The sequence below is a fragment of the Aquarana catesbeiana genome, linkage group LG07, assembly GCF_042186555.1.
Source record: "Aquarana catesbeiana isolate 2022-GZ linkage group LG07, ASM4218655v1, whole genome shotgun sequence".
In the NCBI taxonomy this organism is placed as follows: Eukaryota; Metazoa; Chordata; class Amphibia; order Anura; family Ranidae; genus Aquarana; species Aquarana catesbeiana.
In genome coordinates this window covers 33,580,689-33,724,867 of record NC_133330.1, presented here as the reverse complement: position 1 = coordinate 33,724,867, position 144,179 = coordinate 33,580,689, and the positions used below count along the sequence as shown (strand labels likewise).

The following is a 144,179-nucleotide window of genomic DNA, read 5'->3' as shown; positions in this document are numbered from 1 at the left end:
TTTCAAAAGTGTTGTTTCCGTACGGCTCTCCATTGGTTGGAAATTTTTTTGCAGTCTCCCTGTCCTCACTGCTGCGGTTAGTAGAAATTGCACAATGATTGTAGTTCATAGAAAACAAAGTCCAAGATGAAACTTCCCTGGTTATGGGAAGAAGGTCACTCAGCACAAAGGGAGGACAAAACAATTATTTTTAATTTTCTCTAGAAACCCCCCCCCCCAACAAAAAAATTGTATTATATATATATATATATTAATACATTGCAGCTTACAAGTTCTTAGATTTGGTGGCTGCATGAGTTTTCTTTTTTCAGGCTTACTTTCCTTTATTTTCCTCTGATGATCCTGCCAGTATTACATTTCCTGTCCTTGGGTGACAACGCTCACTCACTGTACTGCATAGAGGAGCAGCGTTGTCGAAGGAATACAAACTCACTGCACTCAAATAATAAAGGATACAATCTTGCTGCAGAGGAACTTAGGTTTATCATAATTCAAATGTTCCCTTGAGGCCCTTTGTACACGGGGGGGGGGGGGTGGGGGGGGTGGGGGTGTCCACTCCAATAGCAAGCATTTGAGCTGCAAGTTTGAAAATGACTTGCCAAGCTATTGCTAGACTTGCCAGGCTTCACAAGTTTGTTTCACAATTGCAGCAAGTCCGTATTGCATGACTCCAGATCATTTTTCTTTGCAGACATTCTGCAAGTCTGCTGCAGGTTCTGGTTCAGTTATGTTGTGTAATAGTCATCCCACCACAAGGGGGCACTGTGGCTGAATTTTCATGCTGTAGACTCGTAGAGCTCTTGCTGTAGACTCACCACTGCAACTTTGCTCTTGCTAAAGACTTGCCACGCAAGTTGGCTACAAATTGGAAAAGTGTCAACTAGAACCTATGCTTCAAGTGGTCTGCAAGTGTACAACTTGCCAGGGAAGATGTGCAGCAAGTTAAAGAGGAACTGCAGTCTGCTCACATAATTTGTAATAAAAACATCTTTGCCATTCTGAAGCTTCCCTCCAACCACTTTGCATATTATTTAATATATACTGTTATGCCCCGTACACACGATCGGACATAGATCGGACATTCCGACAACAAAATCCATCGTTTTTTTCTGACGGATGTTGGCTCAAACTTGTCTTGCATACACACGGTCACACAAAGTTGTCGGAAAATCCGATCGTTCTGAACACAGTGACGTAAAACACGTACGTCGGGACTATAAACGGGGCAGTAGCCAATAGCTTTTGTCTCTTCATTTATTCTGAGCATGCGTGGCACTTTGTCCGTCGGATTTGTGTACACACGATCGGAATTTAAAGGATCAAATTTTGTTGTCGGAAAATTTTATAGCCTGCTCTCAAACTTTGTGTGTCAGAAATTCCGATGGAAAAAGTCAGATGGAGCCCACACACGGTCGGAATTTCCGACAACAAGCTCCGATCACACATATTCCGTCGGAAAGTCCGACCGTGTGTACGGGGCATTATTCTGTACTTGCCAAATATGTTGCAGAAATCTCCCTCCGCTGAATCTGGCTGCAACCATTTTAAAGGGGTTGTAAAGGCTTGTGTTTTTTCACATTAATGCATCCTATGTATTAAGGTGAAAAAACACCTGGCAGTCACCCCCCCCCCCCCCCCCCCCCATTTTACTTACCTGAGCCCCGAATTTCCGTCAGTGTGTCCCCGCCGTCCCTCTCTCCACGGGTTCCCGGCTCTTGATTGGATAGATTGATAGCAGCACAGCCATTGGCTCCCGCTGCTGTCAATCAAATCCATTGATGCGGGAATCCAGGGGGCGGGGCCGAGTCTGGCATTCGTGTCTGTGGACGCAAATGCTGGACTCAGGAGCGCGCCCGCAAGGTAACCCCTCAGGAGAGCGCTTCTCCAAGGGGGGTTATCTAATGCGGGGAGGAGCCGCAAGAGCCACCGAGGGACCCCAGAAATGGACGTTCGGGGCCACTCTGTGCAAAACGAGATGCACAGTGGAGGTAAGTATGACATGTTTGTTATTTAAAAAAAATAAAAAACGATCCTTTAGTGTCACTTTAACTGTGGGCAGCTGAAGCTGCTGCCTTTTCACTTCCTGAATTTACACAGACACACACCTCCAGCGCTGCACCTCTCATTGGCCCTCTTATGTCTCACCTCCCCCTCGTTTCCTGGCAAACTCTCACAAGAGAGAGAGAGAGAGCTGTACATGATGTCATAAGCCTAGGCTTTTTACCAGACAAGAAACAGGAAGTGGGCCGTATAAGGGATTTACTGGCAGAAAAAAAAAAATTACTATCCAAAGTTAAAACAACAACAAGGGCAGAAAATGTAATAGATGGAAAGTTGAAAAAATGACTGAAGTTCCACTTTAACAGACTTACAGTTCAACACTTCAGTTGTCATACGGTACCACTAAAGTCCATTCCAGCTTCCTTTCCCTACACTCTCTACATTTCAACACTGCCACAAATGTGTGGCAAGCTATCCTTGCTATCTGGAACTGCCCTCCCAATGTTTAGTGTGCCCAGGAGAGACGGGTGCCATGTCCAGCCCTGCAACAGGCTGTGGTTGGATGGGGCTGATTGCTGTACCCAGTAGAATGGGCATTTAGTGCCCCGTGCATTCAGAGACAGATGTCCAGAATGTAGAACAAGAGGGCCCAAGAGGGACACACTGCAGCTGGATGGTCCCGTATGCAAGAGGCATAGTTAGTAATAATATCCACGGGCATCTGGAAGCGTGATATCTTCCACTGTTGCTCGCCCTAAACAGCACATAGCCGCTGTCTCAACAGCAGATCCTGGCTAACACGTTTCAAGGGTGGACCCTCCTCTTTAGAGCTCAGATGGCGAGGGTCTGCCTTTGAAATGCGTCAGCCCAGAGCAGTGTTATCACCCTGGAACAGGAAGTGTCTTAGGGCTACAGGACACTACCCTCTCTTCTTCTTCATAACAGAGGGGGTAGCGTTCCATAGTTCACAGAGAGAGGTGTGAACAATGCTAACTGTGCTAACAGTAAACTAAGAGGTAGATTGCACAGGAGGTTATCAGCTCAATACATTTTTGCCTATAATTTTAAGATATGATTCCAAGTAATAAATGAAACCAATCATAAAGCTATGAAAGCTATCCAGCAAACACTGCAACTATGCAACATTTCTTTAATTTTACCTTAAAGCAGAACTTCAGTCACAACAGGAAGTTTCGCCAATCTTCATCCCCCATCATCAACTGCAATCCCCCCCCCCCCCCCAAATGTATTGGGTTTTTTTTTTTTATGGAGCGGGTACCTTTTCCCACTTCCCTACTTCCCTACCTGCAACTCCTCACAGGTCCCAGAAGGCTGCGGGACCATTTACAAAGTGCAGAACAGCTCACACATGCACAGTAGAATGCAGGCTGCGAAAGCATCAGGAAGTCACATCCAGATTTCCCCAGCAAACATGGCGGCACCGGGGACCTGATGATTGGCGAAGAACCGGCCTGGGTGAAGACAGTGCTGGATCCCTGGGTTGGTAAGTGTCTGAGTGCAATGGGGGGGTAGGAACCCTTGCGTGCAATGGGGGGCTGTTGGTAGAAAGCACTGAATGTAATGTGGGTCTGGTGATTGTAACCATTATGTCCAATGGGGGTGGGGGGGCTTGTGGTGGAAACCATTGAGTGCAATGGGGGGCTGGTGTCAGTCACATCTGAAGGTGTACCAAAAGTCATTAATCTGTACCACAATATATCTAACCACCAAAGAAAAATGGTCAGTGCTTTGCAGCTTTTGATACTGCCCCAGGGTGGGCCTAATGGACCCACAAATAGGGGCGGCCTATTCATTAAGGGTGCACGGGCACCGCCTCCCCTGTCCCTCGTCTTCACCCCCATCCATGCGTCCGGCCCCTTTCAGGACGCCAGATGCATGAATTCCAATGCGAGGTGGGTGGTTTTTTGAAGCACCGATTAGAGCCAGTGGCTCTAATATTCTTAAAATAGGGTGGGCTCAAGGCACGGAGAATGCACTCAGAGCCCACCCAGGTGTGTGAGAATAGGGAATGATTATTACCTATTCTCACACTGAATTGCCTCTCCGCCAATCAGGAAACGCGGGTCTGAGACACATTTCCCGATTAGCCGAAAGGAGGATCGTTCTGATTGGCCGCCGAGGAGGAGACGGAAGCTGCAGAGCAGGAGAAGGAGAAGCTGCTCATGATGCCTGTGGAGGAGAGCCGAGGAAGCAGCCCTTGATTGCCCGGTAAGTGAAAGTGCACCAACCGACCAACCTGACCCAACCTTGGGGGGGGCGGGGGGTTGCACTGTTTGCCGCCCCACCGAAAAAAATTAACACCAGCTGCCACTGCACTCAAATGCATAGGAAGGTCACAGGTGGACATTGATGCCCAGATAGCAAGGATAACTTGCCACACATTTGTGGCAGTATTGAATTGGAAGTCTGTTAACTTGCTGCACATCTTCCCTGGTAAATTGTACACTTGCAGAGCACTTGAAGCACAAGTTCTAGTTGACACTTTTCCAATTTGTAGCAAATTTCCATGGCAAGTCTCCAGCAAGAGCAAAGTTGCAGCAGTAAGTCTACAGCAAGAGCTCTGCAAGTCTACAGCAAGAGTAATATAAATCTCAATTTTTGGCAAGAAAAAGGAAACAAGCAGCGCAAATCTATAATCCCACAATCTGGTGATAGTGGACCCACTGCTATTAACCTAATCCCTACATGTGTGAAATACATTTAATCAAACAATCATATATAATGATTAAACCCTGTGTCATTGCATAAAATGATTCATCTATCATACAAAAATTATTTGTTTCCCAAGAAAAAAAAACTCTAGCAATACCCAGATAGCAAGTAATTGTGCTGCAAGTTTAAAAATGACTTGCTAAGCTATTGCTAGACTTGCCAGGCTTCACAAGTTTGCTGAACAATTGCAAGTCCGACTCCAGATCAACTTTAAAAAAAAAAAAAAAAAAAGCTGCGTTTTTCAGCGTCCGTGTTTTTTGGTGTTTTTTTTAATTACACCCAGCTTACATTCAGCTCTGCATTGTAAAAATGCTGATAAAAGTGTGTTTATGAGCATTTATGTGCGTTTTTCAGCGTTTTTTGTGGTCAGAAGAACTGTTCTTGAACTAGATTTTGGGGCATTCAGACAACAGCCCAGAAACTCCCCTGCTGATAAACTTCAAAAAACTTCCATGTATGCATGGACACATAGGATAGCATAGAGGGGAGTTTAAGAGGCTTTTAAAAAAACGCCCAAACTCCCAAAAACGTCAATTTCTCAGCTTCAGTGTGCATGAGGCCTAATAGTTAGGGGGTCACTGTAGCAGAATTGTCATCATTGCTCCCTGCTATGTGTTAGGTTTTTCTTTAATAGGTGCTGGGGCAGCCATAGAATCTCTTTGGGAGTGGTGTGTAAAGAGGTGAGTGGTAACAATGAGATCTGATATGGAGTTCAGGGAGGTAGAAATCAAGGAGTGACTAATCCTAATATCCCATTGGTGGAGCACAATTTGGAATATTTTATTTTGCCCTGTTTATATTCTTAGATTTAGCAGAAAATGTGTGTATTTAAAAAGAGGTGGAAAAAGAAACCTCAAAGACCCGGTGCAGGAAACCTGGTAATTCCACCACTGTATAGAGGGCTACAAATCCCAGCAATACAGTAGCAGTTCAGAATACTACCAGTATAGGAGGTGTATATAGAGAGCCATGCATTGTATATAGAGAGATGACTGCACTGTACTGTGTTGTAAAGAGATCCATGTACTGTACTGTATACAGAGAGACCCATGCATTGTGCTGTATACAGAGAGACCCATGCATTGTGCTGTATACAGAGAGACCCATGCATTGTGCTGTATACAGAGAGACCCATGCATTGTGCTGTATACAGAGAGACCCATGCATTGTGCTGTATACAGAGAGACCCATGCATTGTACTGTATACAGAGAGACCCATGCATTGTACTGTATACAGAGAGATTCCTTTCATGGGAAATAGGAAAAGGTGGATACTTTTGTCACCATCTATACTGGGATCACATCATTGTTTCACAACATCATCACATATTACTGCATTTTTTAATTTATTTTTTGTTGAAATTAGGGATATTCATTCATCCATATTTGTCTATCTTTGCTGCATAGCTTCTTGAATTAGCGCACCATTTTTTATTATTATTATTATTATTACATATACACAAATACACAGGGCATTCCATGATGGAATTGTTGTGTTTTCAGAACGAGGGGCAACAGATGCATAAATGCAGAGAATAGCCAGCTAGGAATAAAGCTACAGAAGACGTCAACAGAATGTAAGAGGGAAATGGTAGACATTGCACACAATGTAGGAGGCAAATCTAGCCATTTATAGACCAAGCCCAATACAGCACAATAGAGAAACCAGTAGTAGGGGAACCCTCCTCTCATCTCTCCGCTTTACTGTCAGGGATATAAGGCATGCCTAGACCAGAAAAGTCATGTGACCTGAGACCTCTGTAGAGTGAGGTGAGCCCAGTATAGATGGTGACAAAAGTTTCCACCTTTTCCTATTTCCCATGAAAGGGATCTCTCTGTATACAGTACAATGCATGGGTCTCCCTGTATACAGTACATGGATCTCTTTACAACACAGTACAGTGCAGTCATCTCTCTATATACAATGCATGGCTCTCTATATACACCCCCTATAGCTGGTGGTATTCTGCATTGTTACTGTATTGCTGGGATTTGTAGTCCTCTATACAGTGGTGGAACTACCAGATTTCTTGCTTCGGGCCCCTGTGGTGGGATGACTATTACACAATATTACGGAACAAGAACTTGCAGCAGACTTGCAGCAATGTTTGCAAAGAAAGTTGATCTGGAGTCATGCAATACGGACTTGCTGCAATTGTGCAACAAACTTGTGAAGCCTGGCAAGTCTAGCGAGAGCTTAGCAAGTCATTTTCAAACTTGCAGCACAATTACCTGCTATCTGGGTGGTCATGCGATTGATTCAGCACTACAATGCTTTAAGTGACAATTGTGCAGCTGTGCGACGCTGTACACAAATAAAATGTTTGCCCTTTTTTCCCACAAATAGAGCTTTCTTTTGGAAGTATTTGATCACCTCTGCAGTTTTTATCTTTTGCGCTATAAACAAAAAAAAAAAGACCAGCAATTTTGAAAAAAAAAAAAACATGTCTTACTTTCTGCTATAACATACCCAATAAAAAAATATAAAAAAATCTAATTTCTTCATCAATTTAGGCCAATATGTATTCTGCTAGACATTTTTGGTAAAAATAAATCCCAATAAGCGTATATTGATTGGTTTGTGCAAAAGTTATAGCATCTACAAACTATGGGATATTTTTCTTTATTTTCTTTTTTTACTAGTAATGGCAACGACCAGCGACTTATAGCGGGACTGCGATATTGTGGCAGACAAATCTGACACCTAACTGACACTTTTTGGGGACCAGTGACACCAATAGAGTAATCAGTGCTAAAAATATGCACTGTCACTGTACTAATGACACTGGCAGGGAAGGGGTTAACAGCAGGGGCGATCAAAGGGTTAAATGTGTCCCTAGGGAATGCTTTCTAACTGTATAAAGGGAGTGCTTTGACTAATAGAAAACAGAGAAACACAAGATCTCCATTTTCCCCTCTGGCAGCATGGCAGTCTGCCTTGTCTACATAGGCAGACTGCCGTTCTACCTCTCTCCGAACGATTGCGCAGCGCGCGCAGCGCGCACCCCAGACCAGAAAGAAGAAATCACATACAGATAAGTGATTTTGCACTTAAGGTCCACCCTGCCGCAGTACGGCTCTGAGCTGACAGCCTCTATCTCATGGAACAGCACAGAGCCGGCATTGACAGTTCTATCTCCCCCTCCATCCTCTGTGCTGTTCCATGAGATAGACGCTGTCAGCTTAGAGCTGCGCAACTAGCAACCCCGCTGGCCCCCCCCCAACAGTGGCTGAATGCCAGGGCCCCGTCGCAAGTTCGACTGTTGCGACCCTGGTAATTCCATCATTGAGTAGAGCAGAGGTTGGTGTCAGTAGGATAGTGGATGGTGTCAGTCAGTAGGACATGACATATCAGGGGACTAAATGGACCAGGGCACAAGCAGCAGGGGGAATTTACACCGCACGGGGTGATTAGGGCGTTCCCAGGCACATCCGGCACACCCTATGCGCATACCTATGACAGGAATCAAAGTCTCACACTGGGATTCTGCACAGATCTGGAAGAAATACACAAAGCACACCAAGATTCAAGGAAAAATACACAAGATGAATAGACGTAGACAATATTTTGTTATCTAGTAGCTCAGCTTTCATTTTTTTTCAACTCGGCAAAAATGTATTTTACTTTTTTATTAAAAACAGAAAATAAAAAAATAAACAAACACTAATAAAGCAAAGCGCAAATAGCCATTTGTTTCTCCAGCTTTATTAACAAGACTCTGTTCTCATTTATTTTGTGGTTAGGCACATTTGGCCAGGAGCGGCTCCCGTCTAGCTCTGCCACTCCCAAACCTTATGAGAACTTCTACAAACTCCATCCAGAACTAGGCATATTTATATATAGAATTATAGTTACAAGCTGGTGGACAGAATTCTGTTGTGCGGTTGTCAGTACCATTTCCCACCCTTTTGTGATGGGGGCTCACAGCTTGGGTTGTGTTTCTCCTCCGGCACAGAATATGCATTCTATATAAGCACAGTTGGCCAACATATGTGAAATGGAATGTGAGTTTATCCTAACGCTGCTGCGTAAGACATCAAAATGCCGAACTGCTGAACGTCTTCTCTTATCTTAATGTAAAAAATGGATGAGCTCTGCCGGTGTAATCCAGTACCAGGTTGTCCAGGCCTAAACGGTGCTTCTATAGTTACCTTCTTACACGTCTATATGAAATAAGCACCTTCTAGGCAATTGTTACGAGACACTTTGATAAAAAAAAAAAAAAAAAAAAAGCAATTTGCATTGAAAGTGAATCAGTGTGGTCTTCTTAAATGGCCAGTCCACCCAAAACTGGTGGAACCTGGCAAGCTTAGGTGGCCCCATGTCTTGGATACTCCAACAGTGAGACCTTCCTGCCATAAAATTTGACTTTGTTCCTGTCCACCTGGATGTTTATTTATTGGGGACTTTATTGGAAAGATCTCAGCACTGAGTTCACAGATCTGCATGGAGCTGGCCCATGACACATTCAAAAAAACAAACTCCAATTGCCACCAGCAGTTTTTTTTTTTACATTTTTATGATTTTCTTTTTCAACTTGATAAGTCATTCTGCACAAGCACATTCTTCTCTTAAGACAGTTTTGTGTGTTCTAGCTCCACCAGGGATAGAAGGAACACCTCAAAATGGGCCATTTGAGAGGTCCTTACAAGGTTTGGCCCTCTGTCCTCCACTGTAGTGGGTTCTATCCCACCTGTTGTAGTTTGTATCCCATTCCCCGTTGGAGGGTGTTTGTTTCCAATGAAATACAAGGATTTCTGTTATAAGACCAAGGGCATTTTGTTGCGGCAGAAGAGGTATTTGCATCCCATGCAAGTAGAGATATTCAATAGTAGAGAAAGAGAAATGTATGGGGTGTTGAAGAATCTTATTTTGCTGTGTTGATTGAAGATATGCAGTGTTTGTTTTGGTGGAACATTTTAGATGTCAAGCATTAATTGCACATTTTTCTCCATTTAAAAAAATATATTTTCTAATCGATACACTGTAAAACCCTTTACAAAGTGGAAGAACTTATCACACCATATTAAAAAAAAGTCAGACCTGTACAGTAAGGTGTACAATTATTGCAAGCAAATGTGTGAGGTGCTAAACACATAGAAGGGGATGGGCAACTGGGGATAATATCTAGACCAGCCTTTATAAACCTTTTTAACACAAAGGAACCCTTCAATTAACTTTTAGGTCTCAGGGAACCCCTGCTAAAAATGACTATATCTACAACTCATGATACATTAGTGTGAAGGTCAGCGGCAGGGCTTTTTTTCAGGGGGAACTTGGTGGAACTCAGTTCCACCACCTCTGGCTCAGACCCTTGGGGGGGGGGGGGAGGCTGCTCACCACAATCACTTGTAAACACAGAAGTCAGGTGAGTGACAGCTCTGCACTCTGTGTGTAACCCCCCCTGAACTCTGCACTCTGTATGTAGTGCCCCTTTAGGACCCACCTACTGTTTGTGAAATTTCACTAACCACACCCACTATTTGATGTGATTTAGAGGGTGTGTGTAGGGGGAGGGGTTTTGGGGGGTGGTGGTTGAGCTCCAGCACCTATTGTTTGATAAAAAAAAGCCCTGGTCAGTGGGAAGAATGCTCCTTACACATGTGGTCATTGGGAAGAATTTCCCCAGTACAGATAGCAAAAAAGATCAGTGGTATCAGTAGGAACTTATTTGAGAGGCAGAAATGTCTGATTGCTCAAGGAACCCCTAGAAACCTCTTAAGGAACCCTAGTTGGGAAACCCTGGTCTAGACCCTTCTAGACAGGCCTAAACCAAGGGATGCGGAGCCTATGATCACCTATCAATCCATGTTGTATGTTCTTTAAGAGAAGACTGTGCTTGTGCAGAATGACTTATCAAGTTGAAAAAGAAAATCATAAAAATGTAAAAAAAAAAACTGCTGGTGGCAATTGGAGTTTGTTTTTTTGAATGTGTCATGGGCCAGCTCCATGCAGATCTGTGAACTCAGTGCTGAGATCTTTCCAATAAAGTCCCCAATAAATACACAGTAAGATATTGTCAGATGGTTTAATTCTTCAGGACCTAACACATTTCTGGTGGCCATACCCTTTAAGGAATAAAAAATGGTCCTCAGCAGATTACTTCTATAATACCCCAAAGAGCTACAAAATGTGGGGTGATTATAATTAGACATGAGCAGTTTGTTTTGTTCCAAATTAATATTCGGACAAATGCAAAAGTTACAGCGCGCCTACAAACTATGGGATAGATTTATGGACTTTTAATTTTTTTAATTGTTTTTACTGGTAATGGCGGCGATCTGCCATTTTTAGTGGGACTGCGGCATTGCTGTGGACAAATCTGACCCTATGTGACACTTTTTGGGGACCAGTGACACCAATACTGTGATCAGTGCACTGACCCCTGTATAAATGGCACTGGCAGGGAAGGGGTTTACTACAGGGGCGATCAAGGGGTTAAATGTGTTCCCTGGGAGGTGTTTCTAACTGTGGGGGGGTGGATTCACTGGAGGAAAAGAGAGATCATGATTCAGCCATCGCGGCCGCCGGACATGCTGATTGACTCCCGCTGTGTCCAATCACAGCGGGTGCGGGGCGGGTGCGCCACCTAAACCACATGCACAAAATCACATACAGGTACGTAATTTTGCACACACAGGCCTCCCTACCGCAGTAAATGTATGTGGGGCGGTCTTAAATCGGTTAAAGTACCATTTTGAAATAATAATTATTATACAGGATTTATATAGCGCCAACAGTTTGCGCAGCACTTTACAACATGAGGGCAGACAGTATAACTACAATACAAATCAATACAGATGGGATCAGAGGTCCCTGCTGTTTTAGTTAAACCAATGGTGATTTAAAGAGTCATTATAATCGTTTTATTGAAGATTTTTCTTTTGTTTGTTCACTCTGAACGTTTCGAATCAAAAAAAATTGGTAAATTAGAAGAAAATTCAGGGAAATTAAGAAAACAAATTCTGAATACGAATTGAACGAATTAACCGAATTTAACAAAGTAAGTAGATTAACAAATCGAAACAAAACACATTTTTTTCGTCATGCACATGACTAATTATAATTTATTTATTACAGGTATTTTATTTAGTGTCAAAAAATTATGAGGCACTTTACATATAATGTACAGTCATATCAGTCCCCGCTCTCACAAAGCTTACAATCTAATGTCCCTGTCTAATATACATGGCCCATTTAAATCACCACCATATCTTTTGGAATGTGGAAGGAAACCAAAGTACCTGGAGCACATGCAAACTTCATGCAGGTATTGTTGTAGTTGGGATTCGAACCAATGACCCTAGTGATAACCACTAAGCCACTGCGTTATTATGCAGGTTTTGATGACAGCTTGTTTTGTTGAATATTGGCCATTTAAATGACCACCATATCTTTTGGAATGTGGAAGGAAACCAAAGTACCTGGAGCACATGCAAACTTAATGCAGGTATTGTTGTAGTTGGGATTCGAACCAATGACCCTAGTGATAACCACTAAGCCACTGCGTTATTATGCAGGTTTTGATGACCGCTTGCTTTGTTGAGTATTGGCCCTCACTCTCCAACCCTCATTGGCAAATAAATGTGATGGGGAAAGTAGGAAGGAGCAATTGCCAAGAGAAGACTAGAGCTTGACCATGAAATCTGTGGTCAAAGTTTGCAAAATAACACCCCCCCCCCCCTCGGCTCTGTATAAATTTAAATAATCATGGTGTCTATGGGTGATGGGCAGTTGTTTTAAAAACATCTGAATTTTCTTGGTGGGTTGACTTTAATCAGCCAATTAGCCGATTCTTGGTGGCATGCAAGCCATCCAGTCCACCAAAAAGTTGGCTGGCACTGGATGTCTCCATCCACAGTTTCAGGGCTTGCCATTGGAGTCCTCCATTCAAAAACCCCGGTGAACGGGGAATCCATCCGATTACCTTAAAAGGGAGTTCCCCCACCAATAGCAGCTCCCTAAATTAGCTCATCTCTGATATAAATAATAGTCCTGCTTGTTTATCCGGCCCACCCCGTCTATTTAATCATTTATAAATAAAATCCCACTGTTTATTCACTCTGGTTGTGAATTTAATATCACTCGGAGTCGCTGGTTTGTGTTGTTGAATAACAAACACAGCTGATGTTCCCAAAATATCCCCCCCGTAATTCCCTGGTGGTGTGCTGGCGGAAAACAAAATATTCATTAATGACAGAGAGGGTTCGGTTTACTGTAGAATCTCCAAACACACAGGAGAGCCTTGTGCCATTCACAGCAATTTTCCATATTCTGGCAAACACAGGGACAAGGCATTGAGTAGCCCTGCACCCATACCGATGTACAATATGCCACTCTCTAAGTTCGAGCTGTCTTTGAAAAGCCATTTTTATAAGAGAATCAGATACAATGATTAAGGGCTTTTTGAAACGCGTATGTTTCATAGGGCCCTTCTCTTCATAGGTTGAAATGGCTTTTGTAAAGAAGCCTCTTCTTGAAGTACAGGTTGATTATGCCTTCACTGTTTGTTTGAAAGAGGGCAAAATCGTTGTACCTAGAACAGGGCTTCCCAACTAGGGTTCCTCCAGAGGTTGCTAGGGGTTCCTTGAGTAATGAGCAATTTCTTCCTTTCGGATAAGTTCCCATTGACAACAATGATTGTTTCAGCTATCTGTAAGCAGGTAATTCTTCCCAATGACCGCAAGTGTAAGGAGCATTCTTCCCACTTACCATCACACTAATGTATCCTGAGTTGTAGATATAGCAATTTTTAGAAGGGGCTCCCTGAGACCGGAAAGGTATTTAAAGGATTCCTTTGTGTTGAAAAGGTTGAGAAAGGCCTGGAATGTTCACTGGACCCTGGGTCACAAAACATTTGTACATTTGTAGACCCCGCCATGGCTTTGGCTGATGCTCCTTGGCCGAACAAGCTTAGGGAAGGTGATTGGGCAGGGTGGATTCTCCCTGATTAATAACTATCACTTTCCATGAGCCAGCTGCTGTCTGCTAAGCTCCCCCTGGCTAAGCAAAATATGGTAAGTTAATGGAAAGATCTTTTGACAGTTGGGAGGTGTATGTACAGCAAACTGCTGGCTAATATCTGTAGGTAGCTTTAGCATATCATAGCTGAGTAAGTGCATGTAGAAGGAAGGGGCTATAGGTGTGTCATTATCTTCCTCCCCCAGTGGCATTGCTGCCATGTGTCTAAAGTACCAGACATTGATTGTGATTACCATATAGAAGAGCCTTTCTCAACCTTTTCAACACAGAGGAACCCTTGAAATAAATTTCAAGTCTCATGCTAAAAATGACTATATCTACAAGGCATAGTACATCAGTGTGATGGTCAGTGGGAAGAATGCTTCTTACACTTGTGGTCATTGGGAAGAATTACCTCCTTACAGAAAACTAAAAGGCTCAATGGTGTCAGTGGGAACTTACAGTATCCGAGAGGCAGAAATTACTCATTGCTCAAGGAACCTCTGGCAATTTCTGGAGGAGGCTTGGGGTTCTTCGGAACCCTGGTTGAGAAACCCTGATATAGAAGCCATATTGGAAACCATTTCCAATGCCTTCATTGACCGTACCTGGTTCAGGGAGGCTATAGTGACATCGTAATGCTATGTCAGCTGCCCCTCCCAAGCTTCTTTCCGCATGGTTCCTGTCCCAAAAGAATACCAGACTGGAAAGCTGCCTCCAATTTTAAAGGTGCCATGACCACTCCTGTGACAAGGTGAGGGGCTGCAGCAGGGGCTGATCTGCATCAGACATTTGTCTGTACAGGCACCAGAATTTACATGATTGTGTCATCTCAGTCCAGGAGGTAGACGGTGACCCTGGACACCTGAACAAAGATGGCACCTTTCTTCTGGAGAGAAAAGCAGATGAAGGCATTGCCAGGGAGTATTGTGATCTTTGTGAGATATGATAAATACCTGGAAGTGTTACACTTACACATTACTGAGCATGCCCGCTTGTACCGATAAAAATAGTTTTGATGTCAGGACTGCTTTAAGTCCAAACTCAGGAGCCTCTGTAAAGGGAAACATTTGTCTGTTTTGTTATTTTTTGGAATAAAGTAAAGGCATTCACATGTGTAAAGGGGAAGTGATTCATATTAGACAGCAGTTATTGTGATGAAAAGCTGGCTAGTGTTCCGGTTTTACACTTTTTCGGTTATGGCTTGTGTTTTGTAATTTTCTTGTGAAATACAGTCATTATTCTAGAGAACGTTGGGCACAATTCCGAGGCTACAAATTATTAGCAAAGTCCCATTATTCCAGGTCACTTTTAAGGCCTGATGAAGGAGGGAGTTTGTGTCAAGACCCCCGCAACACATTTCCAGCTTTACCTTGTATTAGCCCAATGTGAAGCAAAAAAGATCTTCCTGTGCTCTATAACCATTGGTTTGGGGCCCTCACTATTATATTCTACTTACAAATTTCCATCCAGGAAGCCCCTTGAACTTCCCTAGCCAATGAGAGCAAACTAACCAGAGCCAGTGAGCTCCACAAAACAGATTTGACTTTAGCAATACAGGACTCCAATATTGGAAAATCCAGCACATTGCCCACATAATCTCTGAACTTCTAGAACTTGTCTATTTTAGTCATCTGTAGGTAAAACTTGATGGCCCGCCCCATTCACACTTTATTCACACAGTTATTGCACATTGCCACAATGCATGGCAATGCACCTGCTCCATGTGGATGTGCTCATCCGAGGCACTGGGTCTAAGAGGTAGTTGGTATTTGTCAGAGGTCCTGAAGGTGGAGATCCTAATCGTCACGGTTTACTTCTCTGCAAACTGACACCAAGCCGCAGTCCTCAGGATCACCTCGGGAACCAAGGAACAAAGAGGCTACGGCTTGGAGACTATACACAGGGTTGCAGACGAGAGAGTATTCTGGTCCAGACAAGGGTCAAGTGAGGAGAAAGAGTAGTCAGGTTAAGGCAATGGTCAAGGCAGAGGAGAGGCATTTGAGAGAGTAGTCTGGTCCAGGCAATGGTCAAAGCAGAGGAGAGAAGAGTCTGGTCCAGGTAACGGTCAAGGCAGGCAAGAGAGTGCTCAGGTTCAGACAAGGGTCAAGGCAGACATAAGAGTAGTTGTGTATAGGCACAGGTCAAGATAGATGAGAAAGGTAATCTAATCCAGGCAAAGATCAAAGCAGGAGAAACAGTATTCAGGTAGGAGCAGAAGTTTAAGCAGGCACCAAGCAAGAGTAGTCAGGACAATTCAAGTCAGCAATGGTCTGGCAATCTCATAAGTAAGTATTTTAGCTCTTTAGCTCTCAGCATGCCCAATTGGGCACAGGGAGTTGGTTGAGCATGTGCTGTGGGTTTTTTCATCACTGTTGTGTGCCATTGGGGTAAAGCCACTTCCACCCTCTGCATGACATTGCCGCATCTGAGGCAGCTTCCCCTCCTGTTACCCCACTCCCCACACACAAATACTTTATCCTTGCCCTGTGCCAGCCCAAAATCCAGATTACCTATAGTTGTACCATCATCATACTATTGAATGATGACATATATGTTATTTTAAGGCCCCTTGTGCACTGGGCCTTTGCTTGGCTCTTCTGAATGCCTTTCTCCTGGCAGGAGAAAAGCACTGTGGGAACTGTAGTCCTCAGTGGAGAGACTCTGCTATAATTAAGAGCTTTTGAACTGCGTTTTCCAGAGATTGCCAAAAGGAGGTGAAAGAGCTGCATTTTCCTGGTCTGTACAGGACACCACTTCCTCCTGCCTTGAGGGACCCTGGAGAGAGCATTGCTGTCCAGTATTCACCATCGCTGCATACCAGAGCTGAGTTCAGGTGTGCCGACAGCCAGAGTCACCTAGGTGCAGAGAGTGGACCTATCGCTGCGTGTGACTGGATGGTGAACTTCTATATCATTGGGACTGGCGAGCTGCTGCTGTGGGGAATAAGTAACCGCTGTTAGAGAGACTGAGCCCTGAGAACTGACCATATAGTCATCTAGCAGCCTTATTGCTGCCTGCAGGCTTGACTGGTACTAGTTTCATGTTCACCAATGGTACAATTGGACCCCAACACTAGCCGGATGAAGAGTTAGGACTAAAGACTGTCTCTTAACACCTGCTATACAGATACCTTTTGCGTATTGCTTATGCTAAGAGGCACCTCTCAGGGGACATTACCAAGCGGCTCCTTCGGGGGTGCATGTGCATGGACACAGAGGGGCACTTAGAGGCAGTAAAAAAAACCAAAAGCACTTAAAAACTGCATTTTTGATGCCTAGTGTGCATGAGGACTGATATATAAGAGGAGTGGTCCCCAACCCCAAACCGGGGATCGGTTTCGTGAAAGAAAATTTTGCCAAGGACTGGCGGGGATTGCGGGCAGGCTCGGTGCCCAATTTGCTGGGTGTTAGCGCTTCAGTCATCACAACAACATGGTTGATGTGGTGTAAGGATGATTAAAGCACGTTATTTCTATTATTACGTTGTAATTTACAATAAAATAGTTCAACTTATCATAACGCAGAATCAGAATCAGTGGGAGCCCTGAATATGTCACTTGCCCCTGTTGCCTGCAACCAGATGTAGCTAGTCACTTGCCACCTGATGCAGCTTGTTGCTTGCCACCTAACATGCCACCAGATGCAGCTTGTCGTCTGCCATCTAACCTGCCACCAGATGCAGCTTGTCACTTGCCACTAGATGCAGCTTGTCACTTGCCACCTTGCCTGCCACCAGATCCAGCTTGTCACTTGCCACCTTGCCCGCCACCAGATGTAGCTTGTCACTTGCCACCTTGCCCACCACCAGATGTAGCTTGTCACTTGCCACCTTGCCCACCACCAGATGCAGCTTGTCATTTGACACCTTGCCCGCCACCAGATGCAGCTTGTCATTTGACACCTTGCCCGCCACCAGATGTAGCTTGTCACTTGCCAACTTGTCTGCCACCAGATGTAGCTTGTCACTTGCCAACTTGTCTGCCACCAGATGTAGCTTGTCACTTGCCACCAGATGCAGCTTGTCACTTGCCACCAAATGTAGCATGATACTTGCCTGAAAGACTCACAACTCTTCTCTCTGCCTCTCTCCAGCGCTGCGGCATCCAATCGGGTAAACTGGCACATGTGCAAATGCTGGGTCCCATCCCGGAGTGAGGGCAGAACAGCGGTGGGCGATGAGAGATGATGTAATCTCTGTGCTCTCTCGCCGCTCCTCTGATAGAGCAGCCTTTTGTGGCCCTGCTGTGAGGACAGATCAGTGGCGGGTGGTGAGAGATGATGTCATATCTCTGCTCACCCGCCGCTCCTCTTACCTTTGTGGCCCGGCTGCAAACAGGCCATGGAGCGACACTGGTCCGTGGCCCGGGGGTTGGGGACCCCCATATAAGAGGACTTCAGGGTTCCAGCACCTTATATCCACTCCTTTAATACAATGTAATAAAACATTTAAAAAACCAAAACATTTTGGAGGACAGAAATCTGAACTGACTAATATAGACGTCCAGAAGACATTATGACTTCCTTCTGTCTGAAGGCCGCAGATGCACTTGAGATCCTTCAAAACTCTCAGCTCTTTAAACATTTATTCTAAGTTATTCATTCTTTCCGAACAAGTGTTTGATTCACGCTGAGCCCAGCATATAAATATTCTCTTTTGTCCCTGGGAGAGCCACGCTGTATATTTCAATAACAGATTTTAGCCCTGCGGCACAATGGCCACCTCTGTCTGCCCGCTGGCACAGGACGGGCTGTTCAGAACAGGACGGTATGTGGCGGAAAATGACCGGAACCTTCTCCAGCTACAATTACAGTTTCGGTTCTGCATGGTTGCTGGCATGTGGGTCACATGTTGGCTTTTTAAAGTTATATGTACACCCTAAAAGGGCTCATTCACATTTGAACTTTAATAGAGCTTTTAGCCCTGGTTCACACTGGTGTGGCTTTGTAATCTCGCTACTTCAGCGCAATTTCAAAGCCGCAGATCAGTGCAATTTGCACCGATGATTTCATTGCAGCTTGCAACTTAATTTAACAGAAGTACGTGCAAGTCTCAATGAAATCGGGGAAAAAAGTGGTGCAGGAATATGAACGTTCCATTGCCGGACTTGTCATGCGAATTGGAACTAGACATGTGCAATTCGTTTCGTTCCGAATTAGTTTTTTAAGACAAATTCGTTCATTCGGAAATATCCGAATTAACGAAAACCCATTTTCCAAACTTTTCCGAATATTCGTAAATTAGAAAAGATTTGTAAATTTTCGTAAATTCTAAAAAATTCGGAAACTAGAAAAAAAAAACGGAAATTCGGAAATTGGAAAATCTGAAATAATAACTAACTAATAATAGCGTAACTATTACAAACTATTAAATTATAGGTATTGGAATTCCCTTTCAAATCTTGGCTCTTAGTGAACGTAACGAATACAAATTTATCTGAAGTTACGAATCATCCGAAATAACGAATGCCGTATCTAAACGAATGGAGCAGAACAAATTAATAATACGTTTTTATTATTATTGTTATTTATTTTTATTTGTTCCGTTCGACTTGTTTAGATGCGGCATTCGTTATTTCGTATAATTCGTAACTTTGGATAAATTCGTATTCGTTACGTTCACTAACAGCCAAGTTTGAAAGGAGATTCCAATAAGTATAATTTAACCACTTGCTTACTGGGCACTTAAACCCCCCTCCTGTCCATACCAATTTTCAGCTTTTAGCGCTGTCGCACTTTGAATGACAATTGCGCGGTCATACAACACTGTACCCAAATGACATTTTTATCATTTTTTCCCCACAAATAGAGCTTTCTTTTGATGGTATTTGATCACCTCTGTGGTTTTTAGTTTTTGTTAAAAAAATTGAAAAAGACAGAATTAAAAAAAAAAAAAATTATATTTTTTTTATATTTTGTTATAAAATTTTGCAAACAGGTAATTTTTCTCCTTCGTTGATGTACGCTGATGAGGCGGCACTGATGGGCACTGATAGGTGGCGGTGATGGGCACTGATGGGTGGCAGTGATGGGCACCACTTGTGGGCATTGATAGGTGACACTTGTGGGCACTGTGGGCACTGGCAGGTGGCAATGACAGATGGCACTTGTTGGCACAGATGAGGCATATGTGCCTCCTTCCTCTTCGGGACCGATGTCCCTTTGACATAAGCCAGTGATCGGCTTTTTTTACAGCGTGAGGAGAAAACGAAACCGATCACCGAGGTTTTGTTTACATCATGTGATCAGCTGTCATTGGCTGACAGCTGATCACATGGTAAGGGGCCGGGACCGGCCCCTTACTCGGATCTGTGATCATCCGAGTCTCCGTGACTCGGTGATCACAGCGCGCACACCGCGCGCCCTGCAGGGTGCGCGCGGTGCCCGTGCACAGGGGAGGACGTCCCATGACGGCCTCCCGTAAATTGAGGTCCGCGCTGTAGCCGTCATTCGGCTATGGCCCGGACCTCAAGTGGTTAATAGATAGTAATAGTTACGTTATTGTTAGTTCGTTATTATTTCAGATTTTCGAATTTCCGAATCTTTTCAAATTTCCAAATTTTTGCGGATTGCGATCATAACGAATGACCCGAAAAACAGAAAAAAAAAAAAAAACGAAACGAAAACAAACTATTTTTTTGGCAGTGCGCATGTCTATTTGGAACAGTCAAATCGCACGACAAATCGCACCGGTGTGAGCGAGGGCTACGTTTCAGGGTTAGGTTAGGAAATTAGGTGTTTAATTTTAGGAGTTCATTGTTAATTGTAAGTATTAGTACATTGTAGAGTTGGGGGTTATGAGTTACTAAAGCCTCGTACACATGATGAGATTATCGAACGAATGATCGTCTGTTTTTTTTTTTTTTGCATGCTAGTCTCCATATCGAAAATGAAGAGTTTACTAAAGTTACGAAAATTCTCGTATGACAGAATAAAAATTCAGAAGTGATGTCACATGTTGTAGTGTATTTGTATTGTATTTTTGGATGACAACTGTACTGATTAAACCAAAATCTCACAATCTGGTATCATACGAGAAAAATCCATGTGCTTGTCCCATCGGATAATATCGGAGGAACTGTCGTGATCTTCTCTCGAAGCCGTGTAGAAAACATGTGCAATTTTGTTGCGTTCCGAATTAGTATTTTCGTCAAAATTTGGCATATTCGTGAACGAAAGACTATTTGACAAATTTTTTGGAATTTTTTTTTCTAAAAGAACAAAAATTCAAAAGAATGAAAATCAGAAAGAACAAAAATTTTAAAGTCCGAAAGAACAGAAAAAAACATTCGGATAATTTTTGTTTTCTGTAATTTTCTATTATAATTAAATTATTAATTATTATTATAGTTTTTTTATTATTATTTATTAATAATAAATAATAATAACAATAAAAACTATAATAGTTATAAACTAATAATAGGTACAGTAATACTTTGGATTACGAGCATAATTCCTTCCAGAAGAATGCTTGCAATCCAAAGCACTTGTATATCAAAGCGAGTTTTCCCACAGGAAATAATGGAAACTCAGATAATCCACAGCCATTGCTTGTCTATGCAGTACTGCATGTGGGCAGAGGTGCGGGGGCGTCATAGACATTCAGAAACACTCGGAGACACGCGGAGACCACTTGGAAACACTCGGAGACCTCTCGGAGACACTCAAAGACACTCAGACACTCGGAAACAGTCGGAGACCACTCGGAGACACTCGGAAACAGTCGGAGACCACTCGGAGACACTCGGAGACACTCGGAGACCACTCGGAGACACTCAAAGACACTCAGAGACAGTCGGAGACCGCTCAGAGACCACTCAGAAACACTCGGAGACACTCAGAGACACTCAGAGACAGTCGGAGACCGCTCGGAGACCACTCGGAAACACTCGTAAACACTCGGAGACACTCGGAGACCACTCGGAGACACTCGGAAACACTCGGAGACCACTCGGAGACACTCAAAGACACTCAGACACTCGGAGACCACTGGGAGACACTCGGAAACACTCGGAGACCACTCGGAGACACTCGGAAACACTCGGAGACCACTCGGAGACCACTCGGAGACACTCAAAGACACTCAGAGACAGTCGGAGACCGCTCAGAGACCACTCGGAAACACTCGGAGACACTCAAAGACACTCAGAGACAGTCGGAGACCGCTCAGAGACCACTCGGAGACACTCAGAGACACTCAAAGACACTCAAAGACACTCAGAGACAGTCGGAGACCGCTCGGAGACTACTCGGAAACACTCGGAGACCACTCGGAGACACTCGAAAACACTCGGAAACACTCGGAGACCCCTCGGAGACACTCAAAGACACTCAGACACTCGGAGACCACTCGGAAACACTCGTAAACACCCGGAGACACTCGGAGACCACTCGGAGACACTAGGAAACACTCAGAGACCACTCGGAGACACTCAAAGACACTCAGACACTCGGAGACCACTCGGAAACACTCGGAGACCACTCGGAGACACTCAAAGACACTCAGAGACAGTCGGAGACCGCTCGGAGACCACTCGGAAACACTCGGAGACACTCGGAGACCACTCTGAAACACTCGGAGACACTCAGAGACAGTCGGAGACCGCTCGGAGACCACTCGGAGAAACTCGGAGACACTCGGAGACCACTCGGAGACCACTCGGAGACACTCGGAAACACTCGGAGACCACTCGGAGACACTCAAAGACACTCAGACACTCGGAGACCACTGGGAGACACTCGGAAACACTCGGAGACCACTCGGAGACACTCGGAAACACTCGGAGACCACTCGGAGACCACTCGGAGACACTCAAAGACACTCAGAGACAGTCGGAGACCGCTCAGAGACCACTCGGAAACACTCGGAGACACTCAGAGACACTCAAAGACACTCAGAGACAGTCGGAGACCGCTCGGAAAATACTCGGAAACACTCGGAAACACTCGGAGACACTCGGAGACCACTCGGAGACACTCGAAAACACTCGGAAACACTCAGACACTCAAAGACACTCAGACACTCGGAGACCACTCGGAAACACTCGTAAACACCCGGAGACACTCGGAGACCACTCGGAGACACTAGGAAACACTCAGAGACCACTCGGAGACACTCAAAGACACTCAGACACTCGGAGACCACTCGGAAACACTCGGAGACACTCGGAGACACTCGGAGACCACTCGGAGACACTCAAAGACACTCAGAGACAGTCGGAGACCGCTCGGAGACCACTCGGAAACACTCGGAGACACTCGGAGACTACTCTGAAACACTCGGAGACCACTCGGAGACACTCAAAGACACTCAGAGACAGTCGGAGACCGCTCGGAGACCACTCGGAGAAACTCGGAGACACTCGGAGACCACTCGGAGACACTCGGAAACACTCGGAGACCACTCGGAGACACTCGGAAACACTCGGAGACCACTCGGAGACACTCGGAAACACTCGGAGACCACTCGGAGACCACTCGGAGACACTCAGAGACACTCAAAGACACTCAAAGACACTCAGAGACAGTCGGAGACCGCTCGGAGACCACTCGGAAACACTCGGAAACACTCGGAGACACTCAAAGACACTCAAAGACACTCAGAGACAGTCGGAGACCGCTCAGAGACCACTCGGAGACACTCGTAAACACACGGAGACACTCGTAAACACCCGGAGACACTGGGAGACCACTCGGAGACACTCGGAAACACTCGGAGACACTCAAAGACACTCAGACACTCGGAGACCACTCGGAAACACTCGGAGACCACTCGGAGACCACTCGGAGACACTCGGAAACACTCGGAGACCACTCGGAGACACTCTGAAACACTCGGAGACCACTCTGAAACACTCGGAGACCACTCTGAAACACTCGGAGACCACTCGGAGACACTCGGAGACACTCAAAGACACTCAGAGACAGTCGGAGACCGCTCGGAGACCGCTCGGAGACACTCGGAGACACTCGGAGACACTCAAAGACACTCAGAGACAGTCGGAGACCGCTCGGAGACCGCTCGGAGACACTCGGAGACACTCGGAGACACTCGGAGACACTCTGAAACACTCGGAGACACTCGGAGACCACTCTGAAACACTCGGAGACCACTCGGAGACCACTCGGAGACACTCGGAAACACTCGGAAACGCTCAGAGACCACTCAGAGACACTCGGAAACACTCGGAAACGCTCAGAGACCACTCAGAGACACTCGGAAACACTCAGAGACGCTCGGAGATGATTCAAACACTCGGAAACACTCAGGCGCTTGGAGACCACTCGGAGACACTCTGGAACGTAGTGCTTCTGAGTGTCTCCGAGCGTCACCGGCGCCCCCGCACCTCTGGCCAAATGTGGTACTGCACACCCCAGAGGCTTGAATCCTACTCATCTTGCAAAACAACGCTCGCAAAGTGAGTCAGGATTTTTTTTTAAAAAAAAAAGCTTGTATTGCGAAACGTTTGTTAACCGCCTTACGCGCAATCCGAGGTTCCACTGTATTGCAATTTCCTTTCAAATTTTGCTGTTAGTGAATAAAACGAATACGAATTTATCTGAAGTTACAAATTCTCCGTAGTGACGAATGCTGCATGTTGCTTCAAATGCAACCGAAGTTACGAATGATCGAAATAACGAATGCCGATCATAACGAATGAACCGATAAATGCAAAAAGACCCAAAAACAAATGAAACGAAAAAAAAAAAATGAATTTTTTGACAGTGCACATGTCTACTGTGCAGTAACCATCAGATTAGCATCCGATCGCTTCAAAAGCGGTATTTTTCCTATGATTTCCTGATCGTGTGTACGAGACATCAGGCTCCATTCACTTCTGAGCGATCTCAAGCGACAGCTCCTGCAGCTCATTCTTTTTAGCTTTTTTTTGTGTTTTAGTGGTACATTTATGGAGCGGCACCATTCGTTTGAATGACCCTCCCTCTACTCCAAAAACGCTGAAAAGAAGCTCATGTACCAAATCTTGGCACGGAGCCAGGAGCGTTTGCGGTTGCGATTTCTGCCACAATTGTAGCACAATTTGTCGGTCAACAATCGTGTCAAAATCGCCCCATGTTTGGGGGGGGCAATTAAGAAATAATGGCATTGCAAATGTGTTCTGTGTTTTTGCTGCGATTCTCGAATCCCGGCGATTCCGCCCTCGCTCAGGTGTGAACGGAGCCGTAGTGATTTTCAGAGCACACTTTTTAATCGACATTTTATCTTCTATACAGAATATATCAGCGCCGGGCTCTCTCTGATAACAAATCTTCTCCTTCTAATACAGAGTCTTGCAGGGCATGCTGGATCTTGTTGTTCCTCATCAGCTAGAGAGCCACGGGCTGCAGACGGCTGTGTGTGTGTGGAATGTCAGTCGAGGGATCGAGCGTTGGGTATAAGATTCAACATGTTCCTCACGCTTAAAGGGGCACGGCTATGAATGAGAAGTAGAATCAGCTATTCGGTAAGAATGCAAAATATGCCGCCAACCGGGCAATATGGCGGCGAAGAAGAATTAGAGAAGTGATCACCTTTATAACATCCTCCGGGAAGACAATCTGTGTTTAACCACTTCAGCCCCCCCCCCCCCACCATGGCTTTGGGGCAGAGCCATGGGCATGTGGTCATGGTATGTTCAGGAGTGGGGGGGTGGGGGGTGGGGCGCTCGCCCACCCCCCCCCATTTTCCTGACCTGCTGGGCTGCATGCTTGGATAAGGGTCTGGTATAAATTTTGGGGGAGGGGCCTCACACCATTAATTTTTTTTTTATTTTGGCGTGGGGTCCCTCTTAAAATCCACACCAGACCCCGAAGGGCTTGGTATTCATTGGGGGGGGGACCCCACATTTTTATTTTATTATCAAAATTTTTAATTGCCGGCATGTTTTATTTTTACATTCAGCTGTCAGCGGGTATTTTTCCTTACAAATTTATTCAAGACCATGTTACAAAAATTAATACACCCCAAGGAAAGTCTTAAGGCCTCGTACACACGATACGAAAATTGGATGGAAAAATTTGTCTGCTTTCAACAGTGCTTTTTTTTTTTTTTCGCGGGACTGCGACACTGCGGCGGACAGATCGGACACTTTTGACACTTTGACATTATTACAGTGATCAGAGCTAAAAAATAGATACTGATTACTGTATAAATGACACTGGCAGGGAAGCGGTTAACACTAGGGGGGGCGATCAAGGGGTTAAGTGTGTTCCCTCGGTGTGTTCTAACTGTAGGGGGGATGGGCTCACTAGAACATGACAGATCACTGGGAGCAGCAGATCTCTGTCATGTTGCTAGGCAGAACATGGAAATGCCTTGATTACATCTCCCCGATCTGCCTCTCTGTGCCACGATCGTGGGACACCGGCGGACATCGAGTCCGCGGGCACCCTGCGGGCACGCTCGCGCTAGCCTGCGATGACGGAGGGACGTACGGGTACGCCCATTTGCGCAGCCATGCCATTCTGCCGACGTACACGCAGCGGTTGGCAAGCAGTTAAAGAGTAAGGCCTCTTTCACACGGGGCAGATCAGTCATGATCCGCCCCGTGAACATCCGCTTGCTCAGCGGGGATCGCTCCGCCGATCCCCGCTGAGCAGGAAGATGACAGGTGCATCGCTGCACACTGTGCAGCGACGGACCTGTCAGAGCGCCGCTCTCCCCTATGGGGGGATCGGATGATGACGGTCCGTAGTGTCCGTCGTCATCCGATCCGATCCGAAAACGGAGGAAAAAGTAGGTTTTTCCTCCGTTACACTTTTCGGATCGGAGCGGGTCGGATGTCAGCGGACATGTCACCGCTGACATCCGACGCTCCATAGGGATGACTGTATGTCCGTTTTTCATCCGAAAACGGATGGATGAAAAACGGACATACGGATCATCCGTGTGAAAGAGCCCTAACTCCACTTTTGCAGAGAAAGAAAAACTTTCCCCTCTGGGTGATCTCTGTACATTGCACGGATTTAAAAAAAAAACTTTGTTGCAGATTCCTACCTTTTTATTATTCTAAAAAAAATATCTGTTTGTGTCCATGTGGCAGGGTCTGCATCCCTTTAGATGGGATTCCCTTTGGGAGTATCTCACCAAAAATGACATTCTTGTTGCAGGGGATGCCTGAAATCTGACTTGTATCTTAGTGCAGACTTCTGGGAAAATCAGTGAGCCAATCACACAAGCAGGAAATGACATTTCTGGGGGGGCGTTCTGTATACCATCTGTGTACAGACTTCCCCCAGGTTGCCGTATTGCAATTTAAAGAAGATTCCAGCACTGCAGAGGGAAAAGGAAACGTCATTTTAAATAACATTCAATTACAATGTGAGTTGAGTCGCAATTGTATACGCTATATTATTATTTTTATTTGCTTTTTCTTCTCCCCACAAAAGTGGAGTTACCCTTTAATTATTCCAACAACAATATAATGCAAGGTCTACAATCCATTCACTTCATAGCTAATCATATCTAATATCTAAAGGCGATTGTACAATCAGATTGTAAAGTATGTGGATGGTTTTAGACATTAGGACTATTGCATATTGCAGCAGAGAGAATATTTGAGCACACTGGGAACTGTGATTTATCTCACTGTCATACAGCTGACATAATATATCTGTTGTGTCTGGTCCACAAGCCAAGTGTTGGCCTTTTATTCTTATTTTATATACTGGCGGCTCCTCTGCTGCTGGAAGGGAAGAGGTTGACTCGGAATGTGAAGTGGATGTGATTCACACATTAGACAATGGCACCATCTGGTGGTGGAAATAAGAAAATGCACACAAATGGCCCAATTTCAAAGTGGCGCTGCACTGGGGCCCTCCTGCTGGTCCATTGGGGCCCGGATCCAGGACGGGAATACTACCGCTATCTGCGGCCCTGTCTTCAGGACAAGAAGTGAGAAGAAAACTCCCAATGGGGTCACCTTTCATTGAGGAAATTTCTCCCCCAAGACAGGAAGTGAAGAGAAACTTCCCCAGTAAGACACAAGCAACAGAAAAAGCCCTGACAGGGGTTGTAACCCCTCCCTATAAAACAATACAAAGAGGGTGCACTGACCTAACGCATTATCACTATACAACTTAGTATGGTGACATGGGAAGACCTCTCAGCGTCGAGTGCGTTTTCAGCATTTCGAGGGGAAAGCCCTATTCATCAGAACCCCCGCTTACGTGTTTCGAGGGCCAAGCCCTCTTCATCAGAGACCCGACTTATGTGCTTCGAGGGGCAAACCCTCTTCCACAGAGACCCAGCTTATGTGTTTCGAGGGGCAAGCCCTCTTCATCAGAACCCCCCGATTACGCGTTTTGAGGGGGAAAGCCCTCTTCATCAGAGTCCCAGCATTCGTATTTTGAGGGGGCAAGCCCTCTTCATCAGAGCCCCGCCTTAAGTTTTTTCAAGGGCAAGCCCCCCTCATCAGAGCCCCGGCTTATGTGTTTCGAGGGGCAAACCCTCTTTCTCAGAGACCCAGCTTATGCGTTTCGAGGGGCGAGCCCTCTTCATCAGAACCCGAGATTACGTGTTTCAAGGGGGCAAGACCTCTACATCAGAGTCCCGGCCTACATATTTTGAGGGGGCAAGCCCTCTTCATCAGAACCTCCTACTTGCATGTTTCAAGGGGCAAGCCCTCTTCATCAGAGCCCCAACTTGCATGTTTCAAAGGGCAAGCCCTCTTCATCAGAGCCCCAACTTGCATGTTTCAAGGGGCAAGCCCTCTTCATCAGAGCCCCGACTTATGCTTTTTGAAGGGCAAGCCCCCTTCATCAGAGCCCCAGGTTATGTGTTTCGAGGGGCAAGCCCTCTTTATCAGAGCCCCGGCTAATGCCTTTCAAGGGCCCCGAGCTTACATGTTTTGAGGGTCAAGCCCTCTTCAACAGAGCCCTGGCTTACAGGTTTCAAGGGGCAGGTTTTCTTCATCCGAGCCCCAGCTTTCTCTGTGTGCAGCACACAGTTGCCTCGGAAGGGATGCAGTGCATGCAGGGAAGCCCGAAGTTATTTTTTCCTCTATAGTGAGCCACGCCTGCATGGAACTAGAAGTGGATTCCTCTATGAATGATAATAAATCATGTAAGAAACATATAATATCATGTAAGAAAAATATAATAAATACCGGGGTGATGATAAAATCAAGTATAAAGAGTAATACTACATCTAGGTCCATCATGGGAATTGTCCCTAGAGGTGGAATATCAATCAGCGCATGGGTCGGCACGGGCTGCCAGGCTATGGTTTGTCAGCCAAGTGGAGGATTAACAAAACATCAGCAAACGAAATCCTGGAAAAGACCAGAGCTTCCATTCTAGCCGCTGAGCCAAGGAATGAGTCAGGGACATCACAGATGGAACATTGTGTACACATTCACCCCATATACACACATATGAAAGAAAGATGTCGCCTTTTCACTGCAAGCTAAACACACCTATAAGGGAGCTGTTTTTACCTGGCAAAAAAATTATTTGTATTGCTGTTCATCCAGTCCTGAGACTAACACAGCCTCGTTACATAGCACAGTCTGGCAGGGCAGGGGACCTGAACTTTTCTTCTCTGCTTCAGTTAAGTAACACTTTCAAGTCTTGTCCGTCCCCCAGCCTTTGACTGGACAGTGAAATAAGCAGTAAACTGATGAGCACATCTCTAAGTCACTCTGCCGTCTCCTTCTATCAGCATGCTCTTTGCACTTGCAGCACAATTGATTGGCTCCTTGTGCTGCTTCTCCCTCTCCTAGTCTGAGCTCTACTGTCCCGGGTTAGGGTTGTGCTTTCTTAGAAGAAGGCATTTCCCTTGCTTTGACTAGACAGTGAAAGGAGAAGCAGCAGATCACATCTCTATGTCACTTTGCACTTTCCTATCGGCATGCTGTTTGATTGACCCCTGGTGCTGCTTTTCCCTCTCCTAGACTGAGCTTTGCTGTCCCGGGTTAGGGTTCTGCCATCTTAGAAGAAGGCAACTCCCTTACTTTGGTGAGATTTCCTTTCGCTTGTTGTTGTGTCCAGAGGATATGATTGGAAGGGAGATCTCCCCAATTGGACACGCACGGCAAAAAAAAAAAGAACTGACATAAATTTAACCACTTCCTACCCCGCCCATAGTCAAATGACGTCTGCGGGAGGGATCTCCCATCCTGGGCGGGGGTCACATGATGTCCTGGGCTTCCCGGCCGTCTAGGGGGCACGATTTATTCTATACGAAATTTGAATTTTGGAAGATGGTTATATACTTTCTATTTCATTCTATTCTATTGTTTTTTTTTCTATTCTATTCTTTTAATTTTCTGCTATATTCTATTCTTTTCTATTCTGTTAGAATTTATTCTATATGAAATTCCAATTTTGGAAAACGATTATATTGTTATATTCTTGCTCTAATCTATTCTATTCTTTTCTATTGTTTATTGAATTATACTTTTCTATTCTATGTTATTTTCTATTCTATTCGAATTAATTCTATTTGAAATTCGAGTTTTGGAAGAAGGTTATATATTCTGTTTGAAATTAGAATTTCAGAAGATTTTTTATTCTGTTCTTTTATTTTCTATTCTTTTTTATTCTTTTTTTTTTTACTCTATTCTTTTCTATTCTATCTCTTTATTTTCTATTCTATTTTTTTTCTATTCAGTTCTGTTTTACTCTATGATATACTATTATCTTATTTTCTATTCTATTCTTTTCTATTCCATTTTTTTTTCTATTTTATTCCTTTATTTTCTACTCTATTTTATTCTCTTTGGAAATTCGATTTGAATTCAGAAACTATTGGAATTCGAATTTCATCCGAAATGTAGCTTCGTTATTTCGGATTCGTTTAAATGTGTTACTTTTGTAATTAGGAAATTCGGATAAATCTGAATTTCCAAATAGCGAAAAATTTGTCTGAATGTCAATTCGGAACGAAACGCACATGTCTAGCGGTAATCATATTCCCCGCGAACGCGGCAAACTATCTGCTGTGATCTTTTACAACGGTCCCCTCGTGGCGCCAATCTTGTTCCTCATCTCCCAGCACCGCAGACCCATCATCAGATCTGATTATATAAAGAACCAATTAATCCCCTCCCCCTCCAGCAGCATTCCAGGTGACGCGATCGCTTATCGGGGATTTCAAACACATCTGACGATAATCTGTTTTTATTTCTTTATTGCAGTTAAATAATTAACCTGAACATGACCCCGGGCGCAGCGGGGAAATCAGTCGATGTTAATAATAAAAAAAAAAAAAAAAAAAGGAAAAGTGCAGTGATTAGGGACAGATGTCAGTAATGAAGTGAGTACAGTGCGACGGCGGCGATATCCCGCGAGTCTCGTAACTCCGCTAAGTACCATTTGTATGTAAAGCGGCGGCATAAGAGAACCGCGCCGCCATTAAAAACAACCCGAAGCCAGAAAATAAGTTCACTCTCCATTCTGTCTTACGAATGACGCCCACATCTACAAGGAGTTGGGTTATCGTTCCCGGGTGTGTCTGTCTCCTTAACACCATAAAAGAGACCAACCGTTATGGGCCAGGTTGAAATTTTCACACCAAAGTGCCCCGAACCTCTGCGCTCCAGGGGAGGGGCTTAACAGGAATGGCGTGCGGCGTCTAGAAACATCTGCTTTAACAATACCGCCAACATTTTAGCAGAGCTCCCAACTGTCCCTGACTTGGAGGGACTGTCCCTGATTTGGAGCAATGTCCCTCTGTCCCTCATTCCTCCTCATTTGTCCCTCATTTTGGTCTGATCTATATAGTTGTATATAAAACACACTTTTTATCTTTCAAAAAGTGTTTTCCAGCGATAAACCTTTCATCTGATTTCTAAATTGCTGCATTTGTAAATTCCAAAAGCCAATATAAAGGAATAGTAGTGGTATGAAAAGCACTTGTGAGTTTAACTAATCTTGTTTTGTTTTTTTTTGTACAATTCTCCTTTAAGGGGGCGTGGCGAGGGGTGTGTCCTATGCCTGAATACTCTTGCTGATAGGTGTCCCTCATTCCCATCTCCAAAAGTTGGGAGGTATGTTTTAGGGGCTTTAAAGAATTTCAATCTTCTACTTTTTTAGGCTCCGCGATGTCCATCACTGGGTCTCTGTGCTTCTCCATGCAATGCAGGCAGATCACGGCTGGTGGGAGGGGCCAGCAGAGTGCTGTACGTAGCTTCCTGAATACATCACAGATCCCTGCTGAGCCCTCAGCCGTTGTGCAAGCAGTGGGCTGGCTCTTGGGAGGAGTTATGTAAATAATAAAATGGCATGGATTGATGGGTGGGTGTCGGTCTGGAGGAGTGGGCGTTCCTAAGCAGATTGTATTTGCATGCAGGTTACGCCCACATGTGTTATGCTGAGCTCCATGATTGAGAAAAACTGAAACCCAAAGAATTAAAGGGGTGGGCCAGGGACAGGAAAGCGCCTAAGCAAAACTACAAGTCCCATCATGCCTCTGCCTGTGGGAGTCATGCTTGTAACTGTCAGCCTTGCAATGCCTCATGGGACCTGTAGTTCTGCAACAGCTGGAGGGCCGCTGGTTGAGCACCCCATGGATGCTGGATGTCCTCAGCCAAGAAATAGGTGGGTTCTATCTGACTTGCTGCAGCTTCCAATGCACACTGTGAAAGGCTCACAGTGTGCAGGGAAATCAGAGGAAGTGATTTCAGTACAAGAGAGGAACCTGTACCACCATGCAAGACTGAAGGTAAGGCTTTAATTGTTCCTTTTTTTCAGCCCCAAAAACCTACAAGGTTTTGAAATATGATCCGGGGAGATCAGATTACACACACTGCTAAATAACTGGCCTTTGGGTGTGGCCACTCATTGCACTTGTATTTTATCTCCTCGCTGAGTTAGTTTGGGGGAGGGGCTGTCTGATTGAGTCAGTTATGGAGAAGCATTTTCCTTCCTTTCAAAACAATTAGTTTAGATTGCATTGGTTTGGTTGAGTCAATTACACAGAGGCTTCCAAAAAGCATGCAGCCAGTGCTAGGCTTACCTAAAAAAAAAAGGGAAAAAAAAAGAGCATTGTTGAAAATCAGGGTTGTCAGGGATGTAGCTTGTACTAAATATTTTTTTGTAAACTAGAGTTTATCTATAGTAATAACTAAAACATTATATATATATATATATATATATATATATATATATATATATATAAAATATATAACGGCTTCAACTCTTCTGGGAAGGCTGTCCACAAGGTTTAGGAGTGTGTCTATGGGAATGTTTGACCATTCTTCCAGAAGAGCATTTGTGAGGTCAGGCACTGATGTTGGATGAGAAGGTCTGGCTCACAGTCTCAACTCTAATTCATCACAAAGGTGTTCTATCGGGTTGAGGTCAGGACTCTGTGCAGGCCAGTCAAGTTCCTCCACCCCAAACTCGCTCATCCATGTCTTTATGGACCTTGCTTTGTGTCATGTTGGAACAAGAAGGGGCCATCTCCAAACTGTTCCCACAAATTTAGGAGCATGAAATTGTCCAAAATCTCTTGGTATGCTGACGCCTTAAGAGTTCCCTTCACTGGAACTAAGGGGCCAACCCCTGAAAAACAACCCCCACATCATAATCCCCCTCCACCAAATGATTTGGACCTGTGCACAAAGCAAGGTCCATAAACACATAGATGAGCGAGTTTAGGGGTGAAGGAACTTGACTGGCCTGCACAGAGTCCTGACCTCAACCCCTTTGGGATGAATTAGAGCAGAGACTGCGAGCCAGGCCTTCTCGTCCAACATCAGTGCCTGACCTCACAAATGCTCTTCTGGAAGAATGGTCAAACATTCCCATAGACACACTCCTAAACCTTGTGGACAACCTTCCCAGAAGAGTTGAAGCTGTTATAGCTGCACAGGGTGGGCCAACTCAATATTGAACCCTACGGACTAAGACTGGGATGCCACTAAAGTGCATGTGTGTGTAAAGGCAGGCGTCCCAATACTTTTGGCAATATAGTGTATACACATTTATTATTAGTAAAAAAAAAGAAGATTAGAAAGTAGCAGCAAGAAAACATAAGTTGTCACATAAAAGTCCATGTGCGTGTAAAGGCAAGCGCCCCAATACTTTTGGTAATATAGTGTGCGTGTGTGTGTATGTGTATATATATATATATATATATATATATATATATATATATATATATATTCTAAAGACATGCTGGTAGGTTAATTGGATCTAAATTGGCCCCTAGTATATAAATGTGAGTTATGGACCGTAGATTGTAAGCTCCTTGAGGGTAGGGACTGATGTGAATGTACAATGTATATGTAAAGCGCTGCGTAAATTGACGGCGCTATATTAGTACCTGAAATAATAATAATATTATATATATATAACACATAGGTGTGCGCACTGGGTGTGCAAGGTGTGCCTGGGCACACCCTAATCACCCCATGTGCATTATCATTATCCAGGGACAGCACCAGGTGGGTGGTTGGGGGGTGCCAGCGACCAAGGTAAATGCCCCCATTATATTAAAGGCTAGGTTCAACAATAGGAACACATGACACCCGTATTTAGGGCGTAACGTAATACGCTCCCAATCAACTGTCCCCCACCACCAGAGCCTCCTTTCTGTGACATCAGGTGGTTGAGATTTGGGGTGCACACCCTAATGCAATAGGATAAAGCACCTAACACCTAGGGGTCTATGTATAAAAACTTTGCAGTACGAATGTGGCAAATGGTCACAGAGCTTTAATGAAAATCACTGCATTTTGTTTAATGCAATTATTTCCTATAATCATAAGTACCATCTAGTGGCCAGATTGCAGTATTTTTCAGGTGTTTAAAAAAAAAAAAAAATACTGCATTATGGCCACCAGATGGCGCATGCGATCATCAAATCTAATCATAATACATAAAAGGCAGCGTTTATTTGTTTGTTCGTACGGCACATTTTTATACAAAGATCCCGTTCTGCCAGTTTATGAAAAAGGTATCCGCATTTATTCTTAAAAAAATAAAGACTAAAACAAGCTAGCAATTTCTTCAACCAACACAACCGTGACTCTATGGAGAAGGAAGAATGTGGAGCCTTAAATGGTTGCCGAGCTGCAGGAAGTACACAGGTTGTAATAAAAGCTTCCTAATAGGCATTAATTAGCGACAGGCAATTCATAACCAGCCCACATAAGAGGGTGCCCAGCAAACTGGAATAAACCGCATTGTAAAGGCGATTTAACGCTTTCTGGTCACCAAAGTAAAACATGGGAGAAACAGCAAGGATGTACAAGGACACCTAACAACCAATCAGAATTGAGCAGCAAAGTCTCCTTTTATAAAATGTGGGTAAAACATTGAAATGCCACACTGTAGTTTTATAGTCCAAATACAAATATTATTCCAATAAAAGGTCAAACGGGAAAAAATAGGGTATAAAATGCCAACGTATTTCAGGGGCTAAGCCTTGCCTCCTTCATCAGGGCTTTAACCCCTTGTCTACCAAGATACATTTATAAATGCCATGGGGTCCAGCACATGGCTACTGCTGCCGCTGTGAGCTTGGCATGAAGGGCAGGGTAGTGAACTTCGTAAAATGTTATCCCAGAATGAGACCAAGTGGATTCATGAAATAGATTTGTTGAATCCACAAGGTCTTAACATTGATATGGACCTTACCTGCTTTTTTTTTTACAGATTTTTAATATTTTTTTTTTAACTTCAATAATTAATTATGAAAGGGTTAATGTCATGATCTCCCAGTTCAGTTTAGTTTAAATAAAGGTATATTTTGTTGTTTATAAACATGTATTTTGCTATTATGTGATATGTTGTTATATGCGTATGGAATTTAGCAATTTTATGGGTTATATTGGTACATAATGGGTATAAGATGCATTTTTGAGTTTCCCCACTAGATGGTGCTAAAGCACTTAGTATGGTGGTTGGAGATTGAGAAATTCATTTGTACCTATTTTTTACAATTGATTTTATTTTTATTTTGTATGGAGGGATTTAAAATAGTGTAAGTAGTTGTAGATGTAATAATTGTATGGCATTATGGCGCAAAAATGTGGTATCGCCCCTGACTCACACAATGTAAATGCCTGCCCGTCTTTTTTATATGAACCAATCAGGGGATATTGGGGTATACAGATGTGCGCAAAAGTTTGCATACCCTGGCAAAAATCTTGACATTTTGGCATTAATATATTGAAATATGATTGATCATGCCAAAAAACTTGCTTTTATTAAAGTGATTATAAAGGCACAAGTTTTTTTACCTTCATGCATTCTATGAATGCCTCCAGCCCCCCTAATTACCTACCTGAGGCCCCTCTCAATCCAGCGATGTCCATGAGAGCCTTGCCTCAGGAGATGGAGGGGGTGGGGCCGAACTGTGGCTCCATGTGTGTGAATGGACGCACAGAGCAGCCGCTCGGCTCCGGTGCCCCCATAGCAAGCTGCTCACAGTGCTCTGGGAGTTGTGCAGAGCTTGGGATAATTTTTTTATAACCCAATCCTGCTTTAAACTTCTCCACAACTTTATCCCTGACCTGTCTGGTGTGTTCCTTGGCCTTCATGATGCTGTTTGTTCACTAAGGTTCTCTAACAAACCTCAGAGGGTTTCACAGAACAGCTGTATTTATACTGAGATTAAATGACACACAGGTGGACTCTATTTACTAATTAGGTGACTTCTGAAGGCAATTGCTTCCACTCGATTTTAGTTGGGGGTATCAGAGTAAAGGGGGCTGAATACAAATGTACCCCACACTTTTCACATATTTATTTGTAAAAATGTTAAAAACCATTTATCACTTTTCTTCCACTTCACAACTATGTGCAACTTTCTGTTGGTCTATCACATAAAATGCTGTTTGTTCACTAAGGTTCTCTTTAACAAACCTCTGAGGGCTTCACAGAACAGCTTTATACTGAGATTAAATCACACACCGGTGGACTCTATATTTCGAAGAGCATGATTAGATCCTGAAGCTCTAATTGGCTTAAAAAAAGGGTGGGCTCAGGGCTGATTGTCGCCTTCCTGTATGTCTCCCGCCAGGTGGGGGGGTTGGGGGGTGCCATTGGTTTGCCGCTAACGCCCCCTTCCAAATATTGAGCACAAGCCGCCACTGGGTATGAATACTTTTTCAAGGCACAGTACGTACCTCAACCCAGTGAGCTTCTCTTATGTAGATAAAAGGGGATTTTGCGAGCCACAATGGTATATTGCCTCAAATGTGGAAATCACCTAGCTGTCCGCGCAGAACACGTTTCATATGCCGTGCAATACAATGTATACAAAAGATACGCTGCGCTAAGGTGAAAATATCAATCTGGAGATTATGAATGCATATGAGGTATACTGAAAATACTGCATAAGCGGCTTATCCAACCACAGCAAGGCACATTGGAGATATATATATATATATATATATATATATATATATATATATATATATATATATGTAATATAGTGTGTGTGTGTGTGTGTGTGTGTGTGTGTGTGTGTGTGTGTGTGTGTGTGTGTGTGTATATATATATATATATATAACAAGTGATTTTAAAGTGCAATGTATAAATAATATACTAGATGTATACCATTAGAATGAGAGTAGCGATTACTGAACTACTACTACCTGTATATATAATGGATGAAAAAATAATTTATATAGTCTGAAATTTACCGTGAAAAATAAATAAATATATCACAGTGATAAGTGCAAAATACAACCAAGTGCCAGACAATGAGTGTGAATATCAAATCCAAGATGTGGTACGTGATTATTAAAGTCCAATATATGAAAGAAATGCACATAAAGTCCATAAAAACAGTCCATAAAAAATCCAACGTGCGTGCATTTATCTTAGTGCTTTGTGCTCAGAATTCCATGCTCAAGTGCCATCCAGTGACCCCCCCCCCGGGGACAGCCGCTCACCTCAGAGCACGCGACTCACAAAAACTGGATAGTGTGATATCGTTTTTAAATATTTATTAGTATAAAAGCTCCCCACATTAGGGTACTCACATTTGCAAGGTGTGTGAGTGCACCAATCTGATAACAGTCTCCAAAGTTTGCCTCAAACTTTGCCTGTCAGGAGGGATAAGCGTGTTCGACACAGGGTCATGTGTCTTCATCAGGGTAAAATCCCCCTGATGAAGACACGTGACCCTGTGTCGAACACGCGTAGGGGAGGGGCTGTTATGGACTGTTTTTATGGACTTTATGTGCATTTCTTTCATATATTGGACTTTAATAATCACGTACCACATCCTGGATTTGATATTCACACTCATTGTCTGGCACTTGGTTGTATTTTGCACTTATCACTGTGATATATTTATTTATTTTTTCACAGTAAATTTCGGACTATATAAATGATTTTTTCATCCATTATATATACAGGTAGTAGTTCAGTAATCGCTACTCTCATTCTAATGGTATACATCTAGTATATTATTTACACATTGCACTTTAAAATCATTTGTTTTATATATATATATATATATATAATATCCTTTGTGCCTTGCTGTGGCTGGATAAGCCGCTTTTGCGGTATTTTCAGTATACCTCATATGCATTAACCACTTGCTTACTGGGCACTTAAACCCCCCTCCTGTCCAGACCAATTTTCAGCTTTCAGCGCTGTCGCACTTTGAATGACAATTGCGCGGTCATACAACACGCTACCCAAATGAAATTTTTATCATTTTTTTCGCACAAATAGAGCTTTCTTTTGATGGTATTTGATCACCTCTACGGTTTTTATTTTTTGTTAAAAAAATTGAAAAAACAGAATTTAAAAAAAAAAAATTATATATTTTTTTATATTTTGTTATCAATTTTTGCAAACAGTTAATTTTTCTCCTTCGTTGATGTACGCTGATGAGGCGGCACTGATGGGCACCGATAGGTGGCACTGATGGGCACCGATAGGTGGCAGTGATGGGCACTGATGGGTGGCGGTTATGGGCTCTGATGGGTGGCGGTTATGGGCACTGATGGGTGGCAGTGTTGGGCACTGATTGATGGCAGCACTGCTAGGTGGCACTAATAGGTGGCACTTGTGGGCATTGATAGGTGGCACTTGTGGGCTCTAATAGGTGGCACTTGTGGGCACTGTGGGCACTGGCAGATGGCACTTGGAGGCACAGATGTGGCATCTGTGCCTCCTTCCTCTTCGGGACCGATGTCCCTTTGACATAAGCCGGTGATCGGCTTTTTTTTCCTCCTCACGCTGTCAGCGTGAGGAGAAAACGAAACCGATCACCGAGCTTTTGTTTACATCATGTGACCAGCTGTCATTGGCTGACAGCTGATCACATGGTAAGGGGCCGGGAACGGCCCCTTACTCGGATCTGTGTTCATCCGAGTCTCCGTGACTCGGTGATCACAGCGCGCACGCCGCGTGCCCTGCAGGGTGCGCGCGGTGCGCGTGCATAGGGGAGGACGTCATATGACGTCCTCCCGGAGATTGAGGTCCGCGCTGTAGCCGTCATTCGGCTATGGCCCGGACCTCAAGTGGTTAATAATCTGCAGATTGATATTTTCACCTTAGCGCAGCGTATCTTTTGTATACAACTTCTCTTATGTGCTTCTATTTGGTCTGTTAAATATATCACTGAGTTTCTTATCATCAGTGGCGGTGCGTCCATAAAGGGCGCATGAGTGCCGCCCTCTCTCTCCTGGCACCGCTCTATCACCATGGATAGATGCATTGCATGAATCTATTTATGGTCACCGCTGACACCCCCTATTCAGGTGTCCGGCCACTTTTTCGGGTGCCGGGCACCTGAATTACAGCGGCGGGAGTGTTTTTTAGAAGCACCTGATTAGAGCCGTAGGCTCTAATAGGCACCCAAAAAAAGGTGAACAGCGGGCGCAATGCTGTGCGTTCGCTATTCACTCAGCTGTGTGTTAGCAAAGCGAAGGAACACTGAACCGCCTCTCAGCCAATCAGGTCCTCGGGTCTGTTACCTGTCACCTGATTGGCTGAAATGTCAGGCGCCTGAAGATATTGAGGAGTGTGCAGGACACCGCCGCTGACCCGCTGCGAGACATGTAAGTGCCGGGCAATGCACACTGGCAGCATTTGATGGGGCACAGTAGGGGCAATTGATGGGCACACTGGCAGCATTTGATGGGGCACAGTAGCTGCAATTGATGGGCACACTGGCAGCATTTGATGGGGCACAGTAGCTGCAATTCATGGGCACACTGGCAGCATTTGATGGGGCACAGTAGCTGCAATTCATGGGCACACTGGCAGCATTTGATGGGGCACAGTAGGGGCAATTGATGGGCACACTGGCAGCATTTGGGGCACAGTAGGGGCAATTGATGGGCACACTGGCAGCATTTGATGGGGCACAGTAGGGGCAATTGATGGGCACACTGGCAGCATTTGATGGGGCACAGTAGTGGCAATTGATGGGCACACTGGCAGCAATTGATGGGCACAGTAGCTGCGTTTGATGGCACAGTGGCTGCGCTTGATGGGCACAGTGGCTGCGTTTGATGGGCACAGTGGCTGCAATTTTTTTCAGTTTGCGCCCCCCCAAAAATGTTGAGCACCAGCCGCCACTGCTTGTCATATTTGTTCACTAATTTAAAAAAACTGTTGGTCCCGTCAGAAATTCAGTTCTCTGCTATGCACTGTGCAGCGTTCAAGTAACACTATCAGGAAGTGTGCAAGGGCTACATAACACCTTCCCATACGGTTTCAGGAGAGTAGAGGTAGAGTTCTGTGGTCCAGAGGCATAGCTAGAACCTTTATGGCCCCAATGCAAGAAACCAGGAAGGTCCCCCCTGACCCCCGCCTGGGGCCCTTTCCTCTGAGCCCAGGGCCCTTCACTACAGTCCCACAGTGGCCCTCCTTCTTGCCATCTTGGGGCCCCCCACAGCGGTGGAACGCCAAAGCTCGGTTGCAAGTGAGACCTTTTTGTGACCTTGGTAGTTTTGTGCTGGTGTCAGTCGTAGTTTTTTTTAATTAAATTTTTTTTGCCATTTAAATAATTTATTTTTTATATTTATTTTTTACATTTTTTTTAGGAGCCCGTTGAGGGGCTTTGGTGAAATATCGGTGGTGTATGTAAACAGACCTCTGATGGAACAGAGAAAGGAGATGGAGGACACATTTCTCAATTTCCATTTCTGCAGTCTTAGCAGCACAGAATGTACAGAGCTTCCTTCTCGTTTACAAACTGGAGCATAGTAAACACCATGCCATACTATACCATGCTTCAGCTATGAATGGACATAGTGATTGGTATCTTTCGAGCCATTCAGAAAAGGAATGGGGCCAGTAAATGACATATGTGTCTGTCAGGAGAGAACGTGAACAGATCCCCTGCAGAAACCTTTGTGACATCTATACCTGTTCATTTTTTGTCTGCATTTTGGTAGCTGACATTGGCAGACATATGTTCAGTGGTGGTGCGTCCATACGGACGCCGCCCCCTCTCTCCTGCCACCCTCTCTATCACCAATAGATAGATTCATGCATTGCAGAGGACGGGAAGAGAGGACAGGAAAAGACATCAAGGAGCTGTCCCACCGAGACAGGTAAGTGCAAACAGCGGGCCAGCGGGGGGGGGGGGCACACTGGCAGCATTTGATATGGCACAGTGGCTGCGTTTGATGGGGCACATTGGGAGAAATTGATGGGCACAGTGGCGGCAATTGATGGGCACAGTGGTGGCAATTGATGGGCACAGTGGGAGAAATTGATGGGCACAGTGGCGGCAATTGATGGGCACAGTGGGAGAAATTGATGGGCACAGTGGCGGCAATTGATGGGCACAGTGGCGGCAATTGATGGGCACAGTGGCTGCATTTTATGGGGCACAGTGGTGGCAATTGATGGGCACAGTGGTGGCAATTGATGGGCAGAGTGGCTGCGTTTGATGGGCACAGTGGCGGCAATTGATGGGCACAGTGGCGGCAAATGATGGGCACAGTGGCTGCGTTTGATGGGCACAGTGACGGCAATTAATGGGCACAGTGGCGGCAATTGATGGGCACAGTGGCGGCAATTGATGGGCACAGTGGCTGCGTTTGAAGGGCACAGTGGCTGCGTTTGAAGGGCACAGTGGCTGCGTTTGATGGTACAGTGAGGCTGCAATTGATGGGGTTTTTTTCAGAATTTTTTTTTTTTTTTTAATGTTTGTTTGCGCCCCCCCAAAAATTTTGAACACCAGCCACCACTGCATATGATGGTTCTATGGGCGGCCAGATGTAAACAGATTTACATTTGTATACATCAGGTTACCTCCTATCTGTCATGTTTAAGGCCGTAAAAAAGGCAGACCAGGCGGACTGGTCTGATGAACGCCGACGGACCAAATCCGGCGGACAATCCAATCGTGTGTGGGCTTCACCGGACCTTCAGCGGACTTTTCCAGTCACGAATCTGACAGACTTTAGATTTGGAACGTGCTTCAAATCTTTACGTCGTAACTCCGCCGGACCCAGAAATCCGCTCGTCTGTGTGCTAGTCCGACGGACAAAAACCGACGCTAGGGCAGCTATTGGCTACTGGTTATCAACTTCTTTATTTTAGTCTGGTGTACGTCATCACGTACGAATCCGTCGGACTTTTGTGTGATCGTGTGTAGGCAAGTCCATTCGTTAGAAAGTCCGCTGGAAAGTTTGTCGGACCAGTCCGGTCGAAAAGTCTGCCCGTGTGTATGAGGCATGAGAAGTCTATCCATAGACTTGCATGGAGCTTCTGATCTGGTCTTCCTGAAATACTGCCTTTGGAAAGCTTGTGTGAAAGGGACCCAACACACACACACACCACTTACTGCAAACAATCCTCCAATGATCTGCTTGTGCAGTAATTGCGGCACATAGACTAGCAGAACAATAATAAGTGGCTGTGAAACATGTCATAATATGAAGTGCTGTGTGCATTGTGTGCACCTGTGTGTGGGTGGCAGATCATCTCCAGTCATTGTCTCCTCATTATCATCTAGTACAGTGATGTTTCCCCTTCCATAGGGAACCTGTACAGACAGAAATGTGTATATATATATATATATATATATAACACGTCTTATCATCCACTATTACCAAGACAGCATGAGTGCGGGGTGCTCTCATCTCCATCTCATCACACCTCTCATACACATTGATGGATGCAAACTGCAACACTTGTCTATTCTAAGTTTTTACTTTTGTTACAAGTTGATACAACGTATGTAATTGTTGCACCAATTATTTTCGATATAATAAATTGTTTTTCTTATTCCCTTCCCACCCACCCTGGCATTCCTTTAACTGGATCTGTACAGGGGGGGGGTTGCAAGAAGGTGTGCCTAATCATGTGACCATTGTGATTAGTTGTCACAGTGGTCACATAATCATGGCCAGTCCTGACTATTCCTGATCATTAGTACAGGCCAAGAGCTGTCCATAGCCTGCTATCAGCTGTGTCACAGGAGGTCGAATGTGATTGTACAGCCGTGGCCAAAAGTTTTGGGAAAAACACAAATATTAATTTTCACAAAGCCTGCTGCTTTGGTGTTTTTAGATCTTTTTGGCAGATGTTACTATGATATACTGAAGTAAAATTACAAGCATTTCATAAGAGTCAAAGGCTTTTATTGACAACACATTAAGTATATACAAAGAGTCAATATTTGCAGTGTTGACCCTTCTTTTTCAAGACCTCTGCAATTCGCCCTGGCATGCTGTCAATCAACTTCTGGGCCACATCCTGATGGCAGAGCCCATTCTTGCATAACCAATGCTTGGAGTTTGTCAGAATTTGTGTTTTTTTTTTTTTTATGTTTACCCACCTCTTAAGGATTGACCCACAAGTTCTCAATGAGATTAATGTCTGGGGAGTTTCCTGGACATAGACCCAAAATGTTGATGTTTTGTTCCTCAAGCCACTTATGCCGCGTACACACGAGCGGACTTTTCGACGGACTGAACTCCGAAGGACTTTTCGACAGAGTTCCAACGAAACGGACTTGCCTACACACAATCACACCAAAGTCTGACTGATTTGAACGTGATGCCGTACGACCGGACTAGAATAAGGAAGTTCATAGCCAGTAGCCAATAGCTGCCCTTGCGTCCTTTTTGGTCCGCCGGACTAGCATATAGACCAGGGATCCTCAAACTACGGCCCTCCAGCTGTTGCAGAACTACACATCCCATGAGGCATTGTAAAACTCTGACATTCACAGACATGACTAGGCATGATGGGAATTGTAGTTCCTGAACACCTGGAGGGCCGCAGTTTGAAGACCCCTGATATAGACGAACAGACTTTTCGATAGGACTCAAGTCCGTCGGAAAGATTTGAAACATTCTATTTCTAAAGTCCATCAGATTTTTCGACAGAAAAGGTCCGATGAAGCCCACACACGATCGAATTGTCCGCCGGATTCGTTCCGTCGGACCCTTGCTGTCGAAAAGTCCGGTCGTGTGTACACGGTATTAGTTATCACCTTATGGCAAGGTGCTCCATCATGCTGGAAAAGGCATTGTTCCTCACCAGACTGTTCTTGGATAGTTGGGAGAAGTTTGCCTCGGAGGATGTTCTTGTACCATTCTTTATTCATGGATGTGTTCTTAGGCACAATTGTGAGTGAGCCCACTCCCTTGGCTGAGAAGTAACCCCACACATGAATGGTCTCAGGATGCTTTACTGTTGGCATGACAAAGGATTGATGGTAGCACTCATCTTTTCTTCTCTGAACAAGGTTTTTTTCCAGATGCCCCAAACAATGGGAAAGGGGATTCATCAGAGAAAATGACTTTACCCCAGTCCTCAGCAGTCCAATCCCTGTACCTTTTGCAGAATATCAGTCTGTCCCTGATGTTTTTCCTGGAGAGAAGTGGCTTCTTTTCTGCCCTTCTTGACACCAGGCCATCCTCCAAAAGTCTTCTCCTCACAATGCGTGCCGATCCACTCACACCTGCCTGCTGCCATTCCTGAACAAGCTCCGCATTGGTGGTGCCTCAATCCCGCAGCTGAAACAACTGTAGGAGACGGTCCTGACGCTTGCTGGACTTTCTTGGGCACCATGAAGCCTTCTTCACAAATGCAGAGAAATGTTTTTTTTTTGTTATGGGATTAAGTTTGTTTTCATGGCAAAGTGAGACCTTGCAATTAATTGCAAATCATCTGATCACTCTTCAATTATTTACACAAAGTCTCAGCAGACTTTGTGTAAATAATATTTGTGTCATTGTCAAATTTTTTTGCCATGGCTGTACTCAGGTGATGATCTACAAAAGCAGAATCTCTTAAACTAGCACGTCGGCCGTAGATAACGTAAGAAAAAAGAATTCTCTGCTGTAGACAATCCAGTTAGCTACAAAGCAGTGTTGGAAAGAGAACTCCAACAGAGGAGTGGGTTCTGTGTCCATCAATGAACTCAGAGAAAGGGGTTTTACAATAACAAAACATCCCATTTTCTCTTACATTCATTGACAGATACAGCTCTTCTGACTCTTGACCATAGCGACATCCCAAAGCAGTGACTCAACAAGAGGTGGGCAAACCAGACAAAAACATCTGGATTCCCTATAGCAGAGAGACGGGGTCTATACCAGCTAGGACTGCCCATAAGCAGTGCCGAGTTCTTTTTCTGCCTAGTATCCTACTCCTGTAGGTGGCACTATAACTCTATGGACAAGATTCAGAAGAGCTGTGTCTGTCAATGAAATTTTTTTTTTTTTTTTTACCTGTCAGGGTGGCTACATTCCTTTTCCATGGTCCAACTGTATGTAGGAAGGTAAACACCCTCTCTTGCTCACTCCGGAGATGGGATTTGTAGTGTGCATAGAGCAGTGCACTGCTTGTTCCAAATAAAAGTAGAGAAAAAAAAAAAAGGAGAGGTTCAGGAGCTCACAGAGGATGTTGCATTCCTTGCATTAAGGTAAAAAAAAAAAAAAAAAAAAAGGGATGCACTGATACCATTTTTTTAAAAATCTGCAAGTACTGATGCCTTTGTGCGATTTGAGCACTGCAAAGAATCACATGCGATTTGAACAGAAATGCAGTGTGATTCCTGTCCAAATCGCATGTGGTTTCTTGCACCGCTCCTGTATGAACCCACGCTGAAGTCACTATGACAAGCCTGGGTGGGTTTACCACTTGATCGATCGATCTATCTATCTATATTTATTTATTTTTTTTTTTTTAGCAGCGACCCTAAGGAATAAAATGGCAATCATTGCAATTTTTTTTAATGTCACACGGTATTTGTGCAGCAATTTTTTCGAAACTTTCATGAATTGAAAAAACAAGGGCCACATCCCCTCCTGTAAAAGCAATCAAGCGGCTAAAAAGCCACTATGATGGCTTTTACAATGTAGGGAATGGCTAAAAAAAATATATTTGGATGATGCCTGTAGCTGCAGGGGGTCACCAACACTTAAAGCGGAAGTTCCATTTTTGGGTGGAACTCTGCTTTAACTTTTATTTTATTTTTTAAGGGGATGTTTAATTATTCTGCGATGCTATTTGTAATATGCAGCATGGAAGGGGTTAATGTATTGTTGAGGCATTAGTGACCAATGGCAATTAACCCCTGACACCGATGCCACACAGAGGGATTTAATTAATTGGCACTGGACACTAATGCATCAGTAACCAAAGGCAATACATTAACCCCATCCATGCTGCATATTACAAATAGCATTGTCGACTCCCCCCAAACAGTTAAAGTGGTTGTAAAGGCTGAAGGTCTTTCACCTTCATGCATTCTATGGACACCAATAGGCTGCATTGATGGACACTGGTGAGGCTGCGTTTGATGATGATTTTGCACACAAACAAAAAACCATCACAAACACATACTGACATCACACATAAAAAAACCATGACACCCAAACAATAGAAATTACTTTCTTGAGACAGGGGTACTTAGTACATTTTTTTTTAGCTCTGCAGGGGTACTTCACTGTAAAATGTTGAGACACAGATATAGATCATGGTGAAATAATGTATAAATTGTGTAACATTTCAAAGCCAAACTGGCCAACCTGATCTTAAAATAGTTTTCTCTGATCTATATCCCTCCCTATTCAAGTTTTCCTCGTCTATCATGACACAACACATTTTTTGCTTTGGCCATAATGACTTCTATAAACCATATTTCTGTGTCACAATGACATTGCAGATTGGACATCGATCTTATATATATATAAAAAAAAAAAGGTTTCTCCCTGGCTGAGTATGAATGTGGTCTGGTAACAATCAGCAGCAAAGGTCACTTGGATCATTGACAGATCGGTGTCAGCGCTGTCTCCATCCTCCCTCAGTATGAACATTTCATGACTCTCAGCAGTCTCATATCCAGATTACACAAAGACCGGGTAGGAGCTGAATAAGGCAAACGTTCATAGAGGTCAGACAGGAACTGAGTTGGCCTTTTTTGCACAGTTCAATGAGTTTGCAGACTCCTCTAAGAGCGGAAAAGGAGTTTATCCATTTTTAATGAAAGGATAAGTCCACTTAAAAAAAAAATTATAAATGCACAGCTTCCAGGTTTTATTGTGAAAGCCTAACTGAACGAGCTGAAGTTAAAAGTTGATTGGCTAACATGCACAGCTGCACCAGATTCTGGGTGCACCAGTTTTAGTAAATCTACCCCACAGAGTAGAGCTGCAGGATTCTGGCTAAAATGAGAATCACGATTTTTTTGCTTAGAGGATAGATCACGATTCTCGCGGCGTAACATCTTTCACATTAAAACAAAAAAAAAATTGCGCTAACTTTACTGTTTCTTTTTATTTATTGAAGTGTATTTTTTCCCAAAAAATTGCATTTGAAAGACCGCTGGGCAAATACAGTGTGACATAAAATATTGCAGCAATTGCCATTTTATTCCCTAGGGTCTCTGCTAAAAAAAAAAACAAAAACAATTATTATTATATATATATATATATATAAATATTATATCTATATATCTAATGTTTGGGAGTTCCAAGTAATTTTTTTTAGCAAAAAATATTGATTTTAACTTAAGAAAGAAGTGTCAGAAAAAGATTTAGACTTTAAGTGGTTAAACTTCCTGCATTTACACTTGTTTAAATGTTATTTGTTTACACAGAGAAGTTTATCCCTTTGATCTAAGAAGGAAGTTAGTTACAATGTTCAAGTTCTGCCCAAATGCTTTCCTTTGACAGCTGAGTGAGCAGATAATCTCTCCACTTGTTTATATGAAAGAATCGGCAAACTCAGCAGGAGAGGCGAATTCGAGATCACGATTTTTTAACGAATAATTGTGCAGCTCTACCACAGAGCCTTGTGTCTAAAGGATGTGGTTGTGTGGGTGGAGCCGTGCACAATTGCAGTGTTTTAAAATAGTGACAGCCAGGACAGGGAACATCTCCCCATACTTCTGCCACAGGTGGGGTGGGGGGAGCGGGCGGGTGGGTGCAGCACTGGGAACATTTTACATGTTTCCAAAGGGTGAACTTATCTTTTTAAGTAGGGATATGCAATTAGCGGACCTCCAGCTGTTGCAGAACTAAAAGTCCCATGAGGCATAGCAAGACTCCGACAGGGACAAGCATGACGAGACTTGTAGTTTTGCAACAGCTGGAGGTCCACTAATTCCATATCCCTGCTTTAAAGCATTTGTAACAAAAAAAACAAAACAAAAAAAAAAAGATCTTATTCCTTCCAGCATGTTAAATAGCACAATCCTTGTGCTGTGTAATTTGTCCCATTGTATGATGTAAAATACCTGGCTGATCCTGCTGTTCCTTTTCCCCCCTATGTGAACTGACCGCGGTAATCATGGCTGCTGATCCCTGAAATTGTGGTCAGTTTACATGCCTCCGTCATCCAGCTGTGTTCAGAGCCTCTCCCCCTCCCTCCCTGTCAGTTCCTAGTCTGATGAGCCATCTCCTCCTCTCCCTTCCGGCTGCTATTCCATGTGTCTGGAAAGTTAGTTATGACAATTACTGGCAGACTCTCTGTAATAACAAGATATACTGTGCAGTGTTTTTTTTTTTTTTAAATCATGCCGCTAAATACCTTCTTTCACATCACTGGTGTACAGTCAAGTGACCTGCCAGCTGACAGAAACAAAACGAGTAGTCCAAGTATGCCCTTTTTTTTTAATACAGATATAGAACAGATCTGTCAGCCCCCCCCCCCCCCCCCCAGCACGGTTGAAGCTTTTTACCATTGACTGTCTCAATACCTCTGCTGGAAGTTTATTCCAAGCATCAACTACCCTTTCAGTAAAATATTACTTTCAAGGGTTAGTTTTGAACTTTCCTCCAGTTAGTTTGAGGTCATGTCCCCGTGTTCTTGATTTTGGTCTCATATTAAAAAACTGCCCCCCCTGAACCTTAGTCACCCCCTTGATATATTTAAAGGTTTCAATCATGTCTCCCCTTTCCCTTCTTTCCTCCAGACTGTACATATTACGTTCCTGAAGTCTCTCAATGGGTTTTATTCCCCTGACCTTCCACTGTATTGTTACCCATCTCTGGACTCCTACAGCGAGGGAAAAAAGTATTTGATCCCCGGCTGATTTTGTACGTTCACCACTGACAAAGAAACGATCAGTCTATAATTTTAATGGTAGGTTTCTTTTAACGGTGAGACAGAACAAAAAGGCGTCCAGAAAAACATTTCAAAAAAGTTATAAATTGATTTGCATTTTAATGAGTGAAATAAGTATTTTATTCCTATCAAGTCAGCAAGATTTATGGCTTCCAAGTGTCTTCTATACAGGTAACAAGCTGATACTAGGAGCACTCTCTCAGTCCCTGCTCACATCGACATGTGAAATCGCAGCCTATTTCCGGCAACAGCACTGTCCCAATTGGTGCGCCGCTGACTTTGCAGCACTGCACCAATTTCCAAAAGTAGTTCCTGCAGTACTTTTGGCGACTTCAGGGGTACTTTCAATAGACATCTGTACATAAACCCCCACAGATGTCTTTCAAATCGCCCCCGTACTCGCACAATTTCAAACCCGCGTTCATTGTGAACGAGGGATTATAGGGAGTGCCCCTAATCTCAGCTTGTTAACTATGTACAATACACCGCTCCACAGAAGCAATCAGATTCCAATCCCTCCACCATGGACAAGACCAAAGAGCTGTCCAAGGATGTCAGGGACAAGATTGTAGATCTATACAAGACCGAAATACGCTACAAGACCATCGCCAAGCAGCTTGGTGAGAGAGGACGACAACAGTTGGTGCGATTATTCACAAATAGAAGAAAGACAAAATCTCCCTCGGTCTGGGACTCCATGCAAGATCTCACCTCATGGAGTTTCAATGATCATGAGAACGATGAGGAATCAGCCCAGAACTACACGGAAGAAATCTTGTCAAACTCAAGGCAGCTGGGACCATCGTGACCAAGAAAACAATTGATAACACACTACTCTGAAGGACTGAAATCCTGCAGCGCCTGTAAGATCCTCCTGCTCAAGAAATCACATGTACAGGCCCATCTGAAGTTTGCTAATGAACATTGAATGATTCAGAGGAGAACTGGGTGAAAGCGTCGTGGTCAGTTAAGACCAAAATCAAGCTCTTTGGCATCAACTCGCAGTGTTTGGAGGAGGAATGCTGCCTATGACCCCAAAAACACCATCCCTACCGTCAAACATGGAGGTGGAAATATTATGCTTTGGGGGTGTTTTTCTGCTAAGGGGACAGGACAACTTCACTGCATCAAAGGGACGATGGATGGGGCCCATGTACTGTCAAGTCTTGGATGGGAACCTCCTTCCCTCAACCAAAGGATTGAAAATGGGTTGTGGATGGGTATTCCAGCATGACAATGACCCAAAACACATGGCCAAGGCAACAAAGGAGTGGCGCAAAGAAGAAGCACATTAAAGGTCCTGGAGTGGACCAGCCAGTTTACAGACCTTAATCACATAGAAAATATGCGGACGGAGCTGAAGGTTCAAGTTACCAAACATCAGCCTCAAAACCTTAATGACTTGGAGAGGATCTGCAAAGAGGAGTGGGACAGTCCCTTCGGAGATGTATGCAAACCTGGTGGCCAAGTAAAAGAAACATCTGACCTCTGTGACTGGCAACAAGGGTTTTGCCACCAAATACTAAGGAATGTTTTGCGAAGGCGTCAAATACTAATTTCACTCATTAAAATGCAAATCAATACATTTTTTTTTAAATGCCTTTTTTTGTTTGTTATTCTGTCTGTCGCTGTTAAAATAAACTGACCATTAAAATTAGACTGATCATTTGTCGGTGGGCAAACGTACAAAATCACTGTAAGTTGCTTGCTCAACACAGATCCCATTCGGAGGATGCCTTCCATAATCTTAATGAATGCAAAATGTTCTCTGGGGACAAGAGGCGATGAAGTCTTGATCTCTACCTCGTCCAACCAGAGAACGCTTTGCTTTTGCTAAACTGATTTCTCAACCAAATAAAGCAGAGATATGGATGGAATTGGGGGGGGGGGGGGCAGAGTTTGCTTTGATTATTAATCACTTAATCTCCGAGTCTCTTTTTTACAGTTAACAAGTTAAAATCTTTTTTTGCTAGAAAATTACAGATATAGAGATTATATATATATATATATATATATATATATATATATATAGATCTATATATCTATATCTCTAGATATATAGATCTATATATATATATATATATCTCTCTATATCTCTAGATATATATATATATATATATATATATATATATATATATATATATATATATATATATATATATATATATATATATATATATATATATATAGAGAGAGATATATATATATATATCTATATATAATGTTTGGGGGTTCTAACACCCTAGAGAATAAAATGGCGGTTGTTGCAATACTTTGTCACACCGTATTTGCACAGCGGTCTTACAAGCGCACTCTTTTTGGAAAAAATACATATTTTTTTACTTAAAAAAAAATGAAACTGTAAAGTTAGCCGAATTTTTTTTTTTTTTTATACTGTGAAAGATAATGTTACACCGAGTAAATTGATACCCAACATGTCACGCTTCAAAATTGCGCCCGCTCGTGGAATGGGGACAAACTTTTACCCTTAAAAATCTCCATAGGTGAGGTTTAAGAATTTCTACAGGTTACCAGTTTTGAGTTAAAGAGGAGGTCTAGGGCTAGAATTATTCTTCTCGTGCTAACGATCGCGGCGATACCTCACATGTGTGGTTTGAACACCATTTTCATATGACAGTTTAAAAAAATAAAAAATTTTGGGTCACTTTTATTCCAATTACAAGGGATGTAAACATCCCTTGTAATAGAAAAAAAAAAACCATGACAGGACCTCTTAAATATGAGATGTGGGGTCAAAAAGACCTCAGATCTCACATTTACACTAAAATGCAATAATAAAAAAAAAAAAAAAAAAAAAAGTCTCCTTTAAGAGCTATGGGCGGAAGGGACGTTTGAGGTCCCTTCCATGCCATGAAGCAAAGCAGGTGCCATCTTCACCTGAGTCAGCAGCTAGGCATCCACGGGAGAGGAAGTGATAGTATCCGGCGGGTCCGGTAAGCGGCAGAGACGACCGGAGCGCAAAAGGATGGGGACACCTCTCCTGCCACTGATAAAAGTGATCTCACAGTGAATCCGCCGCGGAGACCACTTTTAGACTAGACTAAAGAGAAACGCACGCCATTCACAAAAAAAAAACAAAAAAAAAAAAAAACGGGGTTATGGCAGCTAGCTGCTGCCATAACCCCGGTATTTAGCGTCAGTACCGACATACAGGTATGGCAATTTGCGTGAAGTGGTTAAAAATGAGGTAAATGGTGTTTGTTGGTGGTGCTCACATGCAGTGAAGATCTACTTAAAATGATAAATCCCATTTTCCACGATCACACACAGGTAACTCTTACCAACCACACAAAGGCTTTGAGCAAAGCAGGCTACATATACAACTCATTGGCAATTTTACAAATGGTAATTTGCAATTCAATGGATTTTTTTTATCCACACAAACATTCACAATGCTATACAGATTTTATGCACCCTTTTACAGTTTTCAGGTAGATCCGTGTTTTTCTACTAGCAATTAAAAAGGACTGGAGTTTGAGTGACTTTATTCTTTTCACCAACATAATAAATGAAGATCTTATTCCAAAAGCAGATTCCAATAATGTCAATTTGTTCATTTTTAAACACCCTGGCTGTGTAAAAAACAAAGAGCCCAAAGGTGCAAAATACATACAAAGCTTGCGATGACTGCAAGCTTATACATAAAAATAGGCAGCTCTTCACTGGAGGCGGCCATATTGGAATATTTGCTAACAGGGCAAGGAAAAACCTAATAATAATAATACGGCGTGCATCACAAACTGGTAACAACTGTGATGATTTTGATAGGATTGTCCATGGAGATACTGGAACACAGGAAAGGGTAGAGTGCATATTTAAAACAATAAATCTAAGCTAGAAAGTTGACATGATCTGGAAGATATTTGGACATCTGTCAGAGCTCTCCTCGATGAGGTGACAAGCAAAGACTTCATAATCAGCATTCCTGGAAAAAAATGCTGCTCCAAAACAGATCCAGATGTTTCAGAAACCCTGCTGTCACACCGAACGCCCATGAGAATCCTCCTGTGAGTGGTCACCGAGCTTCACCGACTCCTGGAGGCTTCACTGCATGTCAGGTTGGTTCAAGGCGGCCTCGACGATCTTCTACTGGAGTCTATTTAGCCGAACTGGCCTCACAGCCGGAAGATCATTCATGGGTGGCGTCAACAGCAGGGTTTAACCTCAGCAACCTTTTTGCGTGATGTCACCACCTGAAGCTTTTGTGACTTCCATAGTGGTAAATACCTGGTACAAGGAAAAAAAATAAAATAAAAAAAGTTAAGCCTAACCGTTTAATTTCATGTCAGTTTTAATAACTGCACAAGTTAATCAACATCGCACAAGCATTACTCCAAATCAGGCAGCACAGTGGCCTGGAGGTTAGCACTTTCTTGCAACACTGACAACAAATCCAGACCAGAACATTATCTGCATGGAGTGTGCATGTTCTTCATGTGCTGTAGTGGTTTACTCCGGGTACATTGGTTTCCTCCCACAAAAAAAAAAAACAAAACATGCTAGTAGGTTAACTGGCTCCTGCTTGAACTGGCCCTAGTATATTGCATGTACGTATGGTATGCATGTGATGTAGGGACCTTAGGCTGCTCCATTGTATGGGCTGTATGAGAAAGCTGAAGAGTGAATAGACCACAAGTTCACTAATCAGCACGGTCATAGTCCATTGAGAACTACAAGCCCATCTGAGGTGGAAGACAGGACCTGTATTTCATAGATCCCTGTGAATGAAAGACAACAGTGTAGGTAGCGTTGTGGATTTGTAACATGTTGTTACACCCTAAATATGGGTGTAACATGTTACAAAAGGTGAACTTTTCCTTTAATCATAGAGGTCTCTGATTACAGAAGTATAGCCAAAGCCATTTCGGCTATACCTCTCCAAAAAGAATCACAGTTCATTCTGCACTCCTGTGACCCATAAAGCCCGCTGTCGACTGAAGTCACTCAGCTGGTCCAGGATCTGGGATTGTTCTGGATTTTACAGTCAGGATCTACCCAGAACCCTCTCAGCGAGCCCCAGGGAGACTGAGCCAGCCACTCCCGCCTCCTTCATAGCCCAGCAATTCAGTAAGCACTGGAGGGGAAGAACAGAGAAGCGGTCACCGGTTACTGAAGACCAAGAACTGAGCGATCAGTGGTCTTTGAGCACTCAGTTTTCAGGTCAAGCTGCGGCAAGAGATGCAGAATCGTATCAATGTTATGTATGTATTATTTTTTCAATTTATTTATCCCATACTTTTTAATTCCAGCCTTGTGGGTGAAATGAGTCCGTGGAAAAGTTTTAGGTGGGGACTCTTGTCCTGTGGGGAATAAAGTTACCAGCCTTTGGCCTTTTCTTCGGAGCGCAGTTAAATCTTTTTCTTTGGATTTATACACAAGCAAGCTGTCTTTAACAAGTTCTAACAGTTAAGTCGATGACATTCACATGCAAAGCTGAGCCAATCTTTTTTAGTGCCAGGCAGGCAAGGGAAATCTTTTGCCTAGTTGGGTAATAAATGTGCCTTTGTTGCCTTTTTACAAGTTACAGGTGGTTATGCTTCAGCCGTGGAAAAGCATCATATACTGCCATTGCAGAAAATTGCGCTGCATCTGCTAATGATTTTATCTGACAATTTGCAGCATATGTTTTCACAAAGTAGCTTGGCATGTCTCGATGTGGAGAAGAAAAAAAAACAAAAAAAAAAAAAAAAACACCACTGTAAACCAACACACGATAAACCTTAGCAAGTCAGTTTTTACATCGATGTGAAACTGATAACACAACAGACTGGGGCCACTCACCTCTGCACACGTTGGATGGATGCCGATAGTCTCGTCCAGCTTCTCTTTAGTGAGTCCGCATTTCATGGCGGCGGCATATCCCTGAGTGATCTCGCCAGCGTTTGGACCCAAGACATGGAATCCAACAACACGCTCCTAAGGAAGAAGAATTAAATGTTAGTCTTTGGCCAAATCCTGCTACTTCTAGGGGGGTCCTTGGCATCACATATAAAAAAAAAAAAAATAAGTACATATTAGACCACAAAAAACTGTCCCAAAAAGTTTTGCTTCCTGGTAAAAAAATAAAATATAATATATAAAAGTTATTTATGAATAACTTTCTCACTGTGACAACTTAAAAAGGGGTTGGTTGTAAACCCTCATGATTTTTCACCTTAATACATTCTATGCATTAAGGTGAAAAACCTTTTGTGCTTTCAGGACATTTCTTGAATACATGCATATTCCCCCATGCTTTGTCTCTTTAAAGCCCAACTTTGGGCTCCTCCCAATAGATTCAGTACATTTACGAGTATTGTTACACTAGGACAGGATGCATGTTACTGACAGGATTACCAGGTGGAAAAAAAATAAAATAAAAATGCAAAGGACTACTAAAATGCAGCTACCACATACACTGAACAGCCAGAACTTTACGACCACTGACATGTTAAGTGAATAACATTGGTTATCTTGTTACAATGGCATTTTTGGTGGGATAGATTAGGCAGCAAGTCAAAATGTTGTCCTTGAAGTTGGTGTTGAAAGCAGAAAAATGGACATTGCTGTTTGTGGTGTAAGAGGCTGTGTAGCCACAGTCCGGTCAGGGTGCCCCAAACTGACCCATGTGCACAGCCTAAAGTGCTTACAATGTGCACGTGAACTGGACCACGGAGAAACGGAAGAAGGTGGCCTGGTCTAATGAAGCATGTTATCATTACATCATATGGATGGCCGGGTTGGTGTCATTTACCTGAAGAAGAGATGGCAACAGGATGCAGTAGGGGAAGAAGGCAAGCCGGTGGAGGCAGTGTGAAGCTTTGGACAATGTTCTGCTGGGAAACCTTGGGTCCTGCCTTTCACGTGGATGATACTTGACACATACCACCTACCTAAACATTATTGCCAACTAAGTACACCCCTTCATTGAAAAACAGTATTCCCTGATGGCAGAGGCCTCTTTCAGCAGGATAATGTACCCTGCAAAAATGGCTCAAGAATGGTTTGCGGAACACGAGTTCAAAAGGCTGACTTCCAAATTCTGAGGATCTCAATCCAATCGAGCATCTGTGGGATGTGCTGGAAAACTCACAATTAACAGGAGTTAAAGATTCTGCTAATGACGGCTCAGTGCCAGATACCACAGCATACCTTCAGAGGTCAAGTGGAGTCCATGACTCAGGACTGTTTTGTCAGCAAAATGGAGACCTATTCAAGATTAAGCGGGTGGTCATAAAGTTATGGCTGATCGGTGTAGATTACATCTTTGGTCCTGGGTTAAATAGATTTTATTTTCTTAAAATACCAGATGGCAAGATTATTTATCAACCAAGTTGTTACTTACATAGTCCTCTTTATTGCAGATGATCTTTGCATAGCACTGATTATTATCCCGTCCTGGGACCGTCCATTCCAGAGGCCAGAACAAAGTGTGGTAGACCTAAGAAGATAAATGGATGTTACTGGGAGGGAAAAATAAAAATAAAAAAGGCTTTCCAAAAAATGACACCAAATGCATCTTTGGCTTAATATAGAAAATATATATATATATATATATATATATATATATATATATATATATATATATATATATATATATATATATATATATATATATATAAAAAAAAAAAAAAAAAACGACAAACTGGTCTAACCGCTAAATAATATCTATAGAGTAAAGCATTTAAAAAGGTGTTGCCCAAACAAAATTGCTATAAAATTGATACAACAATGCTTTGTGCTATTAAACGACTCCAATCAACACATGCTTTTGGATGTTTGAAGTAATTATATCATGCAAAAGCTCTCATGATGTTTAAAAAGGTAATTATCCAATATAAAAAGGTTCTCATGAATAAAACCTTTGCAGTTCAAGCGATCAAACTGGAGTCTCAAAGAAGAGTGTGGGAGGTTTATGGAGGACCAACATAAAATAGAGCTGAAACTTTTCAATACTGGAGAAAATGTGGTTCATGGCCCAATCACATGACCACAAGCCTGGGTACTGTCACATGATATCTGCTGAAAAGAAAAGATCAACCAGGCTTTTCCAATTATCCCCCTTCAGCCGTCATCACGTGACCAAATTTCTCTGGGAGGGAATTAGAAGTCAATATGGGCCAGCTTAGAGATGACAGAAATCAAACATCTGGAGGGCTCTTGGGGTTGCCAAAATTCTCAGTTGTATTCCTAGCCAGACAGTGAGATTTGATCTTCCAGGTGCTTCCGCTGTGACTTCTGTGTTTAGCAATGGGGGAGGGGAGGGGGGGGCAGAGGAGACACGCTCACAATGCACCTTGTCCATTTAGAAAATGTCTTGCATTCCCGTCAGAGAATACAAGGCATTCTGCATTTGGATCAAGGTATATGGTGACTCATCTGCCCCTTCTTTCCACTCTCTCCAATCACAGTACACTTTGTATTCCCTGCAAAGAATACAAGACTGTTTTTAAATGGACGAGGTGAACTTTGAGCGACTCCCTATTATCACTGTATAAAACAAGAAGTCGCACCAGCAGCACCCATAAGATCAAAGCTCACACCATATCCAACATAGAATACAACAATCATTTTAGCATTCCCAACAACCCTGCAGGCATTAGATGCCAATCATTAGAGGTAACTAAGCTAACATCTAGAAATGGTTTTCTAAGTTTTTCATTATGCAACCAGCTCTGGAGGGAGCCCGGAGAAGCCATTCAGCTCTTCCATTACGCTATCCCAGTAAATGAACATACCTTTGTACCCAAGTTTAAATTAAAATCTAGCGTTTTATTGGGAGACGTTTTAAAAAGGCAATTTTAACCGTGTGGCTAAAAACAAACCCAAATCATTAATGAACTTTTTTCCCCAAACGCTCCGAAGAACAACTTCAATTCACACTAAAACCCAATTTAAAAAGTACAGGCTTTGCACTGGGAACTCAGGCTTACCTCCAGATTTTCTTCTCCAAAGACCTCAATGGCTTTCTCTTCTGAATATCCGCAGCAGCCATACTCCATTGGAGTAAACACTGTGGTTGGTACGTTAATGTAATCACACTGTCAGAAAGAAAAATTAAAAATTAGAGTAAATGGCATCGCTTTATACTGCACACTCAATCCACCAAGGTAAAGCATTGCTATATGACCGATAAGACTCATTATGCCCTCTCTGATGGGCAGGGACTAAATGCTCATGGCAGGAAGCCCTTTGACCTCCTGTGACCATAAATAGTGAGGCTAGGAGTTGGAGGAAAGATGTTCATTGCCAACAAGCACTGGGCATGGTTAGCATTTCACTGGGCACAGTATTTTCAGCAACATCCAACAAACATTGTCGACCCCTCTGCCAGAAATCTAGGGAAACACTTGGGAACAGGCAATGTGGATAAGGAAAATAAGTGGCCAATATCATTGAACACGCAATGTACTGTCCTTATGCTATGCATATTGCTATACTGACTTGGAGGAGACTTTAGGCTTCTGCAAAACACTTTAAAGTATTCCAGGCGCCATATTCTACATATTGGTCCAGCTTGGACCAATGCAGCAATGTATACCATATAACAGGCTGGTGCACCTGGAAGTCACAGACGTAGACACTGCTACTTGAGGGATCTCCACTTGCTCCTGAGTCCCACGACAAGTGGCTGCTCTCCTGCATTGTGAACACAGAAGGTTGGCCAATCGGCACGAGAACCATTTAGAAAATAAAGTTAGATAACTGCATGAGGTGGAGAGCATGAGATCCCCCCTCATTAAATCAGGAAACACTTTAAAAAGTTATTTGGAAAATGCAAAGAATTCTCTGAATGGCGTATTTGCCGAGTGACCAAACTCCCGTGTTCAGTAAACCGTGATGCAGCAGACTGGCTGGAGGCCCAGAAGGAATTGAGATCACTGGAGTATTGGTGTCTACTTAACCACTTTAAGACCGAGCCTCTTTTTCAGACTCGGTGTTTACAAGTTAAAAACACTTTTTTTTGCTAGAAAATTACTTAGAACCTCCAAACCTACTTTTTTTTTTTCTAACACACTAGAGAATAAAATGGTGGTCATTGCAATACTTTGTCACACCGTATTTGAGCAGTGTTCTTACAAGCGCACTCTTTTTGGAAAAAATTCACTTTTTTGAATAAAGAAAAAAAAAAAAAAAACAGTAAAATTAGCCCAATTTTTTTTTCTTTTTATATTGTGAAAGATAATGTTAAGCCGTGTAAACTGGTACGCAACATGTCGCTGCAAAACTGCACCCGCTCGAATGGCGTCAAACTTATACCCTTAAAAATCTCCATAGGCGACGTTTAAAAAAAAAATTCTAAATGTTTTGAGTTACAGAGGAGGCCTAGAGCTAGAATTATTGCTCTCGCTCTAACGATCGCGGCGATACCTCACGTGTGGTTTGACCACCGTTTTCATATGCGGGCGCTACTCACGTATGTTTTCGATTCTGTGTGCAAACTTGCCGGGGCGCTTAAAAAAAAAAAAAAAATTTGGGGTCACTTTTATTCTTATTACAAGGAATGTAAACATCCCTTGTAATAGAAAAAAAGCATGACAGGTCCTCTTAAAATATGAGATCTGGGGTCAAAAAGAGCTCAGATCTCATATTTAGACTGAAATTCAATAAAAGAAAAAAAAAAATTGTCATTTGAAAAAAACGACAACAGAAAAATGTGCCTTTAAGACGTATGGGCGGAAGTGACGTTTTGACATCGCTTCTGCCCTGCTATGGAATGGTATGGAGACGAGTGGGGGCCATCTTAGCCTCACTCGTCTCCATACCCAGCCACGGACAGGTCCCAATCACCTCCGCCGCTGCTGATGGCTCCAGTAAGCGGAAGGGCGCGGGGCCCTATCCCGCCGCCAGTAACGGTGATCTCGCAGCGAATCCGCCGGAGAGACCACCATTATCGTTAACTGAACCGCCGCCTGAAGAGATGGATACCTCGGTTGTGGCAGCAGCTGCTGCCATTACCGAGATTTCCCTCTTCAAAGTCAGGACGTATATTGTCGTGCGGCGGTCGGTAAGTGGTTAAGTGATTTTCACTTTCCTGGGGCAATCAGTCACATTATTATATATATCTATCCATCCATCTCTATATCTACATACACACACACACACACACACACACACACACTTACTTTAATTTATAGTATATCATGAATTTAAATGAATATGAATTTATTTTCAGCCATTATCAGCAATTATCAGCAATTTCTCAGCCGAGTAGTTTTTGAAGCACTTTTACGTTGGGAAAAAAAAAAAACACTCAAGAAAAGCGCAGCTCTTTAAAGTGGAGATCCGCCCACCGTTGCAAAAAAAACAAAAAAAAACAAAAAGCTGCTGGCTTTTAATAGGACACTTACCTGTCCTGGAATCTAGCGATGTCAGCACCGCAGCGGACGTTTCCATCAGCTGTTGGGGGCTGCCGCTGCCATTGCTTCACGCTGGGAACCCTACTGCGCATGCGCTAGGCTCAGCTCCACTCTCCTACTGGCCCTGCGTCAGGGGGAGGTGGAGGGAGCCAAGCTGTGACGTCAATAGCCACAGCTCCCGGAATTGGGAACAGGATACCTGTCCCCCCCCCCCCGAAAAGGTGCCAAAATGTGGCACCAGAGGGGGGAGAAGGCGGCAAATGAGCGGAAGTTCCACATTTGGGTGAGACTCCGCTTTCTGTTGCGCTTCCATTGCGGTGTTAAAAATCCTGCTTGCTGCATTTTTGGTGCAAGGTTTTTAACTTCCCATTGAAATGCATTGAAAGTGCGGCAAAAGGGCATCAAAAATGCAAGTGTGCTGCGTTTTAAGTTACATGACCTATAAAACTGCAGCAAAATCATGTGCGTTTCGTGGTGGCCATTTTCTGCACTTTTTTTCCTATCGGCAAAACGTTGATAACTGTATTTGTCAGATAATATATCAGTGCATACCTAAATTACGCACAATGTACCCACACCTGGAATTACTGTTTTAAAAAGGAGAAGGTCCATTCACAAGATATTTTACTAATTGATTGCAGGAAACAAAAGTGCGCTAGTGCATAGAGTCAGATTTTACGTAGTTCCACACATGTGAAGTGGGAATGTTTGCTTTCTCAATCTGAAACTTCCTCTTTCTGCTGATCCCAAGATTCAAATAAATACTAAAGCAGCCTTAAATCTGGGGAGAGAGACACCAAGTAGTCTATAGGCATTTCCAGCTTCAATACTAAACCCAGAGCTAGCAGCCCAGGTCTCACGCTTGGATTTAAAATCTGATTTCTGTGCAGTTTACAGAGTGTCTAAAAAAAACTGAAATTTGTAGTCTGAATCTCCAAGTATAAAATGACAGTGCAGATTTTACCTCTCAGGGATAGCTGTGTGTACTAGTTGGTTCCAATCCCTCCCCTCTCAGAACATTCTGTCTCTTTGGTGTCAGGCCAGAAACTCCCAAGGAGATCACCTTATCTCCCCTTCTCTGCTCAGTGCTGATAATAGATGCTATAGCACTTGCATAATAAGAAGAGAAAATGAAAAGACCTTTTGGTCAGTTTCAGGTCCAGTGTGGATGTGCTTTTGTTCACTTCAGAATTACTTACCTCTCCATACAAGTCTATGGGAAGGCAAAAGGCGGCTGAAGCACATCAAATGCAGGTCCAACTGTACCTCCAATTAATTCTGCATAACCTCAAAAAGCACGCTGCATTTGCCCATCAAAACTTGTCAATACAGACTCCAACCTGCCTTCAGAAGCCCAAAAGAAACAGGATGGATGGGAGGCTAGCCTATGACCCCCACATAGAAAGTGAAGCCAGCCATAGATGGTTTGAATCCATAAAAGATTTGATCAATCTGTGGGCAGACTGGTCGTACCCAAGTTGATCCAGCATGTCAGATTTTTAGGGGCTTGCAATAATTATGGTGTTCTCCCAGCAGGGAGGGAGGGAGGGACCCCCCCCCCCCCCCCCAAAAAAAACACTACAAATAGAGATGCCCCGAAATTTCAGAGGCCAAAATATAAAAATCGTTCGAAAAGAGGAAAAAGGTGCCAATAATGGCACAAAACCACACACACGATTTTGCTGTGGAGTGTTTTTCAAAAGGTCATAAGGTAGATGGAACAAAAGGGGCGTCCAAATGGATTTATTGCATGATCACAACACAAGGGGAATGCAAGGTTTTCAAAGTCACGCAGGACCCCTTCGTCAGGCATATGATGCGAGGACAAAATGTTGCACTCCTTGTGTTGTCATCATACAATAAATAATCCGTTTGGATGCCACTTTTTGTTGATCCGTGGTGTGCTGGCAAATATCTACTTTGTGACTCGAACCAGCTTGTTAACCGCAGCACCCAAACTTTGAGACTTATCCAGGAACGTGTGCGATGGGAATATGAAGTATTATTTCAAAGGTCATGTGACTCAAAAACCACATCAAATGCGTAACAGGTGCATTATTGATGCGTTCTTGCTATGTTTTCAATGCATTTCAAACGAGGAGATGCGTTTTTTTTAACTGACCAAAAATGCAGCAAGATTTTAACACCACAACGGAGAGCAATGGACCAGTGTGAAGAATTGAAATGCATGATATTAATTAAAAAGTAGAATTATATACACACACACACATATCCTTCTATGCCGCCCCCCCCCCCAGCAACACCACCACAAATAAAGCCAAGGAAAGTCACTGCTTGCACTGCATTCGCACCTTTACATTGGAGTCTCCGTACAGTCTCCTGGCAAGATAACGTCCTGCTTGAATTGCCACCGGCGTCAACTCCCACTTTCCCTCCAGGATATCTCCAATGGCATACACGTAAGGCACGTTGGTCTGTTCTTCGTCATTCACTGGAATCTTGCCATTTCTTAGGAAAAGAACCACATGTGTGAAATCATGTTGCAAGACTATTACTCATGACAAATGAAACTGTCACACACATACAATTTAATTTGTGGGTGTCCTACTTCTATCAAGTGTGTATGAGTTACAGATGAGTACCAGAGACCTTATGATTATTTGTTCTGATGTGACCCAACTGTAGAACAAGCTTTTATCCACATACACACATTATGAAAACACCACATATAGAACACAGGGTACTGGATACAAATAGGAGGAACACGGGTCTGCAACTAATTTCTGCTTTAAAAGGTGCATTAAGGCAGTGGTCATCAACCATGTCCTCAGGGGCCACTAACAGGCCAGGTTTTATGCATTATCTTGGGGAGATGCAGACTAGAATACTGCAATCACTGAGCTGCAAATGACATCACCTGTGATGTATTTCAGCTATCTTGCAAACCTGGCCTGTTAGGTTTGATGACCACTGCATTAAGATGAAAGCCTTCGGTAATGCAGCTCCCCCCAGACGACCCCCCCCCCTTGCCAGAGCCCGATTCCATCCAGTGATCTGCACGAGCGCAGCAGCTCCAGCCACTGTCTCTCTCCTAATCGGAGGGATAGCAACAGCTGTCAATTAAAGCCAGTGACATGGGAGGGGGGCTGAGTCGCGCTGTTTGTGTTTAATGCAGCAGCAGGACTAAAGCTACAGGGGTTTTTGGTTAAAGTGGTTGTAATCCTGCCTCTATCCAAAGCACCGAGTGCCATTTTTGAGTGATTTCTGACAAGAGATAAAAAGGTGATGGGGAGGGGAGCTCCAGCACACAGCCCACGATTCATATACTCAGCTCTGCATCGTTCCTGTGTGCTGTGAGGAAGAGGGTGCGTGCATCCCATCCAAAAAAGGGCTTTTTTTAAAAATTGGCCTTTATAGCCATCACAAGGCATTAACACCTCTTGTGATAGTTTGGGCATGGATAGGTATTCTATTGAATGAGCAGTACTGTACAAGACCCAATTCCTCCACTGCCCGATGTGTGCCTGGCAACGGCCAGTAAACAACCAAAAACAGAAGAGACAAATTCCTAATCACTTCCAGGGTCATTCATTGCAGAGGAGGGGAACGAATGTTAAAATAGGTCATCATACTCACAAACCAATACAAAGGACATGCTCATCACAATTTTCCAAGTACAGAACTCCGCCAGAACCGCTAAACACTCTTTGGTTCTGTCTTTGGAGAATTGTGATGAGCATTTCCTTTCCTTTTTACTGCTTTGTAAGAATGATAACCTATTTCTTCTTTTAATAAAACATTGTCTAAAGATAATGCACTAGACTGGTGCACCCCCTTTCTTCTTTACATTTGGACTACCCCAGTCTAAGGAGGACAGCAAGGCGTACTGAACACTGGGAAGAGGAAGCGGACCTGGAATGGTAAGCGCCTCAGCCAATATAACGAGCACCATACCCGAGCGCAGGAGGTTGTATTTTTATTTTGTTTTGTAACCTTTCAATCAAGAAGACCTACCTTTCATTTATTTTAACACCAATTCTCTCTAAGCCAATATTTCTGGTGCAGGAGTCTCTGCCTACAGCAATCAGTACCTGCAATAAATATTAATTATAGTGAAAATGATAAAAGCGTAACATTAATGTCTGGAGCACAGACTTGTAACAAAGATCACTTACAGTATTATATTCCTCTTCGATGACTTGATCGCTTTCAGTGGACTTGGCAACGACTCTGATTCTTCCTGGAGTACCGGGTTCCAGCTCTTCTATCTGTGGGGGATCAGTTAGCTTAATAACAGAAAAAAGTGATAGTCCAACCTAAAATAAACACTATTTAAAGTAGAACTCCACCCCAATTTGTTTCGAGTGGGGAAAAAAAAAACCCCTTCAAGTTCTACAGCCTCCAGAGACACCCACTATCTGCTTGGTCCAGTACTAGCAGCCCTCTTCAGACAGAGCAACACTGGCTTCACTCTGCAAGCAGGCTATTATCTAGGGCTATTCATTACAGGGGACTTATCCATGAGCAATTACAAGCTAGTGATTCTGTGGAATCAGGAAGCCCCTCACTGATTTCAGTGGGGCTGCCTCCTGCAGCTAAATCGCCAGGAACTGGGTTTGATGTATGCAATTGATGTTGGGTGCATTCGCAGGTGTTAAAGTTCCACTTTAAAGAGGAATACATAATACAGAGTGGCCTTCTTTTATCGCTAGGGCAGGCATGCTAAATGTATGCAGCTTTGCAGCAAGAAACATCACCACTCCTGAATAAGTATAGAATCAAAGGGGTTGATTTATTAAAAGGCAAACAGACTGCAATTTGCAGTTGCGCTCTACAAGGGCATTTGCTGGTGAGTTTAGTACATGAGGAGAAGCTCTGCGGACTTCCGTCGTCCAATTCTAGACAAGAATTTTTTTTTTACATTTTTATATCCTTGCAAAGAATACCCAATCACATGCAAAATAAAGCTTCACCTCGTTTACCAAGCTCTGGAGCAGAGTGCAAACTGCACTTGCAATGTGCACAGTCTATTTGCCTTTAGTAAATAGACCCAAAACATTGTGACGCAGCAGTGAAAAATTACAGTACAATGCTTTTCTCAAATGTTTCTCCCTTCTGGTCATTCAAAAACACCAATTAAAGACTCGGCAAACTGCTGTAATGGTGACATACCCTTCCCATAATGCATCTGTTCTCAGACCTAGCAATTCACTGCTAGACACGAGCAACTGCATCATAGGAGGTCACATGCTCCCCCATACCCTAAAACACTAATCATTTTTCAGCAGCAAAATGGAGGAGGAGTAGTGTGGGAGCACTTGAGATGCGACCAAGGGTGGATTTTGCATTAAATGGGCCAGGTAACAGGGTCCCTTTAGAATAAAAACATTTTGTCTGGAGTTGGGCTTTGATTTAAAAGCAGGAATCATTTCAAGAGTTCAAAACACAAGGAATGGTCTACAGTCACATAAAGCAGAGAACTGTAGCAGTCTGTACAGAAGGTTGCAAATGGCAGTAAAATTTCTTACAGAAGTTGGTACAAATTTCTTGAGGAACTTCACTCCATGTGTTTCCATGTAGGTGCCGGCTTTCTCTGCCATTTCCTGGTCAAAGCCACGGAGGAATATAGATCGCACCATGACGGTTACATCCAGACCAATACCAGCCAAAAACCCGGCACATTCCAACGCCACGTAGGAGGCCCCAACCACGAGTGTTTTCCCAGGGCAATATGACAGGGAGAAGAGGTCATCGCTGTGAGGGGAGAAGAGAATTTCAGAGATAAAAGACCAATAAACATAAGAATCTATTTTGTAACTGAAGGTTAAGTAACATTAAAAAAAAAAATAATAAAAATAAAATAAAAATAAAAAAGGTACCCTTTTAAAAAGAGAAGTATGGTTATACTTTTCTTGTGGATCACAGGAACGCACATACTTGTGCTCTCTTGTTACCCAGAAATCAGCGAAGCCTGCTATCAGTTGAGGTCACAGAGCTGCTTCAGGCTCTGGAAGGATCCCAACCATATTGTCAGGATCCATCCAGCTACTTGATTGGCAGCTGGCTCCCCTCTCCAAGCCTGATGTTCCAGTAGGCTCTGAAGGGGCAGAGCGGAGAGCTGTGACTGACAGTCACCGCTCACAGCTGAACGAGAACTGAGCGATCAGCAGGCATGTGAATCCTCAGTTCTAGTCAGATCCAGTGCGGAGAGGGGACAGCTGCAGCACCACACTGATTCTGCAGCAGAGGGGAGAGTATGGATGTTTGTTTTCAGAAACCCCGTAACATCTCCTTTAAAATTTCCATTCAGATTTTTCTAAACTGCCAATCGTCACTCCTTATAGTCACAGTAACAGAATACAGAACATCCATACAAATCTCCTTCGTTACTTATGCAGCTGGTTTGTGTTTTTCCTGGTCCTTAGGCCCTCCTGAGTAGCTGCTCTGCATCTTTCTTGGCAGTTTAGTGCACCTGGGAGGGACAGGTTCACCATCCAGCCTCACGATTTGTGGGGCTGCATTTATTCATTAATTGTAGGCTGCAGCTGGCTGGAGGGTTACTGCTGTACCAAGTGATACTCACGTGTTTAGAAGAGCTGCGTTTGGACATTTGTTTCTGAAAGCACAGAGCCCTAAATGAGAATACCACTCATTACAGCGCTCAGCCCAGTCCAGCTGCAGCCTGCCAGCAGTGGGGCTGGGCACTATACCGGTCTTTTCCGGGTGCACTAAAACGCAGACAGGGATGTAGATTAGTGCAATACTACAGTATGGCCACAAGATGGCGCAACAGCACATGGGAATTTAAAAGCATCCCAAAAGATAAAGGAAAATCATCATTTTAAAAAAATGACTGCAGTGTTTTTCAGGGTTACACAAATCTGAAGAGCTGGTCACTTTAAATTTGTGGCAAGCACAGCACTTGTAATAAAATAAAAATGCCTGAAAATTTTTTTTTTTTTTTTTTTTTTTTTTTTTTAGGTTTTTGGGGATGCAGCCACTTGCATCCTGCAAAGACTTCAAACAAGCCTAATGGTTTCGGTGACATGTCTTTAACACACAGCAAGTCTTCCCTTAAAGTGGTTAATCCACTTACTAAAATAGTCTTATCCCCTCTGTATCACAACATTTGTCCTTGTGTCTGTGTAATGTAAAAAAAACTGCCGATCTGTTCATGTATAAGCTGCACTCCGAGCGCTCAGCTGACATGCCAGCTCCCTTGTTTCTCCAGCTCAGAGCTAAAGTGGGTGGGGCCGAGCTGTCCTGACGTCAGCCGGGGAGAGATTATTATGTGAAAAATTTAAGTGGTTAAAGTTGGCTCAGATACTTTTAGCTGTTTTTTTTTGTCTGGCGCTTTTTTCTGAATTTGTTTGTGGCTGGAATCTCATAGGATTATTTTCATTAGGAGGTTGCAGCTAATGAACACTGGCCATTTCATAAATGAAATATTAATATTGGTTTCATACTCCACAAACCACAACAGGCCAGCTCATCTGAACAGTAATCTTGCTCCAGGTTAAAATCTATTGAAAGCCTCTAGTATTTTTTTCTACTCTGAGTGATAAATGTAGCCTGGAAGCTGGATTTTTGCTGAGCCATGCTAGACAATACTAGCGGAATGGGGACCGTTCAGTCGTGTCCCTAAGATACTGCAGACAGAGCAACGTGCTGTCAGTCTAAAGGTCTGTGGGCAAAGATAGTCACTGATCAAACACTGCCAATGTCTAAGCAGCAGATGACAACTTTGGAGTGATTATACTGAAGATAACTTTACCCCATCATAGGGGGATCATGAGGGAAAGAAAGGCCCGATCTTTGGCGAGATATCAGAGGTCTAAACAGACCCCATTTGTCTTTTTTGAAACAGAGAAAGGGACTGAAGATAGTCCTTTTCTCTGTAGCACTTTAAATGAATGGATGGAATCTGTGTAGAGATACCATTCATTCATAAAATGACAGTGATACATCGCAACACTCGTGGTTACAATGATCAGCTTTCAGTGGATATAGCAGGGGGGGTTTGGTATACACATGTATACCAAGCCCCCCCTCACGATCTCTCCAGCCTGACAGATCATAGATCTGTGCAGGGAGGAAAGGAAAGATGCCGTAGTACGGGGAGGGGGGGGGGGGGGGCGGGTGTGTGATGGGGATAAGAGGGGTGAGGGTAGTTCTAAGTGAAAGTTAGCAGCAGGAGGTGGAGTGGCAGGGGACAGGGAGGAAGCAGCGTGGGTGGGGTCACATTAGGGGTTAATAACTCTGATCAGCCGGTTGTAATCCGCTGATCAGAGTTATAGAATTGTTCAGCAGAGTCTGCAGAACAATTCTGATATAAGCTTATGGTCTTTGAAGTGACCATAAGCTTATAGGAGAGGGAGATATGAGGTCCGTACAGACTTGGCCACTTTTGATCAATCAACTTGGGTACAACTGGCCTGTCGGATTCACTTGCGATTATTGCAAGCAGCTGCTATAGCCACTAGTGATAATCACAGTCTTCTCCCGGAGGAGACTGCTTCCCCCACCCTTCCGCCAGGAGAAGACAATGGCTCAGCAGGAGGGATTTCCCTGTCAACACTGTTGATTGGGGAATTGTACGAATTTCTTTCCTGGGTTGCAGGAAAGAAATTCACACCATCTATGGCCTGCCTAACTAGTTGCATTCTTAAAACATGCCATCAATATTCTATGTAATGAACACAACATGTTCACATCCCTCTCATGTAACCAGCTCTTAGCAAACAGATAAGACTACAATTCAATAATGAAGGTCACAAGATAGATAAATCTAAATTTTGCGTTAAGTAGTAAAGCAACATGCCAACTTGCTATACAGTGAGCATATGACATGTATTTGATTTAATCATAATTGCCCGATAGAGATGGACGAACGGTTCGGCCCGGGCATAAGTTCTGGCCGAACTTTCAACAATGCATTGCAAGCCCTGATCGGCTGAAACTTTCACTGCTTCAGCCAATCAAGGCACAGAGCACTGTCAGAGTCATGATTGAACACAGTAATCATGACTTTATCCAATCATGGCTCATTCCCGCCCCACAGTATAAAAGTATTCTTTCAATGGCAGCCATTTTCAGTGTGATTTCGGCATGGAGATAGAACAGGGCTCTGTTCAGTGCCATTAGTTAGTGTGCTGTACTGTGCTATTTTGCTTTAATTGTCAGTGTAGAATATTAGGTTAGTGTCAGTCTAGGGATAGTGGGAGTTTAGGAGAGAGGAGGACCATCATTCAGCTTTGCATAGTGTGCAGCTAGAGTAGGGAGCAGCTCATATAGTTTCAGTGTAGTGTAGCGAGACCGTGTCAGTAATTTTTACATTAGTGTATAGGTAGAGTAGGGACAGTTCCAGCTAGCGTCAGTGTAGTGACTGTTGAACGCAGTCTGATTGCGTTACTGCCAGTTTAATGCCATATAGTTCTGTGCTTCACTGTATGTTTGGCGCATTATATTGCAGTATATTATTTTGTATCCGTGGAGTGTGAGTACTCAAATGAAAGTGCACCAAACACCTCTTTACATTGATTAAAGTGCATCTACGTACAGATTTCAACTTCTTTACATTTGCTTATAAGCACCGCCCCCCCCATCCCAATAACGTCTGGGAGGACAAGGAGAGGCAGACGTTCCCTTGGCACTGTATGGGGGCCAGCAACAAATGTGTGCACAGGGAAAGGTGGTTGTGGTGGTCAGTCCTCAGGCAGGGCATAATTTCCTCTGTTTAGTGAGTTTGCCCGTGCTATCCAGCCACAGCATGCAGAGGTGGTGGTGGACTGGCTTACTAAACCTTCCTCATCCTCCTCATTTTCTGTCACGCAAGCAGAGACAAGTGTGCAATCTCCTGCAGTTACCAGAGTGGATAAACCTGCCTCCTTGTCCACATCTATGCCATAGCCCCAACATCAGCGATCGAGTCAGCTGAGTTATTTGACCACAGCATCAGCCACTTGCTCCTTGATGCCCAGCCATTACTGGATTCAGATGTTGGTTCTGAGTTTGAGGATGACAGGAACATGAGCCTAGAGAGAGGGAGGAACACTGGTATTCAAATTGGCATTTATGTTCCCCAAGCCGCAGCATATTGCCAAGTTGTCTCCAGTGATAAAATGATGAAGATGTGGGGGAGATGAACAAACTTGGGTACCAAATAGAGCAGAGGAGGAAACTGATGGTGAGGCAGCACAACCCCAAGGAGGCCGACATCAAGAAAGAATAGAGTTCAGCCACCCTATTCCATCACATTCTGCAGCTGTTATCTCCCGACCCACTCCCCAAAGCTCAGCTGTCTGGGCCTTTTTCAGCACATCTGCACCAGATCGCACAGTTGCCATCATCAAACTGTGTCTCAGGCACAAATGTGGCAACACCACAAAACTATTTGGGTACCACATGCTTAACAAGGCATTTAACATCCAACCACTCAGCCCTTTGGCAAGAGAACCTAAAAGCCACACAAAAAAGGGGCACAAATCTTTCCCTCCTCCTCCTTACCCACTTCAGTCTGCCCCTGCAATACCAAGACATTACCTCTCAGCAGCCTCCACTGACAGGGAGGATGGTATAGCCCAGGGTGTCCCAGGTCATAGCAGCACATCTGCCAGCAGCACACCACCAACCAGCTGTAGATGGCAAATTTCTCTGCCCCATCTGCTGCAGCGGGAAAAAAAAAACAAAAAAAAAAAATCCCTGCCACCCACATGCCCAGCGTCTAAATGCAAGCTTGTCAAAGCTGTTGGCTCTCAAACTTCTCCCTTTCAGCCTGGTGGAGATTCTGCCCCCTTCCATGAATTTGCACAATGTGCTGTACCACAATAGCAGGTTCCCAGTCGCTACTATTTTTCACGTAAGGCCGTTCCATCTCTCTACCATCACGTGGAAGGGAATGTTTTGGCATCGTTGGGCAAGGCATTCAGCCATAAAATCCACCTTACTGCTGACATGTGGTCCAGCAACAGGGACGATATATTTAGTTCACAGCACACTGGGCAGCGCTGTTTGCAACTCAAAAGGATGCAGAACAGGGCCCGGTGCTGCAGCTTGTTGTGCCCCCATGTCTCCATACAGCTGGTGGTGATGCCAGACCTGTGAGCTCTACCCCCCCCCCTCCTCCGCAGAATTGTCCTATGAACATCAGGTACTCACTAAGCGTTCAAAGGGCTATTCCTAGAGAGTCAGGCTAAAAGGTGCCATGCAGTGCTTCAGCTGGTGTGTTTAGGAGACAGGAACCACACCGGAGCAGAGATTCTTGCAGCTTTGAAGGGACAGGCCCAGAGCTGGTTCATACCATGCTAGCTGGAGCCAGGAATGGTGGTGCGAGATAGTGGCTCAAACCTCCTGCCCTTAGACAGGGAAAGTTGACACATGTGCCATGCCTGGCACGTCCTCAATTTGGTGGTGCAGCGTTTCCTAAATACGTACCCAGGGTTGCAAGGTGTGCTAAAGTTGGAAAGAAGAGTCTGTAGCCATTTCAGGCAGCCATACACAGCCAGTGCTCGGCTGGCTAAAATTCAGCAGGAAATCCACCTGCTCGTAAACAGCCTGATTTGTGACATGCCCACCAGGTGGAACTCGACTGTCAACAAGTACCTGTACGAATACGGCACGATGACAGGCTCAGGCCGCCTCGGGTTTTTCTCCCGATGTCAATGGCTGATCATTAAGGATGCATGGTCACCCTTTGAGGAGGCCACAAAGATGGTGAGCCGTGACAGTGCATGCATCAATGACACAATCCCTCTTGTGTTCCTGCTGGAGCAGACATTATGGACAGTGCCCTGGAGGCAGAGCAGCAAGAGAAAGGACGACTTCCTTTCCACTCAAGGCCCACTTTATCCAGACAGCATCATTCCTGTGTCACAGAACACACAGGAGGAGAGAGGGGAGGAGGATGAGGAGGATTCTGGCACTTTCATAGGCTTCAAAGAAGAGGAAGACATGCATCAATCTGTAAGCGATGGCTTTCCAACCCCAGGACCCTTGGGAGTAGTACGTGGCTGGGAGGAGGAAGTTCCAGATGCTGTCATCCTGAGTGACCCCGAGGAGTCTGCTTCTCAAGCCTCGGCAAGGCTTCAAAGCCTGCGAAAGGACCCAAGAATAGAGGAAGGAGACCTTCCATTAGAGGAAGGTCTCAGAACTCATCCCGTCCCCAAGGGGGTGCAGAAGGTAAAATCTCTTGAACATGTTAGAGGATTTTATTGACCTTTTTTCCTGACTCCAGTAGGTTACAGTGTCGTGGAAAACGTTGTTTTGAGTCTTCTGTTGGTAAAGAGAGGAGCGTTGGAGAAGGCGTCCGCCTAAGTGAGGCATTTCGGAATTTTGTTTTAGTCCACTACCCAGGGCTGTTAGCTTCCACATCCCACCGGCAGCGTATGTATCACATGGTGGACGATTAGCTCAAAACAGAGATGGAGAGCTTTCCAGCCGACAATCCACTGACTTACTGGGTCATGAAAATAGACCACTGGCCAGAACTTGCCCAGTATGCTATCGAGTTGTTGGGCTGCCCTGCATCCAACGTGCTTTAAGAATGGTCATTCAGTGCTGCAGGTGGTTTTGTTACTGATCATAGAATGCATCTGTCCACAGACTCCGTGGACCGTTTGACTTTTATCAAAATTAATCAGTCCTGGATTACCAGCTATGAAGCCCCTGATGCCGATGTCACTGATTAAGTCTTTTTGGGATGTGGAATCTCTGCAGGACTTCGAGGCTGCCTAACTTTGAGGGAGTGAAATCATTTCATCTGGAAGAATGTTTTTGGTATAGGTTTCATGGGCACAATTAACACCCAAAGACCAATTTTTCAGCACCCGTTTGACAGGTGCATATCATTGCATTTTTTTTTGCCTTCATCAAGAGCACTATAGGGTTACGGTAAGAAGGCACCCCCGACACCCAAAGAGTAATTTTTCTGCACCCGTTTGACAGGTGCATATCATTGCAATTTTTTACAGCAATGCCAATTCTTGCTTTCATCAAGAGTACCTCTATAGGGTTACGGTGGGAAGGCGCCACAGACACCCAAAGACCAATTCTTACGCACCTGTTACTTCTATACAAAGTTAAAGTGACACCAGAATGTATCCAAAAAAAATCTCTAATCTTGTTCCCAGTGCACTACATTGTGGCGTCATCATACACTGGCTCCCCAGCTGTTGCTGAGCAAAATAAAGGCAGCTAGCAGGGAAAAAGTCTTTTTTTGGATTTATAAAAATGCAATTATTGCTGCAGCAGATTCTAGACATGGTACAGATCTGCCAATTTACATGTAGACTAAGGGGACCCCCCAGGCACTTAATTGGAAGGAATTTTCCATTTTTAGGCTTCCACTTTAAAAAAAAAAAAAAAAAAAATCACTGCTCATTTAAAAATGATGTTTTTTCACTGATACATGTCCCCCAGGGCAGGATCCGGACTCCTATAACCATTGTATGTCCAATTACTTGCATATAAGCCTTCAAAATGGGCACTTGATTTTTGACGTTCGGGTCCCATTGACTTTAATGGGGTTCGTTATTCTGAACTTTCGCGGTGTTCGGAAGTTCTGGTGCAAACCAAACAAGGGTCCGTTCGGCCCATCCCTAGTGCCTGACCAGGATTCATTTCTATGCAAGTGTTTTGTGGGTTTTAAAGCAAGATGGAGTGTGGTTTTATTCCCTGTCATGCCAGTCCTTCAGATTTAACACATTGAACCAGAGCCAGCACGTTCTGAATTCACTTGCTGCATCTTTTGTTCCAGGTCAGCATCTCTAAACACTGAGGAAAACCCATGACCAATAGAATTCTCAGGACATGATTATTAGCAATGGACATGATTAACTCATGGCAGCTTAATTACTTTACAGAAATACATTACCGGGTTCCCTTTCACACCAGTTAAAATGATCAAATAAAAAGTCAAACCACACGGATGTTTGACTAACAGAAAATAATTACACATTTGTTAAAGCTGAACTCTGGTATCAGCAAATCTTGTCTAATCACAAGGGTCATGTACAGTGGATATAAAGTCTACACACCCATGTAAAAAAATGAGACCAAGATAAATCTATTCAGATTTTTTACCTACCTTGAAATGTGACCTATAAATTGTACAACTCAATTGAACAAACTGAAATCTTTTAGGTGGAGGGAAGTAAAAATAAAAAAAATTATAGTTGCATAAGTGTGCATACCCTTACACTAATACTTTGTTGAAGCACTTTCTGACATTATTGCAGCACTCAGTCTTTTTGGGTATGAGTCCATCAGCATGGCACATCTTGACTTGGCAATATTTGCCCACTCTTTGCAAAAACATTCCAAACCTGTCATATTGCGAGGGCATCTCCTGTGCACAGCCCTCTTCAGATCACCCCACAGATTTTCAACCAGATTCAGGAATGGGCTCTGGCTGAGCCATTCATGAAGCCATGCCCTTGTTGATCTGGATGTATGTTTTGGGTCATTCTAAAGCTGAAAGGTGATCTTCCCCTTCATGTTCAGTTTTCTAGCAGAAGCCTGAAGGTTTTGTGCCAATATTGACTGGTATTTGGAACTGGTCAAAATTCCCTCTACCTTGACTAAGGCCCCTGTTCCAGCTGAAGAAAAACAGCTCCAAAGCATGATGCTGCCACCACCATGCTTCACAGTGGGTATGGTGTTCTTTTGGTAATGTGCAGTGTTTTTGCACCAAACCTATCTTTTGGAATCGTAGCCAAAAAAAGTTACACCTTGGTTTAAGACCATAACACATTTTCCTACATGCTTTTGGGAGACCTCAGACATGTTTTTTCAAAATTTAGCTGGGTTTGGATGTTTTTCTTCATAAGAAAAGGCTTCCGGTCTTGCCACTCTACCCCAAAGCCCAGACATATGAAGAATATGGGAGATTATTGTCGCTTGTACCACACAGCCAGGACTTGCCAGATATTCCTGCAGCTCCTTTAGCCCAGGTTCACACTATAAATCGCTGCGGACCGCACAGGAGCGCTGTGTGTCCCTGTTCTCCGTTTCAGGGCCGAGTCAATGCCTGAATTCGGCCCTGAAACGCAGCCAAAGACGCACAGCGTTTTTGTGCAGTGCGCACCGCAGCCGCCCCGGAGATATGTGAACCGGCTTCATAGGGAGCCAGTCACATTCTCCTGCTATGCGCATTAGATGTGCGGAAACGCACATCTAATGCGCATAGGTGTGAATCCGGGCTTAATGTTGCTATAGGCCTCTTGGCAGCCTCCCTGACCAGTTTTCTTCTCGTCTTTTCATCAATTGGAGGGACGTCCAGTTCTTGTTAATGTCACTGTTGTGCCATATTTTCTCCATTTGACGACTTTATTCACGGTGTTCCATGGTATAACTAATGCCTTGGAAATTCTGGAATGGAATGTACCATTCTCCTGACTGATACCTTTTAACAATGAGATCCCTATGATGCTTTGGAAGCTCTCTGCGGACCATGACTTTTGCTGTAGGATGCAACTAAAAAAAATGTCAGGAAAGACCTACTAGAACAGCTGAACTTTATTTGGGGTTAATCAGAGGCACTTTAAATGATGGCAGGTGTGTACTGACTCCCATTTAACATGAGTTTGAATGTGATTACTTAATTCTGAACACAGCTACATCCCCAGTTATAAAAAAGGGCGTGTACACTTATGCAACCACATTTTAGTTTTACTTCCCCGCCCTAAAAGATTTCAGTTTTTTTGAATTGCGTTGTACAGTTTATAGGTCACATTTCAAAGGTGGAAAAAGTTCTGAGATGATTTATCTGTCTATTTTTCTTACATCACAGAAACCTGACATTTTAACAGGGGTGTGTAGACTTTATATCCACTGTATATTCTTCCAGGAATCTTGGTGGTCTGTGTATTTCTTCCAGATCTGTGCAGTAACTTCCTGTAATTTAGGGCCATGCAGTGCGAGAAACAGTTAAGGTAATGAAACCCCAAATGCAGCACACGTTTGCCTGTTCTGTGTGATCTGGTTACAATGAGTATCCAAAAAGTAGCGCATGGTGTCCGATTTTTTGACTAGGCTGAAACCGCACCTCACAGAACTGCAAGTGAATCACACAGCGTGTTCCTGTGCGATTACCGGTGTGAACGGGCTCAAAGACCGGTCACTGCTGCTTTCCAACCTGTTCCTATGTACAGCACAGTGATAAGGTCACTGCTAATTTTACAAATGTAAACAATGGGTTTCCAATGGCGTCTGGTACACTCAAAGTAGATATACATCATCATTTGTGGCCAATATATGCAAATTAAAAAGCTTTTGTGCCTGGAGTTCAGCTATAGACATTCCAATTGCCTGAGCTTTGCAGAATGCACAACTGATCTTTCTCAAAACAGAAGAGAAGTGAAGAAACACCTTGCATCACTACATATGAGGAAAACTTTAGATTACAAAAACCTTTTCTGGCTTTGCTAATCAAACTAAGCAGACCTGAACTCAAAGCAAAGCTTTGCCATCTTAAAGAGAACATCTAAAGTCAATTGACTTTTTAATCATTACCCCACAAATGTGCATAAGCAGTACCCCAAAAGATCTGTTGTACTCTTTGCTTTAAAGAGCGAGGGCCACTTGTGCGATTTGGTAACTGGTTGACCCAAAATGCAAAATGTAAAAAATGAGCCCTTACTATCATGAGGCCCTAATAAAACCGCTTTCACACTGATGAGCTGCAGTTTACCCGCCACCATGGGAGAAGCACACTGCACCTGCAACTTCCCTGCATTGATCCCTAGACATCTATTATACCTCGAAGGTGCGGTACACTTTCAGAAAATGCACAAAACCTGCAGTATATAACAGAAGTCTATGGGGAAGAGAGCCGCTGGAGATGCAGGGGACAAAGCCATGGGAGAGGCAGGAGCAGCTCAAGCCCAACCCCCTATGCAGGGGGATTTCCTGCACTGCTCCTGTGTGACCTCAGGCTCAAAATCACTATGACAAGCCTAAGTTCAAACAGAAGCTGTGTGAGGGAAACTGCATGCGTTTCGGAGAGGAACGGCATCGCATTCCTGTTCAAATCACATCCAATTATTTGCAGTGCGATTTGCACCCATTTTGTTTGGACGCAAATCACACCGCAAAGTATGAGCAGCATTTTCACCAATACTTGTGAAAATAGTCAATATCGGCACAGATAACTGCATCCCTAATACTGATATTTAATCATTTCAATCCCGGGCACTTCCCCCCCTTCATGCCCAGGCCAATTTTCAGCACGGTCGCATTCTAAATGACAATTGCGCATGCAACACTGTACCCAAACAAAATTGTTATCATTTTGTTCCCACAAATAGAGCTTTCTATTGGTGGCATTTGATCAACACTGGGGGTTATATTTTTTGCTAAACAAATAGTAGCAAGTCCTAGTTGCAATCTTGAAAACACCCAATACGAGGACAATATGCGACCGGTCTAAACTATGTGGCATGTTCACCAATGCCAGGAGCATGGCGGACAAGATGGGTGAACTAGAGATACTGTTGTACAAGGAGGATTTGGATTTTGTGGGAATTTCAGAGACCTGGTTCAACAGCTCTCATGATTGGCTGGCAAACATTCAAGGGTATACCCTATACCGCAAGGATAGAGAGGGTAAAAAAGGGGGAGGGGTATGCCTATATATCAAGAATAATGTACAAGTGAATGTGAGAGATGACATCACTGAGGGGGCTAGGGAGGAGGTGGAATCTTTATGGGTAGAGCTCCAAAGGGATGAAGCTAAGGGGAAAATAATACTGGGAGTATGCTATAGGCCCCCTAACCTGAGGGAGGAAGTGGAGACGGATCTCCTATCACAAATTAGATTAGCAGCAAGGATGGGAAGTGTTATCATAATGGGGGATTTTAATTATCCAGACATAGATTGGGCGGAGGGAACCGCACATTCATTTAAGGCTCGCCAGTTCCTTAGTGTCTTGCAGGACAATTTTATGGGTCAGATGGTAGACGCACCAACTAGAAATAAAACATTACTAGATCTACTGATTACCAACAATACAGACCTGATAACAGATGTGGAAATACGGGGCAATTTAGGTAACAGCGATCACAGGTCAATTAGTTTCAGTATAAATCACACAAATAGGAAACATGAAGGGAACACAAAGACACTGAATTTCAAAAGAGCCAACTTCCCTAAACTACAAACCTTGCTAAAAGGCATAAATTGGGATAAAATATTAGGAACAAAGAATACGGAGGAGAGATGGGTTTGCTTTAAGAGCATATTAAATAAGGGCATTAGCCAATGTATCCCATTGGGTAATAAATTTAAAAGAGCGAACAAACATCCTGGATGGCTTAACTCCAATGTAAAAATGCATATAAAAGCAAAGGAGAAGGCTTTCAAAAAATACAAGGTTGAGGGATCATCCTCAGCATTCAGAATTTATAAAGAATGCAATAAGAAATGTAAGGGTGCAATTAGGATGGCTAAGATAGAACATGAAAGACACATAGCGGAGGAGAGCAAAAAAAATCCCAAGAAATTCTTTAAGTATGTAAACAGTAAAAAAGGGAGGACAGACCATATTGGCCCCATAAAGAATGAGGAAGGACATCTGGTTACAAAGGATGGGGAGATGGCAAAGGTATTGAATTTATTCTTCTCCTCAGTCTTCACAAGTGAATCGGGGGGCTTCAGTAACCAAAACTGCAGTGTTTATCCTCATGACACAACACAGGAAGCACCTACATGGTTAACAGAGGACGGAATTAAAATTAGACTTGAGAAACTTAACATTAATAAATCACCGGGACCAGATGGCTTGCATCCGAGGGTACTTAGGGAACTCAGTCAGGTGATTGCCAGACCGTTGTTCCTAATTTTTACAGACAGTCTATTGACTGGAATGGTACCAGCTGATTGGAGAAAAGCCAATGTAGCACCAATATTTAAAAAGGGCCCAAAAAACATCCCTGGGAATTACAGACCAGTTAGCCTAACATCAATAGTATGTAAACTCTTGGAGGGGATGATAAGGGACTATATACAAGATTTTAGTAAGAAGAATGATATCATTAGCAGTAATCAGCATGGATTCATGAAGAATCGTTCTTGCCAAACCAATCTATTAACCTTCTATGAGGAGGCGAGTTGCCATCTAGATAAAGGAAGGCCCGTAGACGTGGTGTATCTGGATTTTGCAAAAGCATTGACACAGTTCCCCATAAACGTTTACTGTACAAAATAAGGTGCGTTGGCATGGACCATAGGGTGAGTACATGGATTGAAAACTGGCTACAAGGGAGTGTTCAGAGGGTGGTGATAAATGGGGAGTACTCAGAATGGTCAGGGGTGGGTAGTGGGGTTCCCCAGGGTTCTGTGCTGGGACCAATCCTATTTAATTTGTTCATAAACGACCTGGAGGATGGGATAAACAGTTCAATCTCTGTATTTGCAGACGATACTAAGCTAAGCAGGGCAATAACTTCTCCGCAGGATGTGGAAATCTTGCAAAAAGACCTGAACAAATTAATGGGGTGGGCGACTACATGGCAAATGAGGTTCAATGTAGAAAAATGTAAAATAATGCATTTGGGTGGCAAAAATATGAATGCAATCTATACACTGGGGGGAGAACCTCTGGGGGAATCTAGGATGGAAAAGGACCTGGGGGTCCTAGTGGATGATAGGCTCAGCAATGGCATGCAATGCCAAGCTGCTGCTAATAAAGCAAACAGAATATTGGCATGCATTAAAAGGGGATCAACTGCAGAGATAAAACGATAATTCTCCCGCTCTACAAGACTCTGGTCCGGCCGCACCTGGAGTATGCTGTCCAGTTCTGGGCACCAGTCCTCAGGAGGGACGTACTGGAAATGGAGCGAGTACAAAGAAGGGCAACAAAGCTAATAAAGGGTCTGGAGGATCTTAGTTATGAGGAAAGGTTGCGAGCACTGAACTTATTCTCTCTGGAGAAGAGACGCTTGAGAGGGGATATGATTTCAATTTACAAATACTGTACTGGTGACCCCACAATAGGGATAAAACTTTTTCGCAGAAGAGAGTTTAATAAGACTTGTGGCCACTCATTACAATTAGAAGAAAAGAGGTTTAACCTTAAACTACGTAGAGGGTTCTTTACTGTAAGAGCGGCAAGGATGTGGAATTCCCTTCCACAGGTGGTGGTCTCAGCGGGGAGCATTGATAGCTTCAAGAAATTATTAGATAATCACCTGAATGACCGCAATATACAGGGATATGTAATGTAATACTGACACATAATCACACACATAGGTTGGACTTGATGGACTTGTGTCTTTTTTCAACCTCACCTACTATGTAACTATATGTAATAAAAGACCAAACATTTTGGAAAAAAAAAAAAAAAAATATAAAAAATAAAAAGTTGTTTGTTGAGGCACCAATATGCAGCACTGATAAGCTGAACTGACGGGCACTCATAGGCGACACTGATAGATGGCTCTGACAGGCATTACTGATGGGCATCTCTAATGGGCAGTGATTGGCAACCCCGGAGGTCATGGGTGGGCATACCTGGTGGTCCTGGGTGGGGGGGGACTGCACTGATAATCAGCGCAGACTCCCACTGTCAGAAGAGCACTACTCGAATCTGTCAGTGCGAGTGGAGGAAAAGCTGATAAATGGCTCTTCCTGTTTATTCTGCGATTGGACACAGCTGATTCGCATGGTGAAGTGCCTATGTCAGAGGCTCTTTATTGAGATTCGGTGATGTAGTGCGTCAGATGCACACACCACACCAACGATCATGGCTTATCCTGCTGGACGTCATGTGATGTCCAGTCAGGATAACTTAACCACTTTGCGCACATCATTCTGCTATATGGCAGGTGGGAAGTGGTTAAGCCGTTGCTTGACTTTTTTGGGCACAGCTTTCACAAGTCCTCTTTATAAAACTATCCTTTTTCAAAAACACAGTTGCAAAAATTCCTTGAGTAGCATCAATAAATCTCATGCAGAGATTTTTTGCATTCAAGCTGCTCCTTAGAGTTCACAAAGATCATCCCTACCATGGAGAAGGCGGGTGAAGTCACTGTGCAATAAAACATACTTGGCTTACATTGAATGTTACACAACCAGGCTTTTCATTAAGACTTCAACTGATAACAAACTGTGTCCTGAGCATAAATCTGTCAGGCAACAGCAAAACAGGAGAATTCAGGAAGAGGCGTTGACGATCTGGAATGTAGTAATAGTACAAATACAAAGCAGAACATGGGAGAGTCAGAAGGAAGAAATACACTCACCTGGTGATGCAGAATTCTTTATCTCCAGGGATGCCAAGGTATCGGGGCCTTTCACCTGTAGCCACAACAAACGTCGCTGCAGTGAAGAAACTCTCTTTTCCCTTCCTGTTTGTAGCCTAAAAAAAACAGAAGTTTTAGACATTAAAAGCCCAAGTTTGGTCTAACCCTTTCACTGCCAGAGCAATATTTAATCTTATGCACACATAGAAATATAGGCCTAATGATTACTTATTTCCCCAATACATTTTCTGAAGCAGAGACCCTGTAGGATAAGATAGCGGTACACTTTTTAGGTTACAAGATAAAATGCACCATTGTGTAATTTCCTGAAAATTTAAAGATTTGACGAGGAGGAGGGAGAGGAAGAGGAAGATTCATGTAAATGGTTATTAAATACGTCAAGCTTTAAGATAAACTGGGCGCACATGAAGTGGCAAAAAGCTACAGTACCCAAAATTGTCCGTAGGTGATGCTTTAAAAGCCTTTATAGCGCATCAAATTAGCGTTAAAGTGGTTGTAAACCCTTACATATACCTACTGAAGAAGTGATTGGCCTCCTCCTACATGTAAAGAAGTGACTGGCCTCCTCCTACATGTAGTATATACCCGTCAATATGTTTTCCCAGTTTTTTGTGGTAAAATTAGATTTTAGTATTTGACTTTTCAATGTAAATTTATTGCCGGCCATTATAGACACCTTTAGCGCAAGAAAAATATAATATTTGGTTCCCCCTCTACCATTCAAGTGTACAGTTTACACGCCATTTCCACGCTTCCCAAATCAGAGGATCTGATGTCACACTGCACAGTACAGAACAGGGAGCCGAGTGTACAACCATCCTGGCCTGGAGAACACAGTGATTAATTTTGGCGGCTATAACCCCTGGAAATCGCATCCTAAAAATTTGACATGCTGGTTGTACCCGTGTTGATCGATGGATGTATGGTTCTGTTTATGGCTGGCTTAACTAAAGTAAATATAACCCTCTTGACTACTTTGACTCACAAGGAGAGTTTTAACTAAGTGAGATTACCTTGATTTTATGTGGTTCAACAAACTCTGCATATGCGTTTTCATAGCGGACATTTTTGTCCCGCAGAGACACCCTGTAGCCCCAATTCAAAGAGCCAATGTAGTCCTGAATATTCTGTCGCATTGTATCCCAGTTGTGATTCACTGCAGATTGGAGAAAAACACAAAAACATTAAAAACAAAAGTAATAATTTTCTCTCCCTCTCATCAATCCTTTTCTTGCACCCGAGTATGTGACTGACAGATTACCTCTTTAGTCTTGGACTTATTTACTGCCTACTCTGCTCCCTACACCAAATGGTTAAAAATACAATTCAAATTCATGTATTGTTTGCTTATTAAAACACACCAGCATAAATTGTTTTTTTTTTTTTTTTTTTTTTTAATCTGAGCTTTGCCAGTACAATGTGTCTTGTAAAAAAGTGTGTGACAGGCACGCATGTTGCAATTCAGCTCCTGGCTTGCCATAAAGAATTATCATACTTCATTCTCTCTTTACCTTGCTCTTCATACTCCCAGCCAAACTTCCTGGAGTCTTTCAGTGCCTGACCCAAGAGAGCCGCTTGATGCATTAGTTTCTTTGGAATACACCCAACATTTACACATGTACCACCGAGCCCTGTATAAAACACAAACCAGTTATAAAAACTAAGCTGGGGAGGGGTACAGGGTTACTAAAGCAGCAACAGAAATTATATTTAATAAAACAATCTGTCATTGTTCTTAGTTTATGTGATGGCACCTACTCGCATATCAGGAAGTGCAAGAAACATTCACAGGAATAATAAACAAGAGATGATCCAAGTCATCAAAGCTGAAGTTTAATCAGCTGATATTTCACCTTCTCTGGTTCTCTCCTTAACATGAATTAAAAAAATCAAATCTGGATTTTCAAATTCAAAGCTTCTGTTTGATTTAGTAATGTCTTGACTGGGTGTCTTTGCATCTCTATGCAATTAAGGCAGATCATGGATGGTGAGAGGGGCCAGTGAGATTGCTGTATAAAGGTTCCTGAAGACAGGAAGCTACGGTAAGGCCCACATGGGCCTTCATGATTGAAATAGCTGAAAGCTAATGAATGAAAAGGGGCGGGACAGGGAAGAGAGGAAATTGCTATATAATGCTAGATGTCCTTCAGCCAGGAAATGAGACGCGCTCTGACAGCTTCTAATGCACACTTAAAAGCCAATAGTGTGCAGAGCATGTAGTTTCAGTACAGGTGAGGAGCTCCTCTACAATTCAGCAAGATTGAAAGAATTGAGATGGTGTTCAGATTTAAATAGACCTTTAACCACTTTCAGAGCGCCCACCATACATTTACTGTGGGCACTCTGTCAGATCACGTACCTAGTATGTGATCTGACACTTGCGGGTCTGGAGGGCCTCCGGCGGCCCGCTCCCGCTGTGATTCTTCACAGCGGGTGCTGATCAGCGAGTACGGTGGACTCGATGTCCGCCGATACCCAGTGATCATTACATGGGCAGAATGGCAGTCCTTGGATAAAGTGGGGAGGGATTAGAACATCTGACAGCCTTCTATTGTCAAGTCTCCTTTGGGAAGATTTGTTCTCGTTTCTAGCCCAGGCTCTCACAAGTGAGGGGAAATATTCCCAAATGTGGACAAAAAAAAAAAAACACACCAGGTCAGGGTTTTTATCTATATAAATTATATATTCTCTTTATGACCCCCACCCACACCTCTGTAAACTCCTCCATTAGGAGAAGGGGGCAGTAGTGAGCAGGCAGAGTTCTGCTTTAACACTCAGCAATCTTCTGAAAGTTATTTCACATTCTGTCTACATGAAGAAACATACCCCATGACGCCCCTAGAGGGGTGGGTACGACGTAATCCAAGACCATGACCTTCTTTCCCAGAGAAGCTGCTTCCTGAAAGACAGAATTTTAATCAACTATCAATAACTGAATTTAACAACCAGGAAGCACAACACCCACACATACATCACAGGGACACTGAACTTCAAACAATTTCAAATCTAATTCATCTGTAAATGGGAGTCTGTCCAAGTCTGTTCAATCAGCTAGAGAGCATAAGCAATATAGTATCCTCCCTGGTGTACTACACTGGGATTTTTTTTGCACAGTATCATGCCTTTTCATGGCGTGGGTGGGACAGCAGCACAATGCTAATCCAAGGCTGGCAGCATTTAGAGCAGCCCCAGCAATTAGAAGGGTACAGAAGTTTGCCTCCTCCAAGTCCTGGCCTGCCAAGCTAGGGCATGTGGAGAAATTTCGAAGATTTTCTTGTAAAAAAAAGGGAAGGGGACTGAGAAATCTGATGTGAAAGGGGATAGGGGTGAGAACTGAAGACTGATATGAAGGGAGAGGGGGGCAGAGGACTCTAGTGTGAGTGGGGTCGCAGAGTGCGGATCCACCCCCCTCCCCTTCCGGAAGCATGCTCACTGTGTTAGAATGACAGCATGTGAAAAACAGCATTCTAACAACGAGACCTTGAGCTCAGCACTGCATCTCCCCCTTTAACCTGATTACAGCTGAACAGAGGATTATATTAAAAAGCAAAATAAATTATTTTGAAACCTACCTGAATTCAAATTTTATTTTTTTCCTCTAACTGCCTTTAAGTGGAGCTTAAAAAACAGAGTTCCACACAAAAGTGGAAGCTCTGCTCATCTGCTTCCCACCCCCCCCACCACCTCTGCCACATTTTGCACCTTTCGGGGGGGGGGGGGGGGGGGGGGGGGGGTTGGGGTTAGAAAGATACCTGTCAAAAACCAGGTACCTGCTCCCACTTCTGTGTAAGGGTGCCGTGGCGACCTACGTCATTTACGACTCCTCCTGCTTCCCCTCCTGCTGCCTTCTGGGAGACAGGTGTTAAGTCAGCTGGAACAGTATTTGTAGCTGACTTTTTTTTTTTTTTTTTTTTTTTTAAATACAGGCTGGAACTTCTCTTTAAAACAATCCAACTGCTGAAATTTTACCGAATGAGCACCAAGAGTTTTGCATACATGAAAATCCAATCCCAGGAAGAAGCGCTATGGGAGCAGCATCCACCGAGATGTCCAAGTATAAGGTTGAGTTCAGACAGAGCGGATTGGTTGGAAGGACTCCGCTAGCTCAGCAGGAGATCGTTCCTTTGATCCCTGCTGAACAGGCAGATCACAGGTCCGTCTCCGCTCACTGTGCTGAGAAGGACCTACCAGAGTCCCACTATCCTCTATGGTGAGACCGGATGAAAACGGACCACCTGTCCTATTCATCCGATCAGCGGATGGCGAACGTATCACTATCCATCTGTTTGGAGCGAATCTGGTCGGATGGGATGGCAGGCGGGCGTCAGCGGACACATATCCACCAACATCCGCCTGCATATAGAAGCCAATGGATGGCCTGCTCGGATCTGCCTAAAAGGCGGACCCGATGGGGCCGATCGTGTGAAAGGGGCCTAAGATTTGGAGTAGATCTTTCTACTAGGCTCTGCTTCCTAAAGGACCCAGCAGGGTGAACCTGAGCAGATCATTACATTTGCCTGTACTGAAACCTTCAGCTCACATCTGCAGACGCAACTCCGTGCTTTTCCGTTTGTGTCTATACTGCGGATCAAAAGGGGATTTGCTGGTTGTTAAGTTTTCAGTCCGGAGAAGATATAGCCAAGAGTAAAAGTGACATCATGCAGGGAGCATTAAAAAAAAAAATTCTTTATGATACAATAATTGGAAAGGTGGGAACACACATACTCCCCTCCATGCTGCAGCTGTCCCACATCGGCTAACACTGAGAACCAAGAGATCACATGACCACTGAACACTCAGGTCTATCTGCCCACAGCGGTGACTAAGTCACTGCCCTCCGCTTTTCCAGCACTCCACTTCTCCAGCACTGCAGCCGTTTGCTTACACCGATTCCTGCTGCAGAAAATGGTTTTCTGTTCCAAATGTAGCCTAAACTGAGCCAGTGCGCTACAAAACCAAGAGTTTGTTGGCACCCGTGCAAAACCCATATGCAGCGATGCGATGAGCCGTAAAGCTGTCACAGCCGGCAGCCAATCATAGGCATGGAGGCATTCCACCAACTAGAATCCTAGTTGGTGGAATGCCTCCACGCCTATGATTGGTTGCCGGCTTTGACAGCTTTCAAGAAAGAGGAAAGAGGTGATCCCTGGTGCCACACATCCATATTATCCTATAGTGGTGATAAGAATGGCAACCTCAGCCTGGACTCCAACCAGTCCACACCACTGACACGTTTTGCTCCATCCTGGAGCTTAGTCAGGAGTAAGCTCTAGGGGCGGAGTAAAAAACGCATTTGGGTGTGGACTGGTTGGAGTCCAGGCTGAGGTCACCACTATAGGATAATATGGATGTGCAGCACAAGGGATCACCTCTTTCTTCCCTGAGAGCCACCCCTCGCCAGTGGCGGATGCTGAAGAATCCACATACTTATCCCAGATCAGCTGAGCGACACACAAACACTATGGGGTTTATTTACAAAAGGCAAATCCACATTGCACTACAACTGCACTTGGAAGTGCAGTCGCTGTAGATCTGAAGAGGACATGCAAGGAAAATAAACAGCATTTTTGCTTTTACATGATTGGATGATAAAATCAGCAGAGCTTCCCCTCATTTTAGATCTTCCCCTCAGATCTACAGCGTCTGCACTTCCAAGTGCACTTGTATTTGCCTTTAGTAAATCAACCCCTATGGGTCACTGACAGCTTTCAAGCATGATAGCTCTGGCTTTTGTTGAGCTGAGCTCATCTGAGTGTATTGCATGCACTGCTCCTCACCGGCTCTCCTCTCCAGTCCATCCAAGGCACTTGTGGGTGACATGGGATGGACGGGAGAGGAGAAATGGCAGAGATCAGTGCTTCAGAACAAGTAGGTCTGTCACAGCAGCAGCTCTGCACAAGGAATCCACAACTGTACTACACACTACTGACCCCCAACCCCAGTACTTGGGCCCTGCTGACCCCCTGTACCCTGCCCTACATACTACTTACACCGGACAGAACTCAGATGGCCAGGCTAGCATCAAGGCAAACCAGACCCAAAACAAGTTGAGCAAGTCAGCCTGCAGTACCAGTTGTTCTGCATTAGCCTTGTGGGACTGACCAATTACCCTCCAGACATGGGGGGGAGGAATAGTTAAAGAAAAAGTGAATGCAAAGTGTCTTACTGAAGCTTAAAGTATAACTAAAGAGCAAAACTTTTTTTTAAGTTTTGGATAGAGTGGAGAGGGATTAGAACCCCTGTCAGTTTTAATTGCAGTCTGTGCCCCTGTTAAATAGAGATTCACCCTCTCCATTTGTCCTCTTTACCATCATCGAAAATGAAAGTAAAAAATTCAAATTTTGTGTTGTCCCCATAAAAGTAAGAAGTGAAATATGTCAATGGGTACACTAGTTCCTGTGGCCTTGGGGTCTTCAAGGAATTCCCTTGATTTACAGAGATTTCCTCTCTCTTCCTCTTTGGGACAGGAAGTGAAAGGAAGTCTCCGCAAAGGGACAAAGATGACAAAAAAAAAAATCTGAGGGGTTATAACCCTCTCATACAATATTCAAAAATTAAAGAAAAAAAAGTTTTGCCTATAGTTCTACTTTAAAAAAGGTAGGCTAAATTTAGATTTTATACTGTGACTCTTTATTGAAGGCTCACCCTGGTGATCTTGTATCTCTTCCACGTTGTGTCCAGGTAGAGCTCCTCCTCTCAAAAATCTGCCTACCCTAGATCAAAAAATGTCCTTTGTATGCCGCAACATTAACAAAACTCACAGGAAACACCTGAGCTCAGTAATTGGGAAGGAGTTCACGTACTTTGGAGCATAAGTTTGGAAGCCTTCACTCATTTGCGATCTGAAGGCACACCAGCAGGTGAACACCCAGCAGGGAGACATGCGACTAACCCAGAATTGTTCCTATATTTTTTATTCTAACAATTTCCCAAATTTTTCCTGAAATTCATATTGATGACAGCTGTACCCAATGCCCTTAACTTTTTTTTTTTTTTTTTTGTACAACAGTCAAACCACAGTTACTTCTGAAACACTTTGTAAACAATCTGAAAACAGGGCATTCTTTTACTAAGAAAACAAGGATCTGATTTGCATAAACGAGGTGCATGTGTAAAGTTATATGAACAATCTCTTGAACAGCTGATTAATATTGTGACCATCTTTGAAAGTTTGCAAGCTCCACAGGGCTTGCAAACATAGAACATCACATAAAACCAAGCAGTTCAGTTGATGAATACAAATTAAAACATGTCCTGAATTACATGGCTATGAACCATAAAAAATAAAAATGCAGTAAAACCAGATTATAAAACAAGGCAGTGATCGGATTATTATGCTACAGAAGAAATAAAGAACGGCCTTATGTGGACATCTGTACACAACAGATCTAATCATGAGCATGTAGCCCATGGTTAGAGCGCTGCTTAAACTGTTGGCGCTATATAAATCGTGTATTAAACACAGCCCTATACAAGATTCTCCTGTAATAAAAATATTCTATAATATTTATCCGTCTGGTCTCCGATAACCATCGTGCCCAGAGAATCCTCTTCATTCAACTCTCTACTGGAATTTTCCAGATTCCTGGTCCCTGCCAAGCAATGCGGTTCCTCCTGCCAGCCCCAAATACTGCAGGCCACAGTGGAGATGAAGGGAACAGCAGAAGGAACCGCTATGCTTGGTGGAGGATCAGAAATCTGACAACTCAAAGTGTATTGTTCGAAGAGGATTCTCTGAGTACCACAGCTCTTAAACCATGTTCACATTTGTGCCTTCCCTAAACAGCAAGCCGTGGTGGATTGCTTTCGAGTATCCTGAAGCAGCAATTCCAACCCCTGGATGTATTTTTTTATCTGAACAGTAATTTTCAAAATGGGTCTAATGCACCACAACCCCGAGCTACGTACTTGACTCACAGTTCTGATCAGCTTTCATTGACCTGAACAGGTGAGTATGCCAGGCCTGTGACTAACCAAATCAAGCTGTGTACAGTAGGCTTTAGGTGGGCAATTGGGGAGGGAACTAAAAACCGTGGCTCATTTGCCTGTTACTGTTCCCCAACCACCAGTGTGAAAGAGACCTAAGGCCGTTTCACATGGCTGTTTGTTGCGGCCTGCGGATTCCTGCAGCAATGTGGCAAGAATGACCGTGTTATGCAATCTTCAGCCCATTTAAAACAAATGGCGGGCCAACAGTGGCCGCTGATTGCATGTAATCGCACACAGAACGATTAGCTGTGGTTTGGGACACAGTCAGCTGATGTAAAGAAGGCTCATCATATATGTAGGGGTGTGCATAAAAATGCAGCTCAAGTGACTTTGTTAAGAAGCCCTCACAATAATTATGCAGGAATGATCAACGCCAAAGCAAGACATCTTCAGGTTAAAACCTCTCTGCCCTCTGAAGCCAACACCATCTTGGATAAACTCCACTTTGATGATAGCAGCTGCCCACCACTAATGTTTCTAGGAAATCAAATGTGCACTCGCATTGCAGAGTTCTGCTACAAGGGCCACTGTGATGTCACTCAACTGCAGAGAGGATTCTGGGCATTGCGAGGACACTGGGAAAGAAGCAGCACAGACTGCACTTGCGCTACCTGCACTCATTAGAAAGAAAATAAAGGAGAAATCCTCAATGTGAGGATATCTGTGAAGATCAGCAGAGTGGGTGGCAGAACAGGCAAGTTTAAGATTTAGTCATTACAGGTAGACTTTTCTCTCCCCCCCTCCAACTTTTTAAAATTTTAACTTTCACAAGTTCTTTCCTGTAAGAAATTTGCATTACAGGAGTTCCCATACTATGGAGGTGACTACAGGTTCTCAGCAGGAATTAGCCACATGAAAACCTGCTGAAAAACACAGCATTAACAGTACTAGTAATCAAGTGATCAGTATGCAACCTCAGCTTCCCCTTTTCAAATAGATCAACCAACCTACAGATTGTGAAAAACTGGTGAAAGTAAAGTCTTATCACACGTGTCCAGGCATTTCTCTTAGCCCCTGTTATATTTCCACATTAGTTTTCATTACATTTCCACAGAGGCCCTGCTTCCTGAACTAGTTACCACATCAGAAATTTCAGCCAGAAGTGGTGGAGGATTTAGTGCACACAGCCACAGTCCATCCACTCTTCTCCATACAGTATGAAGAATAGGCGCTCAGTGGGGTTTTCCCACCTTGTGCTCTGATTATTTGTCTGTGACAAAGGCCCTGTTCACACGGCGCTAAAATGCACATTTAAAGCGCAACACAAGCTCACGAAAATCTCACAACTAAAACTTGAGTTATTCACATTGCTCAATTTAATTAGGTCGCACTTGAGATGATCGTAGTCTGATCATGGCTACATCAGAACTTCTATGGTTAAGGGAGGGGGGGGGGGGGAAGCACACACACACAAACTTGAGCTGGATATCCTCAAGCAATCATTACTGATGTATGGTACCTACGATTCTGTAGAGATTAAAATGGACATGTACTCAAGTATAACCTATAGCCTTTCCTGGCGAAACTTCTGCTCGTTCAACCAAAGGATGAGGAGCCTTGGTTCACACAAACTACTGAAATTGGTTTGGCCATTAAGAACGCTGCTTAGGCTTTCACTCACATGACCAGAAGTGTTGGGAGCCAAGAGCAGCACAGTGGCTTAGTGGTTAGCACTTTTACCTTGCAGAACTAGAGTTCAAATCCTGCCCTGGACACACTACCTGAAAGAAGTCTGCCATGTTTCTCTGTGCATGTGTTGCTTTGCCCTGGGTCCTCTGGACAAGACATGCTGGTAGGCCAGTTAGTCTGTGTCTGTTAGGGACCTTAGCTGTTAAGTACTGTGAGGGCAGTGACTGATGTGAATGTACTGCATAGAACATGCTGTGTAAATTGTCAATACAAAAAAAAAAAAAAAAAAAAAAAAAAAATTTATATTTATATTTGTATATTTATATATATATATATATATATATATATATATATATATATATATATATATATATATATATATATATATATATATATATATATTCTTTTTTCCCCTCGGAGAATAGGTGCAGGAACTCCCCCCAACCCACCTTCCCTTGATTCCACCTCCTACCCCCCTACAAGTACCGCCCCTTTTAGAGGATACAGAACCAAGTATCATTATTTTGTGGTGCTAAATCATTTGTATGGAACATGTTAATGATAAAAAGAAAAGCAGTAAAACAGATCCCCTGCAGCCATCAACAATAGAATCCCAGCAATAGATCTCCACACAACAGACCCTCACACAAAATCAGATCCCCAACAGTGACAATAGATCCCCCAGCAGCCAATATCAATAGACTCTCCAGCACTCCCCACGTTATTACATACATTCAGTGCTTGGAACTGCGTTCCCGCTAGAAAGAAAAAAAAAAAAAAAAAAATATATATATATATATATATATATATATATATATATATATATATATATATATATATATATATATATATATATATATATATATATATATATATATATATATATATATATATATATATATACATACATACATACATACATACATATACACACACACACATTTTAAGTCCTTTGATTTCAATGTTTCCCCCACCCTGCCAGGCTAGAAGGCCTTTTAACAGCTATCGATTTTAAAGATTAAATTCATGTCAACATTCATGATCCGGTGATCTGAATAGGAGGAATGAAGGACAAAAGGAATACGCTGCCCTATGTCCTCTCACACAGGCATTTGGCTTTGCGATAGATTCCACTTGAAGTGCTCAAGTAGAGCACAACCTTAGTGGAAAGACAGGTAAGGGAGGGATGAGACTGTCACATGACCATACCTTAGAACAAGCCAGGCCACCTGAGCCTCCTCCAATGACAATCAGGTCATAATCATAAGAGACAGTATTGTTGTCCAACAGTTGTTGCAGGGTCCCATCTCGGTGAGCCTAAGAGTAAAATTTAAAACAGGGTTCATGTTAAAATACATAAGTAAAAACATGAATCTTATCGTTCTAGTACATTTGTATGACCTCATGCACACTGGACGTTTTCTAAACTCTCCTAGAAGCCTTTCCTGGCAGCGTTTTGGCAAGAAAAACACACACACAAACTGGGAATTACGATTTTCATTTTTTTGCTTAGAATAAAGATCACCAGTCTTGCAGCGTAACATCTTTCACATTATACAAAAAATATAAATTGTGCCAACTTTACTGCTTAGATTTTTTATTAAAGTGTATTTTTTCCCAAAAAAATTGCGTTCGAAAGACCGGTTTAGTCTTTAAGTGGTTAAAAAGCCCTCATTTACAGGCCGAAGTTCATTCCTTTGATCTAAAAGGACTAAGTGTTATGTTTCTCTTCATCTCCCTCTAATGCCTGGTACATTCAATGAGATCATCTTTTCCATGCTAATCTCAGATCGAACCAAATCTACTGAAACCAGCAGTGCCATAGACATTGCGGATCTCCAGCTACACCTCAGTACAAAAAAAAAAAAAAATTAAAAAACATACAAAAACAAACCACACACACAAATTCAAATTCCCACTGAAAAGCATTTCACTTCCTAGTGTGTGCCGGTGGCCTCCACAATTGCACTTCCGTTTTTTCTTTTTTTTAAAGGGTTAGGCTTGGGCAATTTCTAACATTCTCTGTAACAAAGCAAATCTTTTTTGATTTGTTTCACTTCATATATTTACCAGTGCTCAGACAGAAACTGCATACATTTTAGAAAACACACAAGAGGCCCAGACAGGTTGAAGCAGGCAGATTTAGGTCATATTAGAGCTGCACGATTCTGGCCAAAATGAGAATCACGATTTTTTTTGCTTAGAATAAAAAGATCACGATTCTCACGACGTAAAATCGTTCACATTATTAAAAAAAAAAAAAAAAGCTAACTTTACTGTTTTTTTTCTCTTAAATTCATTAAAGTTATGTATTTCAAAAAAATTGCAATTGAAAAACTGCGCAAATACAGTGTGAAACCAACAAACGTCAGAAAAAGGTTTAGTGTTTAAACTTTTCACTTACACATAAAGTCTATTCCATTGACATATTGTTACAATGTTTATACTTAAGTTCAACTGATAAAGAATGTTGTGATTCTTGGCAGACTGCCCGGTTTTTCTTCCTTTCTTTTGACAGCTGTGGCTTCAGAAGAGCAGAGAGAATTCTTTGCATAGACAGAATCGGGAAACACCAAGTCAAGATCGCGAGAACGATTCTTGACGATTAATCGTGCAGCCCTAGGTCATATGTTTTATCACTCATTCCTGGAAAATTACCTCAAGCGTTCTATCACATCCTCCGACATGGGTTTTATTTACAAAGACGTTGGGAACAGTTCTCTGGCCAGTCATTTCAAAAAGGACTTCTTGAATACGGTTACCATCATCTACAATGGAAACAAACGATGGTCATCTTGTGATGATCAGTAAAAAGTTTTAAAAAAAAGTAAGTATTTGATGTTCAATATTTTATAATGAAATTTCAAATGGAAAAAAAATAGAACAGAAGCCCAGTACTGTAGCCCACAAAGAAACAATCGTGTGGGCTCACTAGAATTACACGTAGTCAAAACATAACAAAAAAAACATACATTTTGCAAGGTTATTCCAGCAAAACAGACCTATAAAGAAAAGGGATATTTATTATAGCAAAAGTAAAAAAAAAAAAAAAAAAAAGGAAGAGCGAAAGAAAAAAAGAAGAATTAAATCAAAAAAAATCTGATTTAATTTAAATAAAAAAAAAAAAATTGATTTATATCCACCCCAGGAACAGAGCATATCCCTCTATAGCAGTGGTTCTCAACCTTCTAGTGCCGTGACCCTTTGATAAAATTTCCCAAGTTGTGGGAACCCCTAACAGTAAACTTATTTTCGTAGCGTGGGTTGTCAGCACCCAAGGCAAGACAAGTAATTTGCACCCCTAACCCACGGACATTTAGCGCTCCCTGAGTCCCTTCCACCTGTACAGTATTAAAACCCCTTATGGTACATTTTATTGATGTACCACCCTTTCTCTTTGTTCTCCTTTATTTCCCTTTTATCTCTCTCTATCCTAATTTCTTGCCCCCCCCCCTGTATTCTTCCCCCTCTTTTCCTCCCCCTTCCATGTATTCTCTATTTTTATTCCTTCTTTTATGCCTTGGGGGGTGGGGGAGTTGGGATGAGCGGCAGTGCTGGAGGGGAATTCTGATCAGGCAATTTAGGTGCTCTTGATCAAGGTCATCTGCTGATCTGAGAACTGTAGTAGGGACTTTTAATGGCAAATCTAATCACAGGTTGTGTTACTCACTGTGTCTCCGGCTTCACCGTGTCTCCAGCTCTGTGGTGTCTCGCAGCAGTGACACCTATGCCGAAATCAGGAGATAGGGGTCTCCTCCAGCCCCTCCCACTTCACATTCCTCACCAGTCAGCCGACCTCTAGTCTCTGCCCCCACCCATGCTGTGAACTGAATGAGCAACTGGGGAGAGGCTGAGTGGGTGGCCGCAAAAAGGCTAGGAGAGCGGTGCGAGCTTCAGGAGCAGCCCAGGATTTGGTGACCCCTGGCAAATTGTCATTTGACCCCAAGGTTGAGAACCACTGCTCTATAGTGTGTACTAGCTTCAATCAAAAGCACCAAATAGGATTTCTGTCTCCTCTTTCTTCCTATGCTATCTGCATTAGTCATTTCAACACTACAGAACCTCAGGAGAGACCCCCCGACACCCCTCCAAGAACACAGAAGGTGATGGACAGCCTCAGCTCCCTGTCAATCAAAACCATTGACGAGGGAGAGTCAATATCTGTGTCAGTGGACGCAGCAGTGGGGCTCAGGAATGAGCACACATAAGTGCCCCTATGGGAAGTGGGGGCCCTGGACAGAAGGAGCCAGGAGTGCCAGCAGAGGACATGAGAAGAGGAAGTTTGCGTCCACTCTGCAATTCTATTCCACAGAGCAGGAAAGCAGAACATGTTTGTTGTTTTGTTTTTTTACCTTTACAAAAATGGCTTTAAGATTACACTCAGCTCCTTGTTGTGTTCTATGCTGTGCAGTGTGACGTTGGATCCCTGCCGCAGGTAAACAGGTACAACTTATGTAGGAGGATTCATTTCATCTCCATCACATAAGGCCAGTCACTTCAATGAGTATATGCTAGGCTTTACAACTAACTTTAAGGTGGGGCCCACACTGCACATCACTAGATGGACGTCTGAAAATTTTATTTCAGCACATAACCTCTGCAGTCACCATTCCCTTTTATTCGGAGTTGGGTTATGCAAAAAAACAAGCATCACCAGTCCAAAACAAATGGGAATTGAATCTACTGCCCAGGCACACAGAAAAGAGACATTCTATTATATGACCCAATACTCACTTTAGGCCCCGTTGACCCGTTCACACCCGAGTGATTTTCCGCTTGAATCTCTAAAAACGCTCAACAAGCCAAACCCCCCCATTCATTTCAGTGTCCCCCGTTTACATCGGAGCATTCGGTCACCTGAAGCAAAACACCTGAAGCTCAAATAAGTACATGAGCTTCCTTTTGGCAGACTGCAAAGCGTTTTTGGCCCATAGACTTCAAAAGAAGAAAAAAAAAAAACACCGGATGAGCATTTTCTTGCCAAATAGCAGCTCTCCACCCCCAATTTCCTCTCTCTCTCCTCCACCTAGTGCTTTCTATTGGCTAAACAAAAATGCCTGAATCTGTTAGAACGCTTGTAATAAAATTTTAAAACAGCTTAGAAACACGCTCAAAAATCAATAAGCTCAGGTGAGAATGGAGCCTTATAGGCTAAAAACGTCAATATTAATGCAGGTGGGAATAAGGTCACCATTATGTAAACCGCTTTACATCAATGCGTGTAATGACACAGCAGAGCAGTATAATAATTCTGCATTTCTTGGAAACAGCTGAAGGCCGTACATTTACTACATGTAAAACATTAATAGTCATAACTAACTAGACAGGTAAGTTTGCAAAGAGGAAATCAACTCAGCATGATCTTACCACACTGATCCAACTCCAGGGCCAAATATTCTCTGTCCAGGGAGGAAAAGAGTTCTTTAACCTGAAAAACAAAAATAAATGTAAAGGGCAAGTTCACCTTTAGAACTTGCTCCAGCACCCCTCCCTTGACAGTGGGTGGGGGGATTCCTCTCTTAAAATAGTCACGCCTGTGCAGGGCTTTGACCGCACAGCACCATCATTCATTCGTAGAGCTCTGTAAATGAATGAACTAAGATCCCATCTGCCACCTCGGCAGACGGCTTGCAGTCCTCAATGGATTGTTGCGCTGATCGTTCACTGACATTTCCTTCAGCTTTCTAAGGCCCCTTGCACACAGGCGCCTCCGCTCAGCAGAGGGGGCAGAATCTCTCTGCTGATCCCTGTTAAGCAGGCGGATGACAGATATGTAGAGCAGACAGTCCCGCTCTCCTCTATGGGGCAATCAGACGTAAATGGACCACCTGTCCATTTCCATCCGATCGCCGGATGGAAAATAGGACCACCATTCGTCTGTTTTTGGCGGATAGGATCGGATGGCAGTGGACACGTGACCACTGACATCTGCCGCGCCATAGAGGACAATGCAGTGTTCGATCAGGCTCGCCTGAAAAACTGACAGGTGGACCTGATCGGACAGCCTGTGTGAAAGGCGCCTAACTGAAAGCCCATATGGGAGGTACAGGCAGAAAGCTGGAGGAAGACTCTGCAAGAGACTGACACTGAACCTGCAATCCACTGATCATTAGTACAATGCTTTGCAGGGTCCCATTAAAAAAACAAAAAAACACAAAAAAAAAAAACAACAAAAAAAACAAACAAAAAAAACAAACAAAAAAAACAAACAAAAAAAACAAACAAAAAAAACAAACAAAAAAAACAAACAAAAAAAACAAACAAAAAAAACAAACAAAAAAAGTACACTCCCCCATGCAAAAATGTGCATTTTTCAACCCTAAAAAAGGTAAACTTAGCCTTCCTTTAATGGGCTTTTTAATATTTTTCAGTGCAATCTCTATTAGTTTTCCCAGCTCCACCCAAATATAATGTATGTTTGCATGTACGCACAGGCAGTCCTATGTGTTTATTATATAATTAGGCTTTACTTTCTGTAAAACCTCTTATGCTGATAAGAGCTGTGTCAGAACAAGACACCGCAATACCCACAATGGACCTGCTAACTATAAACCAACCACGGCTTCCCTTAAGTCACAGCAGAGTTTGTTTTTAATGCATGGCAAGAAAGCTGGGTTCAATTTCCTTTTTAATCTGGATAGGGCAGTGATAATATTCCCATGAACAGTTTAAGCTGTTAATTAAGCTAGAATATTCCCCTTTTTCTCTGGGTGGTGAGCGGTGGGAAGGGAAAGGCATTGCAGATACTTCTTGGGTACCAGCTTTTCATGCATTTCTGGTACTTTTGTATATGTTGTTGCTGCTCATTGACCCTGTTCTATGTGAATGTAAAGCTGCTACCTAGTGTTTTGCTTTATTTTTTATATACCTACAAAACTGATATAAAAAACAATAACAGAAGGGGAAAAAAAAAAAAAAAAAAAAAAAAAAAACACACACACGTTTGATTAAAAAGCTAAATACCAAGCAAACCAAACTGTATTCCATTATGTATTCAAGAAAAATACCCCACTTCCAGACCCTTTGTTTACATGTAACAATCAGTATTTTTAACTAGAATATTTCTTAGAACCCCCGAACATTTTTCTTAAAGCAAAGGCCCTGGAGACTAAAATGGTTGTTGCAATTTTTTACGTCACACGGTATTTGTGCAGTGGTTTTTCAAATGCATTTTTTGGGGGGGGGGGGATATTTGAATATTAATACAAAAAAATACCAATTTTTTGTAAAATATAAAAAATATTATGCCAGGTAAATACATACCATACATGTCACGCTTTAAAATTGCGCAAGTCTGTGCAATAGCAACAAACGACGTAAAATTTGCTATCTGTAGGCAAAGTTTTAAAAGCCTTTACAGGTTACTACAAGAGATCTGGTGCTAGAATTACTGTCCATAATCTGACTTTCGCGGTAATACCTCACATGTGTGGGATGATCACTGTTTGCGTGCGGGACCGACACACGCATTCACCTTTGCGCACAAGCATGGGGGGAGGGGGCACTTTATTTTTATTTTTTTACACTGTTGCTTTGAATGTTTTTGTTTTTAAATCACTTTTTATGCAGTCACAAGGGATGTAAACATCCTTTGGTTGGTGTACACATGTCCCCTACAGCTGCTTACAATAGCAATCCAGTGGCTAGTTAGCTGAATACAGGAGTGTTCCAGGTTGGACCAACATACATACATACATGGCTGATGCCTCTGGAAGTGACCGAAATAGACATCACTACTGATCTCTACCAACTTCAGGGTCCCGTCTAGCTGCCCCTCTACTCCCTAAACACAGGAGGTCAAGTCCTTGGCACAGATGATCACTGTATGGGTTACATTCATAACAGCTGTGATTACCATTGTGATGCTATGATTGGCCCAGGTACCAAATGATAGCCAGGGGCCAATCACATCATCACAATACTTAACACAGCTGTTACAAATGAAACCCATTCCCAACCACTCAAAGCAGCCAGGTACCAGGAGCAGCAACCCACTGTGTCCAATGGACACAGCAGAGCTGGGCGACATACAGATATGTCCCCTGGCCTGTAGCAGCCACACGCTCGTAGTTAAAGTGATTGTAAAGGCTCGTGTGTTATTTTTATAGCAAAAAAAAAAAAAAAACAAACATGTTATTCTTACCTGCTCTGTGTAATGGATTTACACAGAGCAGCCCTGATATTCCTCTTCTGTGCTCCTGGCCTCTACCACCTGTTGGAGTGCCCAAGCAGTCTGCTATGGGGGCACCCGAGCCGCAGCTCTGCGTCTCCAATTCAGACACGGAGAGGTGGTTCGGTCCCGCCCCCTCTTTCTCTCCTGAATGGCTAACTGACTAACAGCAGCATAAGCCAATGGTGCCGATGCGGTGTCTCAGCCAATCAGGAGGGAGAGGCCCGGACAGCCAAGACACTAGTGCACATCGCTGGACAGAGATGGAGCTCAGGTAAGTATTAGAGGGGCTGCTGCACACAGAAGGCTTTATCTTAATGCATAGAATGCCTTAAGATAAAAAAAAAAAAAAAAAAAAAAAAAAAAAAAACCTTCTGACCTTACAACCCCTTTAAAACTACTATGAGTGGGCGGCAAGTGGTTAATTATCAGAGGGCAAATGCTAAATAACCTTTACTTTACCCCAAGTAGGGTGAAATTCCTCTAATCGCTAAAATGTGTGTAAATAAAACGTCTTGTACGCGTTTCTCCCTCACTGGCTGGATACGCGAGATGTCACTCTCCGGCTGCCAAAAGTGCTGCAAAATCTAAAATCCCACCTGTCAAACTCAGCAAGCTTTTATGTACACACCCCCTCCCCCCCACACCATGTTGGCCTTTCGGTGGGTGGTAAAAATGTGGCCAAATAGCTAGTTTTTTTACTGTCTTTGTGAAGGAGGCCTTCATTCTAACACCATTACCCCACCACCAAAAGAATGTTCACCGTATCCCAAAAAAAAGCATATAAAATTCATCTATGTACATTGCTGCTGCATGGAGCGATAATCAGTCAGATCAGCAGTGGACGGTGACCTGGACAGGAAGGGCCTGGTGCTGAAATGGTTAAAGGGGGACTCCAATCTAGACAAAAACTCTGCTAACCAGCCAAGTGGTTAGACGTTAAATATTTCCTTAGAGGAACACAAGCCGCCATTATTGATTTCCTTTAAAAACAGGAATTGCCCGGCTGCCATCCTCCTACATACAGCACAGGCGTGATTCCAAAGGGACAGGACGGTGTTTACACCGCACAGATTATACAGAGCCGCCAATACACGGCTCACAGGATATAATCCCATCCTATTGTAGTAGATGGACTCTCCCATCACACCAGACTATGATTCTGGTACTCAGCAATCCATCCCATAACAATCCTAATGACGTCATCAATACACAGAGCAACGTGCGGCATCCAACCGTAACACACACCTTCAGACCATCCTCAACTCCACCATTCTTGGGATCTGTATTCCCTCAGATGCTTAGGGTCTCTGAGATGAGCAGTCGGGGGCCCGGGAGCCCCTAAGCACACCACAGCAGCTAAGGGAACGGGAGCCTCTCAGGTTGGCACCAGTAGTCTCAGGAATGGAGCATGCTGGGATTTGTAGTCGCTTAGAACCTGAATGCTGGGACCAATAGCCCCAAAAGAGAAAAAGCATGCTGGGGTATGCAGAGACTGCTGGGACCAGTAGTTCCTCAGTAGAGATGATCATGCTGGGTTGTATGCAGTCCCCTCAGCATCTTAACCACTTGCTGACTGCAAAATATAAATATATATATATATATATATATATATATATATATATATATATATTTGCGGATTTGCAAGTGGATTACTGGGATTATGGCAGTGCGGCCAGCTGCTCCCATAGGCGATCAAAGAGTAGATTACTCTTTGCTCAACTCTATGATCTTGGAGGACTGGAGCAACGTCATGTTGTCACTTGAAATCCAGGCTGGAAGTAAATACATTCTTTTTATCTTTTGCTTTTAAAAAGGTAAAAAGGAGATTTGGGGGTCCTTTTGGCCCCAGATCCATAAAGAGGACCTGTCATCCTTATTTCTATTACAAGTGATGATTACATTTCTTGTAACAGGAATAAAACATTTTCAGAAAAGACTCTCTGCGGCTGCGTATTTGCATGCAATAGCGCCGATAGAGCTCTGCAGGTCGCGCACGCATACGTAAACTGTGATCACACCACACATGTGAGGTATCGCCACAAACGGAATGAGAGCAATAATTCTAGCTCTAGATGTCCTCGAACTCTAAACAGGTAACCTGTAAATGTGTTTAAAACATCACCTATGGAGATTTTTATATACCGTAGTTCATCGCCATTCTACAAGCATGCACAATTTTAAAGCGTGACATGTTAGGTGTCTACTTACTCGGCGTAACATCATCTTTCACTTTACACAAAAAGAACTGGGGTAAATATTGTGTTTGTTCATTAACCACTTAAAGATCGCCCACCGCATATTTACTGAGGCAAGTATTGCACGAAACATACCAGTACCTCCTTTCGTGTAATAGATACTGTGGGCGTGCCCGCAGCACGGAGGTGGAGCCAATCAGCACGTCTGGCGGACCCGATGTCCGCCGCCCACCCGTGAACGCTCCACAAGAGAGGCAAAACGGGGATCTGCCTATGTAAACAAGGCAGATCCCCGTTCTGACAGGGAAGTACAGAGATCTTCTGTTGCTTGTAAGCAGGAACTTGGATATCTGTTCTTCCTTTCAGTCCATCCCCCACACAGTTAAAAAACACTCACCGGGAACACATTTAACCTTTTGATCACCCCCCCCCCCCCACGTTAACCCCATTCCCTGTCAGTGTCATTTATACAGTGACAGTGCTTTGTTTTTTTTTTAAGCATTGACCACTGTATTGGTGATACTGGTCCCCAAAAAGTGTCACTTAGTGTCAGATTTGTCCGCCGCAATGTCACAGTCCCGCTAAAAAAAAAAAAAAAAAATCCATAAGTCTAGCCCCTATTTTGTAGACACTATAACTTTTGCGCAAACCAATCAATATACGCCTATTGGGATTTTTTTTTACCAAAAATATGTAGCAGAATACAGAATGGCCTAAATTGATGAAGAAATTGGATTTTTTTTTTTATTGGATATGTATTATAGCAGAAGGTAAAAAAAAAAGTCTCCCCCCAAAATTGTCGCTCTTTTTTTGTTTATAGTGCAAAAAAAAAAAAAAAAAAAAAAAAAACGAAATAAAAAATAAACTGAATTTTATTTGGGTACAACGTCGCACCGCGCAATTGTCAGTTAAAGAGGAGGTTAACCCCCCCCCCCCCTCAAAAAAAAAAAAAAAAAAGTCAGCAGCTACAAATACTGTAGCTACTGACTTTTACTATTAGGACACTAGGCCGCCGCCATTCCTGGTAAGGGAACCCAACAGTGAAGCCTTGTGGCGAAGCGCCTTCTAATTGGTCCGGCGGTGGAGGAAGGAGCCGTGGCCCGGTCTCCCAGACATTGGGAACGGTACCTGTCAAAAACAGGTACCCTCCCCCCCGAAAGGTTCCAAACGTGGCACTAGGGGACACAGATTAGTGGAAGTTCCACTTTTGAGTGTAATGCAGTGCTGTATCGCAAAAAAAAATGGCCTGGTCATTAAGAGGGGGGTAAAAACCTTCTGGGGCTGAAGAGGTTATTTATTTTTTAAGCCCTGGTTCATATTGGTGCGATTTGACATTGCAACTCGGCAGCAATGGCACCGTCCTAATCGGTGCATCCAACTATTTGTGGCGCCGCACCGATTTCAAATATAGCTTCTGTACTACTTTTTGCGATTTCGGGGTGCGATCTCCATTGAAATCTGTGCAGAAAACCGCACAGATGTCTCCGAGATCGGGACTGACACGCGGGTGTGAAATGGGGCGGGTTCAGCTGAACTCACACAGCTTCATATCCCACAGCTCAGTGTGAACCCGGGCTCAATTGCGTTTGCAAAACCCCTGTGCAAATACCATGTGACATAAAAAAATTGCAACAACCGCTATTTAAATCTCTAGGGTGTCAAAAAAAAAAAAAAAAAAAAATCAATGTTTTGGGGGCTATAAGTTATTTTCTAGCAAAACGTACCAATTTAAACTTGTAAACAAGAAGTGCCAGAAAAATCCTGGTCTTCAAGGGGTTAAAGTAAAACCAAGGGCTGGAGTGGAGAGGGATTAGAACCTCTGTCAGTCTTTATTGCTGTGTCCCCGGTAAGGAGATTCCCCAAAGCTATTTGTCCCATTTACTGATATCAGAGAATGAAAGGGGAAAACTAATACATAAGATGGGTTGTCACCACAACAGGAATAGAGGAGGAATCTTCCAGTGGAGACACACTCTCCCTCCGTGGTGGGATTCTCTCTCTCCCTCCGTGGTGGGATTCTCTCTCTCCCTCCGTGGTGGGATTCTCTCTCTCCCTCCGTGGTGGGATTCTCTCTCTCTCCCTATGGTGGGATTCTCTCTCTCTCCCTATGGTGGGATTCTCTCTATGGTGGGGATCTCTCTCTCTATGGTGGGATTCTCTCTCTCTATGGTGGGATTCTCTCTCTCTATGGTGGGATTCTCTCTCTCTATGGTGGGATTCTCTCTCTCTATGGTGGGATTCTCTCTCTCTATGGTGGGATTCTCTCTCTCTCTCTATGGTGGGATTCTCTCTCTCTCTCTATGGTGGGATTCTCTCTCTCTCTCTCTCTGGTGGGACTCTCTCTCTCTCTCTCTCTCTCTGGTGGGATTCTCTCTCTCTCTCTCTCTCTGGTGGGATTCTCTCTCTCTCTCTCTGGTGGGATTCTCTCTCTCTCTCTGGTGGGATTCTCTCTCTCTCTCGTGGGATTCTCTCTCTCTCTCGTGGGATTCTCTCTCTCTCTCTGGTGGGATTCTCTCTCTCTCTCTGGTGGGATTCTTTCTCTCTCTCTATGGTGGGATTCTTTCTCTCTCTCTATGGTGGGATTCTTTCTCTCTCTCTATGGTGATATTCTCTCTCTCTCTGGTGGGATTCTCTCTCTGGTGGGATTCTCTCTCTCTCTCTGGTGGGATTCTCTCTCTCTCTCTATGGTGGGATTCTCTCTCTCTATGGTGGGATTCTCTCTCTCTATGGTGGGATTCTCTCCCTCTATGGTGGGATTCTCTCCCTCTATGGTGGGATTCTCTCTCTCCCTCTATGGTGGGATTCTCTCTCTCCCTCGTGGGATTCTCTCTCTCCCTCGTGGGATTCTCTCTCTCCCTCGTGGGATTCTCTCTCTCCCTCGTGGGATTCTCTCTCTCCCTCTATGGTGGGATTCTCTCTCCCCCTCTATGGTGGGATTCTCTCTCCCCCTCTATGGTGGGATTCTCTCTCCCCCTCTATGGTGGGATTCTCTCTCCCCCTCTATGGTGGGATTCTCTCTCTCTCTATGGTGGGATTCTCTCTCTCTCTGGTGGGATTCTCTCTATGGTGGGATTCTCTCTCTCTATGGTGGGATTCTCTCTCTCCCCTCTATGGTGGGATTCTCTCTCTCTCCTCTATGGTGGGATTCTCTCTCTCTCCTCTATGGTGGGATTCTCTCTCTCTCCCTCCATGGTGGGATTCTCTCTCTCTCTCTCCCTCCATGGTGGGATTCTCTCTCTCTCCCTATGGTGGGATTCTCTCTCTCTCCCTATGGTGGGATTCTCTCTCTCTCCCTATGGTGGGATTCTCTCTCTCTCCCTATGGTGGGATTCTCTCTCTCTCTATGGTGGGATTCTCTCTCTCTCTATGGTGGGATTCTCTCTCTCTCTATGGTGGGATTCTCTCTATGGTGGGATTCTCTCTCTCTCTATGGTGGGATTCTCTCTCTCTCTATGGTGGGATTCTCTCTCTCTCTATGGTGGGATTCTCTCTCTCTCTATGGTGGGATTCTCTCTCTCTATGGTGGGATTCTCTCTCTCTATGGTGGGATTCTCTCTCTCTATGGTGGGATTCTCTCTCTCCCCTCTATGGTGGGATTCTCTCTCTCCCTCCATGGTGGGATTCTCTCTCTCTATGGTGGGATTCTCTCTCTCTATGGTGGGATTCTCTCTCTCTATGGTGGGATTCTCTCTCTCTATGGTGGGATTCTCTCTCTCTATGGTGGGATTCTCTCTCTCTATGGTGGGATTCTCTCTCTCTATGGTGGGATTCTCTCTCTCTATGGTGGGATTCTCTCTATGGTGGGATTCTCTCTATGGTGGGATTCTCTCTATGGTGGGATTCTCTCTCTCTATGGTGGGATTCTCTCTCTCTCTATGGTGGGATTCTCTCTCTCTATGGTGTTTTCAGTACAGATCAGGAAGTTAAATCTCCCCAATGGGGTCACAGCTGACAGCGACCCTGACAGAGGTTCTAACCTGAAATGGAAGAAGAAGAAGTGTTGTGTGAAGGTCAGGATCTGAGGCCCGTTCCTGTCACGGAGTACGCTGGGCCTTGTAGTCCCTCAGCACAGGCCGCGGGTACACAGGACACACACAGAGGCCCTCACCTTGGTGCAGTACGGACAGAAGCTCTTACTGAACACCATCACCGGGTTCTGGTCCACCATCTCCTGCACCCGGCTCCGGAGCCCATCGTTGCCGGTTGGCGGCATGGCGGCGTCTGTGGATGTGTGCGCCTCGGCGGACTGAGCGGCGCTCTCTTTCCCGCCAGCCACGCCCACTCCTCCTCCTCCTCAGCCGTGACGTCACCTCCCCGCGAGACACGCCCCCCCGCACAGTGCTTAGTTAGGATGATGAGGCAGAAAGACAGTCACGTGACTCGGGAGGAGTCGGGATAAAGCTGACATGTATCCATGGTAACAGCCGAATTCACACGTGGTTTTATGACACTGGACCATCAATTACATATGTTCATGGCAACTGTCATTCACCACATGTGTCCATGGCAACTGTCATTCACCACATGTGTCCATGGCAACTGTCATTCACCACATGTGTCCATGGAAACTGTGATTCACCACATGTGTCCATGGCAACTGTGTATCATTCATCTGTCCACGGCAACTGTCACTCACCACATGTGTCCATGGGAACTGTGATTCAGTCACCTGTCAAAGGCAACTGTCATTCATCAGAAGTGTCCATGGTAACTGTCATTCACATGTGTCCATGGCAACTGTGTATCAATCATCTGTCCATGGCAACTATCATTCACTGCATGTGTCATTGTCGGCGTTTGATGTTGGTGTCTCGCAGTTCCCAGGTCTCATCTCTCCAACACCCTGAAATTTGTTGCCAAGTTGATGAATAAAATGAGATGGAAATGTAGGACTTATTCTGCTAATTACCTCCCAGGGTCACAAATTGATCATTTCGGTGTGTCTTATGGCCCGTACACACGATCTGAAAATCAGATGACAGATTGTCCATTTTTTTTTGCACGCTATTCGCATATCGAAAATGGAGAGGTAATTAAAGTTACGAAAAACTCTCCTACGACAGAATAAAAAATCAGAAATGATGTCATGTATTGTAGTGTGTTTGTATTGTATTTTCGGAGGACAACTGTACTGACTAAACAAAAATCGTACGATCTGGTATCATACGATAAAAATTTTTGTCCAATCGGATAATATCGGATGAACTGTGATGATTGGCTCCCGAAAGCTCTGTAAGATCCGATTATTGTACGATCGCTTCAAAAGCGGTATTTTTTGCATGATTTTTGGATCGCGTGTACGGACCATTGGAGACAGATAAATTAAATTACAATATTACAAAGATTCCAATAACATAACATGTTCATAAAACAAGTCTAAATATTTTATTAACAGGGAAGTCTTTCTGTGTTTCTTTGGAGATTTTAATATCTAAAAAAGGGTTTATCTCTCGGGGGATAAAACTGTTTGCAGAGACGATACTGAGCGTTGTAACCAACTGACCGGCGGGGTATGATCTACATTGCAGAATTCCGGACTCGGTGTGGCCCGGATCCATACCTCCCAACTTTCTGAGATGGGAACGAGGGACACCTATTAGCAAAAGCATGTAGGCATAGGACACACCCCCTGCCACGCCCCCTTAAAGGAGAATTGTACAAAGAAATTATTGGTTAAACCCACTAAGTGCTTTTTTTTATATCACTACTATTCCTTTATATTGGTTTTCGAAATTACAAATGCAGCAATTTAGACATTGGATGAAAGGTTTAGCACTGGGAAACACTTTTTTGATAGATAAAAAGTGCATTTTATATACAACTATATAGATCAGAGCAAAATGAGGGACAAATGAGGAGGAAAGAGGGACAGAGGGACATTGCTCCAAATCAGGGACAGTTGGGAGGTATGCGCCGTGTGGCTCTTTTTGAATGGACCGTCCTGCTAGTTTCCAGTCTGTGATTTGTCCTTATCATGTATTTGAGGTTGTTATTTTGTACATGATTTCTGGGGGGGGGCTCTGTACTTTATAAATTCTATCTGTTGTTTCTATTTGGTTGCGGATTGCTGGATTCTTCTTTACTAAATAAAGAATTTGCAAAAAAAAAACTATTTGCAGATATTAGTATCAACAAGCAAAGCTTTATATTATTTTCTTAAAGATGAACTGCAGTCTGCTTACATAATGTGTAATAAAAACATCTTTGCCATTCTGAAGCTTCCCTCCAACCACTTTGCATATTATTTTATATATACTGTGATTCTGTACTTTGCCAAATATGCTGCTAGAAATCTCCCTCCACTGAGTCTGGCTGCAGCCATTTTAACTGTGGGCAGTTGAAGCTGCTGCCTGTTCACTTCCTGGATTTAAACAGACACACAGAGGCACACCTCCAGCTCTACAGCCCTGCAACTCTCATTGGTCCTCTTATGATTCCTCCCTTCTCCTGGCAAAGGAGAGCGAGAGCTGTGCATGATGTCATAAGCCTAGGCTAATGACCAGACAAGAAATAGGAAGTGGGCCGTATAAGGTATTTACCGGCAGAAAAAAAAATGTTTTACTATCCAAAGTTAAAACAACAACAACAAGGGCAGAAGATTTAATAGATGGAAAGATGAAAAAATGACTGAAGTTCCACTTTAATGATTTTAAAACATTGGCTTCTGCTTTCCTGGGGGAGCTCAGTAATAAGTAATACGCACCTAGAGTGTCTTGAAGAGCTTCCTGCCCACAGAAATATGTTGATATTTATTATTTTCTGGATGCATCATAGCTGCCAATCGCTTAAAGTGTCTGTAAACCCTTACACACCACTTTTACCTACAGGTAAGCCTATAATAAGGCTTACCTGTAGGTACCGTGAATATCTCCTAAACTTGCATTGTTTAATAGACATTTACTGTATCAGCATGTGCCGTTTCCTCAGCTGCTGTGCTGTTATTGGTGGATCCCACGTGCACGCGCGGGATTGACGTAATCGCGGCTCTGGCCAATCACAGCGCCGCAGCCCGTGATACCTGGAAATAACAATGGTGTGCTGGGACCGCTGCAGGGGGTTTCGACCTAAGGTAAGTATTTCATAGAGCTAGTATGCTATGCTTTAATTAGAATGATACTTAATACTTTAATTAGAATGATACATCCTCCACGTGAATTCAAGATTTGTGATCCTATTTTGCTTGCTGTAGACTAGAGCAAGCTAAGTCCTCCAGCAGGATACATTTCTAAATGAATGGTGCCCTCTGGTGGATAAATACCAATATACACCCTTTAATGTTTGTTTGTAGTATCAGGTTAAGAACATCACCCTACCTGACCCCCCTCCCCCCACCCAAAAAAAATAAAAAATAATAATAATCCTTAACAATTGTCACAGTCTCAAAAAAAAAAAAAAAGAAAATGTCATGTGTTTCATCCGCTCTCCTCTGATCCTCCTCTTGTTCCATAGTCCCAAATCCATCTGCTGATAGACCAGGGCCTTGGGGGCACTCTCCACATGCTCAGTTTGGTGTGTATTGCTAGAGAGTTTTTTTTTTTTCCTGGGAGAGTGCATGTGATCAGTACAGGGCCAATCAGCACTGTCCAGACAGAAGGTGAAGAGACCAGACACTGATCGAAGTCACAAGACTGCTATATACTGCTCGTGAGAAAAGGTATTTAGCAGTTTATATTTACTAAAACAATTGCATTTCCGTGCTTTGTGTACTGTGGGAGACCAGATATAGTGAGTGCAGGTGTCAGTGTAGGTGTTGGTGTCAGTGTAAGTTTTGGTGTAGGTGTCAGAATAGGTGTCAGTGTAGCCGTTAGTGTCAGTGTAGGTGTCGGTGTGGGTGTCAGTGTAGGTGTCGGTGTCAGTGTAGGTGTCGGTGTGGGTGTCGGTATAAGTGTCAGTGTAGGTGTCAGTGTCGGTGTGGGTGTAGGTGTCAGTGGAGGTGTCAGTGTAGGTGTCGGTGTAGGTGTCAGTGTAGGTATAAGTATCGGTGTAGGTGTCGGTGTGGGTGTCGGTGTCAGTGTAGTTGTCGGTATAAGTGTCAGTGTAGGTGTCAGTGTCGGTATAGGTGTCAGTGTAGGTGTCAGTGTAGGTGTCGGTATAAGTGTCGGTGTAGGTGTCGGTGTAAGTGTAGGTGTCGGTGTCAGTGTCGGTGTGGGTGTCGGTATAAGTGTCAGTGTAGGTGTCGGTGTAGGTGTCGGTGTCAGTGTCAGTGTCGGTGTGGGTGTCGGTATAAGTGTCAGTGTAGGTGTCGGTATAAGTGTCAGTGAAGGTGTCAGTGTAGGTGTCAGTGTAGGTGTCGGTGTCAGTGTCGGTGTGGGTGTCGGTATAAGTGTCAGTGTAGGTGTCGGTATAAGTGTCAGTGTAGGTGTCGGTATAAGTGTCAGTGAAGGTGTCAGTGTAGGTGTCGGTGTGGGTGTCAGTGTAGGTGTGGGTGTCAGTGTAGGTGTCGGTGTGGGTGTCGGTATAAGTGTCAGTGTAGGTGTCGGTATAAGTGTCAGTGAAGGTGTCAGTGTAGGTGTCGGTGTGGGTGTCAGTGTAGGTGTGGGTGTCAGTGTAGGTGTCGGTGTGGGTGTCGGTATAAGTGTCAGTGTCGGTGTCAGTGTAGTTGTCGGTATAAGTGTCAGTGTAGGTGTCAGTGTGGGTGTCGGTATAAGTGTCAGTGTAGGTGTTGGTGTGGATGTCGGTATAAGTGTCAGTGTAGGTGTTGGTGTGGATGTCGGTATAAGTGTCAGTGTAGGTGTCGGTGTCGGTATAGGTGTCAGTGTAGGTGACAGTGTAGGTGTCGGTATAAGTGTCAGTGTAGGTGTCAGTGTAGGTGTCGGTGTGGGTGTCAGTGTAGGTGTCGGTGTGGGTGTCGGTATAAGTGTCAGTGTCGGTGTCAGTGTAGGTGTCAGTGTGGGTGTCGGTATAAGTGTCAGTGTAGGTGTTGGTGTGGATGTCAGTATAAGTGTCAGTGTAGGTGTCAGTGTAGGTGTCGGTATAAGTGTCAGTGTAGGTGTCAGTGTAGGTGTCAGTGTGGGTGTCAGTGTAGGTGTCGGTGTGGGTGTCGGTATAAGTGTCAGTGTCGGTGTCAGTGTAGGTGTCAGTGTGGGTGTCGGTATAAGTGTCAGTGTAGGTGTTGGTGTGGATGTCGGTATAGGTGTCAGTGTAGGTGTCGGTGTCGGTATAAGTGTCAGTGTAGGTGTCAGTGTAGGTGTCAGTGTAGGTGTCAGTATAAGTGTCAGTGTTGGTGTCGGTGTCAGTGTAGGTGTCGGTATAAGTGTCAGTGTAGGTGTCGGTATAGGTGTCAGTGTAGGTGTCAGTGTCGGTATAAGTGTCAGTGTTGGTGTCGGTGTCAGTGTAGGTGTCGGTATAAGTGTCAGTGTTGGTGTCTGTGTCAGTGTAGTTGTCGGTATAAGTGTCAGTGTAGGTGTCGGTATAAGTGTCAGTGTTGGTGTCGGTGTCAGTGTAGTTGTCGGTATAAGTGTCAGTGTAGTTGTTAGTATAAGTGTCAGTGTAGGTGTCAGTTTAGGTGTCGGTGTGGGTGTAGGTATCGGTGTCAGTGTAGGTATCGGTGTCAGTGTAGGTGTCGGTGTCAGTGTAGGTGTCGGTGTCAGTGTAGGTGTCGGTGTAAGTGTCGGTGTCAGTGTAGGTGTCGGTGTCAGTGTAGGTGTCAGTGTAGGTGTCAGTGTAAGTGTAGGTGTGGGTGTAGCTATCGGTGTCAGTGTAGGTGTCAGTGTCAGTGTCGGTGTGGGTGTAGCTATCGGTGTCAGTGTCGGTGTCGGTGTCAGTGTCGGTGTGGGTGTAGCTATCGGTGTCAGTGTAGGTGTCGGTGTCAGTGTATAAAATAAAATGAGATGGAAATGTAGGAATTATTCTGCTAATTACCTCTCGGGTTCACAAATTGCTGATTTCGGCGTGTCTTGGAGACAGATAAATTGTATTTTATTTTTGTTCTCAGTGCTGTTTGCAAACCAAATTACAATAACATAACATGTTAATAAAACAAGTCTAAATATTTTAATTATTAACAGGGAAGCCTTCTGTGTTTCTATGGAGATGGTAACATCTGAAAATGTTTAATCTCTCGGGGGGATAAAACTGTTTGCAGATATTAGAATCAACAAGCAAAGCTTTATATTATTTTCTTAATGAATTTAAAGCATTGGCGGCAGCTTTCCTGGGGGAGTACAGTAATAAGTAAGACACACATCTGGAATGTCTTGAAGTGCTTCCCACCCTCAGAAATAAGTATATATTTATTATTTTCTGGATGCATCAAAGCTCCTGATCGCTTAATTAGAAAGATATAATCTTCATGCAAGATTTGTGATCTGTATAGCAAGCCAAGTCCTCCAGCAGGATAAATTCTTAATTGAATGGTGCCCTCTGGTGGCCACTTACCAGTAAACATGCTTTAATGTTTCTTTCTACCATCAGGTTAGAAACTTTATTCTACCTGACCCCCCCCCCCCCCAAAAAATAAAAATCCTTAACAATTGTCCCAGTCTCAAAATAATAATAAAATAATAATAAACAATAAAAAAAATCCATAGACCATAGAGCCCTGTGTTAAGTGATATTATGTGCTAAGCACATATTATATCATGATGTAATCACTTACTGAGTATGCAGCTTCTTCATCTTTTAATCCTTGCCTATGTTCCAGTTGAAGCTGGTGCCCCATGTTTCCTGTCTCAGGGTGACTCCTGCTTTGTGCTCTGGTGCGCAGTCATGTTGGAACAGGAAGGGGACATCCCCAAACTCTTCCCACAAAGTTAGGAGGATGAAATTTGTCTAAAATGTCTTGATATGCTGAAGCCTTAAGAGTTCCCTTCACTGGAACTAAGGGGCCAACCCCTGAAAAACAGCCCCACATCATAATCCCCCTTCCACCAAATGATTTGGACCAGTGCACAAAGCAAGGTCCATAAAGCATGGATGAGAGAATTTGGGGTGGAAGAACTTGACTGGCCTGCACACAATATTAACGCGTTTCACATGAAATGTGTTAGCCTGTTTGAGCTGTGATGTTATTTATCATGGATTTATACCAATAAACTTATTTAGATTTCTAGCAAATTGGAGCGCAGTCAACCTCTTTGTATATTTGCGGTATACTTGGCTGGCCTGCACAGAGCCCTGACCTCAACCCGATAGAACACCTTTGGGATGAATTAGAGCGGAGACTGCGAGCCAGGCCTTCTCATCCAACATCAGTACCTGACCTCAGTAATGCGCTTCTGGAAGAATGGACAAACATTCCCATATCTCCAACATTTTGAGATGGGAATGAGGGGCACCTACTAACAAATGTATGTAGGCATAGGACACCCTGCCACACCCCCTTAAAGGAGAATTAACCAAAAAAAAGGTAAATTAAACCCACAAGGACTTTTTTTACCACTACTATTCCTTTATATTGGTTTTTAAAATGTACAAATGCAGCACTTTAGAAATTGGATGAAAGGTTTAGCACTGGGAAACACTTTTTGAATGATTAAAAGTGCATTTTATATACAACTATATAGATCAGACCAAAATGAGGGACAAATGAGGTGGAATGAGGGACAGAGGGACATTGCTCCAAATCAGGGACAGTTGGGAGCTATGCATTCCCATAGACACACTCCTAAACCTTGTGGACGGCCTTCCCAGAAGAGTTGAAGCTGTTATAGCTGCAAAGGGTGGGCCAACTCAATATTGAACCCTACGGACTAAGACTGGGATGCCATTAAAGTTCATGTGCGTGTAAAGGCAGGTGTCCCAATACTTTTGGTAATATAGTGTATATATCATAGTTTGTAGACTATATAACTGTCATACAAACCAATTAATATACACTTATTGTGATTTTTATTTTTTTTAACAAAGACATGTAGCAGAATACATTTGGCCTAAACGTATGAAGAAATTTGATTTTACTGGATATGTTTTATAATAGAAAATTGAAAATATGTATTTTTTTTTCATTTTCATTTTTTTTTTTTAATTACATATCGCAAAAAAACAAACAAAAAAACAAACAAAAAAAAAAAACCCAGTGGTGATCAAATGCCACCAAAAGAAAGTTTTATTTGTGTGAAAATAAAATGATACAAATTTCATTTGGGTACAGTGTTGCATGACCGCGCAATTGCGAGTTACATTAGCACAGTGCTAAATAGCAAAACAATTGCCCTGGTCATGAAGGTGGGGGGAAAAATATTACGGAGGTCAAATGGTTAAATAATGTTTTCACCGACAATTCATAAAAATTTTAACACTGAGCCAAACTGGGCTGGCGTCATATGATGTCTTCGGCTTCCCAGCCGTCTGGGGGGCGCACGTGCGCACTCCGCCGCGTCACTCTGGAGCCGATGCTCGTGCCCGGCGGCCGCGTTGTCTGCCGGACACCCACGATTGCTGGTAACAGAGTAAACACACAGATCCACGTCCTGTCAGGTGAGAAGAGACCGATCATGTGTTCCCAGTACAGAGGAACACCGATCGGTCTCCTCCCCTTGCGAGTCCCCTCCCCCTACAGTTAGAATCACTCCCTAGGTAACACATTTAACCCCTTGATTGCTCCAATCAAAGGGTATTTATTAAACAAAAAGAATAATAAAATAAACTCACATTTAAAAGGAGTTCAACAGGCATAAAGAAAGAAGCAACCAGCGCTTCTAACCAACAAGATGGCCGCCGCCGCACCTCCGTCCGTCCGCGTCCTACGTCACACGTCCCGTAGCTCCACCCAACGTTTCGTCATCAACATGCGTTTTCAGGGGCGTGGTTGTGAGGTGCGACAATACTTGTTTATATAGGACGGGCAGGCCTGACGGGCGGAAATGTATTGCGTTCCATAGACCGGAAGTAAACACCTACGAAAACCAGAAGCGACCGATCACAGGAAGCTCCAGTATAGAGATAGGGATTTGATGTGTTCCATGGATAAAATATATATTAAAAAACCAGGACCAATTATCATATCAATATAATCGGCTTCCCATTATTATTGGGAAACCAAATTCCGTTAAGGGGAAAGGACGAGTGTGACGTTTGCTTATAGTGCAATTTAAGATCTGTATATATAAATTGGACATACAGCGGACTTAGGGAACCCCTTCCCTGCCAGTGTCATTTAGTAATCAGTGCATTTTTATAGCACTGATCGCTGTATAAATGCCAATGGTCCCAAAATAGTGTCAAAAGTGTCTGATATGTCCACCGCAATGTCGCAGTCACGATAAAAATCGCAGATCGCCGCCATTACTAGTAAAAAAAAAAAAAATAATAAAAATGCTATAAATCTATCCCCTATTTTTGAAACACTATAACTTTTGCGCAAACCAATCAATATACGCTTATTGCGATTTTTTTTTTTACCAAAAATATGTAGAAGAATACATATCGGCCTAAACTGAGGGAAAAAAAATGTTTTTTAAAAAAATTGGGATATATATTATAGAAAAAAGTAAAAAATATTGTGTTTTTTTCATACTTGTCACTCTTCTTTTGTTTATAGCGCAAAGAATAAAAACCGCGGAGGTGATCAAATACCACCAAAAGAAAGCTTTATTTGTGGGAAAAATTTTTTTATTTGGTTACAATGTTGCACGACCGCGCAATTGTCATTCAAAGTGCAACAGCGCTGAAAACCGAAAATTGGCCTGGGCAAGAAGGGAGTGAAAATGCCCGGTATTGAAGTGAAGAAGAAGAAATAAAGGCACCACAAGCGCGATGCGCGTTTTATCGCGTTTTTTGCTAGTTTCCGGAAACTTGTGTCGCTCAGGTGTAAATGCAGCCTAAAGCAGACATGAGCTTGCTTTAACCCCTTGTATACTATGCTGTTTGTAAATGTATCATGGTAGACAAGGGGTTAAAGTATATCTTAAACCACTTCTGTATCGACTAGAAAATGGCGTCGATCCGTCATTGTAAAGTCGGGAACCATACAGTTATTTGTCATTCCCGCCGCTCCCTTGGAAAATGATATCACTAAGTGGGAGAGAATTAAAAAAAAAAAAAAAAGTGTTTGCGTTGGTTTCAAGTTATCTAAATTGCGGCGGGATTATCTATATCTTCAGCACAGGTGCTACTTATATCATCTGCAGCACTCAGAGTCGGGGGGGGGAGAAAATTGGCGCGATGCGTTTAGCGAATAGTCAGGCCCATTTAGCAAATTGTAAATAAGAAAGCCGTCGCCGGCTTGTTTAACAAACAACCTCTCGGCGTTCTCATGGAAACTCGCCTTTTCTCCGCCAAAGAGTCCCTCGCCTTCTCACTTCAGCGCCCGCCTCGCCTCGCGGCGACGTAACTTTTCCTCCAGGTGTTGAGGGATCTGATTCAAGTGTGTTGATACTTAAGGGCTTATTCAATAAGGCGAAGAGCGACCTGCTATAAGAAGAGCGTCCGATACCAGCCAATCGGAATGCATCTTTTTTACTGATATGGCGCCGGTGAAATGAAAATTACACACCATTCAAAACTGAAAAGTAGCGTGGCCAAAGACACGGTTGAAATACATGTATAGGAAACTTTTTTTTTTAACATTATGAATGGTTTATAATTCTGTTCAGTCAGTTTGACCTCAACCTGACTCACTAGTTGTTTTTGAGTGAGGGTTATAACCTCTGTCGTTTTTTTGCCCTCTGTGTCCCATTGGGAAGATTTCCCCTCACTTCCTGCCCCGTAGCCAAAACAGGAAGTGAGAAGAAATCCCTCCAAAGTGACGGAATCCCTGGTTGTCACCAGAACTTGTCTTCCCATTAGAAGATTTCCCCTCCATTGCTGTTCTGGTGACAACTCCTAATTCTAAATTTTCTTTTACTTTCATGCTCATTGATAACAGTCACCAGTAAGTGAAAAGAATGCTTCTTACATTGGTGGTCATTGGGAAGAATTCTCCTTTGCTGTTTTTTTACCACTTACTGCTCTTCTTAACAGTAGACGGAGGGTAGTGGTAATAAATAAGCTTATCGTTGAATGCAAAACTACATCTTCCATGGTTCCTTGCAGATCCCCCAGTCACTTTACTGCTGTTCCGGTTGAGCCAGAGTGAAAGAACACATCCCTTTAGACGTGCATGTTCTAGGGTGAGAGTAGGCCACTGGATGGTGTAGACCTGCATACCTCCCAACTGTCCCTGATTTCGAGGGACTGTCCCTGATTTAGAGCAATGTCCCTCTGTCCCTCTTTCCTCCTCATTAGGCCTTCATTTTGGTCTGATCTATATAGTTGTATATAAAATGCACTTTTTATGTTTCAAAAAGTGTTTTCCAGTGCTAAATCTTTCATCAAATTTCTAAATTGCTGCATTTGTACATTTTAAAAGCCAATATAAAGGAATAGTAGTGGTAAAAAAAAAGCACTTGTGGATTTAATTAACTTTTTTTGGGGGGGGTTAATTCTCCTTTAAGGGGGTGTCGCAGGGGGCGTGTCCTATGCCTACATACGTTTGTTAGTAGGTGTCCCTAATTCCAATCTCAAAATGTTGGAAGGTATGAACCTGGGTTTTTCAACCAGGGTTCTGTGAAACCCTTAGGGTTCCTCAAGTGGTTGCTAGGGGTTCCCTGAGCAAAAAGCAATTCTTGCTTCTCAGGTGAGAAACCACTGACACCTGTGATCTTTTAAGCTATCTGTAAGGGGAAATTTCTTCCCAATGACCAAAAATGTAAGAAGCACTCTTCTCAAAAAAAAAAGATAAAACAGCGCTAGTTTCTCCTTATTGATACTATAAACTAATGCTTAGTAACCTGGGGTCTATGGTCTGATCCTAAATATTAAAAATTCTGACTGTTAGTTCTTTTTCCGCATAAACAACTATATAACAATAGTGTGCATATGGTATAAAAGTGACAATATTTCAACATTTACAGTGCATGATTAAATGAACAAATTCAAAAACTTGAAGGATGATAAAGTGACAATAGTGCAATATGAATACAAGTGCATAAAGTGATAATAGTGCAATATGAATAGAAGTGCATAAAGTGATAATAGTGCAAATAGTCCTTTTTCTGTGCAAAAAAAAAAATGTGCGAGTGCACCAAGTCCCAATGATGTCATGATCCACCTATTGGGAATGGTGTAAATTCAAGACTCACCAGATGAGTTGGACCCCTTTCCTTCCGCAAACAGAGTCAATCACGCCTGTAGGTCTTTTTGGGACCTAACCCGTGTCCTGGAGTGTGGGGATTTCCGGTGTCCCCTCTAGGATGAAGATCCTCTACCTGCGGTTCCCAGGCTTAAGGAATGGACAGTGTATGCCGCAAATGGAGAAAAGATAAAAAAAAGCTCCTCATAGGGTAGAAATCATTTGATTTATTGTTAAAATATATAAAACAACTTCCATCTTAATGAAAAAGACATCGCCACTGCTATAAATTCGTGCATTTTATCAGCCCGTTTGATTAATGGAGACGTGGTGATGGTTCCGCTTTCAGGCTTGCGTTCCACTCTGCTAGGCTGGAAGTGATGTTTACGGAAGAGAGTCAGCTGACGCGTTTCTTCATAAAAGTGCAACGCTTTGAAATTTTTAATATTCGGGATCAGACAATACCCTTAATTCCCAGGTTACTAGTCATTAGTTTATAGTATCAATAAGGAGGAACTAGCGCTGTTTTATCTATTTTTATGCATATGCCCTACTTTGTGGGAATTTTCTGAACAGCAGCAGGTTCATATTTATAATATCATCCAACTCCAAGGCACGAGTGTTTCACTATATTTATTTATTTATTTCAGGTACTTATATAGCGCCGTCAATAAAGCAGCGCTTTACATATACATTGTACATTCACATCAGTCCCTACCCTCAAGGAGCTTACAATCTAAGGTCCCTAACTCACATTCATACATACTAGGGACAATTTAGACAGGATCCAATTAACCTACCAGCATGTGTTTGGAGTACTATACATACTCTTCCCAAAGACCACCAATGTAAGGAGCATTCTTCTCTTTGGCCACCAATGTAAGGAGAATTCTTCCCAATAACTACCAATGTAAAAACATTCTACCAATGGCCACCAATGTAAGTATAATTCTTCCCATTGGCCACCAATGTAAGTATAATTCTTCCCATTGGCCACCAATGTAAGTAAATGGAAATATACAAAACACTGCGCTCTATAGTGTAAAACAAAATAAAACAGCAGCCGCATACATTGTGACAAACAGTGAAAAATAAAAAAGGAAAAAAATGCAGCGCTATGAACATAAAGTGAATATATAACAATGTGTCAAGTCCATAGGTATTAACCCTGGTGGTGAATCATGTGATGAATAGATCATAAAATCTTATTCAAAAAGAAGTGAGATGATGAATGTCCACATATGTCAACACACTAAGAAAAACTGAAGTGGATGATGGATAGGAGGACTGGCAGGGATGGTATAAGTCCATAGATGAAAGGCAACGTCAATGGTACTTAACATCAATGAGTAGAAAAGGATGGGTACTCTTACCAGATAAGGTGGACTCCCCTGTCTATGACATGGAGTCAGTAAAGCAGTAAGCCCAACCCGGGCTATTGAGGGATGTCCGGAAAGTTGGAACTGGCAGGATGCACTACAACCAACGAACCTCCAAAGATCATCAGGATGGGTCATCAAGGCAGGAATTCCAAAACCGTGTATCACAGATGGCCACAAGTGTGCAATCTCTTTGTTGTATAGTAGGATGAATGCAAAGGGGGCCTTACATTCCACCAATGTAAGTATAATTCTTCCCATTGGCCACCAATGTAAGGAGAATACTTCCCGATGACTATCAATGTAAGAATCACGCTTGCCAAAGACCACCAATGTAAAGAGCATTATTTCCATTGACCACCAATGTGAGGAGAATTCTTCCCAAAGACTACCAATGTAAGAAGCATTCTGCTCACTTACCACCAATGTGTAAAGTTCTCATTTGCCACCAATGTGAGCATTCTTCTCACTTACCACCAATGTGTAAAGCTCCCATTTGCCACCAATGTGAGCATTCTTCTCAATTACCCTCAAACTAATGTACCCAGAGATGTAGATAAAGTAATTATTAGCAGGGGTTCCCTAAGACCGGAGAGTTATTACAAGGGCTCTTTCATGTTGTAGACGTGCATGTTCCAGGGTGGGAGTAGACCACTGGATGGTGCAGACCAAGGTTTTTCAATCAGGGTTCTGTGAAACCAAAGGGTTCCTCCAAAGGTTGCTAGGGGTTCCTTGAGCAATAGGCATTGTCTGCCTCTCAGATAAGTTCCCACTGACACCCATGATCCTTTTAGCTGTTTGTAAGGGGGAATTTAAGGAACCTTCTTCACACTGACCATCACAACAATGTACTGTGTACTTTAAATTTAATAATTATTAATAGGGGCTCCCTGAAGACAAAAAGTTATTTCAAGTGTTCCTCCATGTTAAAAGGTTGAGAGGCTGGTGTAGACCGTTGAAATAATTTTCAGGTCTCAGGGAACCCTTGCTAAAACTAATTAATTGGGGTTCAGTGGGAATAATGGTCCCCTCCCTTACAGTGGTGATCAGAATGCCAATCTCACGGGCAATTAAAAAGATGATTGATGTCATGCAGTTGGCTCTGCCCGGGAACTCTGTAGGCACCATCAGATTAGGTCAATCAGCCACAACTCAAGGAACCCCTGGCAACCTCTGATCGGGCAATTTCTGCATGCATGTGAACAGGATGACAGCAGCGTGCAAAGCAACATAGACTGGCTTAGAATGCCACTCTGCAGGATTATCACAGGAAGTTACTATAAAGGCACATTCAGGTACATATACGGAGGTTGGCTTTAGACTAACCCATTGTTGAATATGCTGATCTTTGCTTAGAAAACGGGGGCCTTCTTATGAATACTGACTATACCGTAATTATTTCTACAGCTGTTAATCTTTGACTGGGTTGGCTGTGGTGCAGAAGGTTAATCTTGGAACTCCAGGGGATATTCTGATTAACGAGGATCCAGAGAAGTCGTGTGTTTCGGAGTCCTCTGGCAAAGGTTCCGGGCTTTAGAACGAGCAGATCAAAGGAGGCGCAGATAAGCAATGGTGTGACATGACAATACTGCGCCGCCAAAACCCCCCCCGAGGTCGACTTAGAAAAATATATGTAAATAAAACCGAATATTTACCATGAAAGACGCTTTTGAAATGCAGATGGTGTGTTAAGAAGTCTTTTCAAGGAAACGGCTTACTTTTCTTTCAAGCAAGTTTTGTTCTATTTGCCGCAAGGTCAAACGCCACTTAAAGAGACCTTGTTACAGTGGCAGAACTACCAAGGTCGCATTTGCGACCGGGCCTTTGCGTTCCACCCCTGGGGGGGAAGATGGCAGGAAGGGGGCCTCCTGCAGAACATGGGCTCGGTTCACACTGCTACGACCCTAAAGTCATGTGACTTGCTTGCCACTTGCTTGCAATTTCCTTGTGACCTACTTGTGACCTTTTGTGATTCAACATTGCAATCTATGCAGCTATAGAAAAGGAAAGTGCCTTGCAGTGGAAATGAAGGGCCCCAGGATCATTATGAAGTAGAAGTGCACCGAATGGAAATTTTGGTGCCGGTGTCTTGCCGAGAAAGTTCCCTCGGCGGATAAGTTCCCCCCCTGTACTGCGCAGGCGCAGCGCCTGCGCAGTACGGACTACTGTCAGCCGCCGGAGATAGCCGAAGCTCAAACGCTTCAATCAGCTGTACACGGCGCCTGCGCCCTGGGTCCAGGTTCCTTCCCCACCATCCAAGTGGACCTAGAGGGGGAATCTAAAAGAGCCGAGCGAAGCGAGGCCGTGCCCAAAGCGTGGCGAGCGAAGCGAGCCCACGAGGGGCCCTCTTACAGGCGCCGTGTACAGCTGATTTTCAGCTATTCCGCTTCGGGTATTTCCGCCGGATCCTACTGCGCAGGCGCAGCGCCTGCGCAGTAGAGGGGGGGAACTTAGCCGCCGAGCGGAACTTTCTCGGCAGAACACCGGGACTGAAAATGCAGGATGCACTTAGCCGAAAACCGAAACCGAAAGAGACAATTTTAAAATTGTTTTCCATAATTTTTATTGTTTTCTGGATAATTAGTACAAACGAAAAAGTTATCATACAGAATGTGTCAAATAACACTTATATTGTAAGAATAAATACAGTATGTGCAGTTTATCTGATTGTAGAAAGGTCTTTTACCTCTTTTGGTCTATGGAGGACCTCCAAGGCCAAAGATAGCTGACATCCTTCAATATGTAGTGGGTTATGAGGCATGGTGGGTGCAAAGATGGTGAAAGTCATTAGGCACCAGACACTTCTTGGATGTAAAAGAGGTTTTATTTCTTTTGACAGACCTTTTTAAATATTTTGGGGGAAAGCCAGGACACCCTTAGATAGTTGCAAACTCAATTGGCGGTCTCCAAGATTTCAATAGGAGAACAGCCGTACAGTGAAAGGTCCCAGCAAGGCGCCACTTCTGCACAGCAGGATTGCTGTCTCCTATGGTAACAGTCCTTTAACAGTTCCTAACGCAAACGTATCAGTTCTTTCAGCTCCACTACAACTGCTCCTTGTTGATCTTCAATACTGAGCTCCTGGTATCTCACTAGACCCTCTGATTCACTGACTATGAATCCCTTGAGCTCTTCCAAGGTTTGCGGTGGTATCCCCTCAATCGTCATCCCCGCTTCTCTGCTGGGTCCTTAGCTTGGCACTCCAGATACTCCTCAAGCTTCACCCCTGCTAACCGGCTCGGTCCCTGGCTTGACAAACATGGCTGCTCTGCAAGCGTCTCCCCCGCTGGTTGGTTCCCTGACTTGATCACCGCCTGAGGTTTCCCGATTCCCCACCGTGCCCTTCCGTGAGAATATGATTCTTGTTTCAGTTACGCACTCTGGTCCCTGGTAAAGGCTATTGGTCCCTTTGTGGTGACAGCTTCCCTTCTACCTCCGACCACTGACAGGTTCTCCGGCCGGCAGAACCATCACTTCTGGTTGGACTGCAAGCCGCAGTCCCAACCCTGTGCTGCTCTCTTACTTCTGGAGAGGCCCTCACACAGCCTGGCAGCCAGATGTCCCCGGGATAGGCCCAATCTCCGGCCTAGCAGCCCGGGGCGTACGACACACGTCCACCCAGACAGAAGTCTGGGTGGTACAGAACACAGATCACCTGACCTCACCCAAATATATAGGCTCTCCCAGCAGGCCAAGGGATTAAAGAAAACCCCTGCCCATTGGCTGGGACACCCACATACCCATACCCTGATCTTAGGTTGCCCTTCTTATATCCAAAACCACCAAGTACCCGGCCACCCAGTGGTAGAAGAGAAAAGTGCAAAAAGGCCAAGCTTAGGGAGAAATCAATAGATCCCTATCCCTACTCTTGGCAAGTAAATTTGTGAGGAGCTCCCTGACTAAACTCCAGGGTGCTACATCATAATAATAATTTATACTCTTAATGTAATAGTATTTGTTAAGCATGGATGAACAGTTGGACCACTTTACAGTTTGACATTTTAACAATTCTAGATTCCTTGTCAAAAAACCCATTCTAACTGAGTAATTTAGGGTATAATAAAATAAAAAAGAAAATTACAGTTTTTAAAAAATATTTATATTTTTATATATAATTGTATTATATTCGACTTTTGTAATTAATATCATCAATTTAAATAATATGAATTTATTGTCGGACATTATTGGCACCATTAGTGCAAAAAAAGGCTCAAGAAAAATGCAGTATGCTGTCTCTGAGCATCTCTTGTATCATGTCCTCAGTCTCTAACCATCTCCTGAATCATGTCTGCAATCTCTTACTTAAGCTTAAACACACTGCAAATACTATTAGCAAAATTTCCATTCGGTGCACCTCTAGCAGACATGATACAGGAGATGATCAGTGACTACAGACATACTACAGGAGAGGGACAGAGACTTCGGACATGATGCAGGGGATAGTCAGAGACTACAGACATGATACAAGAGATCAATGCAGCCTCACCAGTGCCCATCAGATGCAGCCTCCAGTGCCCATCAGTCGCAGCCTCACCAGTGCCCATCAAATGCAGCCTACCAGTGCCCATCAGATGCAGCCTACCAGTGCCCATCAAATGCAGCCTACCAGTGCCCATCAGATGCAGCCTCACCAGTGCCCATCAGATGCAGCCTCACCAGTGCCCATCAGATGCAGCCTCACCAGTGCCCATCAGATGCAGCCTCACCAGTTCCCATCTGATGCAGCCTACCAGTGCCCATCAAATGCAGCCTACCAGTGCCCATCAGATGCAGCCTCACCAGTGCCCATCAGATGCAGCCTACCAGTTCCCATCTGATGCAGCCTACCAGTGCCCATCAAATGCAGCCTACCAGTGCCCATCAGATGCAGCCTCACCAGTGCCCATCAGATGCAGTCGACCAGTGCCCATCAGATGCAGCCTGCCAGTGCCCATCAGATGCAGCCTACCAGTGCCCATCAAATGCAGCCTCACCAGTGCCCAGAAAAAGCAGCCTTCCAGTGCCTGGATCACACAGAGCGGCGATCTTCCGCTGTCTCTCGGGGCTTGGATTTAAATTGCCCGGGCCGGGCGGCCACTGTAACAAATTCCCACCTCCTAGACCGGCTCCTATGATACACGTCACACTGATTCAATTTCCCGGCATTGGATCAGTGTTCCATCCATCACAGGAGCCGGTCTAGGAGGCGGGACTTTGTTACAGAGGTTGCCGAACATTTCAGATCGAAGCTCCGTGACACAGCGGGAGATCGCCGCTCTATGTGACACACACAAGGAGAGGAGGAGGGAGGGTAGGACTCTGGCAGGGGCGCGCCAGGATGAAACCCCCCGCAATGTGTGGCACCCGGGGCGGACCGCACACCTTTTTTTTCTTTCGGCCGAATGCTGAAAACACCATTTCGGCCAATATGTTTTGGCCGCCGAAATTTCGGTGCATCTCTAGTGGAAAGGGCCCTGGGCTCTGAGGGAAGGGTCCGAGGACCAGAGGTAAGGGCCCCGGAGCCCATGGAAAGGGCCCCCCCGGTGGTTAGGGGGGCCCTTCATGGTTTCTAGTTGCACCTCTGTTTGTCAGTTACTTCAAATGTGGTGCTTCCGCATTGTCGACAGAGAACGCACCTCTGCCACGCCCCAGTCACGCACAGCACTACGAAATAATATAGACATACACTATATTGTCAAAAGTATTGGGACGCCTGCCTTTACACACATGTGAACTTTAATGGCATCCCAGTCTTATGCCCCGCACACACGGTCGGATTTTCCGACGGAAAATGTGCGATCGGAGCGTGTTGTCGGAAATTCCGACCGTGTGTGGGCTCCATCGGACTTTTTCCATCGGATTTTCCGACACACAAAGTTTGAGAGCAGGCTATAAAATTTTCCGACAACAAAATCCGTTGTCGGAATTTCTGATCATGTGTACACAAATCCGACGGACAAAGTGCCACGCATGCTCAGAAAAAATAAAGAGATTAAAGCTATTGGCTGCTGCCTCATTTATAGTCCCGACGTACGTGTTGTACGTCACCGCGTTCAGAACGATCGGATTTTCCGACAACTTTGTGTGACCGTGTGTATGCAAGACAAGTTTGAGCCAACATCCATCTGAAAAAACCCTAGGATTTTGTTGTCGGAATGTCCGAACAAAGTCCGACCGTGTGTACGGGGCATTAGTCCGTAGGGTTCAATATTGAGTCGGCCCACCCTTTGCAGCTATAACAGCTTCAACTCTTTTGGGAAGGCTGTCCACAAGGTTTAGGAGTGTGTTTATGAAACCAGTACCAGTGAAACGCAGTGCCGAATCGCAAAAAGTGCTCTGGTCAGGAAGGGGGTAAATTCTTCCGGGGCTGAAGTGGTTAAACCCAAAACCAAAAATGTAATATATTGCAGCTTACCAATCGCTATATGTGGTGACTGCATTCGTTTTCTTTTTTTTCCCTCTCTTTTCAAACAGTAATCTGGCCAGTAACACATCTGTATTATGCCCTGTACGCACAATTGGACTTTCCCCCAACAGAACCATGGATTTTTTTCTGAAGGATGTTGGCTCCAACTTGTCTTGCATACACACGGTCACACAAATGTTGGCCAACAATTACGAACGTGAGAACGCGGTGAGGTACAAGACGTGCAACGAGCCGAGAAAAAGGAATTTCAATAGCCAGTGCGGCTCCTTCTGCTTGATTCTGAGCGTGCGTGGAACTTTTGTGCTAACGGACTTGTATACACACGATCGGACTTTCCAACAACAAAGTTTTTATTGGTGGAAAATTTGAGAACCTGCTATCAAACATTTGTTGGCGGAAAGTCCGACAACAAATGTTCTATGGAGCATACACACGGTCGGACTTTCCGACAACAAGCTCACATCCAACATTTCCCGTCTGAAAATCCGACCGTGTGTACGCGGCATTAGAGTGCCCCCACTCTGGATGAAGGAGCACAGGGGGCACAGCAAATGGCAGAACTGTCATTCTGGGGGGAGAGGAGTGTTAAGGCCCGTACACACGATCGGACTTTTTGACAACAAACATGCAAATTAGCTGTTTTAAGGCAACATCCGACCGTGTGTAAGCTCCATCGGACAAACTTTTTCGGTTTTTATCGGACAAATGTTGGCTGTGCGAACGGACAAACTTTCCGGCAACAAAAGTCCGATGGAGCAAACTCCGATCGTGTGTACACAAAACCATCGGACTTTTGTACAAACGACAATCACGCATGCTCAGAACCAATGCAAAAGATCAGACAACAATACAGAAGTTGACCAAAAGGTGGCGCCGGAGAATTGAACGTCCTCTTTTTGAAGTGTCGTCAGTACATTGAAACTCCACTACGTTCGTGTTTGTTGCCGAAAAAGTCCTGCCGTGTGTATGATTAATTAGTTTACGGTCAACGCCCTTTGAACAAAAATCCACGGGAAAGTTTGTACAAAGTCCGATCGTGTGTATGAGGCTTTAGATGTAGATGTAGATTTCGATACACTAACAAATTGAAGCCAAGCTGACAGTTTATGGCCAGTTACAGCAAACTGTTCTCTTTTCCTTTTGGGACAAAGGTTTTCAGTGTAAGCACCCCTAACAGTGGTTAATGGTTTGTTCCAACCCTCTAACTGCTACATTTGCAAGACAGCATGCTCTGTTGAAAAATGGACTTACTGGTCAGATCACCAGGTGAAAAATAAAAGAAAGTCTAAAAAAACAAAAACAAAAAACAATGCATCCATCACATGTAAGAATTTGTAAGCTGCAATATAATAAATGTTTTTTTTTTTTTTTTTGGTTTAATACCGCTTTAAGAGCCAGTGATGTCATCTGGGTCTCTGTGCTTCTTTATTCAACGCAGGCAGATTATGGCTGGTGGGAGGAGCCTGCAGGGTGCTGTGCAAAGCTTCCTGAAAACTTCACTTGCATGGCAGGCTGTGCATGGCACATGTGACATGGGAAAGTGCTGGGAAATTAGGCCTGTTCAAGTCTTATGTGCATGAACCCTTAACCACTTCAGCTCCGGAAGATTTACCCCCTTTCCTGACCAGGCCATTTTTTGCAATACGGCACTGCGTTGCTTCAATTGAGAAATGCACGGTCATGCGACGCTGTACCCAAATAAAATTGATGTCCCTTTTTTTCCCACAAATAGAGCTTTCTTTTGGTGGTGCTTGATCACCTCTGCGGTTTTTATTTTTTGCGCTAGAAACAAAAAAAGGCCAACAATTTTGAAATAAAAACAATATTTTTTACATTCTGCTATAAAACATATCTAATAAAAAAAAATGTAAAAAATCAAATTTCTTCATCAATTTAGGCCAATATATATTTTACTACAGATTTTTGGTAAAAAAAAAATCCCAATCAGCGCATATTGCTTGGTTCGCGCAAAAGTTATAGCGTCTGCAAACGATGGGATTTTTATTTATTTATTTATTACTAGTAATGGCGGTGATCAGCGACTTATAGCGGGACTGCAATATTGCGGCCGGTAGTCTGACACTAACTGACACTTTTTTGGGGACCAGCGACATTACTAAAGTGATCAGTGCTAAAAAATATGCACTGTCACTGTACTAATGACACTGGCAGGGAAGGGGTTAACATCAGGGGTGATCAAAGGGTTAAATGTGTTCCTAGGGAGTGCTTACTAACTGTGGGGTAGGTGCTTTCACTACTTGAAGGCATGGATCGGTGTTCCTGCTTCACAGGATCCACGTCTTCTGTACTCACAGAATGACAGTCTGCCTTGTTTACATAGACAGACTGTCATTCTGTCAGAGTACCGAACGATCGGCGGGTCCCGGCGGACATCGCGACCGCGGGACCCGTTGATCAGCTCCCGCGCCCAAAACCTGGAAGTGCAGAATCACGTATATACAAGCGATTCTGCACAGAGCAGCCGCCCTGTAGCAGTAAAGTGGTTAAAGCTGAAGAATAATCTATATTTTCCCTCCACTGAAGGGAATTTACTAAGACTGGATCAGGCAGAATCTGGGGCAGATATGTATGTCAACCAATCAGCTTCTGTCTTTCATTTTCAAAGCTTAACTGAATGTGAATAGGCTGTACTGTGCACGACACGCGGAAATGGCTGTAAATCACCCCCCCCCCCAAAAAAAAAAAACATGAGCGATAAACACGCATTACCGCTCTGTGGGGTGTGAATGGGGTCTGAACCTCGAGTGAGCTTTGAGTATTTCTTCCAGATCTGTGCAGTAATCCTGTGTGAGACGTTCCTGTAATAAAGACCGATCACTGCTGCTCTCTCTCCTTGTGCAGAGTGGCTGGTCTTGTCTCCGCCCCCTTTTGTAGTTTTCTGCAGGCAGCCTGTAGTGGGTGGAGTCTGCTGGGCCCCTACTGTACTGGAACGCTGTAAAACACATCAAAAACGCACCGAACTGCACTGGAGCACATCAAACACGCACCAGACCACAGTATAGTAAGGGCCCGTTCACACCATAGAAACGCAGTCCGGATGCATTCCAGATGCTTTTCTGCATGCGTGTTTTTGATGAAGTCCATTGCTTTTTTCCCCCTCTTTTTTCTTAACCTTAAGGGCCAGATCACACCACATGCAGTCCAGTGCAAATTTTATATGCATCAAAAACGCATGGAAAATAGGTTACATGGTTTTCTATGGTATAGTTCACACCAGTGCTTGCAGTTCCAGTGCGTTCCAGTTCCAGAAACATAAGTAGAACATGTTGCATTTTCCCTGCACTGGACTGTACTGGAACGCTGTAAAATGCTTAAAAAATGCACTGAAATGCATCGGAACGCACTGGAACACACATGTCCTTATTTAAAGCGGAGTTCCGCCTAATTTTTTTTTTTTTTTTACAGTCAGCAGCTACAAATACTGCAGCTGCTGACTTTTAAAATAAGGACACTTATCTGTCCAGGGTGCCCGCGATATCGGCACCCGAAGCCGACCCCTCCCTCGGCTCTCAGGTGGAGGCTCCGCCATCTTCGGTAAGGGAATCAGGGAGTGAAGCCTTGCGGCTTCACTTCCTGGTTCCCTACTGCGCATGCGCGACTCCACTGGTCCCTGCTGTCTTCTGGGACCTGTGTGAAGGCGCTGGAAGTGGCGTAGATACCAGCGGGTGGCTCGGATATCTATGCCCGGAAGTGGGAGCAAAATACCTGGATTGGACAGGTATCTGCTCCCCCCTCCCCCCTGACAGGTGCCAAATGTAACACTGGAGGGGGGGGGAGGATTCCGAAAAGCGGAAGTTCCATTTTAGGGTGGAACTCCGCTTTAAGGTTAAGAAAAAAAGAGAGAAAAAAATGCACTAGACTGCATCAAAAACGCACTGGAGCGCATCACAAATGTGCATGCAGAAAAGCTTCTACAACGCATCCAGACTGCATTTCTATGGTGTGAACTTCCCCAAATAAGGACATGGGTGTTCCAGTGCGTTTTTGGAGCAATCTGATGTGCTTTTGGTGCGTTTTACAGCATTACCAGTATAGTCCATCGCAGGAAAAACGCAGCATGTTCTACTTTTTTTTCTGAAACTGGAACTCACTGGAACTGCAAGCACTGGTGTGAACGATGCCATTGAAAACCATATAACCTACTTTCCATGCGTTTTTGATGCAGAAAAAAACGCACTGGACTGCATGTGACGTGAACTGGCCCTGAAAAAAAAAAACTGGAAAAAAAAAAAAAGAACAGAAAATGCATCTGAAATGCATCTGGAAACGCATTAAAAACGCATCAAATATGCACCGGGACACGGCGAAAGCACGTAAAAAGCGCGCGTGCAGAAACGCATCCGGAAACGGATCTGGAGTGCGTTTTTTTGGTGTCAACCGGTCCGTAATCAAAGGAAACTTAATTCATTTAGGATTTCTATCTACTTTCATTGCAAATATCCATTCTAAAGCTTAGTAAACAGATTGCCCACTGCTTGTTAGGAGACGGATATCCAGGCGCGTGATCCTATGTGCATCCATAATGCTGAATCCTTGAAATTTTTGCTTTTGTCACCTGCGCCACTTAAAAAAAAAAAAAAAAACGAAAAAAAATTGCGCCTGTCAGCATTTTGCTCGCTCGCTCATTATTTCTGGGCGTTTAAAGGGCAGAAATGAAGACATCTGCTACCCGCTTTGGATGGCAGGCTCTCCAGATGTTTGCCAGGGGTTCTGCCATCGAACGCCAGCAGGGGGAGCTCTGACACAAGGGATGCCGGGGGCAGCCGGCGCTGGACTGCGCAGAATTCTAGCAGGCGACTGGCAGCAGTGTATCTTTGCCACATTACTAAATAAGTCAGGAATTAACAAGGTCTAGCAGCGTGCACAGGTCTCAGCCTCCCTTTCTTCTGTACTCACATCACATCTGCGTTCCTGGGAAGGATAAATAGTGGATTGAATGAGAATAAATGCGCGGCTTTTTATGAATTTTATGTGCGTTCAGCGGCGCTGCAATAGGGAGCGTTCCCAAAGGCTCAGTGGGGAGCGCTGCAAAGTTTTAAAGAGGAATGCTGCTTTAATTACAAGGGGCTTATTTTTGCTGGTTCAGACCTGGTCAGCTACGTCCTGTGACACGCCGAGGCCGCACACAGGAGGGAAAAATACAAAATTGTCAGAGGATGCAAAAAGGAGAAGAAGAGCTTGCACTCAAGGCGGCGAAATTGATCAAAGTACCAATAAGGCTCTGTTCACATTGGAGCGACTTGTCATGCAACTTTGGACACATAAAGTCGCATGACAAGTCGCAGCGTATCGATTTTCAATGGCACCCGTTCTAATCTATGCGACTTAGGCCATACCTCCCAACTTTTTGAGATGGGAATGAGGGGCAACTATCAGCAAAAGTGTGCAGGCGTAGGACACGCCCCTTGCCACGCCTCCTTAAAGGAGAATTGTACAAAAAAAATAACAAGATTGATTAAATCCATAAGTGCTTTTTTTACCACTACTATTCTTTTATATTGGCTTTTGGAATTTACAAATGCAGCAATTTAGAAATCAGATGAAAGGTTTAGCGCTGGAAAACACTTTTTGATAGATAAAAAGTGCATTTTATATACATCTATATAGATCAGAGCAAAATGAGGGACAAATGAGGAGGAATGAGGGACAGAGGGACATTGCTCCAAATCAGGGACAGTCCCTCCAAATCAGGGACAGTTGGAAAGTATTCCTTATGCCACGTACACACGATCGGTTTTCTCGTTGGAAAAAAAAATGATGGCTTTTCCGACGGGATTCCGCTCAAGCTTGCCTCGCATACACACGGTCACGCAAAAGCACACTGAAATTACGACCGTCAAGAACGCGGTGAAGTACAACACTACGACAAACCGAGAAAATTACGTTCAATGCTTCCGAGCATGCGTCGAATTGTTTCCGAGCATAGGTAGGGATTTTGATCGTCGGATTAGCCACAGGCGATCGCATTTTCGGATAGGAACTTTTCCCGACCGAAAAATGGAGAGCATGCTCTCAATCTTTTGCTGGCTGGAATTCCGCCAGCAAAAGACCGATGGAGCATACACACGGTCGCATTTTCCGATGAAAAAGTCTCATCGGTCTTTTGCGGGCCGAAATTCCGGCCGTGTGTACGCGCCATTAGGCCTTTTACATTTGGGCATCTCCAAAGTCGCACAATTTCCAGTGCGACTGGAGTGTTTCTTTGATGCAACTTTTGGTGAGACTTTGATCTGACTTTACATTCTCTGGACCAAAGTCGCATCAAAAGTAGTGCAGGAAACCTTTCTGAAGTCGCAGCGACTTCTGTAGCATGAGTAGGAAAGGCTCTCTTATAAAAAAACGGAATATCACATGTACCGCGATTTGGAGTCTCACATGTCGGATCCCAAGTCATAGAAGTGTGAAAGAAGCCTTAAAGTTGCAGTGGCTTCGAAAAGTTTTCTGCACTACTTTAATGTAACTTTCTTGCAACTTGAGTGCCAGAGAGTGTAAAGTCGTATGAAAGTAACACTCCAAAGTCGCACTAGTGTGGATGGAGATTCAGCCCCCGTTCACACCGGTGGGACTTGATCTCCAATTTGACATTTTTAAATCGCATGACAAGTCACCCCCCCCCCCCCCTATTGCTGTCAATGGAACCATTCATATCGCCACGACTCATATTGCTGCAATTATGAAAAAGTTTCCTGCACTACTTTTTGATGATTTAATTGCGGCTTGCATAGACTTCTGTTAAATGATTCCGCAAGCCACAATGAAATCGGCAGTGCAAAGCTCACTGTTGTACCGCTTTGAAATCGCACTGAAGTAGCGCAATTTCAGAGCCGCACCAGTGTGAACCAGGGCTTAAAGAGCAGATTAACAAAGTAAGGACTCATTTAGACAAGTGCTTGGGGGGGCAGTAAAAACACACAGTTGAGATGCATTTTAACTGCCCTCTTAACTTCTCCCTGCCCAACCTCAGCGTCCCTTTAAAAGGGTCTTTTTGCCAGGGGGCAGGAAAGATCAGCTGATCACGTGAACACTGCGACTGGCTGTCACATGATTGGGATCTAATGATTAGCAGAGGCGAGAGCTGACTTTGACAGCTCAGTCACTGTGCTAGGAGCGTGCAGTGAGCACGCTCCAAGCAGGCAAAGCTCTGCCATGTATGTCTCTATGTACTCTCTGCTTTCTGCACAGGCTATGTACAGAACAGTGATCATGTCACTGCTACTTTCACAAGGTAATATCTAGATCTGAAAAGGCATTTGGTGCACCCAAATTGGATTTATATCCTTTGTGGCTATTAACGGATATATTTAAATATTTATACAGTGGCGGAACTACCAGGGTTGCAAGTGTTGCATTTGCGATTGGGCCCTGGCGTTCTGCCATTGGCGGGTGGCCCCAGCGGGGTTGCTGGCAACAGGGCTCTGAGCTGAGAGCTTCTCTCTCATCCACCCAGAGCCTGCACTGACAGTTCCCCCTCCCTCCTCCCTCCTCCCTCCTCCCTCCTCCCTCCTCCCTCCTCCCTCCTCCCTCCTCCCTTGCACGGATGGGAGAGGAGAGAGCCAGTCTGCTCCTTCTTCTCCTGCCCCTCTCCTTCTATGTGCACCGCAGGAAGTGTGAAGGTAAACAGATGAATTTGATCATTCAACTGCTGGGCTTCACACTTCCCGCGGCGCATATAGAAGGAGAGGGGCAGGAGAAGAAGGAGCAGACTGGCTCTCTCCTCTCCCATCCGTGCGAGAGAGGAGAGAGGAGGGAGGAGGAACTGTCATTGCAGACTCTGGGTGGATGAGAGAGAAGCTCTCAGCTCAGAGCCTTGATGAGGAGGAACTGATAGGTGGCACTGATAGGCGGCATTAATGGGCACTGATAGGCGGCAGTGATGGACAATGATAGGCGGCATTGATGAGCACTGATAGACAGCACTTATGGGCACTAATAGGTGGCATTGATGGGTGGCATTAATGGGCACTGATAGGCGGCACTAATGGGCAGCACTGATACGCTGCACTGATGGACAATGATAGGCGGCATTGATGAGCACTGATAGACAGCACTGATGGGCACTAATAGGTGGCACTGATGGGTGGCATTAATGGGCACTGATAGGCGGGACTAATGGGCAGCACTGATACGCTGCACTGATGGGCAATGATAGGTGGCATTGATAAGCACTGATAGGCTGCACTGATGGGCACTAATATGCGGCACTGATGATCACTGATAGGCGGCACTGATGAGCACTATTGGGCACTGATAGGAAGCATTGATGGGCACTGATATACAGCACTGATGGGCACTGATAGGGGGCATTGATGAGCACTGATAGGCAGCATTGATGGTCACTGATATACAGCACTGATGGGCACTGATAGGCGGCATTGATGGGCACTGATAAGCGGCATTGTTGAGCACTGATAGGCAGCACTGATGGGCAGCACTGATGATCAGTGCCCTGATTATTAGTGTAAACAATGTACTAACAGTCTTGCCAGTTATCAGCTCTCCTTTCCTCCCACAGAAACAGCGTGGAAGGAAAGGACTGCTGAGAATCGGCAAGTCTGTTTACATGTGATCAGCTGATCACGTGGTAAAGGGCTGCTGTGATTGGCCCTTTACTGTGACCTGTGATCAGCTGTCTCTGAAGGGCACTGGACGCCCCTGGGGGCACGCAGGAAGCAGGGTTCTGGGAGGATGTCCATGGACGCCCTCGAGAACTGGAAGCCCGGGGCTCGGATGGAGGGGGGGGGTGAGGGGTCCCTTTATGGTTTCTTGCACCGGGGCCCTGAAGGTTTTAGTTACGCCCCTGTATTTAAAGTTATTGTGCCCGGAGTTCAGCTTTAAGCAATATATGTATTAGGGTTCTTTAAGTGAAATTTCAGTAGAGATTTTTTTTCCCCTTCCTGACCAGCTGAAGCGCTCGGCTCTTCCTGAGATGATTTTCAGGCCTTTAGCATCGAGCGATAATCTTAAACCCCTCTTTTCTTCCGAGGCTCCTCATTCGTGGCTTTGGTTCAGCGCAGGGGGGCACAGACTTGATGAAAGATTTGCTGAGTCTTCCTCGGCCATCTAATCCCACCGCCAGCACAAGGAGTACCGCGGCCCGTTCTGCGGGAACAGATCTCCGACGCAGATTTACTGGCTGCCACTCGGATTGTGACTGCTGCTAAAAATCATCTGCAGGATGGGATTATTCCAGCTGTGTCTGGAAATAAACAGTTCAGGAGAAATATTCATTCGGCAGATAGCGAGATCCCCATCAGCGGGCGCACACAGGTCCGCCTCTTGCAAATCAATTCAAATGTCAGCAAGTGACGACGCTTAAAGTGTATCCAAATCCAGGAATAAAACTATAATATATTGCAGCTTACCAGTCCTTAGAAGTGGCAGCTGCAGTCATTTTTTTTCATACTTAGTTATTGCCTTTATTTTTATTTGATGATCCTGCCAGTTACACACGTCCTGTCCTAAACTGAGAGCGCCCCCTCAATGTACTGAATATGGAGAAAAAGTGTTGTCATTCTAAGAGAGAACCACAGAACACCGCCCCTTCTTCGTATCATGGCCGGATCCAGGGGGGTCCTGGGGGTGTGCTGCGTCCACCCAGATTTTAGTTATGCCCCCAAAGCCCCCTGCCCTCCCCTCTACCTTGGACACTGTGCCCAGCCGATGAGCCCATCACCCCTGCACCGCACACAGTCCGGGCACAGGCGACCAAGCTCCTCTTGCACACTCTACACATAACTGAGATGACATTCCCTTACACACAGCCAGGGCTGTCAATATCAGATGTGCACAGGGAGGGTGATCCGGGCAGCGTGGGGCCAGTTACAGAACCAATCCTCTGTGGCTCTGCAACAGCCTAAAGCCGGCTTCCCCTCATCTCTCCCCGCTGGCGTTCAGCTGCTGCAGAGACAGCCACACAGAGGATTGGTTCTGTAATTGCCTCCCTGCTGCCCTGATCACCCTCTCTGTGCATCATCCTGATGCCTGTACACCGCCCTGCTAACCCTTGTCCTCCATGCTGCTGACCCCTGTACACTGCCATGCTGACCCCTGCCCTCCACCCTGCTGACCCCCGTCTTCCACACTGCTGACCCCTGTACACTGCCCTGCTGACCCCTGCCCTCCACACTACTGACCCCTGTACACTGCCTTTCTGACCCCTGCCCTCCACACTGCTGACCCCTGTACACTGCCCTGCTGACACCTGTCCTCCACACTACTGACCCCTGTACACTGCCTTTCTGACCCCTGCCCTCCACACTGCTGACCCCTGTACACTGCCCTGCTGACCCCTGCCCTCCACACTACTGACCCCTGTACACTGCCTTTCTGACCCCTGCCCTCCACACTGCTGACCCCTGTACACTGCCCTGCTGACCCCTGTACACTGCCCTGCTGACCCCTGCCCTCCACACTACTGACCCCTGTACACTGCCTTTCTGACCCCTGCCCTCCACCCTGCTGACCCGAGTAGACTGCCCTGCTGACCCCTGTCCTCCACCCTGCTGACCCCTGTACACTAGGGTTGCCACATCATCACTTTAATCCAGGACACATATGAATTACACAGGTTCTGAGGCTGATTTAATGCAGATAAGGCACCAAGTGAGTTTAATTACCACCTTAATCAGCCACAGAACCTGTGTAATTAATGTGTGTCCTGGATTAAAGGGATGATGTGGCAACCCTACTGTACACCGCCCTGCTAACCCCTGTCCTCCATGCTGCTAACCCCTGTCCTCCACTTAGCTGACCCCTGTACATTGCCCTGCTGAGCCCTGTTCTGCGCCCTGCTGAATCCTGTCCTATGCCCTGCTGACCCCTGTACACTGCCCCTGCTGACCCCTGTTCTGCGCCCTGCTGAATCCTGTCCTATGCCCTGCTGACCCCTGTACACTGCCCCTGCTGACCTCTGTTCTGCGCCCTGCTGAATCCTGTCCTATGCCCTGCTGACCCCTGTACGCTGCCCTGCTGAGCCCTGTCTTCCACCCTATTGACCCTCTGTACAATGCCCTACTGATTTTTCTACACTCCCCTGCTGACCCCCCATCCTTTGCCCTGCTGACCCCTTGTACACTGTCTGGCTGACCCCCTGTACACTGCCCTGTTGACCCCTGTCCTGCTCCCTGCTGACTCCTGTCCTACGGCCTGCTAACCCCTGTACACTGCCCTGCTAACCCCTGTACACTGCCCTGCTGACCCTTGTTCTGTGCCCTGACTCCTAAGAATTCAGTTAAGAATGAAAACAGGAGCGATCTGTACAGATCACTAACTGTGTTCATTCAGAAAAGAAAGGGGTCTTTTGATTCAATATTTACCAGCCCCTTGCCCGCTGGCAGCACTGCAGGGGGGAGACAGTAAGCTGGCGGAATAGGTGCTGCACGGGATGATTAGCATAGCTCCCAACTGTCCCTGACTTGGAGGGACTGTCCCTGATTTGGATTTTGTCCCTGATGTCCCTCTTTCCTCCTCATTTGTCCCTCATTTTGGTCAGATCTATATAGATGTATATAAAATGCATGTTTTATCTTTCAAAAAGTGTTTCCCAGTGCTAAACCTTTCATCAAAATTCTAAAATGCTGCATTTGTAAATCTTAAAAGCCAATATAAAGGAATAGTAGTGGTAAAAAAAAGCCCTTGTGGATTTAATTAACCTTTTTATCAGTTAAGTCTCCTTTAAGGGGGTGTGGCAGGGGGAGTGTCCTATACCTATATACGTTTGCTAGTAGGTATGGATTAGGGTGTGCCCAAGCACATCCGACACACCCTGTGCCTTGCACGTCAGGGGATAACCTTTAATGCGACACAATGCATGTGTACATCTCCTCTTGCTGCCTGTGCAGCTTAAGGGGAGGGCGGTTTGAGGTGAGGGAAAAATACAGCTGAACCGTGTGTTTTTACCACCCCCCCAATCGCAAGTGTAACCATAGTCTTGTAGAGACCTTATAATAACAAACTCTTTTACACTAGCGGGGGGGGCAGAAAAAACAGGAAGCTAAGCCACAGTTCTACCGCAGCCCCCCCCCCCCCCCCCCCCCAGACACCTGACAGAGCTGTACACATACCATGGCTGCAATGGTTAACTTCACAGCCACAGCATTTTTAAACTCAGGCTGCAGGGTTTGACGGGCAGCACTGCCTATCGAACCCGTCCAAAGAGATCAATAGGGCCGCACCGCAAACCAAACGATTGAATTGCTGTTGTGGCGTGTTCCCAAAATGTAAAATTGCAATTACAATTAAAAAAAAAAAATGAAACAATTAAATGCAATAAAAAAAAAAACAGGAATCAGGAGGTGGCAGTAGCGCCTTCCCAATGCCTGTCAGCCGCTACTATACGGCCTTCTCTGAAAAGCGATCCACTACAAATTGCTTTTCAGAGGGTGGTACACTTTACTGCCAGTGTGAATGAGCGCTAATTTTTTTTTTCTCAATAAAACTCTTAATTAAACCCTAAACTAATATTTTCGGGGGGGGGGTATTTCTATTGTCTTTACCTTTAGTTTTAGTTTTAATTTTCATTCTTTTTTTATTTTCTCAGTCTTGCATGAAAAGAAAAAAAGGAAATGCCCAAAATTAAAACAAAAAAAGCCTTTTTATTTGTAAATAACTTTGTAACTTTGTCATGCTTTGTACCAGAAACATCATTTTAGTGTTATTGTAAACTAAATAATATCATGGAATTATTCCTATTTATTTATTTATAAAACTACTTTTTTTTAAAATAAAAAATATCAATTATATATATTTTTTTCTACTTTCTAAAGTTTGCGTGTAAAATAAAATAATTTTTGATTAGAAAAGTTTGTCCCCCCCCATAATAAAATGTTTATAATATACAGTATATATATATATTTTTTTATCTTAAAAAATGACAGTTATCATCAAACAAACAGGCCTATAGTGGAATGTAAAAATGACTGTGGCCCATAATGGGCACACAGGTATGAGAGCTGAAGTGGTTTAAAGGGAACTCATTATTTCAGTATATATGTCATTATGTTGCATACCCCAGGGCTGTGGTTCTCAAGCTGTAGGCTGTGGATCTCTGATGCCCCATGAGATCCCTAACCTCCGCTCCATGCTCTGATGTAGGACATGCAGTAGGAGGTGGTGGGTGCAGTCGTCTGCCGCTACGTCTTCCTTCTTCCCTGGCAGGACTAAATATAGTGCCGTGCTGAGCTCTGCTAAACTTGATATTATAGAGAATGCCAGAGGGGAAAAGCCTTCGTCTCAGTGTAACACTCCATTGTCAGTAAGTAGGGTGCTTTCATCATCACAAATATAGCATCTGGTTAACCCTAAGGGGCCTGTTTATAAAAAAAAAAAAAAAAATTGCTGTGCGAATGTCTCAATTACATGCACAGCCGTCACAAATAACCTCCGTAATACGTTTATTTTTCTATGATGGTCTGTGCCATCTAGTGGACATAATGCGGTACTTTCCTGATTGTGGTATTTTAGTAAAATACTGCCTTATGGCCACTAGATGGAGCTGTAAACATATTACACACATGATGGTGTCTACTCATGACAGTTATGCAAATGCTTAAGACATTCGCAAAGCTGATCCCTAAAGGTGCCTACAGACTGGATGGCCATCAGCAATACATGCCATCATCCATCGGCTGAATGATTATTTTAACGAGTAATCATTGTAAAAGCATTTGTAGTGTGAGCCTTAGAGAACCTGGCTTTGTTACAGGTATGAGTAATGGGTAACACCCCCCCCACACACACAACCGCTGCCACCCATAGTGGTTCTTGACCACTCTTGTTTCTCTGGGGTGGGGGTGCACTATTAACAGGCAGAGACAGTGAGATCAGAGGTCATCTGGGAATATATGTTCATCATTCTCCTCTGCCACTAGTGAACCCAAAAGCAATATGTATTACGTTACTATCAGGTTCATTCATGGCTACTGTAGCTCAGGATGGAGCTAATCAAACACAATCTGTGCTTGATTAGCTGCTTGGAGAGCAGAGGAGACATTGGGGGTCTAATAGACCCATTATGTCCTGATAAAGAGTACCTTTCATCCATGCCTGCAATCACATAGGGAACTTAGCAAAAAAAAAAAAGTAAAAACACCTCCCCACCCCCATGCACATAGGCCCTGCAAGTGTAACGGAACGTCCCACACTTCGCTTGAGTGCTTCCATTATATACCACTTCCTCCAGTCTGAATATAGATATTAGATATTATAACCGCATATTACAACCAAGAACTAGGCAGGACTCGTTTGGCTGCAAAGCTGGAACTGTTTATTTGAACAAGAATACAGGCTTTTATACACTTGAGAAGGAGGTTCCCCCTCCTCTTCATATTACCCTAACAATGCAAACTGTAACCAGAATCATAAATTAACATGAGCTAATTAACTGGTCATTTAACCAGCGTCGGTGACTCAGAGTTCTGACCTTTCAGGTCAGACTTGCCATCTTCTAGCTCAGAAGACACAATACACATTATCATAAGTATAAACACAGAACACCTTCACACAAGGGGAGCCCCCAGTAGCAGACAAACTGGCTCAAACGTTGAAGACCATAAAATCCATTTCTAAGTAATGCTTTGATTAATCAGGGATTGCAGGTGGCATGGCAACAGTCTACAAAACTCTTACAACATTCCATCATTTTCTCAGTCACCCTGTGCCCCTAATAGACACAGGGTAACTTAGACATAGGAGGTGCATGGGGTGCTGAAACAAGGGTTTCCCAACCTCTCCAAGGGATTCTGGGTTCCCTGTGCCTCCTGCCCAAAGAGACTCCAGCCCCCCCCCCCTCCCCATGCACATACAGTATCTCACAAAAGTGAGTACACCCCTCACACTTTTGTAAATATTTTATTATATCTTTTTTATGTGACAACACTGAAGAAATGACACTTTGCTACAATGTAAAGTAGTGAGTGTACAGCTTGTATAACAGTGTAAATTTGCTGTCCCCTCAAAATAACTCAATACACAGCCATTAATGTCTAAACCGCTGGCAACAAAAGTGAGTACACCCCTAAGTGAAAATGTCCAAATTGGGCCCAAAGTGTCAATATTTTGTGTCACCTTTATTTTCCAGCACTGCTTAACCCTCTTGGGCATGGAGTTCACCAGAGCTTCAAAGGTTGCCACTGGAGTCCTCTTCCACTCCTCCATGACGACATCACGGAGCTGGAGGATGTTAGAGACCTTGTGCTCCTCCACCTTCGGTTTGAGGATGTCCCACAGATGCTCAATATGGTTTAGGTCTGGAGACATGCTTAGCCAGTCCATCACCTTTACCCTCAGCTTCTTTAGTAAGGCATTGGTCATCTTGGAGGTGTGTTTGGGGTTATTATCATGTTGGAATACTGCCCTGCAGCCCAGTCTCTGAAGGGAGGGGATCATGCTCTGCTTCAGTATGTCACAGTACATGTTGGCATTCATGGTTCCCTCAATGAATTGCAGCTCCCCAGTGCCGGCAGCACTCATGCAGCCCCAGACCATGACACTCCCACCACCATGCTTGACTGTAGACAAGACACACTTGTCTTTGTACTCCTCACCTGGTTGCCGCCACACACACTTTACACCATCTGAACCAAATACGTTTATCTTGGTCTCATCAGACCACAGCATATGGTTCCAGTAATCCATGTCCTTAGTCTGCTTGTCTTCAGCAAACTGTTTGCAGATTTGCTTGTGTATCATCTTTAGAAGAGGCTTCCTTCTGAGACGACAGCCATGCAGACCAATTTGATGCAGTGTGCAGCGTATGGTCTGAGCACTGACAGGCTGACCCCCCACTCCTTCAACCTCTGCAGCAATGCTGGCAGCACTCATACGTCTATTTCCCAAAGACAACCTCTGGATATGACGCTGAGCACGTGCACTCAACTTCTTTGGTTGACCATAACGAGGCCTGTTTTGAGTGGAACCTGTCCTGTTAAACCGCTGTATGGTCTTGGCCACACGCAGCTCAGTTTCAGGGTCTTGGCAATCTTGTTATAGCTTAGGCCATCTTTATGTAGAGCAATAATTCATTTTTTCATACCCTCAGAGAGTTCTTTGCCATGAGGTGCCATGTTGAACTTCCAGTGACCAGTATGAGAGAGTGAAAGCGATAACACCAAATTGAACACACCTGCTCCCCATTCACACCTGAGACCTTGTAACACTAACAAGTCACATGACAACGGGGAGGGAAAATGGCTAATCGGGCCCAATTTGGACATTTTCACTTGGGGGTGTACTCACTTGTGTTGCCAGCGGTTTAGACAATAATGGCTGTGTGTTGAGTTATTTTGAGGGCACAGCAAATTTACATTGTTATACAAGCTGTACACTCACTACTTTACATTGTAGCAAAGTGTCATTTCTTCAGTGTTGTCACATGAAAAGATAGAATAAAATATTTACAAAAACATGAGGGATGTACTCACTTTTGTGAGATACTGTAGGTCCTGCAATTATATGTAAACAGCAATTGCATCGCACGTGTGAGGTATTGCCATGAATGTAAGAGCAATAGTTCCAGGGTGATAATTTATTGTTGATTTTAAACTGACAACCTGTAAAGGCGTTTAACCACCTCAATACAGGGCACTTTCACCTCCTTCCTGCCCAAGCCATTTTTCAGTTTTCAGCGCTGTCGCACTTTGAATGACAATTGCGCGGTCATGTTACACTGCACCCTAATGAAATTTTTATCATTTTTTCCCCACAAATAGAGCTTTCTTTTGGTGGTATTTGATCACCTCTGCGGTTTTTACTTTTTGCGCTATAAACAAAAGAAGAGGGACAATTTTGAAAAAACACAATATTTTTTACTTTTTGCTATAATAAATATCCATTTTTTTTCCTCAGTTTAGGCCATTATGTATTCTTCTACATATTTTTGGTAAAAAAAAATTGCGATAAGCGTATATTGATTGGTTTGCGCAAAAGTTATAGCGTCTACAAAATAGGGGATAGATTTATAGCATTTTTATTATTTATTTATTTTTTACTAGTAATGGCGGCGATCTGCGATTTTTATTGTGACTGCGATATTGCGGCGGACACATCGGACACTTTTGACACATTTTTGGGACCATTCACATTTATACAGCGATCAATGCTATAAAATTGCATTGATTACTGTGTAAATGTGACTGGCAGGGAAGGGGTTAACACTAGGGGGCGATCGAGGGGTTAATGTATGACCTAAGGAGGTGATTCTAACTGTGGGGGGAGGGGACTGACTGGGGGAGGTGACCGATCGGTGTCCCTATGTACAAATTACACGCAATCGGTCTCCTCTCCTCTCTGACAGGACGTGGATCTGTGTTTACATGCACAGATCCATGGTCCTGCTCTGTTACCCGGCAATCGCGGGTGCCCGGCGGCCGCGCACACCGGGTCCCGAGCGACGCAGCGGGCACGCGCGCGCGGGCCGCCGGTGGCGCGCGCGCGCCCCCTAGTGGCTCGGGAGGGCGAGGACGTCATATGACGTCTGCCCAGAACAACAGAAGCCTCGTCCCGCCATCATATGACGGTGGGCGGTGGCTTAGTGGTTAAAGCATTATTAAACCCAAACCCAAACATGTATTATTTTGCAGCTTACCAATCATTAGATGTGGTGGCTGCATTCATTTTATTTTTTAGGCTTTTCTTTACCTCTGTTTTCACCTGTTTATCTGGCCAGTAACACACCTCCTGTATTAGAGTGCCCACTTTCTGGAGGAATGAGTACAGGAGGCACAGCAGGCAGCAGCATTGTTAGTTAGGGGAGGGGGGGGGGGGGTGTTAGATCTCAGGCAGGATCTCCAGGTAATTATAAATGAAAAAAAGCCAAAAAAGAAATGAATGTAGCCATCACATCCACTGTAAAATGTCACCTTTTAAACATGTTATCCAACCAGGACAGGGGCTTTTGAAGAGGACTGCAGGGTGGCCTCTTGCCTACTGGCTATGGGCCTTGGCTTTTAAGGGAGCACTACTCTTTGGGAGGTGTGTGTTTGGGAGACCCTTGGAGTGGTCTTGCTTCGGATTCAAGTACATGTCTCCCCAAAAAACACAGACTCTGGGAAATGGAGAACCCAGATACGTATTTGGGGCCTCTATGCCCAAACCCCCAATGACTGCTTTAGACTGAGACTCACAGCAGATGTTACTATGACCAGCTCAAAGCAACCTGATACTGGGGTCTAGGGATGGGCCAAATGGACCCTGTTCGGTTCGCAACAGAACTTCTGAACACCGTGAAAGTTCGGACCCGAATAACAAACCCCATTAAAGTCAATGCGACCCGAACGTCAAAAATCAATAGTGCCCATTTTGAAGGCTTACATGCAAGTAATTTGACATACAATGGTTATAGGGGTATGGCGCTACCTTTAGGATAAATGGGGTGATATAATGGGAGGGAGGTTTTAGTGTATAGTCCCTTACTTTCTAGAACCAATTTTACCTCCTACTGTGCCCCTAGTGGTGGTCCAAATTGCCACCAGCCCTATTATGTGCAAGAAACTTCTAATGTGCAACAGTGCAGTCTTCAGTGAAAAAATAGTTCCAAATTCATAACTCATACATGTGACCACACTAGAAAAAACTAAACAGTTCCAAATTCAAAAATTATACATGTG

The 144,179-nt window shown here is 44.0% G+C and overlaps 1 protein-coding gene across 1 annotated transcript; it reads right to left on the bottom strand.

Moving 5' to 3' along the window:
- Nucleotides 1–52,641: 52,641 nt before the first annotated feature.
- TXNRD3 (thioredoxin reductase 3) lies at nucleotides 52,642–106,036 on the bottom strand. Its single transcript, XM_073591933.1, has 16 exons — nucleotides 105,829–106,036; nucleotides 96,720–96,780; nucleotides 94,011–94,120; nucleotides 92,562–92,669; nucleotides 84,561–84,633; nucleotides 83,246–83,365; nucleotides 82,748–82,890; nucleotides 81,714–81,829; nucleotides 66,002–66,227; nucleotides 64,649–64,741; nucleotides 64,488–64,564; nucleotides 62,825–62,981; nucleotides 58,086–58,193; nucleotides 56,498–56,593; nucleotides 54,955–55,089; nucleotides 52,642–53,400 (listed from the first exon to the last, which is right to left on the bottom strand). The coding sequence occupies exons 1-16, from the start codon at nucleotides 105,931–105,933 to the stop codon at nucleotides 53,338–53,340; spliced, it is 1,791 nt and encodes a 596-aa protein (XP_073448034.1). The 5' UTR covers nucleotides 105,934–106,036; the 3' UTR covers nucleotides 52,642–53,337.
- Between the last annotated feature and the right edge of the window lie 38,143 nt (nucleotides 106,037–144,179).

Bases quoted from the DNA above. Each gene is read 5' to 3' on its own strand.
- TXNRD3 (XM_073591933.1), bottom strand. From the start codon at position 105,933: ATGCCGCCAACCGGCAACGATGGGCTCCGGAGCCGGGTGCAGGAGATG. The intron at 81,830-82,747 runs GTAATCTCACTT...TGTTTTTTTTAG, and splicing joins TTGAACCACATAAAATCAAG to GCTACAAACAGGAAGGGAAA. The intron at 66,228-81,713 runs GTGAGTGTATTT...CTCCCCTCACAG, and splicing joins AAAGAATTCTGCATCACCAG to CGATGACCTCTTCTCCCTGT.